Source organism: Panthera onca, chromosome F1 (genome assembly GCF_046562875.1).
Source record: "Panthera onca isolate mPanOnc1 chromosome F1, mPanOnc1 haplotype 2, whole genome shotgun sequence".
NCBI lineage: Eukaryota > Metazoa > Chordata > Mammalia > Carnivora > Felidae > Panthera > Panthera onca.
Genome location: NC_138355.1, coordinates 46610960 through 46719517, shown reverse-complemented (window position 1 = coordinate 46719517; position 108558 = coordinate 46610960). Strand labels below are relative to the sequence as shown.

The following is a 108558-nucleotide window of genomic DNA, read 5'->3' as shown; positions in this document are numbered from 1 at the left end:
TACCTTGCCTGTCCTCTGCTCATCCAACCTCTGGTCTGGCTTCCTCCTTCCCGGGTCTCCCACCCATGACCAGGGCCCAGATTCTGAGGCCTCCATCCATCTCCCTTGGTGACTTCACAGAAACCTCTGGGCTCATCTAATCCCTCCTCCCCTAATTATACAAGATCTACCTATCTCGAATTTTGCCAAAATGGCAGGAGAAGGGTTGGAGAGGAGAGCTAACAAGGTCTCAGGCCCAGAATCTGTTCTGGAGGCCCCAGCCATCTTCATCGAGGTTACTTTTGGAGATATACCTAACAGGGAGACTGAAAGTGTCTAAAAGGATCTCGTATAGGGCCTCATTCCTAGCTTTTCAGGTTCAAACGTGAAAGTGATATAGTGGACAAAACATAAGATTGGAAACTATAATATCCAGGTTTGATTCCGTCTCTTCCGTCCAGATCTTTCTGACCTAGTGGCGAGTTATTTCACTTGAGTCAACCTCAGCTTCTGCATCTGAAAAATGAGAGCAACATGCCTACATTACATGATTGTTATGAGAATTAAACCAGATCACCTGTGTCGAAGCCACATGTTACTACGGAAAGTCAATCACACTCAAGGGAGACTGACTCACATTAACAAAACTCACACTAGACCAATTGGCAGAGCCGAATGTCCATAGGTCATTTAAGAGACAAATGTACCTGCAGGCAGCCCCAGATGCTCCAGTCAGTTGGGCAATGCATTCTCTGTTCTGAAGGAACCAAATTCCGACCAGAAGTTTCCTCGTCAGGCATTGTACCCCAGGAAGGGGACTTAGTTGTTTGATCTTGATGGCCACTGTCACCCGGGCTATAGGGAGAACCAGATGACTCATCTGCTTTCTAGGAATTGCCTGCCCAAAATTCAGAATAGGTCAATGCCACTGGGCAATGCTGGAGAGGCCTAGACAAATCCCTGCCCTCTGGTTCTGCTTTGTTTAAAGACAGGCCTTCACTTATTCCATAAATCTATCCTAAGCTCCTTCTAAGTGCAGGAGCTAGGCGAGGTGGTAGGGATACCAAAGCGAACAAAACTGGCACTGCCCCACCCTTCTTATGGAGGACCAAGCCTTTGGAGAAACACTGACAATGGAAGGCATAACTACCATCAGTCGTGATCAGCGTATGGTTACCATGGCGAAGCGAAGGGAGTCATGGGAACCTAGCAGCTAAGCCAATGCAGGAGCCTGGGGAAGTGCTCCCAGAGGAAGTGGCCACGCACACATCCTTCCTTCAGCAGGTGGCAGGGCATGCCCCTTACCCGGTGGCAGGGTGGCTTGCCGTTCTAGCCCTCTTTCATCATGTTCAGGCCCCTGGCTACACCCTGACAACTCTCAGTGACCTCTGGCATTTCTCTCGCCCCCACAAGCAATGCATCTGTAAACTCTCCCCTGGGTTGGGCTTACAGACAATTCCTTCTTTCATTCATTCAACACATATTTATTGAGCCCCTACTGGGTGCCGAAACCAGCTCATTTTGCCTTCCCGCTGGGACTTTCACCCTGGCTTCCAGGGAGGCCTTGCCGAAGCACCCCGTACTGGTTTCAGCCCACCTCCGAGCATCCGTTTTCTTCTGGAGAGATGGGAGGACGATTCAGAACCAGAGCAGCGTTGCTCCAGATGTCCCAAAGAAGGAGCTCTTGGCATCAGGTGGGGACTCTCCCTCCCGGGAGATATGTGGAGAAAGATCCCCCGACCCTCCTACCCACCCTCTTTGAGGTTCTCCCACAGCACTCAGTGGACATGGGATGGGCAGGCGGCTCTAATCCAGAAGGCAGGTAGCAGCCTGAGCAGAGCCGTGACCAGGCAGACATTAATTCCTGGAAGTGACAGAGGCCTATGATTTAGAGACTTGCCAGCCTTCCTGTCACCTTACATATAGTTGCCATAAGTCCTGTTTCTTGAGCTCCTTTGCCTGATCCCAAACCCCGATGTTCCCCCTGCACCCACCTGGGAAGTTAGGAGGGCGAGGAATATTTCCCCTGTGGCACTGGTGGGTAGACCAAGGCGCGGAGCTTACGAGTGGCTTAAGGGCCGGGACAGAGCTGGGAACCGGGTCTCCACTGCAGCCCCAAACCTCCCAAGGGCGCTCAGGGCTTCCTCAGGGCTCATCCCCTTACTCAGGGGCGCTCAGAGGTCTACCGTCCCTCCAACGCACGGCCAGCTCTCCAACCTTCAAAGCAAGCAGCCCCGGGACCCCACCCCTCGGGTGGCCTCAATGGGTTCCATTGTCCAAGAGGCTCTTTGGCTTGACCCCAGCCCTACAAGCAGCAGGACAGCAGGCTCGGAGAGGGGTCTGCCTTGTCCCCTCCTCGGGCTCTGCTGGCTGCCTTGGGGGAGCCTGTGGGCCAGGGGCCCCGCTGAATGTGACCTATTGTCTTCGGGGTGGATTTAGGAAGTGCCAAGCTCCCATCAAGCAGCTCTGCTCCTCAGGTAAAACAAAAAAAGGGCTGTTCATTTGGGAACTTTTTCCCCTTATCTCCTTTTCCTATCTCCTCAGGCTTAGCTATGGTGTAGTGTTCAAAACCACTTCCCCTCGGAGCCAATCAGAAGCCGGGGCTCACCCCGTGGCCCTGAGGTAAAGTTATTTATAAACGCCTCCCTGGATTATTTGAGCAGAGCCCTTTCGCACACCTCGGAACACCTTTCGGCTCCCTGCTCCCCAGACACACCTGCAGCCCTGCCCAGCCAGCCCTGCTCACTCACCGGTAAGCCCCACCCAGCCCACCCCACGGGGCTGGGGGTCATCCCTTGAAGAGGGTGGGCACCGGGGGGCACCCAGAGGAGGAGCGACAGGAGACGGCCGGCCACGGGGGTGGGCTGTCTGCCAACCTGAGCACGAGTGGGAAAGACGCTGCGGCCCCTGAGTCTGAGAGCCGCCCCCAGCCCTTCACATCTGAGGAGCCCGCGGGGTCCTCACTCCCGTGTAAGGACCTCGGCTGCAGGGCAGGAGGCTGCGGGGAGCTTGCAGGATGGAATCTAGTGGAGGAGGCCTGCCAGACCCCAAAACAGAGTGAGGTGAAAGAAAGGGCTGGCTGTTTTGCAAGGGCTGCTTTCCTCTGCAAAGGAAAGAACAAACATCTTGGGCCTTCCTTGGGGGACCAGCCTTTGAAGCTGCTGGCTGCACGTCTCCCCTCTTTTCAAGTCTTGCAAGCAAAAAGCACATAATGCTGGGCTCCCCAGCCTGCTGTGTGGCTGTCTCCTTCTCCTTCTGCCCCTTAGATGCTCTCTTGCACTCCTGTATCTCTCCACCAGCTCGGGGCTCCCACATGGGCTGCATGGAGTCCCATTTATCCCCATTAATCCTGAGGGGCTGGAAGAGGCAGAAGGAAGGGAGACTGAGAGTTAGGAGAGACCGAGCGAGGGAGCAGTCCATCAGACCGGGGAAACAGGACCCAGGGGACGTGGCTCCCAGGTGAAAGCTTCCACACAAGAGGGTTTTGGTCAGGACGGTGGTTTGGGCCAGCTCCCCCGGCTCCCAGCTTCCTAACCTCCCATCCTGAAGCTCTGAGGGGTCTCAAGTCACCCTCAGAAAATGCCCCCATTCCTCAAAATCAGACCGTGAGGTCTCCAGCCAATCTTTTCTCTTTCTAGCATGAACCCCCCCACTTATACTTGGCCCTGTTGAATCTGAGCCACCAGAAGGAAGACCCGAGTTAAGAGTGTGCCCCTAGGAGTGGCATGGTGCCCCAAGTAGGGCAGATGAAGAGAGGGCCATGCCCCTGGATGGCTTCACTCACAGAGACAACCCTCTCCCAGAGCCCCCACGGTCCTTCCCACTCCCTCTTCAAGCCCAGAGCCCCACAGTCCTCCCCACTCCCTCCCCACACCCAGAGACCCACAGTCCCCCCACTTCCTTTTCACACCCAGAGCCCCATGTCCCCCCACACCCTCCCCGCGCCCAGAGCCCCACGGTCTTAGTGTTCAGAACCTGGCAACCCCCCCCCAACCTTGGGCAGCATGGAGACTAACACACATGTCCCCTCCACCACCTTGGCCTTCCCAGCACTTCCCACACTCCAGCGACTGTTCTAAATACCCATTTGTAAAAAACCCTGGGGGCGGAGATGGACTCTTCTTTTGCCTTTTAATGTCCAGAGTCTTCCTAGAGATTGACAAGTAGTGGGTGTTGAGTGAGTGTGTGTTGATCTGAACTGAATAACCACAGCCGGCTCCCTGAAGGAAGGAGATACCAGTTTGGTGCTGACCAAGCTCTGGAGTCCTTGAACCAGACCGAAGGGCCCTTCACTGGTCTCCTTGTCCACTCGCCCACTTCCAAGTAAGACTAAGCCTATTTTAAGTGTCTGTTTCAGGGATCCCATGACCTTGGTCTGGGCTCACTGCGGGAAAGTGCTTTGCAAAGTCTGACCTCAATCCCTTTTGCTGGAGCCTATTCCCTCAGCCCAACTGCTGTCCCCAGTAGGGAAAGCAGAGAAGGAGGAGAGAGTGGGTGTACTGAGGGGGTTTGGGGGGTGATGGCCATGAATCTCTCCCCTGCAAAGGTACCAGTCCCTAGAACTGCCAGAGAGCAGGAACACAACTCAGGGATATCGCATCCTTCTCTCCATGTGACTGATGAGGAAACCAGACCAGGGGGAAAACGGAGTGAGAAATTTGCCCAAGAAACACGCGGGCAGTAGGAATAAAAGGAATATTGATAAAGCGACAGGGAGACCTACAACCTCTACCCTCCCTCCACCTGCCAGGGACGCAGTTCCCAGCTGAGAGGGCAGCCCTCCTCTCCCGTCCCCACCTCCCATCCCCAGCCACAGCCACCAGCCGCTCAGAGATGGCTCTTGCCCTGTGGCTCCCACTTTGGATGAGGCGGGAAGGAACCAGCAGCTAGAGCAAAGAGGAAACCTCAAAGTGACCTTTCCTTTCCCCAGAACACAGCGACCGCCCCGGTAGGGACAAGTGATAAGAATGCCAGGGCGAGTCGACCGTGCTGGGGCTGCTCCCGTGCCTGGCACATGTGCCCATCAAAGAACCCCCCCACACACACACCTTACACATACACACACACACACACACACACACACACACACACACACAGCAGGGCTGAGGAGGAAGTCAGCCTGGGCCACAATGACAGGATCACCTCCAGACCTAACCAAAACCCCACAGATGGCTCTTACCTGCTCCCGAGAGCATCCGCCCTCGTCTAAAAAGATTCTCTGCTTCTCTTCTAACCAGTCCTGGGAAATTTCGGAGGGACAAGGGCATGAAGAGGGAGGGCGGACTGGATGAACGTATGCAGGCGGATAGGAAAAGAAAGACCAAGAAAGGCAGAGTGACCTGACTGCGGTTGCAGAGCAAGGAAGAGAATCCTCCGGAGTAACCAAAGTAATGGTAATAATAACACGGTCAGAATCCGTGGCACGCTCACCGTGGCCAGGCACCGCTCCGAGCCTCTCTATGCATTAACTTGGGTGCCACGTTGGAGCCCATCTCTGTCCAAAGTATTCTGCTGATGGAGACAGACCTATGCAGAGATACGCCTGGGAAGAGATACCTGTGGGCTTTCTGTTGTACAAACTCACTGGGGCGGGAGGGGGGCATTAGGGTTCTATGAGGGGCCCTGAAGGAGCCTGGGAGGAAGTCTGCTCAGCCCATAACCCCTCCCCCCACACACACAGAGTCTAGCTCCCCTTTGTCCTGCCCCCTTCCCGGCTCCTTAGCTCTGCAAGAACCCTGGATCCCCCTTGCCCCAAATGTGACCCCATTTCCCTGCCAAGCCTTGGAAACTGTCCACACACCCACGTCTCCTACGCTGGGCATGTTCTTCCCTTCTGGCCCTCTACTTCCCTCAAGCCCCACTCCTGCCCTCCCCAACCCCCCCCCCCAACCAGGTCTCTCCAGTAAATCAGGACCTGCCCCTCCTTCCCTCCACAAAGCGGGAGGCGACAGGGGCACCCTTTTGTTCCTCAATATTGTCACATGGCACCTGCTGTTTATCCCTGCTCCCGTGGGGGATGGGAGGCGGAGAGGGGCTGACACTGTTTGATGAGAGGCAGGGCTGGTTGACACACACCTATGGCAATGGGGCACTCGACTTTTTTCAGCGATGCTGACATCACTCGGTAGGGCTGTGTTTGTTTAACTAGGGATCAAGTCTTCACGTCCTCTACACCTCTCTCCCTTTCTTGCTCCCTCTTTCATCTTCCCACCCCTGACCGGGCATTGCAGGAGCCCTGTCTGGGGGTCCCCGAGAGCCCCTTAACTCTCTGAGAACCCCAGAGCTGTCTAAAAGAGGCAGGGCCTCCCGCCACCTGGCCTCTCCCATCCCCCTTTCCTCCTCAGCCTACAGCACTGGCCAGGGATGAAGTAACCCCCCTCCTAAGCCCCACCCCACCTCAACCCTATTCTTGGAATTAGGAAGTGTGCCCAGGGCACCTCCTCACCAGCCGCTGGGGCAGCTCCTGTGGCTACAGATTTGCCACTCTGTCTGTCATTGTCCTGAGGCAGCCAAGGCCAGAAGAGAGGTCAGAACCACTGCAGAGACCTCAAGGGGAGAAGCAGCGCTCAGAAGTCTCGTCTCGCTCATCGGCTGGGGTAGAAGGTCGCCAGGGTGGTGCGAAAGGGGCACTCTGGATGCCACTCAGGGCACAGCCCCCAGAGAGCAGGAGCAGGAGGACTGGGGCCCAAGAGGAGCACTTAAGACAGAGCCTAAGGCCCCGTTCAAATCCCCATACCACGTCTCTCTAAGACTCAGCTTCCATATCCACAAGACGAGAGGATTAGACCAGCCTGGCGCTCAAGTTCCCTTCTAGACAAAACTTCCTGAGTCGAGCCGGCTGCTGGGTTCACCTTCTTTTGTGTGGCACAAACTCAAGATTGGGAAAGCTCCCAGAGCCTTCTCCTCTTCGACACCCTATTTCTAGAATGAAATGGGCAGAGCATATGGGAAAGGACAGATTTGGCATTCCAGTAAAGCAAGGGAGCTTTTTTTCCTTGGTTAGCCTGGATAGGTGGGAATTCCCCCAGCATCTGGTCCCCGTCCGTAGGAGGCCTGACACTGGGGCAGAAACAATCCTGAGTCACCCCCTCCCAGAAGGATTTCCACCAGTGTCGCCCCCTTGCCTCCCTCCCTTCCCTGGAAACGACAGCCAGGAGTGGCCAAAGCCAACATTGGTGTGCGGGCTGGAGAGGCCCAAATAAAGGAGGTCTGAGGAGAAAAAGAGATCCCAGGCCAGGGTGGTCAGGAAAGGCTTCATAGAAGAGGCGAAGGAGGTAGGCGAGGGCAAGGCAAAGAGGAGAGGGAGGGGAGGGGAGGAGGAGGGCCCTAAGCAGGTCTTAAGGATGGGCAGGTCTAGGGAGGCAGAATGAGTCAGGGCATCACAGGTAAGGAGGATAGTGTGGACAGAGCCCAGGGGTAAACCTGAGCCCGGCCTGTCTGGCGTGCCGGATGGTGCCAGGAGACCCAGCCAACAGCTCTACCGAGTCCCCCAAAACAGGGCCAGGTGGCAGAAGAACAAACACACCCAAATAAGGAGTTTGGGCTTGATCCTCCTGGAAATGAGGAGGCTGAGGGTTTCTGATTAGCGGGTATAGGCTGGAGACGGGAAAAATCAGTCAGAAGGCTAATGTAATAGTCCAGGTGTGAGATAAGAACTGAGGGGGTGGGGGACAGGAGGGACACTGGAAGAAAAGAGCAATGGGGCTTGATGAACAGCTGAATGTGGAGGCTGGCAAGAGGTAAAGAAAGGGCATATGTAGGGGTGGCCGGGGTGACAGGGAGGAAGATCCCCACTGGGAAAATGAGGAAGTGAGGGGGTGCTGGGTTAGCAGGGTTCTGTGGGATCAGACGTTGACCTCGTCCCCACAGACACACTACTAGAACTGAGAGCCTTTGAAAAAGCAGACTGGGAAAGGGCTTCGAGGGCCACCCGCCACCTGCCAGGGGCACGAAGCGAGATCTCCCATCACCCTCTCTTCCCAGGGGCTCCCTCTTCTGGGTTCGGTTCCCCTTGAACATCTCGGCTATTCCTTCGTGGGCAGTCTGTTCGGTGGCCAGGGACAGACTCCTTCCTCCGAACCGCAAGTCTTTCTCTAAAGCCAAGTTGGACCTCTGGGTTCCTCTAGACAATCATGCTCCCTACTCATTGCTCCCAAAGGGCCCACCCGGAAGTCACCTTGAAAGCCAGACCCTTGCAACCCTCGGAAACGGGGTGGCGGGGGGGGGGGCGGCAGGGAGGAGAAGGAGAAGCAGGGGCACCTGCCTCACTGGAGGGTGAAGGACTGAAGGCCTCTGAATAGTCTCTCCTAAGACGAAGGCAGCAGCCTCCTCCCTTAATAATCATCACCATTACCGCCTGGGAAGGCCGCCCCTTCATGCACACAGTCTCATTCCACATCCTCATGGCAACCACCCAGAACCGTTACTTTCCCCATTTACCGATGAAGAAACTGAGTCTTTGAACCCAGGCCATTCTGGCTCTAAAGCATGTGCTGTTTTCCTTATGCCACTCGGCCTCTCACTTCTCTCACTGAGATGTCTCACATGCCATCGCTTTTACTCATTTCTGCCCATGTCTCCTCCAAAACACCGCGTAGTGATTCATTCCACAAGCATTTGTTGAGTGTGTACTGGGCACAGGCACCGTGAGGGGATTCCTTCCCCAACTCCCTCCCCGCCCGATGTCACCCCAGTGATTTGGCGGGGGGTCCAGCCCTCGCTCGTAGGTTCTGACGGACCGCGGGGTCCTGCGACCAAATGAATTGAATTCCCCAGCCCAACCTGCATCACCTTGGGTACCATCTCATTGATAGTAACGACTCCCATTTGCCTCATTTCGGGTACATTTCACATACCCCTTTCTTGCCCATATCTCACCTCACGGTCATACCCACCCTGTGAGATGGATGTGTTTCTCCCATTTTACTGGCCAGGAATCTGAGGCTCAGAGAGGTGAGGTCTGCTCCACCCCACCATTGAAGCCTGGACTAAAACCCAGGTTTCTGGACCCTTCGTGAATGTACTTTCCATCTTTCTGCCACGTTCTCTTCCGCAAAAGGCATCAACCAACCCGCTCGCCTCCGATAACCCCTAGGCAGCCAGGCTCTCCCGCGGGAAGCCGAGGGACATCCCTAGCCCCCTGTGTGGTTTCTCACTTTCAACTCCAGCTCAGATCTTTTGCCAAACTGGCCACAGCCACCCCACACTGCCCACCTCCTTCCTCCAAACGTACCCCACCTCTTTCTTCTTTCTTCTTCCTCAGAGGTTCTCCTAGGGAGTTCTCCCAGCTCCCAAGGGCAGGGTACAGGAAGAGGGACCGGTGCTTGTAGGAGGGAGGGGGAACGGCTCCCACGGGGAGCTCCTCTGGGCCTCAGGGGCCCTGGCACTCAGCTCTGCCCTGCGCAGCTCCTGGAACATCAGCCAGGTTGCGCAAAAAGCAAGGAGGAGAGAAACACCAGAACACAGGGTGGGGGAAAGGTCAGGCACAGGAAGCCGTGGGAGAGCCAGCCGGTACAGACCATCCTGATTTCCCCAGACACACCATTATCCCCCTGGGAAAACCTGTTGGTAAAGTCCTAGTTGTCTCTTTCCAGAAGGGCCCTCCTGGGGTCACCTCAGTCATCCCCCTGCCTCCGGGCAGGCTGTTTTCTCTATTTCTTCCAAGCTGACTGGCTGAACAGCATGAGCCTTTCTGCCAGGAAAACTGAGGTCCGGGGAGGGAGAGGGGCTTGTGGGGGCACCAGCAGCGGGGGTTGGGGCGGGGGATGGGACCAATGTGCTGACATCCAGTTGCGACTCCTGCCCTTGCACTCCCGCCTCCTTTTTGCCCGGTGCTCGGCGGGGGTGACGGTGATGTCACAGGTGTGGCGTGCCAGCCACGTGCTGGGCGCCAAGCAAAACAGCCAGGGCAAGTGTGTGCATCATCAGTACCTGGGAAGGAAGGCCACCAGAAGAAGTGAGTCTGGTGGAAAGACCTGAAAGAGGGAAGGGAGGCACCTTGATGGATGGGGGCGGGGAAGAGACCAGAATAAAACCCTGCTGTGGCCAGAACTAGAGAGAGAAAGCCAGAGCTGGCACTGGAGAGAGATGCCCCCTCATCTTCCCCTCCTCTGCCTCTCCCAAAGCTTGTAAATGCCCCAGACATGAGCCAGCCCAGGCCCCGCTACGTGGTAGACAGAGCCGCGTACTCTCTCACCCTCTTTGATGATGAGTTTGAGAAGAAGGACCGGACATACCCACTGGGAGAGAAACTTCGCAATGCCTTCAGGTAACGTGGCCCAGAGCCCAGACACCTCTTTCTTCTGCTCCCCACCAAAATCCTTTCTGCACTAGAGCATGGCTCCTGTACCAGCATCCCTAAGACAGGGCTTGGGGAGGTCTCGGGGAGGGGAGGTTCGGAACCCTGACTTTAAGATCCTACAACCCCTCCTGTACTGACACCCACCCTGTGGAGGATGGGGAGTAGCCGCAAGGACCATCCACAGTCTCAGAAGAGTTGTAGGGCATCTCCAACCCGTGCATGAAGTCTTGCCATCTTCTCAGTCCACTCAAGTCTCTCTTCGTTTCTTAAGGGAGCTCTAGATGGGCCTGCTACCACATGGGGCAGAGGGAGCATCAGAGCCTTGCTGAAAGTCCTCTTCCCTCCTGATCACGAAAAATCTGAAGCCACCACCACTCCATGCCCTTTGTCCTCTTTCCCTCCTAGATGTTCCTTCCTTTTCCTGATCCAGAAAATGCCCAAAGGCACCCCCTAAATTCCCGGGCCCTCCTAAAGGATACCTACCAGGATGTGGTCCTGCCAGACCCCCGGGCTCTCTTCACTCTCAGATCTGTGAGACTGCGCTAGTGGGGAGTAAAACCTCACCTCCGAGGAGGGGGCTTCAGGAGGTGATCTATGCCCATACTCCAGGAACCTGCGGCTATGAGCTTCACCTTCCCCCTCCCTACACTTCTGGCAGACCTTGCTCAGTCCTGGCTGTGGGCTAACTTGCTCTTCCTCACTCCCCTGGGGGAAACAGCTGATTCAGGTACCTGGATTGAGGTCACTGGCAATGCTGAAGTGGAGGTGCAGGTGGAACAGGTTCGGACCAGGGGAATCACCCACTTGAGTCTTCACCAAAAGCCCTGGTCCAACCCTACTTCTCCCGGGAGGCTCCATTCCCGCTGGGTCACAGCCAAAGCCTTGGGTGTTCAGTGTCCAGACACCCTACCGACAGCTGGGCTCCCGGGACAGCTGGGCTCTGTCGACCTTAGTTGCCAGACAGTTTCAGTCTGGTTTGTTGCTGTGCTGGAGGGACGAGGGTATCTGCTGTTGTCCTAAAAGACTATAGATTAAAACTACAAAGTGATGTAGGGAACTAACAATTTCCACGAGGCTGGCATTGAGCCTTAAGCAGTGCCTGACACAGAAGGTGCTCCAATAAATATTTGTTTAATGAATGAATGAATGAATGGCTAGAAAGCTAATCCCTCTGTCCACTTCCCCCTTGGCCTCTGAAGCCTCTGTATAGGCATCTGTTTCCAGCTATGCTATCAGGCCTCAGATTGCCTTGCCCAGCGTACGACAGGCCTGCAAATAAGGCTGGACGGATACCGCCCTCAAGGGGGTTGTTTGTCTTCCCCTACTCAGCTCTCTATATGTGAGTCCAGTCTTCCTTGCCACAAACAAGCCTGAGAGAGTTCCTGCAGCGCTGGTGCTCCCTTATGACAAAGCTGTAGAGATGCTCGGAGCTATTGACCAAGGATGGAAGAGGCACACCCACCCGCCCCAGAGGAGACCGGGGACTCAGATGTCGAGGGTGATGCCCTTCCACAGAGTATTGGTTGGGACAGAAAATCTGTCCAGACTTCACAGGGTACAAAGCATTTCTGCATTGCTTTTAGTCTTGGGTGACATCCAGGGAACCAAGTGTTGGGGAAATTATTGTTGAATAATAGCAAAGAGCAGGGATTGGTGCCGGGCGGGAAAGGAGGCCTAATCAGAGCAGGCTAGTGAGTCACCAAATGTGCCTTGAGTATTTGAGTTCCCTCGACTGGGAGAAGAAAAGCAAATGCCTCCCACTCCCTTCCAGTCATCAATCCATGAGCTGTCACCCTTGAGTTTTTTAGGCCCTTGTTCCTACCGCTCCTGAGTTTCTATGAAAAGACCTCAAGGTGTTCAACAAACAGGGAAGGAATCAACTTTCCCCACCCTGCGTTGGCCAACAAACAGCTCCCCCATTCCTTCCGCCCCCAGAGAATTAACAGTGGGAGGAACTCCAGCACTGGAGTCATGACACATGAAGGACGATCGGTCAGCAGAGGCACACCCTGCAGGGACAATGGAGCCTTCTTTGGGGGAAGTGTTAAGAAAGATGGCAACAGCCCCCACTCAGGCCGAGTTTCAACACCAGCCAGTCCTTTCACTAATTCACTCATTCATTCATTCAGCAAATATTTACTAAGCAGCCCAATGCAACGTGCAAGGTACAAAAGATGAACCAGAGAGATAGACTTTTGGTCATGGTGGGGTTTATTCTCCAGTGAGAACGACAGATGAAAAGCAAGCAGTTATAACCCAGTGTGCACACGAAGCTGTAGGAGCCCGCACAAGGGTGCCGGGCCTGCGTTTGGTCAGACTGGAGAAAGGTCATCTGAGATGGGGGGCTGGACTCGGCAGCTCGGAAGGCTAAGTGACCACAAAATCCATGCCTTTATGCCGAGTCTTCTGGATGTCCCAAATGAGCAGCTGTTTCCAGACACCCAGCTAAAACCGAGAGTGTGTGAATGGCTCTCCAAAGAAAGCCCCTGCCTTTTTTTTTCTCAGTGTCCCCGGCCTACTGCATGGTGTGGGGGCTGAATGAGTGAATGAATTCTGAACGAGTGAATGAATGAATGAATGACGGATGACCGGGAACAGAATATGTAATATCCCTCCCCAACTCAAGAGTATCCAAACCGTGCAGTGCCGACTGGAAGCCTGCCCTCTTCCCCTCCAGATGTTCCACGGCCAAGATCAAAGCCGCAGTGTTTGGGCTGCTCCCCGTGCTCTCTTGGCTCCCCAAGTACAAGATCAAAGACTACATCGTCCCCGACCTGCTGGGCGGACTCAGCGGTGGATCCATCCAGGTCCCGCAAGGTGAGGGGGTCTGTCCCCCAGGTTGGCTTGGCCTGCTACTCTCCCCCTTCCTCTCCCCGTCCCCTGTGACCCCCATACCCCAACTGTGCCCCCGAGCCTTCAATCTCCTGTTCTCTGCAGGCATGGCATTTGCTCTGCTGGCCAACCTTCCTGCAGTCAACGGCCTCTACTCCTCCTTCTTCCCCCTCCTCACCTACTTCTTCCTGGGGGGTATACACCAGATGGTGCCAGGTAAGGCCTCTCCCCTCTCAGCAGGCCAGGTGACCTGGACCACAAGGACAGGGGATGTGGCGAAGGGGCTTTGGGTGTTTTCGATCTGCATTCTCCTAGCGCTGGTGCTGGTCCCTTCAGGACCGCCACTGTGAGCGTCAGTCCCAGGTCCGCTGTGACCTTGAAGAAACCACTTAGCTTCCGTGAGCTTGGTTAGCACTACCTGTTCTGTCTCCCTCCCTGGCACGTGGGGAAGACTTGGTGGAACAAGGTATACCATGTGCATAAAGTGCCAAGGAGATGGGAGGGATTACTCTCAGGCTGGTCCCTGCAAGGATATTTGGAGCTCTCTGGTGCTAAGTGACATCGAGAAAAAGGGCCTGGTCACAAGGTCTGTTTCTGGGTCAGGTACCGCTTGTATTTCCAAGCTCATTTCCTCACGTGTCCAATGAAACAATTTTAACAGTTGAGGTGAAAGCATCTTGAAAAGCGTAGATCGTGGTGACATGTGAGTGTTGGTTTTCTTGCTGGAGAGGAGCCTTGGAGATGCGGGGGTCCATCTCCTCGGGGGTCGGGAAGCACTCCCTCCTGGGCCCCTTTCTGTTGTCCCCGGGTGTGGTGCAAACCTCTGACTCCTGCCGGCTGGGTGGGCACCACAGGTACCTTTGCCGTTATCAGCATCCTGGTGGGTAACATCTGTCTGCAGCTGGCCCCAGAGTCGAAATTCTGGGTCTTCAACAACGCCACCAACAAGAGCTACGTGGACACGGCAGCCATGGAGGCTGAGAGGCTGCACGTGTCAGCAACCCTGGCCTGCCTGACTGCCATCATCCAGGTGAGGGGACGGCCGTGGCCTTGTCAAGGGCGTGGCCTCAGGGGGGCATCTTTCCGTCCTGCCCCTGCCTCAAAGCCCCAGTTTGACATTAAAGCTGACTCAGGGCCCTTCCTCCTCCCTCTCCCCCATCCCCAGGGCCACAAAAGACCTTGAGGAATCGGTGTATCTCCTCACCTCCCTCCAGCAGGTCTATGAGACCAGTCTCTGCTCCCAGTAAAACTGTCCCGAGTTAGACTGTCTGGAAGGCTCACGGGCTCTCTCTCCTCTCCAGCACAGCCCTACTGTTTCTCTAACATCCCTTATCCTTCCTCCAGCCTCTTCTGCCCCAAGCCACAGCATCACTCGCACAACATAAATTGCAAAGGAATCTGCTAGGTTTTACGAGGGGAAACCCTGCGTGATGGAACACAAAAGCAGGAAGCAACCTCCGAAGACACCTTTCATTCATCCACCCATTCATTCTTTCTGTTAACGTTTTTGGTTGTGTCGCTGTGCCAGAAACTGGCCTAGGCCTTGGGGGGAAAGCTAAGTAAAGAAGAGGCCCAGTTCTCCGGGAGCGCACAGCCCAGCAGAGGAAGTAACCACATCAACAGATAAACTTGTAGGCAGGGAGATGAGCAGCATAATAGAGCTATGTTCCCATAGCGGTGGGAGCACCAAAGAGAGAGTCAGGGAAGGTCTCGCCTCAGAGAGGAGATGACATTTGACCTGAATATTAAAGGATGACTAGAGCTTGGCCAGTAACCAAATGAACGAGGCACGGGAGGACAGTCTGGGCAGAAGGATGCACCCCAGAGCATTGAGGCTTGAGTGTGAACTGACCAGGGAATGACAAGGCAAGACGTTTTGGTGCGGCTGGACAGCAGGAGGCCTTTGGGGGATGGGCCCGAGAAGGGGCCAGAAAGGTAGGCAGAGGCTAGACAATGAAGTCTGAAGTCTGTCCCCCCCGCACTGGCCTTGGGTCTGACTGGCAGTTTATAAAGATCATTCAGGCCACGGAAAAGAGAGGTGGGGAGGTGGATTACAGTCAAAGTTAGGAGACTATGCAGAAGCCCGGGCAAGGCCGCCGAACGCCTAGGCCAGAGAGGCGGCCGTGGGGAGGGCCACCGAGGTGGGGTGGACTTAAGGAACGTTTTGCCGGGAGCATTAAAAGGCTTGGTGAGAGCCCTGACATGGGGGTGAGGGAGGATGACTCCTAAGACCTGGGTTAGGCAACCGGGTGGAGACGAAGCAGGGGTTGAGGACCAGGGTTATTTTTCAGATGAGAAAACTAAAGCCAGAGAGATGATGTGACAAAGAGGCCTGTGCCCCAAACCAGACTAGAGGTCTGCTGGCACCATAAAGGGCCAGACAAAGTCACAAAGGGCTCACTTGCCCAGGGAGGCCGCACGGAACTGCAGCCTGGGTTTGGGTCAGGCACGCGGGGGAGCTGCGGACCGTTCTTGGTCTTCCCCACCCCCACCCCCACCTCTCTCCCCACAGATGGGCCTGGGCTTCGTGCAGTTCGGCTTTGTGGCCATCTACCTCTCCGAGTCCTTCGTCCGGGGCTTCATGACGGCAGCCGGCCTGCAGATCCTGATCTCGGTGCTCAAGTACATCTTTGGACTGACCATCCCGTCCTACACGGGCCCGGGGGCCATTGTCTTTGTGAGTCTAGGCACACATCCCTGCAAATGGGGAGGGGCTCAGGCAGACACAGAAGCAGGGTTTACTGTTTTAAGAGGTCGTGAGCTCCTCCTTACAAGACGTCCTCAAGCAAGGGTCTGGCTAGCCCACTGTTCAGAGAGGATTCCCAGGGGGTTCCCACTTTGGGAGGGAGGGTCAAACACATGACCCTGCGGGCTCACTGAAGTTCTCTATGGAGAATTCCTGCGGAAAAGGAGATGTTTACTCTCCATCAGTTCCCTGACACAGTGCCTCAACCCCTCCCTGCCTGGGAGGTCCGTCCTTGTGTCTAAGCTCCATCCTTCCTCCTTGAGCTTGAATTCTTTCTAGAGAAAGAGAATCACCATTCCCCTCCTGGCATGAGATCCCAGCATGCCTTTTGGGAGAGGGAGGTGGAAGAGGGGATGCTATTCATGACCGAGGTCTGGATTCTTCTTCGGTGTGCCCCCATTCACATTGATGACATCCTTCTGCCGGGTTAGACCTCCAAGGGTGGGGATAGTAGGGGAAGAGGAAGTGGGAGCCCATGAGCATGATGCTCTCTCCCCCAGACCTTCATTGACATTTGCAAAAACCTCCCCCACACCAACATCGCCTCGCTCATCTTCGCCCTCATCAGTGGCGTCTTCCTGGTGCTGGTGAAGGAGCTCAATGCTCGCTACATGCACAAGATCCGTTTCCCCATCCCTACAGAGATGATTGTGGTAAGGACCCTGCACAGGGCTGGGGGGGCGGGGGGCCAGGCTAGAGAGGCCATGAGAAAAGGAATCCAGCCCCAGCCAAAGCCACGGGAACCCTTCCCCACCCTCCCCGCCTCCTCTGCCGGCGGCCAGCAGAACAGGAAGTTGGGTGAATCCATTCCATCCCCCCATCTATGGCTCCCACTTTTCCTGCTCCTTGGGTTGCTCCCCTTTGAGGAGGCAGGGGAGTGGGAGTTGGAGTCCCCAGAGAAAAGGGAGGCTTGAGAGAGACCCCTGTTCTGCCAGTCCCCATTCTCCATTTTGGGCTTTGCAGGTGGTGGTGGCAACAGCTATCTCCGGGGGCTGTAAGATGCCCAAAAAGTATCACATGCAGATCGTGGGACAGATCCAACAAGGGTGAGTCCGGGTGGCCAGGAAGCCTGCCCCCCCCTACCAGCACCTGCCTGTGGAGGCCTGGGCTCTGAGGCCAGGATGAGACAATCTCTCATGAAGGAGCCTTGTCGACTCTGTGACACCCACCAAATGTGAATTATTTCTATTACTTATTACGGAAGACAGCCGTACAGCCAGCCAATGCCAGCCGTGTTACAAACAGTGAGTCTTAGCTGCCACACACACCCCCAAAAGTCTCACTCAGTGGACACTGCCAGAACAAAGACTCTCTGATCAGCCCTTTTCCGGCTCCTTGCCTCGCTCTGCCGTGTTGGTTCTTTTCATGGGGAAGAGAAGCTATTAGGATCAACAGTGAGCGTCCACTCCGTGCCTGGCACCACGCTGGGCCCGGTGGTGGGAAAGGATGGGGCTTGTGCTGTAGGGTTGGAGGAGGAGGGTGGGAAGAGGGCAGGGGAGGGCGCCGGCTGTGGGTCTGTGGACTAGTGAGCACAGAGCCCAGAAACTGGGCGTGAGCAAACAAGGCCCCACCACTTACTGGCTCTGTGACCTTGGACAAGCCAAGTTGCTGCTTTGTCAATGGGAGTTATGGCTGCCACCATCACAGTGTTGTACTGAGGGCTCAGACGACAAGGTCATGTAGACCTTGGCACACACTGGGGCCCCGCTGGTCCCCGCGGGTTGAGGAAGGACTCGCCATGCCTCCCCTCACACCCTTGGGCCCTGCCTCCTTTCTGGCTCCTCGGCAGGTTCCCCACTCCCGTGTCACCTGTGGTTTCACAGTGGAAGGACATGATGGGCACGGCCTTCTCGCTGGCCATCGTGGGCTACGTCATCAACCTGGCCGTGGGCCGGACCCTGGCCAGCAAGCACGGCTATGACGTGGATTCTAACCAGGTAGGTCCGTGCGGGCAGGGCCAAGCAGGAGGCGCTGGGTCCCACAGAGGCCTGGCCAGAGATACGGTGGGGCTCCTCGACCTGACGGGAGCGAGGTGCCGACCAGTGAGGAGGAGGGGCTCTGACCGCAGGAGGCCAGCTTCCGCTGGGCTAGGAGTGTAGGGCTTTCTAGCAGCAGGATCATTCTCAAGTCCTAGGCCCAGGATCCAGCTTGTACGGACGACTAGGTTTGGACAACACCTGCTGCTCACCCCCCGCTGCCCGTGTTTCCAATCCTCCCCCTGTCCCCCATAGGAGATGATCGCCTTAGGCTGCAGCAACTTCTTTGGCTCCTTCTTTAAAATCCATGTCATTTGCTGTGCCCTCTCTGTCACTCTGGCGGTGGATGGAGCTGGAGGAAAATCCCAGGTGAGCACTGTACCAGGGGAGTGGGGAAAGAGGGGAGAGGGTGGCAAAACAGTTGCCCCAGAGAAGCCAAGGCACATGCAAAGCCAGGCCAGCTGCTTCCCCAACCTTCCTCTCCCCTCACCGGTCTCCACTCCACCAAAGAGAGCTGTTGGAAATCAATCAAGAGCGAGAATTCCACACTTACACCCTGTTCCCAACTCTTTCTCCGAATAGGTGGCAAGCCTGTGTGTGTCCCTGGTAGTGATGATCACCATGCTGGTCCTGGGGTCCTATCTATACCCTCTCCCCAAGGTAAGAGCGCAGCAGGAGAGCAGAGGTCAGCCGGAGACTCCAGTAAGAACAATCCCCAAGAGCTGCATAACCCTTTACAGTCTATAAAGTGCCGACACTGTCGCACTTTGTCCTCGTCACAACCTGTAGACACCGTGGTTTTACTATCTTCGTTTTACAAGTGAGGGAAACTGAGGCTGAGAAAGTCTCAGTGATCTGTGGTGACGCAGCTCACGAGCGCAGGGCTGGTGGTAATCTCCAGCCTTCTGACCTCAGGATCGATTCCCCAGTTAGTGTTTACAAGTGCTTATGAGTGCCTGACTAGGAAGGCCCTGGGCATGGATGGTTTGGAGATGAGGGAGGAAGGGAGGGGCCCCATGGCCTAGCACCTACACTGCACTCTCCAGCCCCGAGACTGAGTGCAGAGATCCGGGGGGCTCTGCAGGCAGAGATGTTCTGGAACTGCAGCTCTGTCCTGCCAGGCTCCAGGGTCAGGTGTCTGTAGTCAGGGCAGGAAGGAGAGGCCACCACAGGTGAGAAAGAACAATGTTCTGTTTCCCCAGTCTGTGCTAGGAGCACTGATAGCTGTCAACCTCAAGAACTCCCTCAAGCAACTCGCTGACCCCTATTACCTGTGGAAGAAGAACAAGCTGGACTGTGTAGGTATTGGGTGGCCGCTGGGTACCCCTTCGTGCCCTGCCCCTTCCTTCAGCCCCACAGCCGCGTCAGCTCTTCTGTCGGTGACCCCTCCGTTCTGCTCCCTAATTAGCCTAGCCAGCTGTTAAGAGCCCAAGTGTTGGAGTGACACATCCTATGTTCACGTCCTAACGCACCTGTTCACTGCCTCTGGGTGGGCCTTAGACTAGCAAGTCCCTAGAAGTCCCTTAACTTCTCTGAGTCTTGATTTTCTCATCTGGGAAATGGGTGTCTTATACTCTACCCCACCCCCTGCCCCAGGGTTGTTCATGAGAAAGAAAGGAGATAATACAAGTAAGGGGCATGTTATCTAAATCGTATTCTGGGTTCACTAAAAAAAAAAAAATTAGCTATGATTATTTTTACGACTCGTAGTTCCAAAAAAAGCAAAAAGAAGTAGCTTTAAAAACCACCACCAACAACAAAAAACTAGAACAGAAAGCCAGCAGACCAGGATCTTGAGCAAGTTACCAGACCTCTCTGGAGTTCTCTTTCCTCATTTCTAATGGGGGTGACAGTCATGACTTCATCATACACTGGTTCTCAGGATTACATGAGATCACATGGGTAAGTACCATGTAACTGTAAAACACTCAGCAAACATGACCTGTTGTTATGATTAGTCACCGGCCCCGTGCACCTAGCATCAGACAATAGTAATAAGGTTACCATATATTGACGACACTGACAAAAACCCCATTTAAGCTCCACCATAAGAGGATTTACTGACCTCCTTGCAAGATGATGAAACAAAGGGGTGTCTGGCTGGCTCAGTCAGAAGAGCGTGCCGACTCTGAATCTCGGGGTTGTGGGTTCAAGCCCCATGCTGGGTGTCGATATTACTTAAATAAATAAAACTTTTCTAAAAAGATGATGAAACCAAGGCTCAGAGAGGTTAAGTAACTTGCCAAAGGCCACAGAGGTAGTAAGGGGTAGAGTCAGGATTGGAACCCAAATCTTAGACTGCAAACCTCTGGGGGGCTCTGTCTCCTGGGGAAGGAGGCTTACCCGCACGGGACACAAAGAAAATCCTTAAAGCCAGAGAAATGAGTGGCCCATCTGAGTCCCCGAGTGAGTGACAAGGATAGGGGAGTATACGATGTTCCAGTTCCCACCCCAAGGATCTGCTCTTACCACATCCCAGCAATCCCCCCCCCCCCCGACCAAATATAGGCTCTGGTATTTACATTGTGCCTTGGGCTCGCACCTTATCTTCACAGTTCTCTGGGGGAGTGTGGGCAGATTGGTTTTCTTTAGAGGAATTGGGAGGACTGTAAAGGACCATCAAGGGGTCAACTATCAAAACTGCATTCAATCCTGCCCCCCACCCACACAGCCAGACCCCAGACCGTCAGGCCAGGAAGATCACTGAGCGTGTGTTGGAAACACACAGCCTCCCGTTGGGTGGAGAGAGGGAGCTCATGTTTGTTGAGTGATCACTAGGTGCCCATCGCTGGGCTGGGACCTTTAGCTGCCTTAGCTTTTCAATCCCTTTACGAAACAGGTAATATTATTGCCCTCTTGTGGATCAGGCAACTTGGCTCACATAACTGGGAAGCGAGAGAATGAAACTTTGAAACCAGGCGTGTGTTCCCCTCATGCTCTCAGCGTGCGCCATGCCGCCTCCCTGCGTGGGCTGGGGTTGTCTATCAAAAACCAAGCACGATCGCTAGGCACACTCAATCCAGGCAAAACGTGCAGGTGTAACCAGAGCACCAAGACATAAGACGGCGCAAAGGTGCCATGACAAGGGGAGGGCCGGTCTGAGGTTGTGGAAACAGGGAACGGCCTTGGCTGTTCCAGGAAGACTCCCCAAAGAGGCAGCCTTCTCCCCAGGCCTGCTCTGACATCTCTCTCCTCACAGTGTGTCTGGATGGTGAGCTTCCTCTCCTCGTTCTTTCTGAGTCTTCCCTACGGTGTGGCCGTGGGTGTCGCCTTCTCTGCCCTGGTTGTGGTCTTCCAGACTCAGTTGTAAGTAACAGCTCCCACATGACACAACAGTGGGGCCCCAGGCCCGGGCTGGGCTGTCTGACTGCCATATCCTGAAAGCCCCAGAAGGAAGCCCCCATGGGCTTGGAGGGCTGGGGGCCATACGAAGTAGGAGAAGAACAGGAAGGTAAGACCCCGAGCCCATCCAAAGGCAATGCCGGTCCCCAGACCAGATGGGACCCTCCCCAGGGGAACACCAGGCCAGAGGACAGATGCCGTGTCCTTCCCATAGAAAGGCTAGGGAGTATAGGCCAAGGGCACCAGAGGAAGAGGCCAGGGCAGGAAGAAGATGCTCCATGTTAGAGAAGCCCTGTCTTCTCTTCTTGAGAACTCAGAACCAGGAAGCGGTGACTTCAGGGCCACCTAAGCTTGTCACTTGTGTACCACACCTTTTCTCCGTGCTGAGCCCCACGCTGGGAGCTATGTCAAGGGCTGGCCTGTCATCCCTCTAGTTACAGCCCAGCCATAGGCCAACAGGCATGTGTCTCTGGTGCGGAAAGACCAACACAACAGACACTAGGGATGAGGAAGGGCCCCCACCCCACCCTGCTTTTGCTCCAGCTCCCACCCCAGCGTCCTTCCAGGCCGATTTGCTGTTAGCACGCTCTTATGTGTTTTTGTTTTTTGCGTGTTCTTAAGTTTTTCTTCTCCTTTCTCATCTAGTCGAAATGGCTATGCTTTGGCCCAGGTCATGGACACTGACATTTATGTGAATCCCAAAACCTACAATAGGGTGAGTAATCCAAACTTATGACCTCCCTCTTTTGCCGTACCCCCCACCCCAAACAAAAGAAGTTTAAGGGGTGCCTGGGTGGCTCAATCAGTTAAGCATCTGACTGTCAATTTTGGCTCAGGTCATGATCTCCCACTCATGAGATCAAGTTCCACGTTGGGCTCTGTCCTGAGCGTAGAGCCTACTTAGGATTGTCTCTCTCCCTCTCTGCCCCTCCCCTGCTCATGCATGTGCACATGCTCTCTCTCTCTCTCTCAAAATAAATATTTTTTTTAAAAAAAGGTTAAAAAAAAAAAAGCCAATAACAGCATTTCTGCCACCTGAGCTCAGTCTCCCTGTTTACAGGTCCAGGAAATCGAGGGGGTTAAGATTGTCACTTACTGCTCCCCTCTCTACTTTGCCAATTCAGAGATCTTCAGGCAAAAGGTCATTGCCAAGGTAAGGTTCAGAACTCTGGCGACCAGAAGGGTTGAACAGTGAGTAACCAGAAGATGGGAGAAAGGGGACTGGGGGGGCAGGCCACTCCAAAGAGGGTGGACGTCCAAACTGCTGTTGGCTCTCTCCCTACAGACAGGTGTGGACCCCCAGAAAGTACTGCTGGCCAAGCAAAAATACCTCCGGAAGCAGGAGAAGGGGAGAACGATGCCCACACAGCAGAGGAAGTCTCTGTTTATGAAAACCAAGGTGAACTGAAGCTAGGAACAGCCTGCCCAATCTGATCCTGCCCCTTGGTGCCCCACCTCCCAGCACCCTTTGAGGCAAAGACATAACGTCTCTGTAGCCATTGCCTGGTGGCCACAGAATCTTCTTCTCCTTGGGTGGGGGGATGCCAGCTCCTGGGGGTAACTACTGAACTCCCACGGCCCCTCCCCATTTTCTGGCTAAGATATGATATGGCCCATAGACTTCTGAACAACCCCAAATGGGGGGCAGCAGTGAATTTCATGGGGTGTCCAGACGTTTTGACGTGGGTATGGAAGTTGTGGGGAGAAGCAGGCAGGCACAGACGAATATCAAAAGGAGCACAATTGTTTCCAGAAGCACTTTCTCCCAGAGCAGAGTGGGCCGAGGCTTCCGTGCCTCTCTTGGACAGGTTCTCCAGTTTCGTCTGGTCCGTGGGAGTCTAAGCGTGCAGGCCCTGCCTAAGGACAGGGCACTGGGAGATGCCTCCCCTGTGGGGTTCCGGGGGCTTATACTCACCACCACCTAATTCAGCCATTCACCTCCACACGCACGCTCCTTGCCCCTGCCTCAACTACAGCCAAGTCTGATTCAGTTTGCTGATTCCTGCCCCACCCCCACCCCCATCCCCGCCCCCCAGACTGTCTCCCTACAGGAGCTCCAGCAGGACTTTGAGAACACCACCCCAACTGACCCCAACAACAACCAGACTTCTGCTAATGGTGCCAGTGTGTCCTACATCACCTTCAGCCCCGACAGCTCCCCAGCTGCCCCTTGTGAGCCATCGGCCTCCGCCGAGACCCCCAGTGAGCCCAGTGACATGCTGGCCAGCGTCCCACCCTTTGTCACCTTCCACACCATCATCCTTGACATGAGCGGGGTCAGCTTTGTGGACTTGATGGGCATCAAAGCCCTGGGCAAGGTGAGGGCCCAGGCAGAGGGAGTGCCGGCCCGCCCTCCACCCCAACACCCTCACCCCTGCTCTCCCACACTCCCTTTCCTCGGGGCCCTCATTTGGACAAGCTGAAAGACGAAGTTCACCAAGGAGGCAAATGGCTCGTGAGGACCGCTTTTCCCCCAGACACGACCAGGACAGGCTGTTCTCCGCAAAGCAGGCCCAGATAGCCCAAGACGACAAGTGGCTGGAAAGGGATACTAGAGGGATATCTGCTGTCCCACCCTGCCTAGGCACCCCTCTCTAGCAGAGGTCATCTCAGGTTCCCTCTCAGGCCACCAGGAACCCACCCCTAGGTCTTTTGAGTAGAGTCCAGATTGGCCCCGGTTCGTGGTCTGCTGCTCCTTCCCACGCTCACCCAGACGCTCCAGCATCAGCCAATTCCAGTCCACTGAGAAGAGAAGGAGAAATAGTATCAGTGCCCCACATTCTCATGCCAAATTGGCAGTTCATGGGACACCCTGAATAAAGATATCCGTCCATCTGATAACCTTTCAGCAGCACCTCCGATGGCAGGGAGTCAGCAAACCTCAGAGTTGGCTCAGACAGAGGCAGTCCCGGGAAACCGAGGGGTCCAGAGAGTTCAGAGGCTGAGTACCATCCAGAGAGCATCGGCCAGGTGCCCAGAAGGCCGCACCCCCCAGCCGTGGGCTCAGCCTGCTTCCCTAGCCTGGGCCTGGAGCCCGGCGGGCCTCCGTCCTCCCCTGCAGATTCTGCCTGAAGCCGCAAAGTCGGGAAAGAGGCGGAATCTGGGCATCTAAGCTGCTGAGAGAGAAGACCTGACCCCATAAGAAGAGGCCGCGGTGGCTTTAAGTGCCCGCCTCGTTGGCAAAGCCCCATTTCTGTCCTGCTTTCCAGAAAAGCCGACAGCCAACACTCCAGGGAGAAGCGGCGTGCCTTGCTGCTATTTTTATCTTTGGCTGCCAGGGCTCTTGGGGTTGCTTATTTGTTTGGCTTCCCCTCTGAAGTGCGTTTTGTGAATCACTTTTGAGACCCACTCAGAACATTCCTTTCCTTTTATCTCCCGGTCCCAATACCCTTCCCCCGCCACTTCTAGCTGAGCTCCACCTACGGGAAGATCGGTGTGAAGGTCTTCTTGGTGAACATCCACGGTAAGAGGAGGAGGACATTTGGGGGACCAAAAGGAGGGGGGTGGGTGGGGAGGGGGGGAACAGGTCGGTGGAATGCTGAATGGGGGACTGAAAATGAGAGCGCCCAAACATTCTCCCAAAGCATGAAGCATGCACGTGCCGTAGCTATCTGGGGAACACACAGACACACACAGTTTTACATACACACCATCTCCAAAAGGTGCATATACACGGCCCCAACAACATGTCCACAGGGCAGTGGGTTTTCACATCATTAGCGCATTGGCAGAGTGCAGGGATGTGGACACACGGCAAGCACACACAGACACACAGCACAAGGTGAAGGGATCCGTGCACCTTTCCTCCTCCAGAAAGTCAGAACCCTTCTGGAGGCCTCCCCAACTTCAGAATTGGCCTGAGCAGGTCCCGAGCCCTGTTGAACCTGCTCAGAAAGAGAATCTGCAATGGCAGTTAGAGTCAGTGGGCAATCCCCACCACCCTCACTGGACACTCCTCAGGAAGTCATCTCTAGGATTTGGCAAAAGTGAGGGCTCTGCCACACACTGGAGGTTCCAAGATAGGTCCGGAGAAACAAGAGGAAGAATGAACCATCCAGGCAGAGAAGTGGCAGCAGCCTCCTTCACGACACTCTAGCCTCTCCCTCTCAATTGCCACAAAGTACCGACTCCCTGATTCAAACTGCTTCCTTCTGCCTGCCCTGGGTTGAAGGTTCAGCATCCTCAAGCTCATGTTGCCCTCTGCTGTCCAGCACTGATATTGCAAGACCCATGCCTTGGCCTGGCCTTTGGATGACGCAAAGAACACAACCCACAGTCCTCTCTCTCCTTCCCTCCCCCTGCGCCTCACCATCCTTCCTTCATCCCCAGCTCCAAACCACAAGGCTGTTATCTTTCTGAAGGCCTTTTCCTCCTTCCAGCCCAGGTGTACAACGATATCAGCCATGGAGGTGTCTTTGAAGATGGGTGTCTAGAGCGCAACCACGTCTTTCCCAGTATACATGATGCTGTCCTCTTCGCCCAGGCAAATGCCAGAGAAGTGGCCCCAGGACGTGACTTCCAAGGGGTAAGGTCCCTTGGGAATCCTAGGCCCCAGGGCACTGAAATGGCAGGACTAGGGGCGTTAGAAAGAACACAGGAGAAGGTTTGAGTTCCAACACCGAGTCTGTCATCTAACTTTTCTGAAACTGCCATTTCAGAGTTCCTTTTCTGTAGAACAAGCACCCTAAATTAACATTAGCTACCTCACAGGGCTTTTCTTTTGCTTCTGTTTTAGCATTAACTGATAATTAGGCCTTTTCTGTCACTTGAAAGCACTTTATATACTGTAAACCCTTTTATTAATATTAATTTCCAAACACTCTAGGCATATTAGGTTATGCCCAGTCTGCTGGCACTGTTCACCCGCCCTCCTCCTTCGGTCTTTCTAGAAGAGGCTTTGGGCAAGGGAAGGGAGTAAGCCTGCCCGTTTTAATTTAGCAGAGCTTAGAGATTTCAGACTGGTGATGGATAAAGAGACTGGATCCAAGTTTTGTCTCAGTTTCTTGACATTTAATTTACTAGCTCACTAAGTGGTATGCAAATGAGCCACAAATAACACTGTTTAGGACTCCTGAAAGCTGTGGAAGCAGAAAAGCTCCACCCCATGGCGGGGGGGGGGGGGGGGGGGGCCTGCCTTGGCGTCTCCAGCCGCCCCCACCCCCGCTCCCAGAGCCTCTTTCGGTTCAGCCCCTGCCCTTGGCCTCCCAAGACTCTGTGCCCCAGCCTTCTTTATATATGAAACCTCCTCCCACCTTCAGGGGGTCATAAGAAAGGTTTTACTGGTCCTCGAGCGACCATTTGCCCTCTGCTCTAAGAGACCAATGAAGGTGAAGCCATCTGTTCTAAGTGCTGTAAGACTGCCCTCCCAGGAAAACACAGGGCCCTGGTGTCCGCCCTCCATGCTTAGGGATAACAACTGTGTGGGAACAGGCTTTCTGGTTTCACAAGCCTTGTCCACAGAGCAAAAAGAGCGAGATTCTGGAAGAATCCTCGCCATTTGTTATTGCACAAATAACGTCTAGTTATTACGGTTATACATTTAAAACAACTTTTAGATACAGAAAATATTTATATTTGCATATTACAAAATGTATTCATATATATAAATTACACACACACACACACACACACCCCTTTTCAACAGCAAGGTGATGTAGAAAGCCCACAAAGTGAGTTTAATTATCCTACTTTTACAGATGAGGAAACATTTCCAGAGAAGGGAAACGGATTCCCCAATGTCAGGCGGCTAGCCAATCTTCCTCGTAAACTAGGCCAACCTCCCCTGCCTCTAAGATGCCCACAGGGAGGGCAGACCCTGACACATGCCTCTGCTGAAAGGGGGAAGGCCACCCCGTGCTACATTTTGTGAGGCAGATGGGGGAGGGGAAGGAAGAAGCAACAGGGCGACTCAAGTGGCAGAAAACACGGCGCCTACCCGGAGGCTGCCATTTGCACCGCACTGTGTCACTCGGTCATGGGGCTCATTCTCCTCTCGTTTCCCCCCCTTCCAGGCTTCCGTGGACCCTGAGCTGTCCTTATGTGATTCAGAAGAGGACAGCCCCAGCTACTGGGACTTAGAGCAGGTGAGCTGAGGGGCAGGGGCAACCGGGAGGCCGGGACTGGGAAGGAGACCCTCACGAACCCAAGGCATTCACTGGGCTCTCTCATCTCCAAGCCAGAGCAGCCCCCTTGAAGGCAACATTTCTCTCACCTCTCTTATCACAGCAGATCCTAATGCTTCCCACTCCCTGAAAGGCATCACTGGGGGAGGGAGAGGCACTGGAGGAAAATCTCGAGAACGAACATCCATAACACATACGATCTTGGACAGGCCACATAACACACGGGGTCCCGGTTTTCTATCATTGCAAAGTAGGGGAAATATAGGTGGTACCCACCCCCTCGACCTCACAGGATTGGCGGGGGATTCGTGTGTCCTTCATTAATCAGCAGATATGTAATGACCGCCGGCCTGACACAGTTCCAGGGTGGGCAGACAGCAGTGAACCAAACAAAGACCTTAGGAAACCTTAGGAAACGTAGATTGGGGTGGGGCCAGATGAATTCGAGGGGTACAAGTATTACTGCCCTTAAGCACTGAGGGCTGTGCAAATGTGAACTGTTACTGCCGCCCCAGGGCCCTGTCATCCTGACAAAGTAGCCCAACGCCCTGAATTAAAAGACACCCAGATGTCTAGTTGAGAGAAGTCTGGCTTTGGGCCTACTAGAAATCACATCTCACTTTGTACCTCTTCACATCCCTTTGGGGCTTGAGTTCCACGTCCCCTGGACATGTCTCTGGGAGCACTGATGGCATGGGGGAGACATTAGGAAATAGAGACAGACTGATCTCTGTGCCCCTGTGGAATCTCCAGCACATTCCAAAAGCCTGGGATAGGCCCCCAAATAGCTTATCAGAGCAAAAAAGGACTTCAGAACGGTCTCATCTCCACCGTCATTTCACTTAACAATGAAAGCGAAGCCAAAAAGGACTGTGACACGTGGAGGTCACAGAGCACGCCAGAGGTGATTCAAAGTAGATTCCAAGTGGGGCGCCTGGGCGGCTCAGTCGGTTAAGCATCCGACTTCGGCTCAGGTCATGATCTCACGGTCCGTGAGTTCGCGCCCCGCATCGGGCTCTGTGCTGATGGCTCAGAGCCTGGAGCCTGCTTCCGATTCTGTGTCTCCTTCTCTCTCTACCCCTCCCCCATTCACGCTTTGTATGTCTCTGAAAAATGAATAAACCTTAAAAAAAAGAAAAAAAAAGTAGATTCCAAGCATCTTCTCTTGTCACCTCTGTACCAGTTCACCTCTTGGGCTTCCCCCGCCCCTCCCCTGTTCACACACACACTCACACACACTTACTCATGAAGCTCTCTCTGGCCAGGGGCTCACAGGGTCACCTCGTGGTTGCAGCCATTGTGAACTCAACAGGTCTAATGCTCTCCCTTCCCCTCCCCTGTCCTTCCGTGGTCCCGCAGGAAATGTTCGGGAGTATGTTTCATGCAGAGACCCTGACTGCCCTGTGAGGGCCCAGCCAGCCCCCACACTGCCTCCAGAGTGTGTGGCATCTGGGACTCCAAGAAGGAAGAGCCTGGGGTCACAAAGAGTGACCGGTAGAGGGGAATACGTCCACCAGGACCTGAGCTCCTCCCTCCCCTCCCCCTCCTCCTCCTCTCTCCCTCCCCTGCCCCCCTCCTGGCATCTCTGGAGTCAGCCAATCTCAACAGGAAGGAGAGCCACCTCTTCACCCTCCTGCTGACTCTCAGGGCCCTGGCCGGAAGGAGAAAGTCTCCTGCTCACCTTACCGCACCCACACATGCCCTGCCCAAGGCAACTGACGGGGAACCCCCCACCCCGACTGCCGACTTCTAAGAGTGAGCCAAGAACAGAAGGGAAAGTACGACCCTGCTGACCTAGGGTGCAAAAGCCCTCGGGTCTGCACAGCTTGGTGTCAGATGGCATCGAGCTGTCACGCGACACGGAGCTGAACTTGCTTAGGACTCTGAGGCTTGTCCCCTCCAGCTGCCCCAGCTCTGTCCCTGGAGGTTCTGCACTCCTGGGACCACGTGCTCCCTACAGCCCGGAATCTCCATCTTCATCACTGCATCCCCTTCCTCCTCATCTCAAGGCTGCTGGGAGCTCCACTGCTATTCAGCACTTCAGACTCGAGGCTGGGGGTTGGCCCCCTCAGGGCCACCAGAGCTACCTCTCCAGGGGCACCCCACCAATGTAGCTGCCCCAGCCTCTGAAACATGATCACTTCCCGTGCCTTCAGGGCCGGTTCCCTTCCACTTGAGGCTGGGTAGGAATCTAAAAAGGACAGGGTGGGTAGCTACCAGAATCCTCTGGCAACCTAGTAACAGATGCCAGTTGTTCTGTATAAGTACTTTTTGGAAGCCTTCTTTGTACGGAGACTGGAGGGGGAGGGGTGCTAGTGCCAACCCAGGGCCAACTGGTGGGACCTGAGCCCCGACGGTCCCCCTGACTTCAGAAATGCCTCCCCCTGCTTAGGAAGTTTGCCTTGTGCTTTTTTCACTTGGCAAAGAGCCAAAGATTTTAACTCTCCCTTATCAGCTTGGGGCCTGAAGCCTGAAGCCAGGCAAGGGAGGAAGCTCCCCAAAGGCCAGCCACATCACCCCACTGGGTGCAGAATGTGGCAAAGGGCTGATCCAGATTGGGTCTTCCTCCACGGGGTTCCTTAATAAACTCAGGACCTGAGGTCATCCTCTTCTAGGGCAGATGAGAAGAGGTGCACATTTTCCATGTATGTGAGGAGGTCATAGAGGAACCTGACTGTTGACTTGAAAATAAATAGATTGCACGTGCAAGTGTCTGGGGAAATTTCCATGGAAGTGCACAGAAAACCTTTCGGCCTTCTCCCCACTGCTTCTCTCAAGCTCCTTCAACTCAATGACCCTGCCCAACAGGTTGGGCTGGCCCAGCCTGAAAAAAGCTTCCCAATTCCTAACTTCAGCCTGACCTGTGTGGTGTGTCTGTGTGTTGAGTGAGCCGGTCAGCTAGCGAGTCTTTTTAGAGTTAAAGGAGAAGGTGCTGGCAAAGAGCCAACAGATTCTTGGCCTTCAAGCACTGCTTCTCTGTGATTTCATTATGCCATCTGGCTGCCAATGGAACTCAAAATTTGGAAGGCAGAAGACAATGTTATCTGGGATTCACTGTGCCCAGCACCCGAAGTGCCAAATTCCAGGAGGACAAGAATTTTAGCCAATGACAACTCACCCTCCCCTACTCCACCTCCTTCAAAGTCCAACTGGGGCCCAGGAGGTGGGGGAAGGTCACAGAGCCTCCAGACACCCCAAGTAGAGGGGTCCTTTGAACCAAGTGTCTAGACGGTGGAGGTAAAATTGGAAACACATGGGGGGAGAGGGAGACATTGAAGAAAACTTCACCGTTGGAATACTTTGAAAAGAACACAAGCAAATTCAAACAGACCACTCTCTGGACATGAGTGAGGCAGAAAAGGAGGGCAAGGTGATGAAATAATCCAGAATTTCAATACTTTTGAATGTTCTTAGTGATACTGACTTGTGATGATGGGGTTCCCAGGGAAGACCGGGGACTCGAGATGTTTGTGTAATTTATTTAATTTAAACAGCATTCTCCTTTTGTTCATTTTGGTAATAAAGTGGTTTTGAAATGTGAATAAATGCATGTGTTTGGATGGCTTTACAGCAAGGCAAAGCAAATCACCTCCAGAGAAAGCGGACCTTGCTTTGAACTGTCCTAGAGGGAAACAAGGAGCTAAGACAAATCCACCAACATGATGGAAGATTTCAGTACATTTCTCTCACTGTTGATAAATCATATGGATTAAAAAAAAAAAGCGTGGTATGAGAGAGTTAAACAGCAAAGTAAACAATCTTGATTTAATGGACATGTATTGAATGGTGCACACAATTAAAATGTATATTTCTTAAGTACACATGAAGTACTGACAAAAGTTGATCATAGTCTAGGCTTTAAAGCATTTTTCAGCAATTTCAAAGAATAAGTATCCTTCCACAGTCTCTAACCACAATGCATTGAAGTTAAAAATCAATTACAAAAGATAACTTGCACCAAAAAATACACATTTAGAATTTTAAAAAATACTTCTAAATAACTCAGAGTCAAAAAAGAGATAATATGGAAAATTAAAAACACTCAGACTTAAACAATAATGAAATGCTACATACCAAAACTGTGCCAGGAGCATCTGGCTGGCTGGGTCGGTAGAGCATGCAACTCTTGATCTCCGAGTTGTGGGTTCAAGCCCCACGTTGGGCGTGGAGATTACTTAAAAATAATAAATCTTTAAAAAAAAAAAAAAAACCTGCCGGGAATAGTGCTTTGAAGAAAATGTATAGTCTTTAATGTTTCCACTAGAAAACAAAAAAGATGGGGCACCTGGCTGGCTCCGTCAGTGGAGCGTGTGATTCTTGATCACCGGACTGTCGGTTGGAGCCACACTTTGGGTGCAGCGATTACTTAAAAATAAAACCTTAAAAATAAGGTTTTATTACTAGAAAAGAAAAGAAAAGAAAAAAGATGAAAATTAATGAACCAGATGTTCAACCATGGTAGTTAGAAAAAGAAAACCGATTCAAAGAAAGCAAAGGGGAAAAGATAGTAACAATGGTATAGCTAACATTTCTTGAGTGGTTACTATAAGCTATGCACTCCTCCAAGTACATACTAATTCTCCAAGCACATACTCATTCATGGACAAGGAAACTGAGAGTCAGAAAGGTTAAGTAAGTTTCCCACTCAACACAACTCCATGAACATGTAGGAGCTTAAGATTTCAACCCAAGCAATCGGGCTCCAGAGCTTAAATTCTTAACTACTACAACGTTGAAACCTTAGGGAAATGAATAAATCACTAATAAAATATGATGTACCAAAGTGGACTCAAAAAAACAAACAAACAAAAAAAGATTGGAGGAGGATCACTCCTTTAATAGTTTAAATTTAGTAGAAATACACATCTCTCTCTCTCAGTACAAATAACCCCAAAGGTAGACAGGCAAGAGCTTGTCTAGTGGTTCCACGAGGCTCCCCAGGGACTAAGGCTACTTCCAGCTCAGCTCTCTGCCCTCCCTTGGTATAGAACTCACCATCATGGCCCAACATGGTTGCTAGAACCAGGGTCATCACATCTGAGCAGGGAGGGAGGGATTTATAAAGAGCGTGTCCATAAAAACAATTCCTTGAATCACATGCAACACTTCTGCTTCTCTTCCATTCTCCAGACGCAGTCACATGGGGAAATCCAGCTGCAAGGGCCTGGGAAATGTGGTCTTTCAGCTGGATATCAATACACTGAGCTAAAACTCAGGATTCTTGTTAGAAAAAAAGGAGAATGGATGTTGGGGGCGGTTAGAAATCTCTACTGTATTCTCTAATTAGATATCTCAGGCTACTATACCCTTGATATCAAACCCACAAAAGGACATTATAAAAAAGAAAAACTATAGCCCAATCCAATTCATAAACAGAATTGCAAGAATCCAGTAGGGATTTATCTGAGTAGGATTTATCCCAGGACATCCCAGGAATGTCAGAGTGGTTTACATTTTTAAAATTTATTAATGTGATTCACTATATTAACAGACTAAGGGAGAAACATGTTCTACCTGATATGGAGACATATTTTAAAGCGGTAGTAATTAAGATAGTCATATTAGCATAGAAATAAACAAGCAACCAATACAAAAAAAAAAAAAAATAGGAAGCCCAATTACAGGACCATTCATGTCTGAAAACATAGTAAATGACAGAGTCAGCACTACATATCTTTGAGGAAAGGATAGGCTATTTAATGATTGGTGCTGGGGAAATTGGTTATCTAGTTGGAAAAATAAAGTAAAATTAGACCCTGATGTTATACTATTTACAAAAAGTCAATTCCAGACAGATTAAGAACTTTACGCTAAACTGTAAAAGTTTAAACCTTTAAAAAGATAACATATTAAGACATGTTTATGACTTTGAAATACAGACTTATTATATAAGAGAACAAAAAGTACTACTGATTTAAAACACTAACAAATTCTGGGAATGCAAGCTGGTGCAGTCACTCTGGAAAACAGTGTGGAGGTTCCTCAAAAAGCTAAAAATAGAACTGCTCTACGACTCAGCAATTGCACTACTAGGTATTTATCCAAGCGATACAGGTGGGCTGTTTCGAAGGGACCCATAGCAGCACTATCGACAATAGCCAGAGTATGGAAAGAGCCCAAATGTCCATTGACAGATGAATGGATAAAGAAGATGTGGTATATATATACAATGGAATATTTTTTTCTATATACAATGGAATATTACTTGGAAATCAAAAAGAATGAAACCTTGCCGTTTGCAACTATGTGGATGGACCTAGAGGGTATTATGCTAAGTGAAATTAGTCAGAGAAAGACAAATATCATATGACTTCACTCATATGAGGTCTTTAAGAGACAAAACAGATGAACATAAGGGAAGGGAAACAAAAATCATATAAAAACGGGGGGGGGGGGGGCGCCTGGGTGGCTCAGTCAGTTAAGCGTCCGACTTCAGCTCAGGTCACGATCTCACGTTCTGTGAGTTCGAGCCCCGCGTCGGGCTCTGGGCTGATGACTCAGAGCCTGGAGCCTGCTTCCGGTTCCGTGTCTCCCTCTCTCTCTGCCCCTCCCCCGTTCATGCTCTGTCTCTCTCTGTCTCAAAATAAATAAACGTTTAAAAAATTTTAAATAAAAAAATAATAAAAACAGGGAGGGGGACAAAACAGAAGAGACTCATAAATATGGAGAACAAAATGAGGGTCACTGGAGGGGTTGTGGGAGGGGGGATGGGCTAAACAGGTAAGGAGCATTAAGGAATCTACTCCTGAAATCATTGTTTCACTATATGCTAACTAATTTGGATGTAAATTTGAAAAAATAAAAAATAAAAAATATTCTGCCAATGTTCACACTTATAAAAATTCATTTCAACTCAGGGCGTCTGGGTGGTTCAGTTGATTTAAGTATATGTCTCTTGATTTTGGCTCAGGTCATGATCTCCCAGTTTGTAGGATCAAGTCCCATGTTGGACTCCTTGCTGAGCACGGAGCCTGCTTGGGATTCTCTCTGTTTTTCCATCTGTCCCTCTCTCACATGCACTCTCTCGCTCTCAAAAAACTAAATGAATAAAATAACTCATTTCAACTCTACTTTTAATGTTCTAGATCTTAGGCTGGGTGGTGAATACAGAAATGTTCATTTTATTACTTTTTTTTTTAATTTTTTTAAATGCTTATTTATTTTTTAGAGAATGAGAGACAGAGCAGGAGCAGGGGAGGGGCAGAGAGAGAGGGAGACACAGAATCAGAAGCAGACTCCAGGCTCTGAGCTGTCAGCACAGAGCCCCATGCAGGGCTCGAACCCACGAACAATGAGATCATGACCTGAGCCGAAGTGGGGCTCTCAACTGACTGAGCCACCCAGGTGCCCTACATTATATTACTCTTTACACCTTTCTGTATGTGTGACATGTTTCATAATACTGGTTTGTTTTTTTAAAGATTATTTATTTATTTTGAGAGAGACAGATTGCCAGCTGAACCGGGAGGGGCAGAGAGAGAGGGAGGGAGGGAGAATCCCAAGAAGGTCCTCAGGTGTGAGCTCAGAGCCAGACATGGGGCTGGAACTCACTCAATTGTGAGATCATGACCTGAGCCAAATCAAGAGTCCAGCACTTAACCACTGAGCCACGCAGGCACTCCCATAATACTGTTTTTAGGTTGTTACTGAAAAGTAAATACATGATTGTAGTTTTTCTGGGGAGGGCCATGTTTTGTTTTGTTTTGTTTAAATAGGATTACTGAAAGGGGCAAAGTACTCCCTCTCTGAGCTTTGGGAAACACCAGGAGTGTGAATTTGCAGCTTTGGTCATGAGTAACTATGCAGCCCTACTATTGATTTTTTTCCTAGAAAATTCTAAAATATGTGACTGGTGGCAGATCAAATTGTATCAAGGGATCTGAAAGGAATGGTTTCTTCTGGTTCCAATAAATCTAATTTTATTCTCTGTGTCTTTAAGTTTTTTTTTTTTTTTTTCCAAAATGATCCTGTATCCTGAATAGCTATGAAATCTCATTTTATTAAATACACCAAAATTATTAATACATAATCTTTCTCAAAATCCTTCAGTCTTAATGTATTTGCCTAGAGTTGCAAAAATGCACTAACATTAATATCAAAAACACTTTCAGTGAATTGCTAAATAGGAGCAAGCCCTCTGAACTGATCATCCAAAGCAATGTCTATAGATGGAGTAATACTGTTTCAATCTCAGAGTAAAGAAAGCCAGAGGCCCCGCAGAGCTCCAACACAGAATCTGGGGGGATGGTAATCAAGTCCTGAATTTCAGAAGTGAGAAGCAGATTAAGGTCTGGTACGCTTTGTTCATTTTATTTTACCTTTTCGCCCTTCAGTTTGACTTCTCATAGAGTGACCAGGGATTTCTGAGTATCTCAAAGCAGATCAAGCGCAGATAAGCCCTGACGTTTAACCGGAGCCCTCACCTCTACCCTACTTTTGCCTGTCCCAGGCGAAGAAACCACAACTCCCAAAAGACCCTGCGGCTCTGGGCGGAGCCTTCCCGTGAATTGGTGTTCCGTAGCCCCAGGCAAGCGGCGATTGGTCAGATCTGGGAATAGGGTGGGGCTAAGGCAGCTGTGGTAATTGGAGCAGTGACTGGAAGACCTACGCGGGCTAGTCGTTCAGGTCCAAACTCCAGCTGCAGACTGGAGAGAGGCATGGCTCCGCTGCGTGTTTGCGTGCTGGCCCTGGCGGCTGTGCTGCTGCTGGGTATCTCCACAATGTCCAGATCGAAGGGCCTGGGGGGCCAGAAGCATCAGAGGGCGTCGCAAATCCCTTCTGAGTTCAGCCAAGGCGAGCGCGTTGCGATGAAGGAAGCGCTGAAAGGTGAGCCTGGGCCTCTTCGCCCACCTATGCTCAGATACAGGTCCCTCTCTCCTTGGGCCAAGGAGAAGAAGTGGGCTCACTCCCCACTTCTACGGCACTGGGTCCGCCATTGGAACTGGAGTTCCGCCACACGCCCCAAGCCAACCCTAGCCCGCGTCCCAGCACCTCGTCCCCAGACTTGCCGATGACACTCTTGCCCCAGACCTGGCTTCTGCGGACTCTGGTGTTCCCTGCCTAGCCTGGAACCTTTCTTAGCTCCACCCTCGTCCCTGTGGCCTTGACCTTCACCCTGGCCAATACTCTCTGTCTCAGTATTGAAATAGATTTTATTTGTACTTTTAACCTTCGAAAGTTTTCACTTCTGTTAAGTCTCTGCAATATCTTAAGATAAGACTAAAGTATCTTAATCTTATCTACAGAGGAGGGAAATTGAAGCTTAGGTCAATAAAATGAACTTCCCCAGGGACCCCACAGCAAGGAGTGAGCACTGGATGATAACACCTATGGCTTGTAGGATCCTCCCGGCTCCAGATGACTCCAAAAAGGGGTGTGGGGTGTTCCAAACTTCCTCTCCTGATTAAAAGACGTCTTTCCCCTAGACCTCAAACCAAGGTTAAAAACTCATTTGCTTTCTCAGTCTGCATTTTCTGGGAGAAAAAAAAGGAAAGTGTCTGTTGAGTGCTAGATCCTATGGGATAATGACATCCTTCCTCACCACTGGGCTTAGCTCCAGTCTTTTCCCTTTCAATAAGTAGTGGATCAAAAGAAACTGCCTACATAAACATGTGCAGGCAGATTCAGGGACCAAAAGCTAACCCCTGTGGTTGAATGTATATTGTGCATGTGCTTGAGCGATTGGCCAGGAGTCAGAATAGAGCTTTCCCAAAGCACAGCACGAATAGTTAGTTCTCTGAAAGCCAGTGGACAGCTGCTCACCAGTCTCTTTACCCAGAAGAAAGCAAAAATCTTTCTTATTTAAAGAACCCAAAGTAGAGACCTTATAGCCACATGGCTATATGGCCTACGTATACTTATATGGCATACACACACACACACACACACGCGCGCACACACACACACAACTATATAGCCACATGCCTCCTGCTCCAACTCTGAGCACTTGAGTTCAGATTTTGAGTTTGCCTCATACAGGTTCATCTTTTTGAAACTTGACTTCTCCATCTATGTGTTGGGCTGTGATGTAGAGTTGATCCTTAGAAAAACTGATTCCAGAGGTGTGAGAAATAAGCCCACTGACCCAAAGGAGGGACACGGAGGCTTAGAGGGGAGTGAGGTGAGGCTTTAGTCAATATTCTTGCAAGAGCGGGTGTCTGATGGACAGACACACCAGGGCAGTTATGCAGGCAATTTTATCTCCTACTGCGCAACTCCCTCCACTGATTCCTCATTGGCTGAGTACTACAGAGGTTATAGCCTTACCCGGAAGTCACCTATGCCCACATAAAACAAAAAGTCTGATTGGAACAAATGTACATTCCTCGAGGTGACACAGACTTCAGTTCTTTGGTGCATGCTCATTGCCAAGCCGTGAAATGGAGGGGGGCGGGGGAAGAAGAACCAGGAAGTGAAGTGTCTAAGGGTTTGGGACTCGGTGAGGGGGGGCGGTTCATACATATTTCTAATAGGTTGTAAACCTATTGTTAATTCACAGCACAGTTTTTATTTCATATTCTGAAATATTTCATATTTCATATTTCAAATATTTCATATTTCATATTCTGAAAATGAGTCATCTCACTTCTCACAATCCCTCTTCTAAGTGGATTCCATTTTTATTTATAGGTTATTTTGGGCACAAGGCACACACGTTTGTTTCTTTTTTTTTTTTTCTTCTTTTTTTTTAAATTTGCATGCAAATTAGTTAGCATATAATGAAACAATGATTTCAGGAGTAGATTCCTTAGTGCCCCTTACCCATTTAGACCATCCCCCCTCCCACAACCCCTCCAGTAACCCTCTGTTTGTTCTCCATATTTATGAGTCTCTCCTGTTTTGTCCCCCTCCCTGTTTTTATATGATTTTTGTTTCCCTTTCCTTATGTTCATCTGTTTTGTCCCTTAAAGTCCTCATATGAGTGAAGTCATACGATTTTTGTCTTTCTCTGACTGACTAATTTCACTTAGCATAATACCCTCCAGGTCCATCCACGTAGTTGCAAATGGCAAGATTTCATTCTTTCTGATTGCCGAGTAATACTCCACTGCATATATATACCACATCTTCTTTATCCATTCATCTATCGATGGGCATTTGGGCTCTTTCCATACTTTAGCTATTGTCGATAGTGCTGCTATAAACATGGGGGTGCATGGGTCCCTTCGAAACAGGACACCTGTATCCCTTGGATAAATACCTAGTACTGCAATTACTGGGTCGTAAGGTAGTTCTATTTTTAGTTTTTTTGAGGAAACTCCATACTGTTTTCCAGAGTGACTGCACCAGCTTGCATTCCCACAGATGTTTGTTTCTTAAGAGGAATCTTAAGATTGCTCCCAGGATTGTTCCAAAATGTGTTCGTTTGTTTGTTTGTTTGTTTTCCACCCAGGGACCTCAAGTCCTAATCTTTTCCCTCTCTGCCTACTGAATCCTATCTTTTCTATCATATTCCGCCCCCCCCCCCCCTTCGAACACGTGACTCCTAACTGCCATTAGGGATTGGGACGACAACCGATCTTAACTGCTTCCTGCTGAAAGGGGGGGATGACAGGGGTATGGCAGTGAGGGCAGGTTCAGAAGTCCATCCAGAGGTCCAAAATAATGGAAAAGTATTTGGAATGTCTGGGCTAGCAAAATTTTCTTATTTTTCTGATACATGCAACAGCTTCTACAAATGACATACAAAAAGATTATTAGACTAACAAGCATTAATATTCCAAATGCAATGTCTCCTAGGGAGGAGGTCACACTATGGGAAGATGCATTGTAGCCATCCACAAAGTCCCTGACCTGTCTGGTCTTTTTGTTTTTTTTAATTTAAGTATAGCTTTTCTTCCCTCTTCCATATTTATTTGGATCTTGTGATGTTGTTACTTAGAATAGTTAAGCATTTGAACTAGTTTTTGGTTCTCAACCCTCAAATCTTCCTTTGGCCATCCAATTTCCAAGGAACAACTCCCTGAGGTGTATTTAATTTTACCTCAAGGAAAAATTGATCTTCTATATCCAGATTACTGTACGCTTAGACAACTGTTTATCTGTCCTGGAGCTAGTAACACTATAGTCCCTAATTCAGTCATGATTGTCTCTTTCTAGCAAGGGAGTGGGGCTCTCTGGCATTATCAAAAAAAACGTGAAAAAAAAAGTCTCCCCATATGCACCCCGGTGGCTGAGAGAAACATTTCGTCAGAAGTTTTCTGGAGACACTGTAATATGCCGTGTTTGGACGGCTGTGGCCGGGAGTGGAAAGGAGGGACACAAAAGGTGATTCCAGTGTCAAGAAGGAAATCAACCGGTTTTCCTTCTGCTTCCACAGTTACCCAAGGCTCTGGATTTCCAACAGTTGGTTCAAAGGGAGCCACTGTGAAGAACCCCAGGTCCATCAGTCTCTTTCAGGGACACTGGTTATCTGAGCCCTTGCAGACTGAGGCCCCCAAGGGCATTCAGATTTTCCAGTGAATGTCTCCACACAAGGGGCATGGCTTATGGGGTTTCGACTTCTGTTGTCCCCTCTGACATTCTTGTTTCCAGTGCCGTGATCGGCCACATAAATGGCACTTGGTGCCAGAACCTCGGGATGTCTAATCTGACCTAGTGCATAAGGCCACGACTATGGCCTTAGATTTTTTTTAAGCCTCCTTTCTTGTTCCTTATTCTCCTCTCTATCTCAGTTGTAATATGCCCAATTGGTAGCTCGTAAGAGCTTCTCCAGGGTCCCTTCCGGGCCAACAGCCAATTTTTGCAGCTTCCTTCAAATACCTGGGGCCGATTGAGTGACAAATTTGTCCTTTAGAATCGTCTCAGCTTCGGGGGATATCAGGGAGATAGCCGTATATTTAACTTTAACCTTTCCAGGAAGGCCACCAGGCTGTCATCCTGTGTCTGTAAAATGGTGGCTAACTTAGCATAATTTAAGGGTTTAACCTTAGATTTCCTTACCCACAAAGCTTGGAAGTGGCAGCAATACCCTTCTCCGATGGGACTATCATAGTCCCAGTTAGGGTCTTGGGGCAGAACTGCCTGAACCCCAGTAGGGAACTGGGAGTCCCTATAGGACCTCCAGTCCCATGAGAATTAAGGAGTTGCTCATCCCCATATCTCTCGGCTGCTGCCAAAACATCACGCTTTTCTGTCTCGTGAAGAGTCTAAATCAATAAAAGCATTGTATCTTTCCGAGTCAACTCAAAAACATACCTAATATTCTGAAAAGCCTCTATATACTTATCTGGATCATCAGAAAATTTACCTATTCTTTTACCTGTCTTAAGTCATGCAATGAAAAGGTTTCTTGTAAATCTTATCTTGGTGGTGCCTTCCCGTGTTTCTCCTTCCAGCACTCTAGCTTCTCGTAGTGGCAACGCACCTGCTACCTTACGGGGAGGGCCTGGCTAAGGTGGGCAGTAGGGAGCAGAAGTGCACGTTTTTAAGTCTGGATCGAGGTCCCGAGGAGAAGAAGGTTGGGGTAGAAGACTTCCCTTCCTCCTTTTCTAGGTCTGCTTTGGGTACGGGCAAGGGGACGTTAGTTCCCTCCCTTCATCATTGTGAACCCTCGGAAAGAGTTGCCCATAAGGCCAGGATTGACCTTACACATATCTCGATTTTCTCTTAAGGTCCCCAGAACACTGAACATAGGAGATTTCTCCCCGTTCCCCTTCACGTTTGCAAAACAGGTCAGACTGTAGCATAGCATTACAATTGGTATTTCCCTATGGCCGGCAGATTTCCTCCTCCAATTTGTATTGGGGCCAAGCCTTGGTGCAAAAGAAAATGAATCACTTTTTCTTTAGGGTTTGTGGATCAAAATCATCCCAGTTTTTCCGAATACATCCCAAAGGAACATTGGCCTTGGTTGGGGATTTGCCCATCTATAGGAAAAAGAAGGAAAAGGCATCCCTTATCTCAATTTCCTATAGCTAGCCGGGAGAAACCTCATCTTGACTCTGACTGCTGGCCAGCAGAAGCCTCATCCGTAGGCCCCATGTTTTGGCTGGCTATCCAACTGGAAGTCGAAAGTCCTGGCAGTCTTGCAAGGTGCTGGGAGTACTTGCTCTTACCCAGCCTTGACCCTACCACCGAGAGTTGACCCGTCTTCCCCGGTTTCTCCTACCCCTCCAGTTTCCTCCCTGTGGGACTTTGGGGGCATTGACTATGACCAAGCAAGATTCCCTTGGTTGTCGAGGGATGCATTAATTTTATTTTGGCCCAACAGAAATTTACATATCAATCATAATAAAGCTGTTCCTCTTTACAATATATTTTAAAAGGCTGGCAAAAACCTTTTCCTAAGGATAAAATCAGGCATTGAGGGGGGCTCAAAGGCCCAAAGCCAAGGTCTATTCCCTTGCCTTTTTTTTTTCCAGCAACGCCCACACAAATATGTTCCAGCCATGTGGGTGTCCATTTAAAGTCACTAGATTGGTACAAGTCGGCACACACTGGGCTAAGTGTAGCCAAATGACTCCCATGTATCCCGGTAAAAGCCCTTCATGTGTCATCCCTCACATGACACAGGCACCCATTCCTCCGCCCTGCAGAAACAACACACATGCGGAGCATTTGGAAGCCGCCAGTGAGGACACTGCTTCCATCTGCCCAGCCTTTGGATCAAAACAGGGGCAGTTTCAACCAAGGCTTGAGCAAAATAAGTCAAAAGAGAGAGCTGCCCTGCCCTTTTGGTGCAAATCATAGTTCTTTCCATCTTTTTGGGCAGACAAAGGAGAAAAAAAAAAAAAACTTTACCCTTTTTTTTTTTTTCCTAAAAGCATTTTAACCTTTGTCCATCCTGACCACACATAAGATTCCTTTCCAAAGATTTCCTTTCACAAACCTTCTACAACTTTCCTTTGCATTTAGATTTTGTCCCAAGCCATTCCTCTCCAAACGACCAGTCTCACTTAGGACAAAATTATTTTCTTTTACCTCCAACAAAAATGTATTTCCATTTTTTTTGGTAATTTTTTTTACATAGCTACTTTTACGTACAAAGTTGCTTTCCTTATTTCCATCAGTCTTAACTGCATCTAGCAGAATTTTAACTTTTAGAAACCTTAGTCACCAGTGAAAAATAAGTAGTTACCATTTGTGAACTGTGACTTATGGCAAATTTATGAATCTGTCAAGCACAAAGCATGTTTACCAACAGACCCAAATAGCCTCAGTTTCTCTACAATAAGAACTTAAAAGCACAAACCTATGTTTAGCAATCAGTGTTTTAGCATTTTATCTCATTAGGTATCCAATGGATTTAATCCCTTGTATTGTGCAAGCAAAACTTTAAAGTTTCAGGCTATCAAAGACTTTGAAAGCTATCTTAACAATTACCCATGAAAACTTGAGATAGAATCAGCCATCATTTTAAGTCATCTTATTGCTAACAAACTGCAACAGAGACAACAGGAACTCATTAACCTTAAGTAAACCTGGTTAATAAAACAAAAACATCAAGGCTGCCATGAGTTCCTTGAGGAAGGTCACGCTCTGAATATTTCAGGTGTCAGAGCTGCAGGGAGATTTATTTCAGCTACATTTCTCTTGCCTTTGTTTTCTTAATCATTTTCCACCCCGAGGGGGTCCTCTGTTTCTCCCTTTCCTTTCAATCATCTTCTCCACAGTAGTTACCATAATCTTTACTTTCTGGTTTTGTCTCTCCTCATCCCTCTTTACGAATCTTTTGTACCTCCCTGAGCAATTCTGTCCACCTCGCATTCCATCCATCCATCTTCTATAACTTTCTGGAAATATCAGGCCAACTTCTAGTGACAAAATTAACCTTCAGGAGACCTTGCCCCATTGGGTCCTCTGGATCTAGGCCTGAATATTTCCTCATTGGATCCCTAAGCCTCTGTAAGAAATCAGTTGGGGCTTCCTCCTCTTACTGTATCCCAAAAGCCTTACCAGCATTCTGCCATCTTGGAGCTGATTCCCTGATTCCTTTGATTATTAGCTCTCTTAAATCCTACATCCTAACCCTGTCCCAAGGTCATTACTGTCCTAATCAGGGTCTACATTGGGAAACTTTTGTTCAGCTGGCTGAACACCCTGGCCAGGAGAATAAGTTTCATATTTAATGCTGGTAACTCTAAACACATGTCTTAGTTAAACAACAAACTTGCAAATTAGTTTTTAAACATTGACTATGTTCTACCTGCATCCGCTTAAAAGTCAATCACTTGTTCCCCATTATCAGTTTTTACCTGGGACACCAGTGGGAGAAATCTGAAGTGGGCCACCCAAGTGGGTGCTCTTTGCTCCTTGACATGGAGGGTGGGAGGAGCCAATGGTGTGGGAGGCACCAAGGAGGGTTCGGAATCAGTTATGCAGGACGCACCCTTAGGTGGTGCCAGAACAGGAGGAGAGGGAGGGAAAGGCAGAAGAGGTGAGGTGCTAGCAGAAGGCAGAGAAAGAAGATTCCCAGTTCTAAACCTTGTCAGCTCAGAGGGAGGAGCAGACGTCCTGGGGTTTTTTGTTTGTTTGGTTTTTGTTTATTTGTTTTTCCAACTGAAGTGGAAATACGGAGTCTATGTCAGACCGGAGAAGACAGGGAATTTCCCCAAAACAAAAGGAAGGAGTTTCGGCAGCTGCTTGGGAGTACTGCTTAAAAACTCCCTCCTAGTGTAGACTAAACCACAGACAACTGGCTCTAATTATCATAGTCATTAACCCAGGAAATGAATGAGAGAGACACCCCCACATACAGCTCCTCCAGCAACCTCGGTTTTTTTGGAGGCCTGTTTAGACAACCATCCAGTATATCAAGAGGGAGTTTACTAGCCAAACACATTGGGGCAAACACGTTCTGCAAAAGGCCCTCAGTTCTGGATCCTTATGTAGGGCCAGAAAGCCTGGACACGGGGTACCTCAGTCCATTTGCCCTGTTTCTTACAGAAGAGGTCTGTATTAAAATTAGTGTCCCGTTAATCTACTTCATCTCCTAAGGAGTGTTGACCGACCCCAGTATTACAAAAGATCAGTTTTGTGTTTTTTGTTTTGTTTTGTTTTGTTTTTTAGATCTTGCAATCTGAATTGATTCCAGTGGGTTAAAAGGCATCCCAAGGGAGAGTCCTTGGTGACTGAAGAACATCCCGTGTTTCCTCAGTTTCAGAGAGTATAATCCCTTTCCTCCAGTGTACTAGAACTTGTCATTCACATAAAGGGCCCTATAGATCAGTCTTCCTCTGAGCCAAAAAACAGATGGCCCTTTAATTGGGTCTTTAGTCCAAACGAAACAGCAGAATTTGATCATTTTATGTTTGTCCTTATTCCTTGTACAAGGAGTGTCCTCCCAGTACCGTAACGTTCACCCCAGCAGACTAGCTGGGGGAATCCGAAGAGACCCGCCTCTTTCTGGGTGTCTCTTCCCTTACCCCTAAGCCTGGAGTTTTTGTCCCTCATCCTCCACCAGGCCAGTTCCTGCCCCTGAGTTTCCCTGGGATGCTCAATCCCCCTTAATGGAGGTTTCTTGCACTTTCCAGAGCCGACTGCATCTGTCGCCAGCCGTTTCCATTGCGGGAGAATGGAACCATGGGTAGAGACTCCTCATTCCCTTCGTATCTGGGATATGTCTCAGTCACACGCACTCAGTCTCTGAGGATTTCCCAACCCCCAAAGCAGTACTTATTGATGGGGTTTTGGGGTGATGGTGGGTGGCCTGGATCCAATGACCAAGGAAGAATTCTTGAAGACGTCTTTGGTGCACAAAAGTAATTTTATTAAAGCACAGGGATAGGACCCATGGGCAGGAAGAGCTGCACTGGGGTTGTGACAGGTAACTGATTATATACTCTCAGGTTGGGAGGGGATTAGAGACAGTGTAATAAGTCTTTAAGGAATTTTGGAAGCAAGGTTTCCAGGACCTTGAGGGGGTAGCTGCTGTTAGAAAAATCACCATTTATTACCACTTAGTAAAACCTCAGTCATGAGACCCTTCAGGTGTCTATCAGGGGACCATAAGCTTGGAGTATGATTCCCAGCATATATCTTGGGGGGAGTTGAGATAAAGGAAGTTTCCAAAGGAATTTTTATGTATTAGACTTACAGGACCCTGGGAGGTCAGGATAATGTTGGGCCAAGATTGTCTTTTGCTTCTAACAAAGTGTCATCATCAAGGCAGCTGAGCTCCTAGAAGGACGTCACTGCCTGTTTCAAGGACTTGTCAATGGACTGTAGGCAGTAAGGGAATTTAATTTTTCACTTGCCTTTGTTTCCCACATCACCATGGCAAGCACTTATACCCCCTTACAGCTTGATGAGGGTGAAATTAGGGCTCCAGGAATCGGAGTCTATAGGTTTCTGGAGATTAGGCTATGGATCAGATAGCTTTTTTCTTGCAGTTTACTAAGTTATCTGTAAACTGAAGGAGACTCCTGTCTTGCATGACTGTGATCTCTATTAATCATTTGCTTCCTTTCCTTTCCCCTGTTCTTGGGCCACCAGGAGTGTCCAAGGAGTATCACACATACTCCACGGGACGGTGGGGGCAGGCCGTGCTGTTAGCCTGTACTTTGCCCTCAGCTTGCCCTATGCTCCCTCATCACTTATATTCCAATTTTCCTACCTTGGTCCATGCACGGAGTCACCAGGTCACTACAATGTCTTTTACCCTTTTCCCAGCATCACTTCTTCTGCCTCCAAAGGTAAAAATTCTCGGGCTCCATGGATCCTGCCAGGGGTCAGGGCCCTCCCACAGAAAGGCCACCCAAACCGGGGTGGGGCACGTCTCCCCTGTCACAGGAGGACCTGGACCCCGTGGGTCCAGGTGAATCCCAGACAGCCCCCAAATATGAGAAATGGGCCTACTCACTCAGTCAAAGGAGGGACACAGAGACTCGGAGCAGAATGAAGTGAGACTTTAATCAACGTTCGTGTAAGAGTGGGTGTCTGATGGGCCCGCACACTTGGGGCAGTTACAGCAGGCAATTTATCTCCTAGCGTGCAACTCCCTTCCCTGATTCCTCATTGGCTGAGTGCTACAGAAGTTATAGTGTTACCCGGAAGTCACCCATGCCCACGTAAGGCGAAAAGGAGTCTGATTGGAACAAATGTACATTCCTCGAGGTGACGCAGAGACTTCAGTTCTTTTGGCACATGCTCACTGCAAAGCCCGTGAAATGGAGAAGGGAAGCAGAACCAGGAAGTGAAGTGTCTAAGGGTTTGGGACTCCATTGTTGGGGGGGCGGGTCATTCAAGTTTCCAATAGGTTGTAAACCTATTGTTAACTGGACAGCACAGCTTTTATTTGGTACTTCTGAAAACGAATCATTTCACTTCTCACAAGAGATGAGTTTGTCTTTCATAGGCCTTCCCTTGACAAATACACTGCCTAGGTGCTTTTGCTCTTCCCACCGTGTGTTGGGATATCTAATAAAACATTCTCATAATTTATTGTGTTTCCCCTCCCATTGGTGTTTACGTATAATAATGGAACTCTGCAGTGTAAAGCCTTCATGGCTCAAAAGGATAAGCCTAATGACAATTAGGTAAATATTTGGATAACATGGATGAGACTACTCAGGACTAAGGAGTTTGTTTGGGAACTTCTAAATCTACCACTTCCCAGGCATCATGTGCCCAAAAAAGCTGGCCTTGGCTGAGCGATCAGTTAGACTCCAGATGAGCCAGTCCATGAGGAACAAGCTTCCTCATTCATGTAGGAACCCAGGATAGCGGGCTCCTCTGGTTCATCAAAGGGATGATGGTTTCAGAGGCAGAGTGAGACTTAGAAGCAATTTATAGCAGCTTCCTACTTAAGGTTAGGGTCCAAAATCTACTCCAGTCCATCTCCCCTACCCCTATCTTGAACTTTATTTTCTTTTAAGAATTTGGGGCGCCTAGGTGGCTCAGTCGGTTAAGCGGCCGACTTCGGCTCAGGTCATGATCTCGCGGTCCGTGAGTTCGAGCCCCACGTCGGGCTCCGTGCTGACAGCTCAGAGCCTGGAGCCTGTTTCAGATTCTGTGCCTCCCTCTCTCTGACCCTCCCCCGTTCATGCTCTGTCTCTCTCTGTCTCAAAAAATAAATGTTAAAAAAAAAATTAAGAAGAATTGTATTAGCCTAACCAAACACAAACCACCTGGGTTGAAATCCCAGTTCTGCTGCTTGTCTCAGGACAGTCCTGAGCAGCTCACCTAATGCCTCTAAGCTTATTTTCTCACTTTAGAATTAGGGAAAATAGCAGTGCCCCCCTTATAGGATTGTTCTGCCCTCCATAATAAGTTTGTGAATGCAAAAGAACTTTCTATGCACAGAGGGATATGGGAAAACGAATGGTTGTTATCATCTGTAACCTTCCATCTCTTGACTCCCTGACCCTGACAGGTGCCATCCACATTCCAACAGTGTCTTTCGGCCCCAAGGAGATAAACACAACAGCCCTGGCCGAGTTTGGAGAATACATTCGTTCAGGTCAGCCACAAGCTGTGGAAGCCGGGCGGGGGGCGCGCGGGGAGGGGGCAGTAGCCCTGGAGACATGATTCTTTTACAAGGTGATAAAGAGCTTCTTTTGTTACTGACCAGAGGACAGCCAAATTCTGTGGGCCTATTTTGAGTTTATACACCATGGGGAGGAATAGAAGGTCTCCAGGAGTCAGAACAGTGGCAGAGTACAGACCGTAGATTTATTTGGCCTTTGAAGGGGTCCCTGGGTGGCTCAGTCGGTTAAACGTCTGACTCTTGATTTAGGCTCAGGTCATTATCTCACAGTTCATGAGTTCAAGCCCGTGTTGGGCTCTGTGCTGGCAGCGTGGGGCCTGCTTGGGATTCCTTCTTTCTCTCCTTTTGCCTCTGCCCCTCGCTTGCTAGTGCTCTCTCTATTTCTCAAAATAAATAAATATTTTTTAAAAAACCTTATTAGGGCACCTGGGTGGCTCAGTCGGTTGAGAGTCCAACTTCAGCTCAGGTCATGATCTCACGGTTCATGAGTTTGAGCCCCGTGTGGGGCTCTGTGCTGACAGCTCAGAGCCTGGAGCCTGTTTCAGATTCTGTGTCTCCCTCTCTCTGACCCTCCCCTGTTCACGCTCTGTCTCTCCCCGTCTCAAAAATAAATAAAACGTTAAAAAAAAAAAATTAAAAAAACAACAACAAAAAAAGGCACAGCATAAGAATAAGTAGGACCAGGAATTCCTTCTTCTATGCAAGTTTCCAGAACTATACCCCATGTGCCTCCCACCCCTACCTCCATATACACCTATGTACACACCCCACCCACCCAGGCCCTTTCTTGGATTCTTTACTGCCCCATTTCTGAACTTTGAGTCAGTCAGCAACTTTGTGAGCTGAAGAAAGGATGGGTCAAGAAGAAGAAGAAGGAGACTTGGAACTCCCCACTCCCTGTGTGAAAAGCTCATGGAGAGTAGCGAGACCCTCTTCCTAAATCAAATAAAAAACCAGCTTCTCCAAAGTTGTTGGGGGTGGAAGAGGTGGCCTAGGTACTTGGCTGCACCCAGTAGTCCCTTCTCTACCACTACCTGTGACCTGAGTAATTGACCTTGAGAACATCCACACCCTCAGGCAGAAGTATGGCTTTACGCCAGGCAGAACAATCTCTCCATATTTGCCATGTACAGTAGGAATATTATTTTTTAAAAAAGGTCTTTCTTCTTTTTTTTTTTTTTTTGATATAAGGGTCATGTTTGGTCCCAGGTAATTTGGATATCAGAGACTACTATATTTAAAATTTAACTGGGCGCCTGGGTGGCTTAGTCGGTTAGGCGTCTGTCCGACTTTGGATCAGGTCACGGTCTCATAGTTCGTGAGTTCAAGCCCCACGTCGGGCTCTGTGCAGACAGCTCAGAGCCTGGCACCTGCTTCGGATTCTGTGTCTCCCTCTCTCTCTGTCCTTTCCTTGCTTGCTCTCTGTCTCTCTCTCAAAAATAAATAAACATTAAAAATAAATAAATAAATAAATAAAATAAAATAAAATAAAATAAAATAAAATTACACACCCCTAGCATCTGTATAACCCTGTAGCGTATACTTGACATAACATGTTAGAGATCAGACCAAGTCAGATCTTGATCTTTTAGCTGTCATAATGATGGAATCTTGATGTGCACATTATTACATAGTAGTGGCACATTAAAAGATGAGGAAGAGGAATTTTAGAGATTGTCTCGGCAAATCAGAAATCAGACTGACTTTGTTCCAGAAGGCTTCCTAAAGGACGCTTATGTTTTTTTAAAAAGGGAGGGGCACTTGGGTGGCTCAGTTGGTTAAATGTCCGAGTTCGGCTCAGGTCACGATCTCACAGTTCATGGGTTCAAGCCCCATGTCGGGCTCTGTGCTGACAGCTCAGAGCCTGGAGCCTACTTTGGATTCTCTGTCTCCCTCTCTCTCTGCTCCTCCCCTGCTCTCACTCTGTCACTGTGTCTCTCAAAAATAAGTAAACGTTTTAAAAAAGAATGTTTTTTAAAGGGACAGGGGTGCGCATTTTGTATCAAATGGTAGAAAAACCAAAGGCAATTGTTATATCTGGCTTTCTCTCTCGCTGCTTTTCATCCCTTTCCCTCTAGTCTTTCCTACAGTTTTCAAAACCAGCTTTGTCCAGCATGAAGTCATAGGAGAGTACAGTCACCTGTTCACCGTCCAAGGCTCAGATCCCAGCCTGCAGCCCTACATGCTTCTGGCTCACAGTGATGTGGTGCCTGCCCCTGACGAAGGATGGGAGGTGCCCCCCTTCTCTGGGTTGGAGCGTGATGGCTTTATCCATGGCCGAGGCACACTGGACAACAAGAACTCTGTAATGGTGAAATACTTTGTTCCCTTCGCCTTGGGGCCCTAAGGATTCGCCCAGGATGGTGAAGCTCTCACCTGACCCCCAGGAGGCAGGAGGTTATGGTAGAAAAAACCTTAGCTCCAGGAGACTTGGGTTCTAGCCATCACTTCTCTCGGTCTTGATTTCTCAACTGGGAAATAAGGGCTAGAGTAGGTGATCTCCAGGGATCCTTGTAGCTCTGACAGCGACACATTTATCCTTTTCTCCAGGTGGTAAATGTTTTACGCAGAGCCACGCTTCCTCACATCGCATCCCCCAGGACCACTTGAGCTTGTTCTCTTTAAAGACAGTCTGTCTGATCGCACCAGTCCTGATGCAGGCAGCTGACTGTCGCCAATGCCCTGATACTCCTTCTTCCATTGTGCTTCTATCCCCCAGGCAATCCTGCAGGCCCTGGAGCTCCTGCTGCTCAGAAACTACATCCCCCGAAGATCTTTCTTCATTGCTCTGGGCCACGATGAGGAGGTAGAGCCTCCTTACCCCATAAACTATCTCTAGGACCCCTGTTTGGAGTGGGGGGGGGAGGGTGTTTAACTCTAGTCCAGCTTGCTTCCCAGCAGCAGGGCCTCCAGAATATGGTGTGGTGGTTTGCCACCTTCTCTAGGTATCTGTGTGCCAAAACTGTCTAAATCCCTTGACCAAGATGCAGATTCCCAGGCATAGACATAGATTTGAATTTGTTGTTACAAGACTTTATATTTTTTAGAGCAGTTTTAGGTTCACAGCAAAAATAAGAAGGTTGACAGATTTCCTTTATACCGCCTACCCACACACATGCACAGCCCCCGCCATAATCAACGTTCCCACCAGAGTGGTATTTGTGACAGTTGATGAACCTACATTGACAACTCGTAATTACCCAAAGGCCTAGTTTACACTGAGGTTCACCCTTGGTGTACATTCTGTTGGTTTGGACAATTGTATAATGACACGTATCCACCATTTATAGTCTCTTACAGAGTAGTTTCACTGCCCTAAAAATCCTCTGTGCTCCACCTCTCCATCCCTCTCTCCCTCCCCCAACCCATGGAAACCACTGATCTTTTTAGTGTCTCCATAGTTTTGCCTTTTCCAGAATGTCGTACAGTTGGACTCATACAGTATGTAGCCTTTTAAGGTTGCCTCCTTTCATTTAGTGATACTCCTAGATCTGAATTTCTAACAGACTCCCCGGTAATATCTGAGGCGGGCAGGTGTTCCATCAGTGACACCTGAGAAACACTGGTGTGCTAGAAAGAGAACCAACAGGGAGCAAGGGATCAATGTTTTATTTCCAGTGATGTCAGTTACTTTGACCTTGGGCCAGTCACCTTGTTCTGTGGGTCCCAGTCTCCTCGTTTGTGAAATGAGGGCAATTTGGCCCTTTCAGCTGTGACATTCCAAGATTCTGTGAAGCAGGGTTGTGTAAGGCCCTTGCCCTCCCTCTCCCCCACCCCAAGAAGGAGACTGGGAAGGGAGGTTCTGGAGTCCCTAGCAATGCTGAATGGGTCTTCATTAGCTGTTGGAGGTCTGGCTGAGGAGCACTGTGGGTGTGGGTTCGATGTCTACAGATCTCAGGCCACGATGGGGCTCAGAAGATTTCAGCCCTGCTACAGGCAAGGGGTGTCCAGCTGGCCTTCATTGTGGACGAGGGTAACTTCATCTTGGATGGTTTCATTCCCAACCTCAAGAAGCCCTTTGCCATGTGAGTAAAGTACCCCATCCCCCCTGCCCCCACCTTGGAAGGTGTCCTCATCCCATTTCAGATGACTCCAGCCTGGTGTCTGTGGGCCATACTAAGACAACTCTTTCTTTTACCCTCTTGCCCTGATCTTCAACCAGTTCTGGGCTCCCCCTTCGCTTTCTCCTCTATTGTAGATTGTTTACAGCAGCATGAAGCCAACCTCCTAGCCCTCTAAACCACTGGTCCCATGGGATAATTCAAGGGGGGAGGAAGTCGGGAGGGCCCTCTCTGATCCTCTCCTACAGCATTGCAGTCACAGAGAAGGGTGCAATTAATCTCATGCTGCAAGTAAACACGACTCCAGGCCACTCTTCAGCTCCTCCAAAGGAGACGAGCATTGGCATCCTCGCAGCCGCCGTCAGCCGGTAAGCAACACCTGCCTCTGCCCCCTTGCCAGACTCCGGTTGGAAGACTTGGCGCTCTCCCACTTTGAGTTTGAAGGGGCTGAGCTGCCTGGCCTGAAGCTGGGCTGAGAAGCCATGACGGGGCCACAGAGAGGACAGAGCCAACAGTACCCAGGCGGGGGCTAGAGATCAGAAGAGGGTTTATCCATATTGCAAGCGAGAGCTGGCCAATAAAAGCTAGGTCAGGACACGAGGGCTGCAGGCCGCAGGTGAGCATTTCAGGGTCTCACCTCTGGCTGGGTTTTCTTAGCAAAGTGGGAAGATCTGTATTAAGTCAGTGAAATATGTAACCGATTATCTAGCAGTGTTTAAGGCTTTGTGCCCAGTGATGGGCATACAATGGTGGAAAAAACAGACAGTCCCTTTCCAGAAGGAACTCACAGTTTGCAGCAGAGACTGATAATTGTGCTACAGTGTGGTAGGTGACATGACAGTGGGGGTGCCTCCCTGGACTTGGTAGACAGGGGCAGCTTCTTCCGATGGACTAGAGGTGGTTCCATCTGTGCTTGGAGATCTCCAAACGGGTGGGTCGGTGGAGGTGATAGGAAGGTGAATGAGAGACATCCTCACCAGGCCTGTTGAAAAATCCTGTCTCCCTCCTTCTCTTCAGACCCCTGACCTTTGACTGGGGGTGGGGAAGTCTTGAGAACCCCATTCTCTTCTAGACTGGAGCAGACACCAATGCCGAACATGTTTGGAAGCGGACTACTGAAAATGACATTGCAGGAACTGGCACATGAGGTGGGAGAAGGAGTCTCACACGCTCCTGGTCAGCTGTGGAAGGGGAAGAAAGGGTGGCAGAGGAGTAGCTTCTAGAGTAAGAGAAGGGCCCACTGCTCACCAGGGCTCTGCACATGCTCACCTGTTTTCAGCCAGAGGCTGAGCCAAGGCTTAAAGATCTGGCTTGGTCCCAGGGCTTTAGTGCTTCTCTGAGACCCTGAGACCTGCCACAACCAGGCACCCTTTGGGAACTGGTTCCCACCCATCCTGGAGGCTACCACTGAGGGCCCTCAAGGCAGATATAAAGCAGGGAGAGACCCAGGCCTCAGGTACAGTGACCCTGGTAGGCTGACGCCTCTGAGATCCCGCTGACCTGGTTCTTTCCCTTGCAGTTTCCCTTCCCTACCAATATAATCTTGAGCAACCTGTGGCTATTTGGGCCCCTTGTAAGCAGGTAAAGTTTTCTCTTTCCTTCTCGCTCATCCTCCCCTCCCACCAGACCTACCCAGTCCCCACTCCTTGGCTTAACTGGGCTTGACTAATCATCCCTTAGCCACCAGATGCTACATCTAGTTCATATACAGGATGTCCCTCTTAGTCTTAAAGATCTCCAAGATTCAGGAAACTGGGTGCTCTTCAACCTGTTTTTTCTTCACATTAGATGGTTTTCCTATTGTCTGATCTTTGTCCTTTTGCTTTAGGTTAATAGAGAGGAATTACATAACCAATGCACTGGTCAGGACCACCACGGCGCTCACCATGTTCAATGCAGGAGTCAAGGTAACATCTCCTGGATCCTCCCCTATACCTTTTCTTCACTGCCCACCCAGCCCTCTACCCTTTGGCTTTATCTCCTGTCTCCTTCTTCCTTCTCGGATTACAGTTTGAATAGTAGGAAGGCCCAATGCTGAATTGTACAATGATATCAGTTGGGTAAGCCACAAGAGCAGGTGTTCTAGCTGCGGTCCATAAACCCTCTGAAATTGCCAGGTTTTATATATGTGTATTTCGAGGGGTGTCCGTGGCCCCTCTCAGGTTCCTTGGGTCCGTACCCCTTCAAAAGCAACCATTACACTAGTATGAAGGAGGGTGGTTTGGGAGTTAATTTTTGTGAACTATACTCATTCAGCGTGATATATATTTACCTAGCATGTTGGTCATGTAGACTAAATATTCTAACATGTATACCATCAAGGCTCTTTTGATTGTTCTTCATCATACTTTGGAAGATTTATCCACCTAACAAATTTAATGAATGACTAATGTCTTTTCCCCTAGTGTTACCCTGTGTTGAAAGAGAGAAACTCACCTGCCATTTATAAAATCTATGATAACATTCATGATATATACAACACATAATATGTATACATTGTCATTTCCCAAAATACACTAAATAATGGGTAACCTTAGCAAACATAAATTCTATAAAGTTTACTCTCACAGTAATAAGTTTTGAGTGATTGTTTTTTTCCAAGAACTACTTTTTGGCAAACTGGTCTACTTCCATTTAGATTAGCCACTAAGGGGCATCTCTGTTTAAAGGAAGAAGCCATGGAGTGCCTGGGTGGCTCAGTCAGTCGAGTGTCCAACTCTTGATCTCAGCTCAGGTCTTGATCTCAGGGTTGTGAGTTCAAGGTCCACATTGGGCTCTGTGCTGGGTATGAAGCCTGTGAAAGAAGGAAAGGGAGGGAGGGAGAGACAGAAGGAAGGAGGGACGAAGGAAGTCACAGCCACACTGGTTAGCCTGGGCCTAGGCCTTTCCGAGAACTTGAGAGAAGTGACACCCTTCCAGTTACTACCAGTACCACCAGCACAACGTTAAGGAGTGCCATTCACCTTGCACACAGTGTGGCCTTGCGGAGCTCTGGTAATCTGGGGCCCAGGCCGAGCCTGGCACCCCAGTGAATTCCTGGCATGACTGACTGAAGTGTCCAGTGCGTCGGCCAGACCCGAGCTGTCTTCAGCTGCCTTAAAGTGTTCACCGGAATAACAGTACTGTGTCCTTGCATTTGAATCCCACTTTATCTGTCCAGAATCCTTTCATATTTGTTACTCTATTTGATCCTTTTCACAGCTCTCCTAGTACTATTGTTCCAATCGCCATTTGGGAAACAGAGGCACCAACAGGTTATAATTATTCAAAATCACACAGGTGCTTTATAACAGCCCAGTTCTTCTGTCCCTAGTCTGGTGCTGTTTTGCACCAAACCAGTGCAAAGAAAGATTCAGAGTCGAGGCATCTGTTCTCTCATGGCCCCTGAGGAAAAAATCCACTCTCTTCTCCAATTAGGCCTGTGTTCTTCCTGGTCAGGCAGAGAACGGAGTCAAATTTTGCAATTAGACATGGGAAACCACCCTCATCGTCCCCTTCGGGGAGCAAACACACCATGACTGGCCTGCAGAGGCTCTGGGTGCCCTGTCCGGAGTAAGCTGTAACCACTGCGGGAATGTCCTGGGCGCCCTGGGAAAGACAGCGTATGCACGAGACTGCCAGTGTGGCGCTGCGCGGGGCCAAAAGAGACATGTCCGGGTGGTCACAGAGAAAACAGTCTTGCTCTGAGCAGCATTCCAGGCCCAAGACCCCCCCTCCAGGCCCAAGAAGCATGGAAATCTGACCTAACACAGAAACACATCTCAAGCTCTGAACATTACCACTTGTCAAGGGCCCAGAAGAGACAAGGGGCTGGCCAAACCGTAAGCCCTGGACCTTTCAATCAAGTCAGCTTCCTTTTTCTCTACTGGGGATGGTTGGCCCTTCCTGGGCGGGGAGCACGGGTGTCTCAGCCCAGGGTTTGTGGTTCCCTCTCCAGGTGAATGTCATCCCCCCGGTGGCCCAGGCCATAATCAACTTCCGGGTTGACCCTGCACAGACAGTCCAGGAGGTACGTAACCTGTGTTTCCAACAACTGGCTCGGTGTCAGGGAGGTGTGGTCCTCTGGATTTGGGTTTAGCTGCAATCCCAGGGCCGGCCCACCTGCTTTTGTTGACTTGTTCAATAACATCGCAATTTTCGAAGGCTTCTGGGTAGCTGGCTAGGAATAGGAGACCTCTGGTACAGGGAGCCTGGGGGCGGGAGATGACTCCTGATAAATGGTGACAACTGCGTGTGGCACTGTCCTAAGGGTACACGTGCTCATTGAATGCCCACCGCCCACTATGAGGTAGGAATTGTATCATCCTTCTTTAACAGGGAAACTGAGGCACAGATCAAAAAGACAGGTAAGTGGGCACCTAGGCGGCTTAGTGAGTGAAGCATCTGACTTCGCCTCAGGTCGTGATCTCACGGTTTGTGAGTTTGACTCCACGTCGGGTGAGCTCCAGCCCCGCTTGGGGTGAGCATGAGCCCCATTTCTCTTTCTTCCTCTCTCTCTCTCTCTCTCTCTGCCCCTCACTCACTTGCACCCTCTCTCTCTCTCAAAAACAAAACAAGACAAACAAACAACAGCAGGTGAGTGACTTGCCCAGGATTGCACATCTAGCAGGCTAGTTCCAGAACCGCCACACCGGATGACGATTAAAACAATTAGGGGTGAACAGCCGAAGGACCAGTGCAAGGAAGGGAACTATCACTACCTCTGAGGGTCAAGAGAGGCTTTTCTGATGGAGAAACTTGAGCTGCAATGGAAAGGACAAACAGCACCTTGTAGAAGCCAGGCGTTCAGAGTCAGGCTAAAATAACATAAGGCTAAAGAGGAGGACCGACCGGGCAAAAGGGGCAGGTGGTGAAAACGGAGTTGTAGCGTGGGGGTCAGGGCCTTGCGTACCTTGCTGAGGATTTGGGGCTCTGATTGGCGGACAGAGGGAACCGTTAGAGGTCTTCCAACAGGGCCGTGATGTCCCCAGCTGTGCTTTTAGGAAGCTGGTGCTGGTGGCAATGCAGAGGAAGTGTCAGAATAGGAAGAGGTGTTTGGGAAGCTGTTACAGCCTCTCAGGCGGTGGACTGGGCCCGGGTGATGGGGTGGAGAAGGGCACCTGCCAGGGACGTGGGAGATGGGGTCAGCAGAATGCGGTGCGTCCCAGGCACGGGGAGACAGAAAGGCAGGATGGCTCCAAGGTTTGTGACCTGGGTGGCTGGCCAGGTGCCGATGCCTTTAACCAAGATCAAGAGTGTAGGAAGCAGGGCAAGTTCACAGAGAAACGTAATGGTCGAGAAGTTTGAGAAGCTTATAAATTATAAATAGGCAATTATAAATACCTCGGGTTTGGAGAGCGAATGAACAAGAGATACAGGCTGGAGTGTTATTAACATAAATGAAACCTCTGGAGTCAATCAAATCCCACAGGAAGGATGTGTAAAATTAGAAGTAAAGAGGATTGAGGGGAGAGCCTCGCAATGGCCTGCAACAAACACCAAATTAAAGACTATTAAAATCAGTGCGTAATTGCGAGCTGTGCCCTGACGCAGAGGGCCCAGGTGCTAGCGGGGAACCAAACGGAGAACCAGACCTGGCATGGGGGTGGGCAAGCCTTCCCCGGGGAAGCGGCATTTGAGCTGAAAGATAAAGGGTGAGTAGACATTATTCGGAATGTTGGTCATCTTCAGGAGAGGCTAGCTTATTTAAAAGGCAGGTTAAGCTAAAAAAAAAAAAAAGAGCTCAAAAGGTAAATCTAATCCTTCAAAAAATGACCTCAAGAGGCAACCCAACAACTCTCAAATGAATGATATGTTCCAGAATTCAGCAGGGGCAGGGGCAGGTGGTGTTCCCTGAGTCTCTGGTGCGGATCCTCGAGGCGCAGCCCCCCTTAGACTTCGTGGTCCTTTCTCCCTAAGTTCCTCACCCTGAGGGTTTTGTTTGTCCTCACGCAGGGTGCGAGGCACACCCCTCAGTGCGGGGGGGTGGGGGCAATGGACTGATGGCCTGCCCAGAGTCACCCAGCATTCGGGAGAAGCTGGGACCGGTGTGAGCCCTGGGCTCTGCTGCTTTTCATCAAGTGCCAACCTTTGTCCTCTCCCTGGAGGATCACGGGGCCAGGAAATCACTGAATTCCCCCTATTGAACTTCTTTCAACCAGTTTTTTTCCAGCCTCGTTCCAACTCCATGCCCTTTCCAAGGGCTGTTTTCCACCAGCTGGGGTTTTCGTCTCCCCAGATTCTGGCACTCTTCCCTCCTCTCTGTTCCCGTGCCATAGTGCCCTTCCCCAATCTATCTCATGAAATCCCTGGAATCCCTGGACCCAGCCTGCCCACCTGCCCCAGTGAGGAATGAATGGAAAGTCTCCCATCATCCTGAAAGCACACAGCACCCTTTTGTTCTGGTCCTTTCTCTCCCTCATGCCCTGGTGCCACGCATCGGGTTCTGTCCTCAGACACCATGCTGGTCCGAGGGCCAAGGGTGCAGGGCCTAGGACTGGATCTGGCAGGAGCACAAACAGTTCCCAGAACCCTCTTCCTCCACCTGTAACTGGGTTCTCCCATGTTGTGGCTGTAAATAGGTCCCTGGCATCTGTCTATGAGGAACGGTCTTCAGAAATGTGCCAGGCTACCCTGTAGAAGGTTTGTGCTGAATGGGCCTCAAGGAGAAAAATAAGGCTACTGGGAGATGTTTCAGGAAGCCCCCACTTAAAGGGGAGTTTGGGAATATGGTACCTTGGATGATAATGAGTTTCTCAGAGGGTGGATGTCTACCTATATAGAGTGTGGTAGAAAAGATTCTTTGCTTTCTTCATTTCTTCACCAAGTGTTTATTGAGTGGCTGCTATGGTCTAAACACCTGGGGAAATGGTGAGCAAGACGGCCAAGATTCCCATTCTGGTGGCACTACGCTCTAGTGGGGAAGGGACAGCAATAAGCAAGTAATCAAATACCTTAAGAGGTTAAGTACCATAAAGAAAATCATGTGGTGATGGGTCCCAAAGCGATTGTGAAGTGGGGGTAGAACAGAGAGTCAGTCCTCCAAGGCGAGATTTACCCTGAGACCTGAGATAGAGCAAAAACCTGGGAATGGCAACCAGGCAGCAGGGGCACAGAAGCCATTCAGGGGCGCCTGGGTGGCTCAGTGGGTAAAGCAGCCAATTCTTGATTTCGGTTCAAGTCATGATCTCACAGTTCCTGGAATTGAGCCCTGTGTCAGGCTCTGCATGGGGCTCCATAGCCTGCTGGGGATTCTCTCCCTCTCTCTCTCTCTCTCTCTTTCTCTCTCTTCCCCTCCCCTACTATGCGCTCACATGCACACATGCTCTCTCTCTCAAAGTAAATACACACACACAAAAAAGAGGGGCGCCTGGGTGACTCAGTCATTAGGCAACCAACTTTGGCTCAGGTCATGATCTCACAGCTGGTGAGTTCAAGCTCCCCATCCGGCTCTCTGCTGTCAGTGCAGAGCCCTCTTCAGGTCCCCCATCCACCTCTCTCTCTGCCCCTCCCTCCCTCCAGCTCTCTCTCTCTCCCTCTGTCTCTCAAAAATAAATAAACATGAAAAAAAAGAAGACATTCATAACCAAGTTGCTCAAAGGCAGAATGGATTGTAACTCGTGATGGTGCACTTTCTGCCATGGAAGAATTCAAGCACAGGCTGGATGGTAATCTCGTGGGTGTCAATGAGAGGCCTCGCCTTACAGCAAGATGGAGGCTGGACTTGCTAAGTCTAACTCTAGAGCCCTTACCAAGGTGTTGATATCCCTTGTCCTTGCCTTCAACAAACTTATCATTCCCTTGAGGGGAAAACATATCTACACGTAAAACAGAGGGAACACGTGATGGCGTGGGAATGTGCGGTAAGGGCTGTAGGAGCTCAGAGAAATGAGAGACCAATGTGCCTTAAAGTAACCTTCGAGGTCCCTCTTACCACCGGCGGGTCCCTCCTCTTAGTCCCATCCTTGTGCCCCTGATTACTGCCCAGGCTGGCCCCTCTATCCTAAACAAATAGCAGCTAGCATATATTGAGTGCTTACTGTGTGCCAGGAACGGGCCCAAGCACATCACGTAGGTTAATTCCAGTGGTGGTCACAACCACCTTACCAGGTAGGTGTTCCTGTTATCCTGACGTTAACAGGTGAGCGTGCAGATGGCACAGAGGTTAAGCAGTTAGCCCCAGGTCACACGACTATAAGTGGCTGTCCGTGGCACGAAGTGTGGTGTCACTGCTCAATTTTTGTGCATGCCCCTCTCCAAGCTCAGACTGTCCCTGCTTCTTCTCCATCAGTTTCATATCCTCTCCTCAAATTCTGGATTCTTAAAATCCATACCACTAAGGAATCCATCCTCCTGGGCCGCCTGGCTGGCTCAGTCAGAAGACCGTGCAACCATTGATCTCAGGGTCGTAGGTTAGAGCCCCACATCGGGTATAGAGATTACTTAAAAAAATAAACAAACTTTAAAGAAAGAAAGAACACCATCCTCTTTCTGGCCCTCCTTCCGATCGCCTCGACCTCTATGTGCTTTGGAGACAGTAAATCATCACCCTTGTGAAGTCAGAGACCAGATTCAGATACCCAGCCCAGTGATACTCACTGTATAACCCTGAACAAGTTACTTCATGAGACAACTCCCAACTATTTTTTTTTTTTTGGCTCATATCTTTTAAATTTCTGGTATCCAGCATTCATCACATGCTTTTATGCTCCTGACCAGAAACACAGAAACACGAAATGAGGTAGACATAGCCCCTCCTCTTATGTCAGGACCTGGCCTAGCACTTAGTAGGAAACTTGGTCTCTTGTGGCCTCTCACTGAGGGGCGCTCCCATGTGTGCCCTCTTCCATTTCTGGGGGCAGGAATCTTCAAGTAATTTGGGACAGGGGGCAGCAGGCACAGTCCTAACCCACCTTACAGGGGATGACTGGGAGCCTCCCAGTTGGTTGAGGATATATCAAAACTAGGCATTAATTCTTATATTAGAGAATTTCAGACAGAAGCGTAGAGCGAAAATGAGCTCAGATAAATGAGTTGTCCCTCCTCCTTCCAACTAATCCAACAGCAGGGAATTGGGGTTGGCTCAATGGTGGTTTCTAAGCCAGAAATAGGAACCTTCATTTCCTTTCCAGACTCAGCTCCTAGCATACTTCTAGGGGACACTGACCTAAAAAGGAGTACCCTTGAGATAATGTCCCCCGTGCAGGTGATCCTCAGCTATGGGACACCCCCCTTTCTAGGACAGAAGCAGTTCTAAAGCAATTGCTGATCAAATGAGTTGAGGCTAGTGCTGGGGCTTTCCCTGTGTGGTGGGGTGGGCTTGGGGACCACCCTAAACCAGCCTCCTGGTCCATTCCCACAAGGCTCAGGTCACATGGAGCTGGGGTCTGGTCTACGTCCTGCCTGAGACCAGGACCTGTGCTGGATTCAGCTCTCGTTGTTTCAGACTGAATTCTCTAGGAGCTTCCTCAGGTTCCTTCCTGAGGAAAGGAAGCAAAGAGAGAGCTTGAATACCAGTCCCCCAACTCCTGACTTTTTGTCTGTGTTGAGCTCATCTTCCTGGCTCCAGTGCAGTTAGTTACAAACAGGAAGCAGGGATGCCCAAAGAGGAGAAAGAAAAGTGTGTGACCTTTTCCTCAACTGTCTGTGGCTCCCAGGTTGAATGAGGTCATCACATCTATCACCCTTGCCTCAAGATAGTTGAGTTCCCCTTTCTGCTGTCTCTTCTACATTCCACCCGGCCCATGACTCACGGCCCAAGAGGAAGGACACACAATTTCCTGATTTCCAATTCTCTGCCTGCCTCATGGCTGTAAGGCAAGCCTCCTGAACATTTAACCTAAATCTACCATGCTGTAGATTTCTTTCCAAGAAGACCCAATTCTTCTATCTCCTACTGCCAATCAGCTGAAATTGAGGTCCCGGTGCTAAAATGAGCTCCTCTGTAAGCTCCAAAGTCCTGCCTTGCTGGAGACAAAGCAGGACTATTTCGATTCATATGGTACTTGCATGGCAGATAGTAAGAACTCAAACCCCCATTTGTTTGCTCCCTCAAGGTCCTAGAACTCGTCAAGAACATTGTGGCTGACAACAGGGTCCAGTTCCACGTGTTGAGTGCCATTGACCCCCTACCTGTCAGCCCCTCTGACCATCAGGCCTTGGGCTACCAGCTGCTCCGCCAGACCATACGGTCTGTCTTCCCGGAAGTCAACATTGTTGCCCCAGGTAATGACTTCATCATCTGTGACCACAGGGAGGCAGGGGCTGGAACTGTTTCCTATCTAATGTCTACTGCCCCACCTCCACCCCAGCTGTTCAGCCTGGAAACATCTGGCTGCTTCCCCTCGTGATGGGACTGGAACTGTATTTTCCTCTTGGAGTGGAAGTCAGAAAGCAAACAGGAAAAGAGCAGAAACAATAAATTAGATCAGTCATGCCCGGGTCCTGGCTTCACCTAGGCCAGCCACTCTGGCATGGAGGAGAGGATCAGCCCAGACCCCACCCCTACCCCCACCCCCACCTTACTCCTTGAGGAGCCACAGAAGAGGCCAAGTTTCCCCCAGGCTAGTTCTGATCTATGCAAGGATAATAGCTCAGCAACAGAGCTCAGAATCTGCAGCCCAGAAATGCCTCCCCACCTCTACCATTTGCATTAACCCCCTTCACCTCTCCCAGCCCAGACAGCAGTGCCTCTATGCCCTTTCCCTGGTCTTCCAGCATACCTTCCATACCTATACTGGGCAGATGGTGGCTCTCCAATTTAACACTGGAAGAGGGTCACCTAGGCCACTTATTACAGTGAAGGGTTAGGGCTCCCAAAGATTCAGCCTAACCAAATCTGGAGAGGACACTGGAGTCTGCCTTTTTAATATCCCTCAGGAGATTCTGAGACCAGATGATGGCTGACCACAGTTTGAGGATCTCTGGTCTGCGATGTGAGGATGGCCCATAATGCTAAGACCTGTGTCCAGTTTTGTCTTTTAAATCTAGGTTTATCACGGATTCCCTCATTTTCTAAGCACATACTTAGGACCTGCCTCTGTGCTAGGCATGGGCCCATAAAGAGCGTCCAGTGAAACTCTGCCTCCACAAGATCAGCTGTGAAAAGGGCAGCCTTGTTTTTTAATCAACCAAAATCTAGCTATAAGCCCCACTCCTCAGGAAATCCAACCTGAGGTATTACTGAGACCTCCAGGCTCCCCACCACCACCCTCATTTTGAATCAGGCCCCGAGGTCTTACATAGCAACCTGACTTGGGAGTCCCTTGGCAGGTGGTCATAGGTCCTTGGGGCTCCCTCTGAGACATCCATTACCTAGCTAGAAGGTCACTTCAGGTTGGAGATTCCCTCTGAATTCCGGAGAGTAGGATCTTTGACTCTAGACCTAAGACCCCATCTCCCTGAACATGCCAGGCAACCATCCCCTCTGAGGTCTGCCCCCTACTCGAACTCCTGCCACAGAGCAGGGCTGGGTCTCCACCATCCAGGGACCCTGGCCCTCACAGTCCCCGATTCTTCTCTCTTGGCTCTCAAAGCTCCCTATGCTACCCTCTCCCCTCTGGGGTAACCGCCATAATCCTAACAGGGTTAGGCTTTTACGGGGAAAAAAGATAAGCAGGCATCAACTGATAGAAATCCCTAAAGCAAGGAGTTTGAAGGGCCTAGTTACCCATTTGAAACCGGAAGTGGAAAATGAAACAAAACACAAACTAACATCTCAGATCATCCCACCGCTCTTCACTGGGTGCTTCAGGGGGTCTTTTCTCAGAGAATGCTCCCCCCGGGGACAAGGCCCAGCCCTCACTGGAGAGGGGGTGAGCTGCTCCTACCTTCAGGAGAGCAAGACACTGGAGAATAAACATCCTGGGACTTTCCTAACCTGAGGTTTGACTCTTGGAAAACAGAAAATAACAGGAAATTATGTTCTACTTTAAGGGGACTGCATTTTATAACAGTAAAACTCCCCGAGGGTGGGGGGGGGGGGGGCGCGTTTATTTCTGACCTAGGGTGGTGTAAAGAGAGCTGAGGCAGTAAAGAGCTGATATCTAGATTTCCGAAATAGCCCAGGGAAGGGTATAAAATGAAGGTACTGGCTTCCCTGATCATCGTGGAGCGAGGACACTTGGCTCTGGATCATTCGGGGATAGCTCACTAACGCCCTTGGGAGGAGACCCCATGCTTCTGGTGTTTTAGAAGGTGTTGAGAACGGGTAACCTGAAGGTTAAAAATTCAGAGCGACAGGCTCCCAGGAGGGCCCAGGTGAAGTTCTTATTGGCCCAGAGGCCCTAATTTTCCAGCCAGTCCACCTCCCACCAGTATCTTGGCTTGATTATCCACATCAAGCCTCACCGTCCTTCATTTTCTCTGTCCAGGTGTTTGTATCGGCAACACAGACAGCAGACACTATACAAACCTCACCACCAGCATCTACCGGTTCAACCCCCTCTACCTGAATCCTCAGAGCTTCCAGAGGTGAGTGAGTGGAATAGGTCTGGAGAGCAAGGGGCAAAGAGGAGGTACATCTGACCTGTCCCCACCCCCTTTCTCCTGCCAGCCCACAGAACAGGAGAAAGCTGGGGTTTGCACAAGCTAAAATGAAGAATTCTAGAACCCAACTGGCCAAACTTCCTCATGGCCAGAGCCTTGCCACTCCCCAGAGTGCGTGGAAATTGCCCACTGGTTTTCTGGGATGGAGATAATCAGATGATTGGAAAGTCTCTGGTGGAAGTAGGACCCTTGGGTCTTAATCCCTCCACCTCTTCCCTTTGGGAGCATGCTTACCCTCTGGACGTCATTTTCTCCCCAGAAGGGGAGACTCCAGACTTCTCAGTTACCATTCAGTGAAACAGACCCGCTTGTGGTCAAAGGTGGACACATGCTTTGAATTCTCAGAAGAAAACACTCTATAGGGGAGCCTGAGTGGCTCCATCGGTTAAGCCTCTGACTCTTGGTTTCAGCCCAGGTCACGATCTCAGGTTCGTGAGATCGAGACCCACATCGGGCTGTGCGCTGACAATCTAGAGACTGCTTGGGATTCTCTTTCTTCCTCTCTCTGCCCCTCCCCTCTCCCCCTTTCTCTCAAAGTAAGTAAATAAAACATTAAAAAAAAGAAGAAAACACTATAGGGATCTAAGACATGATCTTCAATTTTAACTATTGTATGTGAATTACTACTTTGTGGGTTCTTCAGCAAAATTTTAGTCCTTGGGCGTGGGGGGTTGACTTCCATCTACCTTTCTGTTCCTTACCATATCCAGACCTGATTTCCCCACTCTAAGTCAGTTGCCAGTAGAATGAAAATACTGTATTTGAATACGAGCTCAAGAACAGCTTTCATGGTTTTTGTTTGTTTTTTAACTGGAGCCGCAGGCTGCTGCTCTTTATTTCCTTTCATCTTTGAGGTTACATGTGTGGTGTGGTTGTGTGTTGGGTGGTGTGGAGGCTGGTTGTGGGCACAGGATCAGATGGAAATTTCCTAGGTGAAGTAGAGGTGCCCTGGGCAGTCTCCCTCTGTCTCCTTTTGTGCCCCTAGCAATGTGGGGGTCAGGGGACTCTAGCCTGAGAGAAAGAGAATTAAAAAGATAACTTCCCCTCAGGGGACAAATTATCAAATCGATTCCAGGGCAGGAAATGATTCTGAACTCCCCAGGATTTTAGTATTTTCTTCCCCCCACCATTCTTTGCCACGGTCATGGATCCAGGAAAGATGACCTACGTGTCACATGAAACCTCACGTCTTACAAACAGCCTCTCCCACGTGCCCACTTCCTACCCCTGGAGGGTCAAAGGCCAGTGGCTTCAGGGCATGTGAGGTGGGGGTACTCTGCACTAAGGCTTGTGCTAAAGCGGTTGGCTTTCTCCAACCTTCCCCTAAATCTCTCCCACAGCATCCACGGCATCAATGAGAAAATCTCAGTCCGCGCCTACGAGACCCAGGTGAAATTCATCTTTGAGTTTATCCAGAATGCTGACACAGACCAGGAGCCAGTTCCTCACCTGCACGAACTGTGAGGTCAAGGAGCCAGCTGGATTAGGGGTGCCTGACCTCGGCCGAGGCTAACTCAAGGGCAAAGCTAATGCTGATGAAACTTTGGGTCAAAACCACACTATGATACATCACCCTCCTGCCTTGATCACTCCGGATTCACCAAAGAACAGGCCAAGGAGTAGGGAAGGGCCAGAAGAAATCTGGTTTCTCCCTTCCTCTGAACATCTGCATCCCTAGGCTGACCAGTGCTTACTGCCTTCTTGTCCCCGTCTTAGAGGTTACCCGGCTTGTTTGTCTTGCGCTGGTTATTTAACCACCCCTTATTAAGGCCAGACTTAACAAATGCAGATTTGGGAAAATCTCAAGCAGGTTTTACCTTCTAGAAATGTTTAATTTAGGGCATGCTTGCCAGGCTGCCTTCTCCGTTGCTTATCTATTTCTTTTTGCTGTTAACTTCCTTTCTCTCCCCGCACCTCCCTTGGATTTTTTAGCTGGCTTTTCATCTCTCCTCTCCTGCCCCTGCATCCCTTCGCCTGCCCTCCAATTTATCCTACATCTGGAGCAGAACTTAGTCAAACTGTGATACCACTGTAATCACTACAACAACTAGCCAAATAATGTGAGCTATGCGGCATGAAGCGGTCGCCGAGGGGTGGCACTGAGGCAGGGGAGCTTTGGAGGAACCCCCAGCCTCCCGGTTCTGGAGGCTGGAGCCTGGAGAAAAAAAGCCTCTGTCCTTGGGCTCTTCCCAAGGGCTCCCTGGGCTTTGCTCCCTCCCTTGCCCTGTTCCCACCACCTGCTTCTGCCTCACCCCAGGAGGCACTAATCTGTGGAAACATTTCCCTGGCACTTCCTATGGGCTGAGCTCCCAAGAGAAGGGCACTCGTGATCCCGCCTCTCAGTGGAGCCCAGGACCAGCAGGCCTCCGGCCCTGGCATCTGGTCCTGGTTCTGACCTGTCAAAGGGAAGGTGAAGGGCATGGGGTGGGGGGGGGAGCCAGGAGGAGCCTGACTTGAGGGTCTCTGCCCCAGGCGGCGGGCAGAGAAGGAGCAAGCTGCACTCCCTTAGGGAACAGCAGGGCTCCTGTCTTCTCTCTGCGGAGTCCGACCCTGAGCGTATTTGAATCTGCTTAGTAGCTGCCAGGTAGGGGGCATTGGAAGGCAGCATTTCTTGGCTCCAAGCCGGGAGCTGAGTTTTGTGGGTCACTAGGGAGTTGGGGTCAGAGAGCGAGACGCAGAGGGAGCAGGGACTTGAGAGACTCCATTTTTCCTCACCAGACAAAGACCTTTCCCGCCTTCCTGGGGTTTGACAGCCGTGGGCTCTTTTTCCCTCCTCACACTCCCCGGGCCCCCCCCCTCCCCCGTTCCTCACCTCCCTCCCATGGCTGTGAGCTCTCCCTTGAAGTTTAGGCTTAATGGAAAGTGTTAGAAACACAGTGTGAGGATTATTTGAGCTTTTTTGCTACTCCCCCTAAGATTCACATTCCTTCCCTCACCCTCCCTTTTTGTTGCCAATTCAGTACTTACTCAGCCTTTGTTGGAGGGTGAGCTGAAGAACAGAAATAATCCTTCACATTCGTACAGAGCTGTACAAAGTGCTCTCGTCCACCTGATTTCGTCAGAGCCCCATGAAGAAAATATTACTGCCCCTTCTTACAGAGCAGGAATTGGTACTCAGACTGGTTACACAGCCAGCTAGGGGCAGATTCAAACCCGTGTCACCTGGCCCCAGATGCACCATTTTTCCATGATCCTAAATTAATGATGGAATCTACTTCCCATCTGTTATCTGACTCAATCCCGACAACAGCTCCAAGGGGCTATTGCCCCTGTTTTACAGATGAGGCAACTGAGACTCAGAGGTTAAGCACTTTGCCCAAGGTCATGCAGGTGTTGGGAGCAGAGTCTCTCTGAGTCCAAAGCCTGTGCTAGTAGTACTGAAGGGGAAACTGAGACTCAGAGAAGTCATCTGCCCAAGATCACACAGTTCTTAAGGGGCAGCCGTGGAATTCAAATGCCAGTCTAAAATCCCCAAGTCCAGTGCCTTTTCAATCGCACCACATTGCCCGTCCCAAGAACCTGTGGTGTGTGGCTCATTCATTCCGATCCAGGGAGATCTCAAGGACAAAGGCTGTTTTACCATCGGCTTTGATTCGTAGCTCAAGCTCTCTGTGTTCCCCTGGCCGACCTCACTCTATTCACACCTCTTCCCTCTGTCTGCCAACACTCCTTACCACCCCCACCCCAGCTTCTGAGTTGGGCTCCTCTCCCTTCTTTGAGTTTAGGGACAGCTAGGTCTCTAATAACCCATGGGATAATTGGAAGGAGAATGAGCAGGGGACCTGGTCCCCATTGGATCGCACCACTCTCTTCTAGTGTCAGAAAGGATAGTCTTTTCCAGCGTCTGGAGTGGGAAGGAAGACCCTTGAGAGGGAACTGCTCCAAATCCTGGTTCTGAGAACGCAAACCTTCCAGCCCTATGGCCCCCAAAGGCTTCTGGAAAGAATGAAAATGCTGGCCAGACCAGGACAGCGTGAGCTCTAAGACTCTGGGCAGGAAAGAGCAATGAATCTGAAACTTTCCCCCACCCCTCCCCACATCCATCTACCACTCCCGAAATCCTCCTAGAAGGAACCTCGGCGATAATCACAGGAATACCCTACATCCCCATCCAAGACTTCACTCAAGCTTCTTACTCATACCTCAGGTTGGAAAGAAGGCAAAATCTTCCCAAGCAAAGAGGATGGGATGGGAGTCCCTTGATGTTGCCCCAGGTTGCTAAAAAATGTGGCCATTCTGGATCCAATATTCTCTCCTTCTGGAGGAGATAGTAGAAAAAGAAAGTTCCTACTGGAGAACTGAACGCTTCATTAGTCTGTTTGGGTTTTTTTGAAAATTTAAATCTACATAATTTTATAAAAATGAAACTACCTGCAACGTCAGGGTTGAGTGTCCATGCAGCTGCCAATAAAGAGGATAAGCATCATGCTTCATATATGTGACGTCCAGACCTACAAATATAAAAATGTAAGAATAATAGAAAGCGTTTAATACCCAAAAATATTCCTCAGCCACCATGTGCAATGCTGTAAATACTACACTAATTCGTGACGACCCCCAGAACCAGAAACTGGAACTCAAAGAGGAGCGAGAAAATGGACAGTCAGCCCTGCTGAGAAATAGCATGTTGTACAGGGATCCATTGCAGTGGTGCTGAGACGAAGGCTTTGACAAGCCGATTTTCCTTTCTCTTAGCTAAGCACTTTGACAACTCAGTTCCTCCCTGCACGCCAAAGCCATGTCTGTCTCTAAAGTTCACAGTGACAAAACCTATACATCTTCAGGGTGTTCTTTTTTTTTTTTTTTTTCCCTGAAGACATCGGGCAAGCTCTGTAGAGAAGTGTCGCTCTGGGGCCTGAACTGAACTGTGTTAGTCTCAGGACCATGCGTGGAGGGTGACAAGTTGCCCTGTGCCAGCACTGAGTGCTGAAACCCGAGTGACCGAAACACTGGGTTTCTGGGGTTTTTCGCAGCTTTCATTATTTCGTTGTGTCCTCAAAAAGTCAAACATAGAGTTACCATAGGACCCAGCAATTCCACTCCTATTTATATACCCGAAAGAACTGAAAACAAGTACTCAAAAGTTTGAGTACTCGTAGCTTCGCCCTTCATAATAGTCAAAAGATAGAAACCACCCAAATGTCCATGAACAGATGAATGGATAAACAAAATCTGTTATATCCATGCTATGAACGATTATTCAACCATAAAAAGGGATGAAATACTGATACATGCTGTAACATGGATAAACCTTGAAAACGTTACACCGAACGAAAGAGGTCAGACACAAAAGGGTCACATATTGCATGGACCCATTTATATGCAATGTCCAGAATAGGGAAATCCACAGAGACAGAAAGCAGACTAGTAGAGCGGGGGAGAGGGAAGTAACTTCATGGGTTAAAAGGTTTCCTCCGGGGGTGGGGGGAGGAAAGTGCCCCGGAACTAAATAAAGTTGCTGGTTGCACAGCATTGTGAGGGTACTAAATGCCAATGGATTGTGTGCTTAATTTTTGCATGTAAATTTTACATCAACAAAAAATGTTTGAGGTATTTAGGAGGTGGAGTCCATGCATGGCCCTTGGTGGTTGATGGGTAGGGGGGAGGCAAGGTAGAGCAAGGGGTCCAGACGACTCCCAGGCGGCTGACATGAGCCAATGGGAGGGCGGCTTCATTTACCCAACCGGGGAAGACTGCAAAAGGAGCAGATATCCAGGAGATGACAAGCTCCATTTGGGATGTAACAAGCTGGACGTGCCAAGAGATCCAAGCCTGGAACTCAGAAGAAAATAAACCTGAACAGTAAGAAAATAAACAACCTGAATAAAAATTGGGCCAAAGACCTTAACAGACACCTCGCCAAAGAAGATATGTGGATGGAAAATAAGCATATGAAAAGATGCTCCCTATATGTCATCGAGGAAATGCAAATTAAAAGAAGAAGATACCAGGGCACCTGGGTGGCTCTGTCGGGTTGGTGGGTTGAGCCTCTGACTTCCCCTCAGTTCATGATCTCACTGTTCTTGAGTTCGAGCCCCGTATTAGGCTCTGTGCTGACAGCTCACAGCTCAGAGCCTGGAGCCTGCTTCGGATTCTGTCTCCATCTTTCTGCCCCTCCCCTGCTCACAGTCTCTTTCTCTCTCTCTGTCTCTCTCTCTCTGTCTCTCTCTCTCTCTCTCAAATATAAATAGCATTAAAATTTTTTTAAACATTAAAAGAACGAGAAACCAGTACATACCTATTAGGACGGTCAAAACCCAGAACACTGACAACACAGGTGCTGAAGAGGATGTGGGCCAACAGCCACTCTCTTCCATCGTTGGTGGGAAAACAGAACTACAGCAACTCTGGAAAACAGTCTGGCAGTTTCTCACAAAACTCTTACCATATGATCCACCAAGTGCACTCCTTGGTATTTACCCGAAAACGTTTATCTACACAAAAACCTGTTTCGTAATTGGCGAAACTTGGAAGCAAAGAAGATGTCCTTCAGCAGGCGAACGGACAAACTGTGACCTAGCCACACGATGGAATATCATTCAGCACTAAAAAGAAATGAGCTATCAAGCCATAAAAAGACCCGGAGGAAGCTTAAATGCGTATCACTCGGTGAAAGAAGCCAATCTGAAAAGTCTACGTACTCTATGATTCTAACTACATGACATTCTGGAAAAGGCAAAACTAGAGAGACAATAGAAAGATCACTGGTAGTGGGGAGGGGTGTTATGGGCAGGCAGAACTCAGAGGATCGGTAGGGCAGTGAAAATATGCTACATGATATTCTAATGATAAATATATCATTAGGGGCTCAGTTGGTTGAGTGTCAGACTTTGGCTCCGGTCATGATCTCACGGTTCATGAGTTCAAACCCCACGTTGAGCACCGAGTCAGGCTTGCTGTCAGTGCAGAGCCTGCTTCAGATCCTCTGTCCCCTCCTCTCTCGGCCCCCCTCCAAAATAAACATTAAAAAAAACATACCATTAAACATTTGTCTAAACCCATAGAATGTGCAACACCAGGAGTGAACCTTAAGGTAAACTATGGGTGATGACAACGTGTCAATATCGGTTCATCCTTGGTAAAAAATGCACCACCCTGGTGGGGCACCTGGGTGGCTCAGTTAAGCAACCGATTTCAGCTCAGGTCATGATTTCACGGTTTGTGAGTTCGAGCCCCATGTTGGGCTCTGCGCTGACAGCTCAGAGCCTGGAGCCCATTTCGAATTCTGTGTCTCCCTCTCTCTCTGCCCCTCCCCCACTCATGCTCAGTCTCTCTCTTTCCTTCAAAAATAAATAAACATTAAAAACAACGAAAATTTTTAAAAAAAAATGTACCACTCTGGTCAATGGTATTGATGAAGGGGGAAGCTATGTATGTATGAGGGCAAGGGATTTATGGGAAGGCTCTGTACCTTTCTTTCATGTTACTGTAAAGCTAAAGCTACTCCTAAAAAAAAACTGTCTTTTTAAAAAATTAGAATATGTCCACAAACAAATTTTAAATGTACTATAAGGCATTAAAAATTAGTATAAATTTTAAAATATAAAGTATCTATGCTTGAGGACCTTGTAATCCACTTAGCAAAACAAAACCAGCCCGTCAAACAAAAAGTCCCTGTAAAGTCCCAAGCTTCGTACCTGATATCATCAGAGAGCACTGTCATCTTTCTCTCCCACTCCCCACCCAGCCATGTATTAAAAAACGTGCTGTTCTCCAAAACTGCCACGTTCTCCCTGGCCTGCCTGCCATTTCACTGTTTCCTCCGACTAGAATGCTATTCTCTGTTCCCAATTCTTTTGGGCATTTACTTGGGAGTGGAATTGCTGGGGATATGGTAATTATATGTTTAACTTTTTGAAGAAACAGCGAACTATTTCTACAGTGGTTACACCATTTTACATTCTCACCAGCAAATGTACGAGGGTTTGGATTTCTCCACACTCTTGCCAATGTAGGCTTATTTTCTGGGCTTTGCTTTTTTTTTTTTTTTTTTTTTTTTTTTTTTAATGGCCAACCTGTGAGTATGAAGTGATATTGCATTGTGATTTTGATCTGCATTTCCCTAATGATTAACCTAAATAACTTTAAAAACATCTTTTTTAATGTTTATTTACTTTTGAGAGAGAGACAGACAGACAGACTGTGAGCAGGGGAGGGGCAGAGAGAGAGGGAGGCACAGAATCCAAAGCAGGCTCCAGGCTCTGAGCTGTCAGCACAGAGCCCCATGCGGGGCCCGAACTCACACACCACGAGATCATGACCTGAGCCGAAGTCCGACGCTCAATCGACTGAGCCACCCAGGCGCCCCAAACCTAAATAACTTTTAAATATACCTAGGTTTCTCCAATCCACAGACTTGTTTTTGACCTATTATATTCCAACAGTCTACTTCATAGGGTAATTATTAGGATTAAATGAGTTAATAGATAAATCCACACAGGAAGAGTCAACTGAAGCATCTCCATGTCTTTGAAGACTTCTAGAGCCTTCCCAGACAAAGTTCAATGTTTCCTCCTATAACAAAGGTATATTTTTGTTAAACCTCCCCCAGGAGTTCTAATATGCAGCCATGGTTAGAAACTACCAGGCTGGGGCACCGTTCCCCAAACTGGTCAGATCACAGGAGTCATCTGGGGCACCAATTAACAGGGCGGATTTCCTGGCCTGGCACCAGATTTTGGAAACAGAATTTCCAGGAGAGAGGCCTGGAAATCTATATTTTAAAAGACATGCCCACAGGTGATTCCTTTGACGGGGCCAGTTTAGGAACCCCTGGGCCGTTGGCTAATCAAAGAGCAGTAAACACGGAGGGCGGGGTGAAACAATAATCTGGTTTGCAAATTGTGATCTTGCTCTGGAAAGATAAAGATTACTCGTATCTGGCTGATGACCCACCACAGGGATGCTGCCCTGAGACTAGCTCCCCACCTGCATCCACGGAGCTGAAGACTGCCAGTCTTTACTCCTTTGCAGGTAGGCGTGCCCTTCACGGTCTGGGAAGGCTAGACTTCAGCGTGCACCCCAGGGAGAGCCTGAGCGGCCCTTGCATATGCCTGATCCTTGATGGGGCCTCTCCCTCTTTGGTGAAGACATAATATCCCTACTATGCGCAGGAATGTCCCGAATGCTCTTATTATCGCTAATGCTCACAGCATCTCTGAAAGAGTAGTGTCTCCATTTTATAGACATGGCTCAGAGACATCAAGGAGCTGACCCAAGGTCACACACCTAATGTGTGGCTGAGTGTGGATTCAAACCCATGTGAGCACAGAACTGGGGCACGTGCCTCTCTGCGGCACTTCCTCTCAAAGATGACCGCTCTGTCCCCAGTGGATGCTTCGCCAGGCTATTTTGCTTGCTGCTGGGGCTTCCCAGTAACACCCAGTAATTTCAGAACTGCAGCTTCCAAATAGTCGGAAACTTCCTGCCCAAAGGAATCCAGAGAGGGTATCCAGGGGACTTTGGGAAAGGGGAGCTGAGTTACAGACAAGCGAAGGAGATGGTGAGAGCAACTGGCCCTGAGCACAGATGGCCACACTTCCCTATCCCGCCCCCATAACTACATCCTCCTAGAACTGAATGAAGCCGGAAGGGGATATCACCTCAGCTCTGGGCAGCAGGAAAGAAGTTGACCTCTGGAAGGGAGATAGGAGGGGAGGGGTTATAGCAAGGGAAAAATGGGAGGGGGCACCCCTTGCCCAGCAGAGACAAAAGACAGAAAAGTTTCCAGCCGTGTCAGGCTAGTCTTGTGACTTTACCACACTGGTTAGAGGAGCCAAGATTTACAGGGCTCTGGAATTTTATGATGTTTCAGGATGACTACCCAGGTGGCCCATGGAGAAGCCATTGGTAGACTTCAGCTGTCCCCGATGGAAGGCCATGGGACCTGGAGACCTCAGGACCGAGGCTAAATGAACCCCGTGTTAGGAAACATGCCAAGCAAGACTGAAGAAGCCTGCCCCACAGAGACGCTTCCTCACAGGCTCCTCCACAATGAGGACCACCCCTCCCCAAGTCCTTCACCTCTGCCAAAAAAGCCCACGTTCTAAGTGAAAATGCTGTGGTTGCAATACAAATGCCATTTCATGACACGTCATCTAGCTCCTCTCCAACCAGTCTTCTACCCCAAACCCATCCTATATAGAAAATTCTGAAGTCACCACCAGCCTCGTTGTCTTCTAGGGAACCTGGGAAAGGAGTGCTGTGAGTTTGTCACGGTGTTGCAAGGGAGAAATCCCTCCCCTGTGGAGACCCCTGACCTGACCAGGTATCTGCTGTGTCCGAAGGAAGAGAAGGAGAAGGACGGTAACAGAGAAGTGCCATAGGCCTGGGGAAAGACTTCCTGGAGAGGGACTGCCAGTGACTGGATCATTTTCCATCTGCAGGATGGACATTACAGGCCACAAGGAAGTCACACCTAGACCTGAGAAAAAGAGTTCCCCTCGGGGAGGTGGGAATGAGACCCTGCAACCAAAGAGTCAAGGCACCTCCTTCAGAGAGGGAATAGTGTTTCTAAGTATAGAAGAGCTCTTTAGACTAACGAGCTTTCAGAGTGAGCATGTCTCGCGGGAGGAGAAGACCCACGTGGGCTTTGGAAGTCCTTGTCACATAAAAGTCGGCTGTGATGCTCGCTGTCTCCTTGAGGGTGTCTGAGCATCCACCCCCAATGGAGTCTCTCCTGAAGCATCTGTCTGGCTTGCTACCTGCTGCTAGTTCCTGTCTTTTCATCTGTGACCTCCGCTCCCTACTTCCGTGCTTCTCTCTTCACAGATTGTAGCTATTTCTTTTCTTTCAGTAGGGAAGGGCTGGGTGTCTTCCCCTTCCCAAGGTCACAGCTGGCTGGGCTGGAAGGAAATCTGCCCCCGCCAGCCCCTCTTGATGTTTGACCTTAGGGATCAGCCCAACACAGGGCAAACTACCTGGATGAGTCTTACCTATCCCATCCGTTATTCATTCAACATACTTGCTGAGTCCTACTAAGTGCCAAGAGCTGAGACTACACTAGTGATCAAAGTGGACACAGAGCCCCCAGTCTTGTCCGAGTGGCCCTGGGGCTTCCGAAGACCCAAAACCGAAGTCCTCTATTCATATGCTCATAGAAATACTTGGCAATCCCTATAACCTACAAAGGACTCATCTTTGAAATATTTAAGAACTCCTACAAAGCAGGAAGACAGAAAGTCAAATACAAAAGGGACCCCCAAAATGGACAAAATGCTCGAACAGATATCCAAATGACAAATAAAGGTATGAAGAGGCACTTAACCTCATTGGCTGTCAGGGAAATGTAAATTTAAACCACAATGAGATACTACTACATACTCACCCGAATGGGTAATTTTTTTTTAATATTTTTTTATTTTCAGAAAGAGAGAGAGCAGGGGAGGGGCAGAGAGAGAGGGACAGAGAGAATCCCACGCAGGCTCTGCGCTGACAATGCAGGGCTCAAGCTCACGAATAGTGAGACTACGACCTGAGCCAAAATCAAGAGTCGGGTGCTCAACCAACTGAGCCGCCCCCTGAATGGCTAAAATTTTTCAATCTTTTTGGATTGACCATGCAGAGTGTTGATGAAAATGGGAAGTAACCGGAACTCTAAGACACTGCTGGCAGGAGTGTAATTAACAGGAACACTTCAAAAAATTATTTAGGAGGGGCGCCTGGGTGGCGCAGTCGGTTAAGCGTCCGACTTCAGCCAGGTCACGATCTCGCGGTCTGTGAGTTCGAGCCCCGCGTCAGGCTCTGGGCTGATGGCTCGGAGCCTGGAGCCTGTTTCCGATTCTGTGTCTCCCTCTCTCTCTGCCCCTCCCCCGTTCATGCTCTGTCTCTCTCTGTCCCAAAAATAAATTTTAAAAAAGTTGAAAAAAAAAAATTAAAAAAAAAAAAAATTATTTAGGAGCCTTTACTAACACTAAACATATGATTACTCTAGGACCCAGTAATTCTGTTCCTAGGTACATACCCAACAGAAATATGAACTTAAGTGTATCAAAGGACACAAACAAAACTGTTACAGCAGCATTACTCATAATAACCCCATACTGGGAACAGCTCAAATGTCCATCAACAGCATAAAAGCTAAATTATACTATATTCATTTAATGGCATACAGTAAAGCAACGAACATGAGTGAGGACTGCTACCACAATGTGATATTCATGAATTTCGCGAACATAATATTGAGTGAGAGAAACCAGACGCCAAATGATACCTACTGAATGGTTTCATTTATATAAAGTTCCAAAGCAGGCAAAACTATTCTGTGGTGTTAGAGGTTGCCTTTGGTAAGGAGGGTGGGGTAGTGACTGGGAGAGAAAATGAGGGCTTCTGGGATGCCAGTAATGATTTCGTTCTGGATTTAGGTGGCGGTTATGTGGGTATGTTCATTGTGTCATAATTTGTTGACCTGTAAACTCTGGTTTTGTGCATTTTCACACATGGCTGGTATACTTTGATTTAAAAAAAAAAAAAAAAACCCACAGGAGAGAACCGTTTTCAGGTGGGTAAGAAATACAAGGTGGGAAGGGAATAGGGGAGAGAGCAAGATTTTACATACAGGTGGCTGAGCTGTAGGAAGGGTTAAAGCAGCAGGAAAGACTGTTGAATGGAGCAGGACGGGAATTGTCTCCAGCCCCTGACTGAAATGTCTCCAGATACATCAGCCTTAATTTTCTGCCTAATCCTACACCCCCTCTTCAAAAACGGCTCCTTTTTGGTGGGGCCCACTGTTTCCTAGTCTAGCAGCTACTTCTCCCTCCAGGAAGAGAGACCCAGTGTTTGAGGCCAAAATTGGGGTTCTAAGACACTGACATTTCCTCTAGAGGCTGCAGGCCCTTGATGCAAATGTTTTAGCAGCTAAACTGAAATAATCCTAAATACTAGCATGGGAAGGCGGGTGGGGGCGCCAGGTTGCACATGTCTGTCGTCCTTGTCCAAAGGAATTAGATGCTCAGGTTGCTGTGGGTGTTCATGTGTATCCGAAAGAGGAAAGGGCAGCCAACAGCTTCAAAGCCAGCACTGCGTTCTCCTCTCCCCAGGCACATCCCTACTCCAAAACCCATCCAGGGGTCTGGAGTCATGCTAGAACGCCCCCCGAGCCACTTTCCCAGTGGAAAAGGGCAGGAAGGAACCACTGGTCACAGGTTCCACTGACAAGAGGGGAAAACCTGGGGGTGGCAGTTCCTTTCTGGGGGAGGTCACATCGCCTGCACAAAAACATCCCAAAGAGAGCTGGTACTGAGTTTGCGTTGGAGAGGTGGAGATACCCCAGGGAGGAAGTGGCAAAAGGCGAGATGGGAACACCCCTCTTTGATCCCACAAGGTGCGTCAGGGAAAGTTGGATTTCGTTTCGCCCAGGATGCAGAGATCTCTCCCCTATGTTGCCACCAGGAACGGTGGGTCAGAGGAAGCTCCCCTCCGCCCCTCCCTCAGGTGGGGCCTGTGGGACCCCAGCCGCGAGTCTGACCTGTTTTCGCTCCCGCCCGCCCATCCCCACCCCTTCCAAAACTGGGACGTTATTAAGGCCGGTTCCGTCAGGGCCGAGCCATTTGCTTAGAGGAACGCGGGATCTGGAGGCAGCGCGAGGGGCCGAGCCAGCAGCAGAGGGGCTGTGTCCAAGAACGAGGTGGGGATGGTTCTCTCCCGGTGCCGACCACGGGAAGGAGCGCGGGGATGGTTGCTTGAGCCCGCGGGGTCAGAGCTGGCTGGCTCCACACCGACGCTACGAAGGCCACGGGCTGGAGGAAACACTCAAGATGCGCGAGGAAACGCGCACAGGCGCACAAGCCTTTAAAGGGCGAGGCGGCGGCGGCGGGGGGTGGGGGGGGGCTCGCGGCAGGGCGGGGCCGGCTCGGGGGAGGCGGCCCCGAGCGGCGAGCGCCGGGCAACGGAAACCTCGGGTCGCCGGCCGCCGGGCGAGGGGACCCGCGAGCTCTCGGCACACGCCGCCGGCCCGCAGCCGCCGTCACTCCTCGCACTGCGTTTCCCCGGCGCCCCGCCTCCCCGGCACAAAGCGAAGGAAAGGGGCCGGGCCGAGGCTGAGCCCGCCCCCTCCCCTGCCTCCGATTGGCTGCCGCAGCTGTCCATCCTGAACCTATTTTTGATGGAGGGGGGGTGCCACCCAGTCTGCCCCAGATCACGTTTGCCACTAGCAGCCAACCAGTCGGGCCCAAGTCCGCGGGCAAGAAGCGATTGGGGGCGAGTGAGTTCAGCCCCACGGTCCCCCGTCCGGGTCCCCCCCGCCCGGGCCCGAGGCGGTATATCCTGCCCTCCCCGGCCACCTACCCCTCGGGGAAGCGGAGCGGCGGCCTCGCTGTAACGCAGAGGCGAAATGTAGCGAGCCGGGTGTCGCGGCTGGACGCTCGCCTTGGCCGGGGGTGCGGGGGGGTGGGGGGCGCGCACGCCTGGGGCCGAGGAGGAGTGATGAGAAGAGGGGGAACCCTGCACCCCCCGAGACCACGGGTCCCTGCTGCCACTCGCCAGGCGCCCCCCTTCCTCCCAAGCGAGAGGCAGGTCAGTCCTGTTGGGTCTGGGGCGGTGGGTGGCGGAGGGCGGGAGCCCTGGCGAGCAGCGCATTTGCTGAGTCTGAATGCGGGAGAGGCGGGGTAGGCCACCCAGTTACTTCTCCCCCGCCCAGGGTTTGGAGATACTAAAACGGGTCTTTTTTTGTCCCCTCCTCAGGGCATCCTGGTTTACTTTTGCTTCCTTCATCCCAGGGCCTTAGGCCCGTCTGAAGTCTCTTTACTGGAAGGAGTGTGGTGAGGGACTGGCTTCTCTTCCTGAGAGCCCCCTTTCAGTTTAGGTGGCCTGCCAGGAAGACAGGAGGAGGAGGGAGGGTCAGGTTCTAGCAGGCACTGCTGGGATAGGAGCAGTGGACTCTCCTGCTCGGAGGTCTCGTTCTGGATTTCTAGTGAGGGTCAAGGACCACAGGACTGTGTTTAAAGAGGTCTGAAAAGGGAATCTGGATGTGTGACTTGAGTCCATAGAAAGAGAAAACAATTCCCATGGGTCAGTTACCGGAGTTTGAATCACCCTTTCCCAAACTGGAGTTGACTAATTGTGTTTGGAATACTTAAGTACTTGTTCATCCTACCTAGGGAAATTCTCTTTAAATTTATTTTTTGCCTGTAAGAACTATTTTGGTGAAATGGGCTAGGGTGGGATCAGGGCCTGGGGGGGGGTCGTAAACAGGAAAAGTGGGACCGTTACACCTAGACACATGCATTTGGGAACAAGTGCATTTTGGCTTCTGCTGCTCCTTTATATTTTGCTCTGCTTTGTTTTACTTTTTTTTTTTTTTTTTAGTTTTGCTGCTTTTGTCTTTTTGTTTTTTAAGAATTCCACTATATCCAACTCTTAGTAACCCTGGGGAACAGGACGGACCTAGGGAACTGAAATGTGTGCATAATAACCAATAGTTTTGCGCTCTCCCCCTTCAAACTGAGATAACTCTCTTGTCCTATCTGACAAACCCACAAGGCCAGGAACAGGAGGAGAGAAGTAGAGACAGAAGCCTGGATCCCAGTCAGCGTCTGAGCTTTTTGTAACACTGCTGACTCTCAAGGGCAGGAGTGGGTAGGCCTCTGGCTCTTGGCCTTGGTCTGGCAGCCTTGCCCCATTGCCCAGGGAGTCCTCCTAGGTTTGGTTGTTTTGTTTTGTTTTTTTTTCTCCCTCAGGGGCTATGGCTGTTTGGGGGTCTGGAGACTTTCATTTAGTGACCAGATTCTCCCTGTTTATTTGCCTTGCACGGCTGTCTCGTGACTGTAAACAATCACTTTTGCAGTGCAGTGCCTCTGCTGTGTGGCCGGGAGCTTGTGACTAAATTTGTGACTGACCCCACTGGGAGACCACACTTAAATAATCCCGGGTTCTTAATAAGCATTCAAGAAGGGATCTCCCCCAGGACATCCCTGTCCACCCCTGGTTGCCAAGAAGACAATGCCAAGGTCTCCTGAACCACATCTTCCCACTCCCAGGCTGGCCACATCTCGCTGCTGTTGACCACTGCGGTGACCCCTGGGGGACAGTGGGCTGCCAGTTGGGACGATGGCAGGGTCAGTGCCTGCTGGCCCTCCAGATGCCACAGTGCGGGAACGGGTAGTTTTAGTGAAAACTCAGTGCCTGCCTTTGTGGGAAAACTGTCCCAGTATGAGCTCTCCTTTGCCATATCATAACGTTCTCTTTTTCTTGTCTCCTTCCTTCCCACATCAGGTGTTCTGCACAGATTCTCGTGACTTTAAGGACCAGGGATTCAACGCGGGACAAGGTCTTCCCAGGAAGGAAGGAAATCTCTGGAGGAGAGGGGAAGGGCGGCAGACACTGCCCTGGGACCACAGAGCCCTAGGAGCTGTGGGAAGCTGAGGGAGCCGCAGCCGCGGCTGCCTTCTCAAGGATTTGAACTCAAGCTACTTTTCATGACAGAAGGGCCACCTAAGAGGCCGCCCCAGACTTGGCTGGGCTCTTCTACTCTGGATGCCCCCTGCCCCGAGGAACCTGCCGCTCAGAACCAAAGAAGATAAGGGGCCAGATAAGTTGCCCCCGAGCACAGCGCTGGCCGGCCGGAGTCAGGCACCTGCACCCCTAGCGGCTGGCCGCGGAGCCTGGTGAGGAGTTTCTTGTTTCCTTCCAGCTCGCCGCTTCAGTGCTTGATGGGGCTGCCTGTCGGTGGAGCAGTTTTTGCAGCGCCCGGTAGGAGCAGAGAGCCGCGGGAAGAGGTCCCGCGGCACCCAAGCCTGGGTTCACCCCAAGACTAAGTTCTTTCCCAACTTAGAAAGGGAGAGAGAAAGCAAACAAAAAGAGCGAGAGAGAAGTTCTCCCTTCCCCTCCTCCCTTCCCGTCATGTCCTCTAAGCCAGAGCCGAAGGACGCCCACCAGCTGAACGGGACTGGCCCTACTCCCTCACCTTGCTCTTCCGATGGCCCCGGGCGAGAGCCCTTGGCTGGGACCTCAGAGTTCCTGGGGCCTGATGGGGCTGGGGTGGAGGTGGTGGTGATTGAGTCCCGGGCCAACGCCAAGGGGGTTCGGGAGGAGGACGCCCTTCTGGAGAACGGGAGCCAGAGCAATGAAAGCGACGACGTCAGCACGGACCGTGGCCCTGCACCACCCTCCCCTCTCAAGGAGACCTCCTTTTCCATCGGGCTGCAAGTGCTGTTTCCCTTCCTCCTGGCAGGCTTTGGGACTGTGGCTGCTGGCATGGTGCTGGACATCGTGCAGGTAGGACCTGGGTAGGGCAGCTCTTGACCATGAACCCAGGGCCACCTTTTCCTCCTGGGAAACTGACTCTTGGAGTTTTCTCTCCACCTCCCTGTCAGAAGCAGCTGCTGCTTCCTAGAATACTGTTTCCCTCTGGATCACATCCTCAGTTTCTTCTTGGTCTAGTTACTTTCTACAGAAGCCTCGAGGAAGCTCAGTAGCCCTGAGGAGGTGTTCAGGGCAGCATTGCTTAACAGAAGCAGAATTTGTTCCAGAGCTCAGGCTTGGATGAGGGGAGATGGAACAAGGTTGTTGCCTGCCATGCCTCCTGGGCGTTCCTCCTGAGCCCAGCTCAGTAGGAGACACTTAGATGGGACTCCTCTTTGTGCTGTCTTTTTCCTTCACTTGGGGTTTCAAGGATACCCACAGTAGAAAGCTCAGTTTCAAGTCTCCCCTCCTTCCCCCTGCTGGGCAGGAATTTGTTCAGCTGCCAAGAGGGTCTCAAATTAAGTGGGAAGGTTCTTAAAGGCATTTTGTGTTGCTTATCTGCCTGTAACCTTGGTACGATCTCCTTGGAGAACAGGGGTAAGCACATGCGATCTGATGCATGATTTGGGGGGGGAAGGTGAGGGGGCTGGGGGTAAGACCTAGAAGTGCCAATTCTGTGATGTAAATGGGGACAAAAGGTAACCAGGCCTGGGCAGAACCATCTCTCCTCTTTGTTTCTTACCTGCCGTTCGTGAATCTGCCCTGAGCAAAAAAGGCTTCTCGTGAGGCTACTGGGTAGAGGTGAGAATAGCAACTGGCAGGCCCTGGAAGCTGAGAGCCAGGGGTATCCTGTGTAGCAGGTTAGGACTCACCCAGAACCTTCAGGTCCAAGAGAGAATTCAAGTCTTGTTTCCAGGTAAAAGTTTTTGAAGTGTAGTAAGACACACAGAGTTCCCCTGCCCCAAGGTGCTGGGTTTATCAAAGTTAATCATTAGCAGGTATCAAATTCCTGCTGAGTGCTGAGCTCTGTCCTAGGTACTTAGAGAAATACAAAGACCAGGGAAAATCTGGCCTTTGCCCTTGGGATCTACACGTTCCCCCCACCCCACCACCACCACCACCACCAGTTTGTCCCTAACCATGAAATCCCCCATGTCCATGAGGACGTGGAGCTCAACATCCCCTCCCTGGGCCAGGCCAGCCCTACACACAATGCATGTGGTGATGCAGAGAGTCCTGCTGGTGGACGGGTGTCACTTTGCCAGTGTCCCAGGGAACTGAGGGTGGTGGTTTCTAAGTGGCTCTGTCGACAGCGTCCCCCTGGACCACTTTGACTTGAGCCCTTACGAGAAGAACCCTGCACTTCCTGTTGCTGATGAGGACGGTGTTAATGTCATGCCAGAGTGCCTCGGCCTGGCCTGTCATCTGGACAGGACCTTCCCTCTGCCCTGACTTGTCGTCCTCAGGGTTGTTCCTCATGGAGGTTGGGAAGCCAGTCTGGAGCTGGGAAGGCAGGCTTCGGATTCCTCCCCCAGTGGCTGCTTCTCCTCCTGGGGCAGGGAGTGGGGGCAGGAGCCGGAGGAGAAATGAGCCTGGGGTAGCAGTGTCCACACCTCTTCCGTCCCTTTCCTGTGGCCTTGGTTCTCATTCTTAAGAGTTTTGGGGTTCTGGTTTGGTGCTTACAAAGGGGTATACAACCAGGGTCCAGCTGTTTTATTTTCTGCATAATAATGACAGCAATGGTAATGGCCTGTAGGCCTGTGAGGTAGGCACCATGATCGTCTCCATTTTGTAGATAGGGAACCTATGGCTGAGAGGGATTAGGGAACTTGTCCCTGGTCATCCTGACTCAGAGCCTCCTGGGCCGTTAAGCCCTGCAGCCTTCACCATGCCCGTGATTTGCCAGTTGGTTAAAGACTCAGGGAGGAATCTGCTCTCCACATCTTCCCTCAAAGGACAGAGTGGATCAGAATCCTGAACAACTGGAGTTATAAAGTGAACAAGAACAAAGGTTCTTAGCGGTCCCCCACCCCCACCCCAGTCCCACACACTCAGAACTCTAGAGATGGAAAAGGCTTCTCACATCTTGCCCCACCCCCACCCCACACCCATGAGCCTGAGACAGCGGTAGGGACTTTTGGAGCCTGCCCGGCGTACCCACAGAGGGCCAGCAATTGCCCTCAGTGTGGCACTTAGGCTCTCACCCCAGAGCTAGGATCCATTTGGTATAGATGACAATGGCTGGTTTGTCCTTGTCCCCCTCCCCCAGCCTTCCTGTCACAGCTGGGTTGGAGCAGGCCTTGCAGATGGCTACAGTGATATCAGGGCAGGAGGAGGGTGCAGAAAGACCAGGACACGGGACCACAGGGAGTTTCTTATTCCACATCCAGGAGAGCAGGGGGCAGGGGGAGAGGGGTGACTGACAATCTCAGATTCAGGAAAAGCAGGACGATTTCTAGGGATTCACACTTGTATTCCCCCTTCACAAGCTAAGATGGCCTTCAGTGGGACAGAATTTGGGAGTGCCTAAAAGACTGGGGCCATCTGGAGGGGTTGGCTATAGAGCGTCCCCAGCATCTCAGAGCAAATGAACCAAAGTCCGGTGCTGATGGCTCCTTGGTCCAGGGCCCCCCATCTTTCCACACAACTGCAGAAGACTTAGTCTCTTCCTAGGAGGCTCCTTTCTGTTGCCTCTTATCTGCCCTCCCCTCCAATGTGCACAGCCAGCCTCTGCAGTGAGATAAGAGACTGGTATACTGTCCAAAAGTCAAAAAAAGAAAAATGGACTGCCATCTGCTCCAGCATCCAGACCGAGGCTGAAAGTTCCTGTGACATTTAGGAAGGAAAGCAGGGTTGGGCCCATTGTGGGAGTGGAGGCGGTTGGTTGAATGTGGTTGGATAGGGATCTGCCGAAGGTGCTCTGTGCCCCGCCCCCCAGTCTGCTCCTAGGCCTTTGCAGGGCATCTCACTCCCCTCTTCCGTCAGCCTTTTGAGGGATGGGGGTGGCAGGAGGTGCTGTGTACCAACCTTCCCTGGAATTCCCAGCTGTGTTAAGACAGGTGAGACCCCTAGGTCCTTATTTTAGCTCCCTACTCACGTACTGAGAATCCCAAGGAAAGGCGACAACCCCTCCCCCAAACACCTCCTCCTCCAGCTGCTCATGTGGAAGAGTCCACGGAGATGAAGGCGGATGGCGAATGTGGGCTTGGGGAAGTGGAGGGAAAGAAGCGTTCCTGCCAGCCTGGCCTGCTCCCAGGGCCGCCGGCGCTCCCGGGCAGGATGCTCAGATCCCATCTCCGTTGACCACTCTCTTTCTCGCCCTTTGTACAGCCCCGGATACCCAGGCTGGCCTGGGGCTCGCCTGCTGGGGCACCTGGGATTCCTGCAGAGGGGGAAAGCCCCAGGCAGGTGACTCTGACTTAGTCCTCAACTCCAGCCCAGCTTCCGGGGTCCTCCCACAGCCTGGTCAGAGCTTATCTCTAGGGATTTTAGTCTTCTTTTTTTTTTTTTTTAAATGTTTATTTATCTTTGAGAGAGAGAGAGACAGAGCATGAGCAGGGGAGGGGCAGAAAGAGAGAGGGAGACTCAGAGTCTGAAACAGGTTCCAGGCTCTGAGCTATCAGCACAGAGCCCAACACGGGGCTTGAACTCACGAATCGCGAGATCATGACGTGAGCCAAAGTCGGACGCTTAACTGACTGAGCCACCCAGGCACCCCAGGATTTTGGTCTTCTTAATGTCTTGAGTCCACCTGTTCCCGGCTGTGACTCTCCGCCCTGCCGCTACCCTCCTGGAGGGGGAGAGAGCACAGGGCAGAATGCTCGAAAGCAGACGGAAGTCAGTATATGAAGCCAGAGGAGGTAAGGGACGGGAGAGGCAAGTTGGAAGGAGGGGGAAGAGGTCCCGGCAGGACCACTGAGGTATGAAATTTAGGGTGATCGCTTTGGATCAGGATTATTTTGGAGTGTGGGGGGAGCAGTCTCATTTCTCACCCCCGGGTATCAGGAACCAATGAGCCCCCAGCCCCAGCCAAGGACAGAGAAAGGGAAGAGGAGCTACATTCTGAAAAGCAGTGAGATCTGTAGATGCCCTCCCCTACCGAGTGGGGCCGTGCTTCCTGGACCGTGCCCTTTTCTGTCCCCAGCAGAGCAGGAAGGCGTGGGTGAAGGCTTGGCTGACAGGTTTGATTGACTTCAGGGGCAGGCACTCCTCACCAGGATGAACAGGATGGGCCTGAATTAGGCCAACGGAAGGAAGAGAGACACTCACTGTCTGCCCCTGCCACATTCTAGCCACTCAACCTGAGGGCCACCCTGCCTCCCAGGCTGGTTCCACATCACCCGCCTCTCTTCCCAGAGACACAGAGTGTGTGTGCATGTGTGTGTGTCTCAGAGGCTCCCTCCTGCCCCCGCCTGAGCTGCCTCTTTGAGCAGACTCGGTGGGTGAAGCAACTATGTGTGTGGGAATTGGCTCCTCTGACCCAAGTGCCAGTTCAGGGCTTTGCTGGGCCGAGGGTCAGGCGGTGCGAGATTCCAGGCCGAATTGTGTGTGGGCTGGGAAAACTTTGGCACAGGGGCTGTTATGGTGACTGCGTGTTCCCCTTGCCTCTCCGTCTCTCATCTTGCCACTACTGAAACCCCCGTACCTTCTAGGTCCTTCTAACGCGTGTGCTGGGAGGTGGAGGGCTTTGGGAGTGCTTATCATGCCAGCCAGAGGGGCTTAGCTCGGCTTCCTACATTTTTTTTCTTAAATAATCACAAAGACAAACAATACGCCTCACAAACAGCGGAGCCGACATTACACGCAGACACTTAAAGTATTTCTTTCCAGGTCCTTTCACTCGGCCCGCACGTGCACGTTACCCGCGCCCACCAGGAGAGCCAGGCTCTGGGAGGGGCGGATGGTTTGCAGTGAGGAGGGGATACGAGGCTGTGCTCTGAGAGAAGCTTCGGAAGTCCCCAGTCAGCAACCCTCGTAGGGGGAGGGGAAGTCCTCCCCTCCCTGGAGCTGTTTGTCCAGTGTAGGGAGAGAGGATGAGGTGAAGCAGAGCAGGCCGGGTCCGCAGGGAGCTGGAACCCCAGTGGTGTGCCCTGGCCGTGTCCCAGAGTAACGGTCCCCAAGTTCCTCCGGGGTGGCCGGGGCTCGCTGGGGACCCCGGGAGTGAGACGGGGTTCACGGTCCTCCAGTGTCTGCAAGGGGCTGGCTCTCTCCTCCTGTGGGGACCTCAAAGCTCAGCCAGTGGCGCTGGGGGAGAGGGGGCAGGCAGGGGTGGGGGCTGCTCTCCCATCCTTAGTCTTGGGGAGGGGCTCCCCTAAAGAGAGTCCTAGGCCCTCCAGCTGTGAGGGGCCAGACCAGGAGCTCGGGTGAGCATACACCCCAGCGACATGCGCACACACCCGCGAAAAGAACTCTGACGAGAAGAGAGAAATCCTTACCTTCTAGGCCCTCCCGGTAGGTATCCAGGCTGCTCAAGTCTCTGGCCCTGGCCCCAGCCCCCTCCGATAATCCCTGCTCATCTTTTATGATTATTATTGTTATTATTATTTATTATTGTGGTAAGAAACACACAACAAAGTTCATCATCTCAACCATTTTTAAATGGATAATGTAGTAGTGTTAAGTATATTCACATGGTTGTGAAACAGATCTCTAGAACTTTTTCAGCTCGAGAAACTGAACGTCTATAACATTAAACACTAAATCCCCTTCCAGCCCCTGACAACCAAGCATTGTCTTGTTATTTCTATGAATTTGACTACTTTGGGTGCCTTATAGAAGTGGAATTGTAGAGTATTTGTCTTTTTGTGACTCTGGCTTATTTCACTTTTGTATAATGTCCTTACGGTTCATCCATGTTATATAGCATGTGTCAGAATGCTCTTCCTTTTTTTTTTTTAATTTATTCATTTAGTTAGTTTTTAAAGGCTGCTCATTTATTCTGAGAGAGAGAGAGAGAGAGAGAGAGAGAGAACAAGTGGAGGAGGGGCAGAGAGAGAATCCCAAGCAGGCTCCGTGCTGTCAGTGCAGAGCCCAATGGGGGGCTCGAACTCACAAACCATGAGATCATGCCATGCGCTAAAATCAACAGCTGGATGCATAACCGACTCAGCCACCCAGGAGCCCCAGAATGTCCTCTTTTTAAGGGTGAACACTGGTCCCCTGTCTGCGTATACCACCTCGTGTGTATCTGTCCATCAGTGGACACCAGGGCCGCTTGTACCTCTTGGCCGTTGTGAATAATGGTGCTGTGAACATGGGTGAGCAAATATCTCTTCAAGACTCTGCTTTCACTTCTTTCGGATATACACCCAGCAGGGAGATTGCGGGATTATAGGGTAGTTTTATTATTCTCTACATTTTTTTAAGTTTTTTTGTTTGTTTGTTTTTTTGGGGTTTTTTTGTTTTGTTTTGTTTTGTTTTGTTTTTGAGAGAGAGAGAGCACAAGTGGGAGAAGGACAGAGAGAGAGACACAGAATCCGAGGCAGGCTGCAGGGTCTGAGCTGTCAGCACGGAGCCGGACACGGGGCTCGAACTCACGAACCGTGAGATCACGACCTGAGCCGAAGTCGGACGCGTAACCGACCGAGCCCCCCGGGTGCCCCTAGGGTGGCTCTATTTTTAATTTGGGGGGGGACCCTCCATACTATTTTCCACAGTGGTTAGGGGATTTTACACCCCAACCAACAGCGCACGAGGGCTCCAGTCTCTCCACTTCCTTGCCAACCAACACTTGTTTTTTTCTGGCGATTTTGCATAGTAGCCAATCTAATGGGTGTAGGTGATACATCTCCCTGGGGGTTCGATTTACAGCTGTCCTCGTTCTTAACTGTGGAGTGTCAATGCTGGAATTGCCTTTAGAGACCATCTGAGTTGGCCCCTGAATTGTACAGTTTACAGTCAGGAGCTTGAGGCCCTTGTAATGTGTCTGAGGCCCCCGTACAGGTTGTCCTGGTCCGTGTGGGAGGCCGCTAGCGGGGAGAGCATAAGGCCCACCCCTGTGGTCTCTGTAGGAGACCCAAGGCTCTCAGTCCAGTGCCTTCGCACACACAGCACTCTGCTTCCTGCCCACAGCTCCCTCATCAACCTGCATACGCTCGCCTGGCCGCCCACCCCCTCCTCCCTCTCCAAAGGTGGTGACCCATTCCTAAACAAATAAAGGAACAAATACTGGAGCCCACGCGGCAGCCAGCACCAGGGAGGGAGACGCAATCCCAGCCTTTTTTGCACATCTTCAGTCTCACTTGCAATTAAAGTAGCTTTCAAATAGCCAATCCTGGCTCTTTCTCTTTCCCCTCTTAGCACGAACAAGTATTGCGCCCCCTGGACCTCTCTTTCCTCATTCACAAAACGGGGACAAAAATAGCCCCCACCGAAATGGATTGTTGATAGGAAGAGACGAGAAAACATATGTAGAGCACTTAGCCTGGCACACCGTCGGCACTTAACAGCTGTTAGCTGAAGAAACTGGGTGGAGAGCCAGGCCTGATAGTCCCCGGACTAGAACCTCTGTCTCCTGACTCCTAGTCCAGTGCTCTTCCTACAGGGCCACACCTGCCTTGCCTAGCTGAGAGACTGGGGAAGGGATGTGAGGTGCGGGAATGCAGAGGAGGCATAAAAAGCCTCCTGCAAACCAGCATGCAGAGATTTGGGGGCCCCGGTCTTGATTCAGAGCCTCGTAAGGAGACTTGCTGTGGCTGAGGCCCAAAGCCCTTGGACACAGAAACCAAACAAACTCTAATCTCCTCAGCCCCAGCCCTGTGGAGCCTGGCTCTCGACAGCTGAGACAACACCACCCAAGGCTGCAGCCGCAGAGAAACTGGGCTGAAGGCGAAGAGGTTGGGGACTGCTATTTGAGGGGGGCCTGGGAAGGAGTTCTGGGGTGTAAACCAGCCTGGGGTGACAGCTGTGTGGGTCCTCACCTCCTCTCCCCCCGGCTCCAGAGAGCAGGCAGAGGAAGTGGAGCCAGGCCGGAGTTCCTGACTGGAAGCGACCTTCCACGTCTCCCCATTTCTGGGTGCCAGGAAGCGGGGGCCGTGTTGTTTGCAGCACCATGCTCTTGGTTGGGTTCCAGGGTTCTTGGAGAAAAGGCGCTTGGTGTGCTCATGCCCTGCTGATTCCACTTCCTCCTCAAGCCCCTGATCCCAGACTATCTGCTCGACCTGCACTGAGATTCCTGGGTTCTGTTTTCACCTTGTAGCACTGGGAAGTCTTCCAGAAGGTGACAGAGGTCTTCATCCTGGTGCCTGCACTGCTGGGGCTTAAGGGGAACCTGGAAATGACCCTGGCATCGAGGCTGTCCACTGCAGTGAGTGTCCTGGCTGGGAGGCATGGGACACACAGAGGACTCCGGGCGGCACAGAGCCAGACTGAGAGATCACTACAGGCCTCTCTCGAGTGCCCAGGCCTGGAGTGCGGGGCTGGGGCGGGAAGGGGTAGGGAGATCCCAGCCTGGGCGTCCTGCTTCTGGGCAGGGGCTCCCCGCCCAGAGTGGTTCCCAGGCTTGGTTTCTGGATGTCCCAGCTGTCCCTGGACTCTTGCCCCACCCCCTGCTTTGCAACCCGCCTCGTGACTGTTTGTGCAGCTTTGACAGGCAAGCGTCATGCTGGTCTCTCGACCTGCACAGATGGGGGCCTCCTCTGATCTCCAGCCCTACTCCACAGCTGGGCAGGAGCAGAGCCAGGCCTTCCCAGCCCCCCTCGCATCCCATTCCCTTTCCCCCATTGCCGCTTACTCTTCATCAAGTGAATAGACAGGGAGGGGGCTGCTTATCACTCCCCCTCCCCACAGCCCCAGAGATCAGCCATGACGGTTCAGAGAAGGAACCAGATTCAGGGCCACAGGGTGGGAGGTGGGAAGCAATAAAACTCAGGAGGCTGGGCAGCCAGCTGGCAGGGATGTCCCGCACAGCTCCAAGTCCAGAGAGGGCAGCAGAGAGAGTGGCAGCCGGTCAAGCCCACCCCATCTTGCCTTACTTCTGGCCTACTCCCACGCCACCTCGCTTCTTCCCAGACCCTCTTGCAGCCCCAGTCCTGTACCGGCAGCTGACCTTTCCTGCCCGAGGATGGCAAGCGGGCCTCAGAGCCAGGGATTGGGTCATTCTGACCCACACGGGAATGGGCCGCCCAGATGGGCAGCCGGTGGGATGGACTCTGCCTCTGCTCAGCGGCTGTCCTGAGAGGAGGCGAGAAGGAGAAGAGGGGGCTGCCTTGGGAGCCCCCTTCCGGCCCCCCGCCCCCAGCTGCAGCAGCTCAGGCTCTTTAGCTCCTTCCCTCTCCCGGCCCCCTTGATGCTGCTTCACTTTCCCTGGGGGTTACGCCCTGGTCCCAGAGTCTTAGGCCACATGCACTGCCTCCTAATCCAGGCAGGTTCCTAACAGACGGAGCTGCAGGCCTTTTCCAGCCTGGAGCTCCAGCCCCTCGCCCTCCCTCTCCCAGGCCAACATTGGGCACATGGACACACCCAAGGAGCTCTGGCGGATGATCACGGGGAACATGGCCCTCATCCAGGTAAGAAAGCAGAGACCAGAGAGGGTGGGCTAAGCTTCCCCCTCAGTCAGGAATCTGAACGACTGAGGTCAGCCCCAGCCTGCTTGGGAGTGACACTCCAGCATCCTGCCGAGCTGGCGTCTCCTGAAGCAGCTCTAGGAGGTAACCAAGTTTCTCAGGAAAACGGCCAAGATGGGGAGGGTCCCAGCAGGCCCCATGTCAGTTCTCGACCCGCAGGGGTCCACTGGGTGTGAGTTCCCACAGATCAGACTCAGGAGTGCTGGGGTGCCATCGACCACGTGAAGCTACACAGCTTCCAGACTGGGAGTCTTACCCCTGGAGTCCCAGGCCTTGTCTGTGGACTGAAGGCTCAGGCTCTGCTGAGCCTCACCCCAATCCCCAGAGGGACAGTCATCCAGCCAGTAACACGTCCCGGGCGCCTGCAGGGTGCACTGCCCAGTACTAGTGTCTGGTGTGAAACTAAATAAATAAAGACTTCATTCCAGCCTGGGAGGACTGCACAGTCCAGCCCAGCCTGCCTCCTGGGGCTGCCGAGAGCCAAGAAGAGGTCTGGCTAAGTGCTCAGTGACCGGTGCTAGGAATCTCTCGGTGCCCCCACCCCCTCCCCCCCACTCTCTGAGTTACCACTCCCTCCTCAGGTGCAGGCCACGGTGGTGGGCTTCCTGGCATCCATCGCAGCCGTTGTCTTTGGCTGGATCCCTGACGGCCACTTCAGCATCCCGCACGCCTTCCTACTGTGTGCCAGCAGCGTGGCCACGGCCTTCATCGCCTCCCTGGTACTGGGTAAGGAAGGAGGAGAAGGGCAGGGTGTCAGCCTGGCACCTCCAATCTCTCCTTTTGTTTGCTGATACCCCTTTATCTCTTCTCGCCCCGCCCGGCCCATCCCCTTCCTCCCCAGGTATGATCATGATTGGAGTCATCATTGGCTCCCGAAAGATTGGAATCAACCCAGACAATGTGGCCACGCCCATTGCCGCCAGCCTGGGTGACCTCATCACCTTGGCACTGCTCTCAGGCATCAGCTGGGGACTCTACCTGGAGCTGGGTGAGGCTGAGGCCACTGAGGGTGTGACCAGGGTAGGGGGGTTTGGGAGAGATGGCAGTGGGTTTACCGGCGTGTAAGGATTTCCTCTAAGTTCTTAACTATCTGGTTGGAACACAGTTTTGTAATAACTCCCGAGCACGGAGACAGAGGCTAAGTACTCTCCAATGCATGCAGGCAGCAGGGGCACGGGGAAAAGGGTCTGAGAAATCTATTCTCGCCTGATCCGGTGGATTCCTACTTGCCTTGGAGGCGTAAAGGTGGAAGGGGTGAGGGAAAGGAACTGAAGTCCGGAATCTGCTTGCAGAGTGAAGAAGGGGAGGGGAATTAGTGATTTCTGGGGATCAAAGCAAAGGAAGCTGGAATCTGGTCTCTGCCCCTAACGAGCCCCATGCCTGGGGAGCTCTCAGCTTGGTGTTCCTCATCGACAGAATGGAAAAGGCTGGCCCCACCTCTGTCCTGGCCTTACAGGGAGGATCAATGAGGTCATGTGTTTACAGGCACCTAGGGTGACGTTCCCGTGGATCTGCCGGCACACTGGCAGGCCGAGCCGGGGGAGGCCTGAGCAGGGAGCTGCGGTGCTCACCTCCCTCTGATCTCTGCCTCTCTCAGATGACTGGCAATACATCTACCCCCTGGTGTGTACCTTCTTCGTGGCCCTGCTGCCTGTCTGGGTGGTGCTCGCCCGACGGAGCCCAGCCACAAGGGAGGTGTTGTACTCAGGCTGGGAGCCCGTCATCATTGCCATGGCCATCAGCAGGTAGGCTCAGGCCCTCGTATGCACCCTCACCCTCCTCCCACCCTGCCAGAGAGTCCTTGGGGAGCCCTGGGAAAAGGGGAGCGGTCTGGTGCTGACCCTAGAAATGCCTTCAAGAGTGTATCGGCTCCATGGCCTTCTGTTGCATGTGACAGAAGCCATCTGAAATGGGTTGCACTGAGAAGCAGAACGCACTGGCTCAGGGAACTAAAAAGGCCCGGCTGGGCTCAGGCGCATCAGCGATAGCATCAGGGCTCCGCTACTGTCCGCCTCTCGGTTCCGCTTCTCCCTGTGATGGCCTGCAGCTCCAGGTTCATACTTTCCTTACTCTTACTAACTCCCGTGGGAGGAAGCCTCTCGACAGTTCCACAAAGTCCCACTACAGAATTTCACCGGCTCTCAGCCAGTCACACGGCTCTGCCTGAGCCCATCACTCTGGCTGCGGGAAAGCGATGCCGTGATTGGCCGGGCCCGGGGCCTGGCCGTCGTTGGAGCAGTGTCACCCGAACCACAGTGACTGAGTTTGAGAGAGGCGATTCACGAGGAAGAGCCCCGCGCTGTTTCCACAAGGGGAAACGAACACCGAGCAGGCACAACCAGGCGGCCCTCCCGGGCAGGTCGCCCTTGGCTCCTGCAGCCAACCTGCGGGGCGGGTACAGGAGGCGGCTGCCTGACCCGGTGCCACCAGTTAGCTCTGGGGCCGCTCTGCCAGCTCTGAATATCATAAGCAGCAACTGGTTCTGGCAAAGGGGGCAAGGCCTGGGAGACCGGGGAGCCTGGGAGCACCTCCTCTTCCTCCCCGAGGCCAGATGGGCCTGTGCCTGACATCCCCGGAACCGAAGCACAACCCTTCGGTGATCTTTGTGTCACTTTGTCTTCGTCTGTGTAGTGTGGGAGGTCTCATCTTGGACAAGACTGTCTCGGACCCCAACTTTGCAGGGATGGCCGTCTTCACGCCTGTGATTAATGGTGAGGTCTTGGCATCAGCGCCGGGGGAACGGAGGGGAGCAGGAGAGGAGGGTGTGGGGGGCTCTGCGTCGGGATTCCGGCGGGCAAGAGTATCCCGCTCAGAGAGTTCAAGACTTTAATGAAGGGGCTGCTCACAGAGCAGGGAGCAGGGGAAGGACACACAGATTAGCAACCACAGGAAGCCCTAGTCCTCAAGGGTCAAGGGGAGGAAACAGTGTTATAGGAGCCCAGAGGGACCACACCTCTGCCCCCAGCAGGGGTAAGCCTCTACCTAAAAGCAGATTGGGATAAGGAAAGACATACCTGACCCCTCTCTCCTTCCCCCCCACCCCCTCGTCTCTGACTGGGGTACTGGTGCCTCCTGTTGAACTAACCCGATTAGAAGCAGCCAGCAGGGGAGCCTGGGTGATGTAGTCTGTAGAAGTCAGCCTCTCGGAGCTCCAAGCAAGGCTGAGAAGAGCAGGGAGTAGGTCAGTGGTGGGAGGGGCAACAATAAACCAGCACGGTTCCTAGGAGAGGTACCAGATTCCAGAGTCCAGAGCTCAAACCTGAGACCTGAAATCAGTTCCTGGAACCAGCACAGGGGCAGGGGCTGCCTGGGTCTGCTCAGAGCTGAGGAGAGGGGCTGAGGCAAGGCAAGGCCTTGTCGCCTCGGCCGTGTGGGTGGGACAGCAGGGGCTCAGGTTCCCTGAGTCTACAGATCGGCCTGCACCCCTTCCCGCACTCTTGGCCACCCGAGGGGCACATGGGACTGCCACGTCTCCATAGCGGGGAGGACGGAAGGAGCCTGGAAGACTCCCTGGAAATGGGGGCATCTTGGTCTTCCTCCTCAGTGTATCCCTTTTCCCCGGGGGACTGGTGAGTGTGTCCTGCCCTCCCCACTCCTCACTCCCCTTCTGTCTCTCTGCAGGTGTCGGGGGCAATCTGGTGGCCGTGCAGGCCAGCCGCATCTCCACTTTTCTGCACATGAACGGGATGCCAGGGGAGAACTCGGAGCAAGCCCCCCGCCGCTGCCCCAGTCCCTGCACCACCTTCTTCAGTCCTGGTAATGGCAGAGTCCCAGCCTCCCAGTCCCTTCCGGCTCTGGATGGGGCGGCACTCAGTGAGCTTCCCTTGAGAACCAGCTGGGGCCTACATACGCAGCTGCTCCTTCTCTCTGGAGAGCAGATCCCAGGCAGGAAGACGGTCCTTTCCTGGGACGCCACGGGGGCTGGGGACCACGGCGTGGAGAGCAGAGACAGCCCCGCTGTCCTGGAGCGTAGTGTGGTGTCCCCTGACTGAAAGGCCTTCCGGGGCAAGGGCTCCTCCTCCTCACCTCCTCACCCCCTCTCTCCCCTGGTCCCAGATGTGAATTCTCGCTCGGCCCGGGTCCTCTTCCTCCTTGTGGTTCCAGGACACCTGGTGTTCCTCTACACCATCAGCTGTATGCAGGGCGGGCACACCACTCTTACGCTCATCTTCATCATCTTCTACATGACAGCTGCCCTGCTCCAGGTACGGACGGCAGGGGCGTGGGAGGGCCTGCCACACACTCTGCCACCACTTCTTCTGGGACCGGGTGGCCAGGAAACACTGGGCTCAGGGGCTCAGAGAACAGGCCGCAGTTCCAGCAGAGTCACGAACGTGCTGTGTGACTTTGGCCCAGTTGCTTTACGTCTCTGAGCCTCAGTGATCCATTTGTAAATTGAGAGGAATGGACCCGAGGTGGTGGCTGTAGGGTGCCGAGCAGGTGGGCCTGGGCGCCACCCCCACCGGCCTGGCCACGGAGCTCCACTTGGCTGTTTTGCGTGCTGGCCTTCCTCAGGAGATGTCATTCGAACGGAGGGTTTCACGGCTTGGAAAAAACAATGTCAGCACCACCACACTAGGATCCTGCCCAGCCTTGCCATCCTGGAACACAATACACTCTCTCCCTGCTAGTAATATTCCATTTTTTTGCAACCTCTTATTTCGAAATAATTATATATTCACGGGAAGTTGCAAAAAACACGTACCAAGAGATCCCGTGTACTGTTCACCCAGTTTCCCTCGGCGGTAACATCTCACGTAACTCAGCACAGTAACGAGACCAGGCAGTGAGGGTCGGAACGGTCCACGGACTGCATCAGTTTTATATACACTCATGGCACGCGTGTGTTTAATTCCATGCCGTTCTGTCTCCATGCCGTAGATTTGTGTATCGTCGCCACAGAACCGTTCCTCCATCACAGGCCCCGCCTTACGCTATCCCTTTGGAGCCACGCTCACCCTAGTATTACAGTTTCAATTTCTATAGACCTGACTTCCGACCGGTAATAACAGCCCCATAGTTCAAAACATTTTAATTAGCACTAATGCGCCTCGGATAAACCTCATTGGCTACGATACTGCCACTGTGCCAAGCTTAAACATTTTAAAGGTTCATAATGAGTGCTCTTCCTTTCTGCCCTCTCTCTGCCACCCAGTCCCTTCCTTCTGGCCACCCGTGTCATCCGTTTCTTGTAGATCCTTCAACCTTTTCTGTATTTATACAAACATAATTTTTCTTCTTTTCCTCCCCCCGCCCCCTTTTTTTGTACACACATGTAGCACACTGTCCACACCCTGTTTTTTCACCTGACAGTTTATCCTAGAGGTCAGTGCACGTCGACACATAAAGAGAAGAGCACCCTGATTCTTTGATGGCTGCGGTCTTCTATCATATAGATAGATGGACATGATTTCATTTAACCAGTCCGCCATTGGGAACCTCTTATCCCTCCAGCCCCTCACCCCACACCTTGAAAAGGCTGTGTGTTGGGACGTCTTACCAAGGGCTGGGCTAGGAATCAACCATCCATTCTTGCCCCGCGGCAGTTACCTAGGCAGCACGTTCCCTTGCAAGTTGGGTTAAGTGCCCTTGCTGGGAAAGTGGGGGTGGGTACGCCAAGGGTCTGTGGCTGGAGGTTAGCCCTCGGCCTCCATCAGGAAGGATACACCTTGGCTCTGTTCCCCATTTGGGGCCAGCTGGAGGCACCCTCACCTCTGCTCTCTTCTCTAGGCCTGTGGAGGGCCAGAGCTGGGCACTTAGTCCGCTGTAAAGGTTCTTCCTGCGTACTTTGCCCCCTCCTCTCAGCCGTGTGTCCTAGAGCTGGCTCGGGAGGCTGGAATGAGGGGTCAGCTGCTGCCGTGCCCTTCCTGAAGCTTGTCCTGAAGTCCTCCTGGCCACACTCTTTATTTGGGACTCTTCTGCAACTGCTGGGAAGGGTGCGAAGTTAGGGGGCGGGAAGGGGGGGCCGGCCCTCACCCAGGGCCAGGGGCAGGCCACGTACAAGGCTGCTGTGTGCAAGGCAAGGGGGAACGTGCAGGGTGCTGAACTGTAACCTCTGACTGCCTTCGAGAGAACAACCAAGTTTGCCTAAAATTAGGTATCGGTTCTGGCTTCAGGATCCCCCAAGGGCCTCCGGTTCCTGCAACTGAGCCCCTCAGGGCAGAATTTACATACCAGTTTTTGCAAAATATGGTTAAGAGCAAAACCTCCCAAATGACTGTGTTGGAGATTTACGGGTAGAAACCTCTTCATTCGCACGCAGATGCGGGCATTTAGGGAGCCCAAATGATGCTGAGGATATAGAAGACACGGTCCTGCGTCACTCTCCTCTAGTGTTCTACATCAAGCGCTTTGCCAACTTAAAAGTGTACGTGAATCTTGTTAAAATGCAGATTCCGATTTAGAAGATCAAGAGGGGGACCTGAGATTCTGCCTCTGTAACCAGCTCCCAGCTGTTGTTGACGCTACTGGTCCTGGGGCCCCCTAGCAAAGTTCTAATCTAGATCATTCTTGATCTGTAGAAGTGGGAGGGAAGTAAGGGCCCAGATAAATCAAAGCAGCAGATGATCCAAAATGTGTTTTGAATTGATATGTGCTCTGGTTTACATCCAGCTGACAGACTCGTAATTCTGTTTTGCTAGGGCTAATGTTAAGCTAGACCTGCTTTCCAGGAGCCCACGGCAGCAGAACCGAAAGGGGCAGGAGGAAGCTAGCTTGGGATAATCAACTGTTATTTAGACAACGGTACAACTGTGCTGGCAGCAGCCTCAAATGCTGTCCTTATTCTGCTCTGCTCTGCTCCGCTCCGTGGAGAAGCCCCTGTATGGAAAGCCAGCTCCAGTCCCCAGCCCCTTGCCAGGCTCCCGGAGAGGCCGACATGGCAGGCGCTGGAGGGACCCGAGAATAGGATGACCCAGAATTAGAGGCAAGAGCGCTGAATTTCTGCAATAAGTAGGATTTAGATTACGAAGTCTCTCGTTTGGGACTGGAAACAATGCAGGGGTGGAAAGATGAGCTGTCCCACTGTGGATAGCCGAGCCTTGTGAGGCAATGGGTGTGTTCCATCGCGTGGCCTCTGGCTCCCCCTGGAGAGAGGGGATGGCTATAGGCCGGGCCCTTCTGTCTCCCCAGGTGCTGATTCTCCTGTACATCGCGGACTGGATGGTGCACTGGATGTGGGGCCGGGGCCTGGACCCAGACAACTTCTCCATCCCGTACTTGACAGCTCTGGGGGACCTGCTTGGCACTGGGCTCCTAGCACTCAGCTTCCATGTCCTCTGGCTCATTGGGGACCGAGACACAGATGTTGGGGACTAGCCTGGTCACTCAACCTTTTCCCCCACCCCTCCTGCACTTTCTGTTTGAGTTTTTTCTTTTGTTCCCCTTCCCCCAGCCCCACTCCACACTCCCACCTCTTTCTAGGGACTTCACTTTGATACTGAATTCTCATTATTTTCAATGGGAATTTTTATACATTGAGCCAAGTTTGTATAGCAAGAATTCAGACAGGACAGATGGACTGAGATGAGCAGTACAAGTAGATTTTTGAGACAATCACCAAGTGCAATTTCCTGGTGGGTGCCTCCAGGCGATGTGGATTGGGGCAGGGGTTTCTGTCTGGGATCTGGGGGCATCTGGTTTAGCTTTAGCAAACTCGGTCATGGCCCTAATGAGAAACCCTTTGTAAGTGGGTTCTGGTTTTTTGGGTTTCTTTTCCTTCTTTTTTTTTCATTTTGATTGAACAGAGAGATAAATATCATTCCCCCCTCCCCACCCCCGTTCCTCCAAAACACACACATATTTTTTTCTATAAACGGACCAACTTCAAAGCACTAGGAAGGAGATAGCTGCTCCTGGCCCTGTGTAATCCTAACCTTATTCTCTCTCGGTCCCAAAAAGAGTGAGGCAGACTGACTATTCAAATTGTACACACGCCCCTTACCCAGCTGTCTGATAAACACCACCAACCCCTCCCTTTGATCTTTTTCCAATTGATTGTCACATCCGGGAAGAAATGAGTAGGGGCCTGGTCTTCCTGTTGACCCGTGTCCACCAACAGGTTTACCAAGATCTACATCCTCCCTGGGCCCAGAGGACCGATTGTTTATCTCTGTTTAATCTTTGTGTCTAATTGTCTCTCAACACCACCTTTTCCAGAGCTTTCCAGGTTGGGTTCCAAGATTAGGGACAGGGAATGAGTATGTAGAGGGTGGCTGGGAGGTGGAGGGTGGCCGGGGTGGCTCACTGTCGCTGTTTCTCCCGAGGGCATTTCACATCGTCACCTTCGACTCTGTCCCTTCCTGAAATCACTCATGCCGTCCTGCTGTGGAGGGTCTTCTCTCTTGGCTTCTGCCCTCATTCATTATCCATCCATTCATTCATTCATTCACTCATTCAACAAATACACAGCCTCCCCAAGAGGAGCTCATGTGCAGGCCTGGTCTGAAGCATTCACTGAGCTATACTGATGGAGGGCCGAGCACGTGTTAGGAACCATGCCGGCGGTCAGGGAAACGGCTCTAAGCTCCCCTGCTTCCCCGACACAAAGGCCGTGTGCCCCTTCCAGGGTGACAGAGAAAGCTTCCTCGCTGGAAGTGTTTCCATCTGTGTCATCAGGCCAGGCGCTGCCTCTAGATCCCGCCTCCGTGCAGTGCTGACCCCAGCTAGAGCCCCCAGCCCCACTGCTCAGCCAGCAGGTCACTTCCCTAAACCAGCCTTCCTCACCTTTTCTTCCCCCTGCCAGCCACCCAAAAGACGATTCCGACCTGGTAGGCTGGGCGTCACCAGCTGCTGCTCCTCTGCTCTGCCTAGTGCAAGACCTGGGGAACACGGGAGCCTCCCCATCCGCCCCCGCCCATTACTCTGACCAGATCGGAAATCTGTCCACACTCACGTGTGTGCATAGCCGAGCGTTTGGATGCAGGCTTCTTCTAGCCTCTCTCTCCCCCGCCCCCATAAACCCTCCTCTCTCTAGCCGGAAGGGCCCGCCTCCAGCAGCAGGCTAGGCACTGACCCTGTGTCTTCCCAACACCAGGTCTCATCCCAGGAACTCAGCCTGTACCTCCGGAGACTATCTTTTCTGTCCCTCCATTTCCGCCCAGGCCACTTTCTGGAGTCTTAGAACTGGAAGGAACCGTGGGGGGGTTATCTAGCTGGGGCCGGGTCTGGCAGAGTTCGTTAACACCAGCCTTGTTTCTGCTCTTCCCTCAGGCCCTCTTTTATCCTGCCCTCCACCTCCAGACACATTTGCACACAGACTCTTCTTGTACAGGCACCAAAACCAAGTCCTCTGCCCCCGAGGCTGTGCCCCTGTGTTCCCCGGTCACCCCTGCCCCCAGTCACTCACCCCTTCCTCGTCCCTGGAGTTCAGCCAGGCCGCCCTGGAGACTCGGGAGCATCCTCCTTTGCTGAAAAAGCAGGAAGGTAGGCGTGCCCCAAGCCCTCAGTGTGTGAGCAGAGGGAGGACTGTGGGATGAAAGGGAAAGAAAATGAAGCGGACTTTCCCGGAAGACTCGTTTCTTTTCCCCTGATTGCACAAACTGCATGTCATTTTGGCCTGGCTGAGAGGAGCAACATTGGTTTACTCTTGTATCCTTAAAGAGTTACAGAACTGTGTCTTAAGAGGATTATTTATAGTTACTATAACTGAATTGACAAATGTCAACGTAACTGATAAATTATATTTGGTAAAATAAAGAGGACGTTTATTTAGGTGGTTGGCGGTTCCTGTGTGTCTCACCCTGAAGCAGCTCCAGCTGTTTAGCCTCCCCTCAGTAGTCCCACCCCCTCCTCGCCCAGCAGTGGCAAGAGGCCAGAGTATGACAAGAAATGAAACATCTCTTACATACAGAGCTGTGTGCTAAAACGCACACATCAGTCATTTATTGCAAAACGATCAGCAGTGCTCTGGGACTTATTCCAGAAGTCCGTGCAGTGTCCTCGCCTTCCACGCACTGAGTCGGCCTCGGGTGGGGTATCGTGCTAAGGGGCACAAGCGTCTATGGGTTAAGATTCCTTCCCTGCAGAGCTGACCGTCTGGTTGCGTCAAATTAATAACAGCTAGGATTTGTTGAGGACTTACTACGTGCCTTCACTATGCTCCGCCCTGTAAGCCCTTAGAAATTTACAATGGCCTTCGAAGTGTTTGGAGCCAGACAGGCCTTGGTTCAGATCCTCGATCTTCTGCTTGCACTTGTGTGACGTTAGCAAATCATTTATCCTCTCTGAGCCTCAGTTTTCTCATCTGTACTAACACCTATTTCCTACAATTGCTAGGAGATTTCGGCGAGGTAATACATATAAAGCACCAAGCTCTGTGCCTAGCACACTAAACCCCCAAAATACTAGTCATTGTTTAAAGGGCGGGGGGGGGGGGGGGGGTCGGCCAATGACAAAGCAATGTCAATACAGTGACCATAGGGGTAAATGGAGGGTGGCTACGGGAGCAGGCAGATGGGGAAGACACTTAACCCAGTCTTGAGGGTCAGGGAAGTCTTGGAGGAAGTCAGGGGGAATAGGAGTTAGCAGAAAGTGGGAAGGGAAAGAGCCATCTCGCAGAGGGAGCAATATGCTAAGCAGGGAAGTGAGCCTGAAGCTTTGGAGAACTACAGAGAGTTCCATGTGACCGGAGTTTGGAGGGCAGAGCGTGACACAGCCTTAGCAGACGCACACAGACACACACGTTTGTGACAAAGCAACGTTTCTGAGATGGCAGATATGGAAGAGCAGAGCCCCAGTGCGGCTCCCCCTAGGTCTGTCTGACTCCAAAGCCTCCGCTGGGAACCGCTGTCCACCCGGGACACTTGCCCCACAGGACGTGGGACAATCTTACAGAGCATATACTAAATGCCGAGCATTACTCACCCCAGTAATCAGCCTTGTTTGTTTGTTTGTTTCAGCTTTATGGAGGTAAAATTGACAAATAAACTTGTAAAATATTTATAGAACATGATGATTTGATATATGTATATGTTGTGAAAGGATCCCCCCCCGCATTGAGTTAATTAATACATTCATCACTTCACGTATTTACTTTTTTTTTTTTTTTTTTTTTTTGGTGAGAACATTTTAAAAAATCAGCGTTTTATAACAGGCCCAGGCTCTCGGACTAACTCTTCAAAGAAGCAATACGTTAGTAAGGTGGTTAAGGGTTAACAATAAGAGGATAATTGCTTATTAATTATTATTTGTACAATGTTTTAATATACAGTATATTATACTATACAGTATACCTTTAAATAATGGCCTCATTTGCAACTCCAGTATTATCTCTAATAACTCTGCAAAATTGATATTATCACCATATTATGAGAGAGAAGTAGAGTCTCAGAGAAGTTAAGTATCTTGCCCAAGGTCATGTATTCACACCCAGGTTTCTCTCAGCCCAGTGCCTTCCCACCTTGCCTCGGGGCCAGACGAAACAGCTAGCCAAGGTGCCCTATATAGAGAAAACAAAAGCATTGCCGAAGTGATCAGAAATATGGAGCCTGTTATCTCAATTTTGCCCATGAGACACCTCACATTACTGCACCATGTTAATTGTCTACTGAAATAGATCATATCTTCCAGTGGACATTTAAAAACATGCCTCCCAGGCGCCAGTCTATCCCTGATGATATTTTTGCAACATAATTACAGGCAACAACACCAACCCTGAGAGCTGCCAGCTGCCAGTCTCCTGGAATCCTCTCTCCTTCAGCTAAAATCCAGAAACTGAATATTGTACAATAGAGCGCTGTTTACTGTACTCTACTGTATCTTATTACATTATCTAGACATAAAATCTTTCAGTGTGGCTCCCAAGAAAATGACTGGCTTGGAAATTTAAAACAAACAAGCAAACAAACAAAAAAAGCTAGAGAGAAAACAGAAATTGCAGAAAAGCGAGAACGGTTTGGCCAGCCAGCAAAGATTTTTTAAACATAATTTGAAAGACTTTATGGGAATATTCATGTTTAGTTAAGTGTGGGTGACTAAGACTGCCTAGCTAATGGTGATTTTTTTTAAGTTAAAATAATCCCAAACAAGTTTAAATGTTATGTCATATTCAGCGCGTGGCAAAAGTTCCCTATTTTGAACATTATAGAAATTATTTTCTCTTAGCTCCTATCAAAGAAATGAACAAGTAGAGAACATTGCTTTAAGGGAGCTCCAGATTGTGGTCAGCCTGGGACAACCCCATGTTTTTCTGTCCTTGACTCTCCCACAGACTGTCACATGTGTGAGTTTCAAGTACATTACCTAAGTTGTTGAGGACCTCACAAATAATTCAGAAATGGAGCGTTTGATTTTTTAGGAGTTAGAAATTTGTGGACACTAAAGCTTCAAGAGAATAAATGGTCTGTCAAATATGAAATATTTAACTAAGATCTCTGGATTGCCAGGCCAAGATCCAAACCGTCCTTCTGTACAAGTTCAGGAAGCTTGGGGTGGAGGAATGTCGCCAATGCCTGAGGTACTCTTGGGGCAACCACTCCCAAGCTGGGGGTGCAGTTCAGATCCTTCTCCCTGGTAACTCCCATGCTGTGGAGAACAGAACAACGCATCGTGGGCCCAACCCATGCTTCTACATTCCGTGTGTCTTGCTTTGCTGAGAATCTGGGTTATCTCCTTCCTGTATCGGGGCCAAAGATGGCAGTGAGAATCCGCTGGGATGCCCCAGGGCATCCCTGGAATTCTCCTGCTCTAACCCTGCACGATGCTAGCCTGCTTTCTCCAATCAAGGCAGAATCTTATTCTTTGACCTCAATAAGTAAGAATCCGGATGTCCACTTTCAGAATGAGGAAACCTAGAAAACACGCGAAGGATGCTATAGGCTTCTTCTGGGACGTCTCCCCAGTCTCCTCATGTAGCTTAATTGTCAAAATGATAACAGTTAAGCACAAGCTTTAGAGGTAGACAGAAATCTGAATCCTACCTCTTTCAGCTGCTGGGCATAACTAGCTGCTTCCAATCCCCCAGTTGTCCCATTGGTAGAACAGGACAATAATGCTTTCTTTGTGGGGCTGCTGGGCACACAGAAGATCCAATAAATAGAAGCTTTTATTATTATTTTATAATGTCGACTGAATTGGTGGTATAGCAAAATGAGAAGAGAAATACTGAGAATACAGCGTTTGGGATGAGAGGAAGTAGCTAGTAAACCAAGAAGCTGACAGACCCAGACCCTAGACATTACCCCTTGGTGACGGGTACAGCGCAAGTTGGACCAAGCTGTGCAGGGAAGAGGACTGGCTGGCTTCACAGACAGGTCTCCTTTGGATGAACACACCATGACCCTGAGCCCGGCTTCATCCTCAGAGGCTCAGAAACCCAATCCCACCCGGAAATCACGTCAGGGAGGCTGACTTGGACCCACCAACTCACGGAGCCCTGTGCATCAGACCAAAGACCAAACCCGGGAAGGCCAATGATTGGAAGGGACCCAGAGAGTTCCGAATCCTAACAGAGAAGTTAGTTTTGTAACTTGAAGATATAATGGCACCAGGTCTCGTCAGTCAGCCGCATGAGTCTCCGCAATAGGGACATCTGACTGGCGGCCAGACACTCCCTTAAGACTCTGGTCTCCACCAAAGCCCAAAGAGGTGTGGCCGCTATTCTCTCAGTGTCTCCTCTCTCTGCCTCTCAGGTTGACCAACTTCCCTTCACATCAATGCCTTCCTTCTTTAGATATACGTCTACCTTCAGTCAATCTCCTGCCCGGGGACTTCTCATTAACGTTCATTATATTTTATTTTAACCAGGCTCCACACCCAGCCTGGAGCCCAGTGCGGGGCTTGAACTCATGACCCTGAGCTCATGACCTGAGCTGAAATCAAGAGTCAGACGCTTAACCGACTGAGCCACCCAGGCACTCCATCATCAATGTTCATTTTAGAGTTTAATTCTGAGAGGGCTAGGGAGACCGTGGTATTTCCAAGTCTTGGTGGAGGGGCAGGGGCAGTCGGTAACTAAGGATGGCTTATAGGCACAGTAATCTCTGCCTCCGTCACCTCTGGCAGAGTTAGAAGGACAGAGAAAATTAGAACAGAAACATCTGCATTGGGAGGAAACACCTTCATTTTACAGATGTGACTTCCTCAGAGCCACACAGACAGTTGGGACCACATGCTCAGTTCTTTAAACCAAAATTTCCCCTCTAGCTTCTGCCCTTTTTCTATCTTCTTTCCTTGGTCCTTATTTGGGGTGGAAGGGAGGGTATCCTTCCGAGGAGGGGAATGTGGCAACAAAACCGTAAAAACTAGAGTTTGATGTTTTCCCTACATATTCCCAGGCGCAAAGTTAACCCCAGACTCGGGGCACAAGCCCACGGAGGAGCGAGCGGCATGTGGCTCTGTGAGCCTGCCAGCCTCTCTCTAGAGGGTTTCCTAGGGCACCTTGCTGTGCAGCCTTCCAGCTGAATGCTCAGCTAGGTCACGGGCATCTCACCAAGCTGCTTCCTGTGCCCAAAGCAATCACCAAAAAGTTACGATCATTTAAACGAGCATGGAGTTTGGGGCTGAGGGACAGCTCACCCTCCCCTGGGTCCGTCCCTCTCCTCCCTCCGTGCTGCTGGGCCACTTGCCATGTCACTTCTGTCTCCGTTTCATGTCACAATGCATTTTTCCTGTCTGTCCTGGCACAGTGGTGGAGGCTCGGGAGACCACACAAACCCTTTTTCTCTTCTATTTGAAGTCAAGCTCCCGAGTCCTTCGGTGATTGCCTGGTGCTGGGTCACTTCTTTAATAAGTACTTACTGAATTCATATGGAAGGCATCACCAGCAGGCACCTGAAATCAGTGCCGTAAGATAATGTATGCCACATCCTCCATGTAGGGCTCTTGCCAAGAAACGTTTTTTCCAGAATCTAACCTTGAAAAAACAGACAGTCCAGATTGTGGGACTGTCTACGAGAGAATGGCCTGGACTCTTTAAAAAGAAAGTAAAAAAAAAAAAAAAAAAACGAAAAAAATAAAATAAACAGCAAGCCAATGTTATGAAAAGCAAAAAACAGGCAGGGGATTGTTACAGACTGATGCTGTCTCATAGAACTGTCTGCGACAGTGGAAATAATCACGTCTGGGCCGTTCACGATTCACATATGGCAACTGAGCACCTTGAAATGGGGCCCGTATGATTGATGAGCTGATTTTTAAATGTATTTAATTTTAATTAATTTAGATGTAAATAACCACACATGGCTACTGGCTCCTGTACTGGACACAGCACAGCTCTACATTAAAAAGACATACGGGGCGCCCGGCGGGCTCAGTCAGTAGAGTGTGTGACTCGTGATCTCAGGATTGTGAGTTCAAGCCCCACACTGGGTGTAGCGATTACTTAAAAATAAAATCTTTAGGGTGTCTGGGGGGCTCAGTCCATTAAGCGTCTGACTCTTGATTTCAGCTCAGGTCACGATCTCACGGTTTGTGAGATCAAGCCCAGAGTTGGGCTCTGTGCTGACAGCGTGGATCCTGCTTGGGATTCTCTCTCTTTCTCTCTCTCTCTCTCTCAAAATAAATAAACTTAAAAAAAAAATTTTTTTTTAGATAAACTCTTTAGGGGAAAAAAATGACGAAAGAAATAAAACAACCAAATGCAACGCATGAACTTTGTATTCTAGATCAGAGGCAGGAAGAAAATGAGAAACAAAATATTTCAAGGCGATAGACAGGTATAAATATACACTGTGTACGATATGCATGAACCAAGGTGAATTTTCTTGGGTGTGATAATGGTATTGTGGTTTTGTAAGTAAACTTCATCATCAGGAGCTGTGTGCTGAACTATTTAGGGATGGAATGTGCATTACTTTCAAATGGTTCAGTACATATACAAAGAGACAAAGCAGATGTGGCAAACTGTTAGAAATTGAAATCCAACTGAAGGACATACTGGTATGCATTGTACTCTTCTTTGAGCTTTTCTATGGGTTTGAACATTTTCAAAATAAAAAGTGAGAAGTAAAAAGGAGAAAGGCAGACAGTTACAGGAAGTGTGATAGTAACAAAGCAAGGCTGGCCACTTTCCCTAGCTTCCAACAGACTTGTGTTCCAAACACGTATATGCAAATCAGTCATCAGGCCCCCTGAATGTGCTTTCCCTCCTTCTCTGCCTCTCTGGGAATCTGCAACTTACTGTCAAAGAATTCCCCGGGGGGCACCTGGGTGGCTCAGTTGGTTAAGCATCCAACTCTTGATTTCAACTCAGGTCATGATCTCATGGGTTTGTGGGATCGAGCCCCTGCATTGGGCTCTGTGCTGACAATGCAGAGCCTGCCTGGGATTCTCTCCCTTTCTCTCCGCTCTTCTGCTCCTCCCCTGCTCATGCTTGCTTGCTTGCTCTCTCTCTCTCTCAAAATAAATAAACATTTAAAAAAAATTAGAAGAAGAAGAAGAAGAAGAAGAAGAAGAAGAAGAAGAAGAAGAATACACCCCCCCCCCCCCCAACAAAGGAACTGTCATCCTTCGATAGAAACTCTATGACTTGGCAGGGACACCAGGAACTTGCTAATCTACCCTCTTAAATCTTTGCTCCTCACTTTTTTTTTTTTTTAAGTTTATTAATTTATTTTGAGAGAGAGTAAGCAGGGGAGGGGCAGAGAGAGAGGGAGAGAGAGAATCCCAGGCAGGCTCTGCACGGTCATCGCAGAGCCCAATGAGGGGTTCCATCCCACAAACCGTGAGATCATGACCTGAGCTGACATCGAGAGTCTGACACCTAACCTACTGAGCCACCCAGGTGCCCTGCTCCTCATATTTCTGATTTGGGAAACTTCAAGAAGTTCCTCTACCGGACAGCAGGGACCAAAGCCAAAATTTTGTATTTGAAGTCCTTGTTTACTTTGCAACATGCTGATTGCTTATTTATAAGTTAAATAATCGTAAATTGGTCGCATGCTTACGTGACCACAAGTCAAGCAGCTTGTAGATGCTAAGGTGATGAATAAGGGCTGCAGAAATAAATGAAATGTTCATAAATGAGTTGACACTGAAGTCAGGCCTTAACAGCATTTCTCAAAATGGAATCTAGTCTAGGAGTCACCCTAGTACGAGACACAAAGACAGATTCCCTTGGATCAGAATGTCCACATTTAACAAGTGCCCCAGGTGAGTCTTATACACACAAAAGTTTAGGACTTTTGGAACTTGAAGCATGGGAAGAGTTAGGTATGTCAATACTGAGAGTATTCTGATAGGTAAGGCACCAGACAAAAGTGCAAGGTCAAAAATGAAATTGGGCTTTTAAAGAGTGTAAGGACCCTGACTTTGTCAAAGGGGAAATTCTCCTTTGAGATCAAGTTAGGGAGGGTGGGGCCAGTGCATAGGTTATGGATACTGGGGTGCCTGGGTGGCTCAGTCAGTTAAGTGTCTGATTTCAGTTCAGGTCACGATCTCCTGGTTCGTGGGTTTGAGCCCTCCTACCCCACCCTGTTGGGCTCTCTGCTGTTAGCTTGGAGCCCTCTTCGGATCCTCTGTCTCCCTCTCTCTCTCCCCCTCCCCTGCTTGGACTCTCTGTCTCTCTCAA

The 108558-nt window shown here is 50.8% G+C and overlaps 3 protein-coding genes, 1 long non-coding RNA gene and 1 other non-coding gene across 7 annotated transcripts; 3 read left to right on the top strand and 2 right to left on the bottom strand.

The window, feature by feature from the left end:
- The first annotated feature begins 2463 nt into the window (after positions 1-2463).
- Positions 2464-30121, top strand: SLC26A9 (solute carrier family 26 member 9). Its single transcript, XM_060644293.3, has 21 exons — positions 2464-2731; positions 10104-10246; positions 12957-13096; positions 13217-13327; positions 13966-14141; positions 15624-15788; positions 16358-16510; positions 16821-16903; positions 17647-17794; positions 18089-18202; positions 18416-18493; positions 19036-19131; positions 21033-21139; positions 21821-21890; positions 22236-22328; positions 22461-22574; positions 23212-23493; positions 24584-24638; positions 25555-25700; positions 27187-27258; positions 28657-30121. The coding sequence occupies exons 2-21, from the start codon at positions 10122-10124 to the stop codon at positions 28702-28704; spliced, it is 2376 nt and encodes a 791-aa protein (XP_060500276.3). The 5' UTR covers positions 2464-2731; positions 10104-10121; the 3' UTR covers positions 28705-30121.
- On the bottom strand, positions 23629-35705 carry LOC132686475 (uncharacterized). Its single transcript, XR_009613687.2, has 2 exons — positions 35616-35705; positions 23629-23917 (listed from the first exon to the last, which is right to left on the bottom strand). It is a non-coding gene; the product is annotated as an uncharacterized LOC132686475 (long non-coding RNA).
- A 145-nt stretch (positions 35706-35850) lies between these two features.
- Positions 35851-68737, top strand: PM20D1 (peptidase M20 domain containing 1). 3 transcript variants are annotated; one of them, XM_060644296.3, is made up of 14 exons: positions 36020-36123; positions 44772-45064; positions 47612-47698; positions 49804-50036; positions 50445-50531; positions 51617-51750; positions 52035-52154; positions 52859-52934; positions 53306-53367; positions 53615-53693; positions 55724-55795; positions 61821-61989; positions 64137-64236; positions 65652-68737. In XM_060644296.3, exons 2-14 carry the CDS (start codon positions 45031-45033, stop codon positions 65773-65775), a joined length of 1377 nt encoding a protein of 458 aa, XP_060500279.1. In that variant the 5' UTR covers positions 36020-36123; positions 44772-45030; the 3' UTR covers positions 65776-68737. The 3 variants fall into 3 exon arrangements, with proteins under 3 accessions (XP_060500278.1, XP_060500277.1, XP_060500279.1); XM_060644295.3 differs by lacking the exon at positions 44772-45064 and having other exon boundaries at positions 35851-36123; positions 49804-50030; XM_060644294.3 differs by lacking the exon at positions 44772-45064 and having other exon boundaries at positions 35851-36123.
- A 9687-nt stretch (positions 68738-78424) lies between these two features.
- On the top strand, positions 78425-100763 carry SLC41A1 (solute carrier family 41 member 1). Its single transcript, XM_060644292.3, has 11 exons — positions 78425-78822; positions 80521-81522; positions 89687-89794; positions 90924-90995; positions 91634-91778; positions 91894-92040; positions 92650-92797; positions 93684-93763; positions 94674-94808; positions 95109-95257; positions 98184-100763. The coding sequence occupies exons 2-11, from the start codon at positions 81148-81150 to the stop codon at positions 98367-98369; spliced, it is 1545 nt and encodes a 514-aa protein (XP_060500275.2). The 5' UTR covers positions 78425-78822; positions 80521-81147; the 3' UTR covers positions 98370-100763.
- On the bottom strand, positions 96011-96147 carry LOC144614964 (U4 spliceosomal RNA). The gene has a single exon (XR_013553329.1). It is a non-coding gene; the product is annotated as a U4 spliceosomal RNA (small nuclear RNA).
- Positions 100764-108558: the final 7795 nt, after the last annotated feature.

Bases quoted from the DNA above. Each gene is read 5' to 3' on its own strand.
- PM20D1 (XM_060644294.3), top strand. From the start codon at position 35,955: ATGGCTCCGCTGCGTGTTTGCGTGCTGGCCCTGGCGGCTGTGCTGCTG. The intron at 53,368-53,614 runs GTAAAGTTTTCT...CTTTTGCTTTAG, and splicing joins TTTGGGCCCCTTGTAAGCAG to GTTAATAGAGAGGAATTACA. The intron at 64,237-65,651 runs GTGAGTGAGTGG...TCTCTCCCACAG, and splicing joins AATCCTCAGAGCTTCCAGAG to CATCCACGGCATCAATGAGA.
- SLC41A1 (XM_060644292.3), top strand. From the start codon at position 81,148: ATGTCCTCTAAGCCAGAGCCGAAGGACGCCCACCAGCTGAACGGGACT. The intron at 89,795-90,923 runs GTGAGTGTCCTG...TCCCTCTCCCAG, and splicing joins CATCGAGGCTGTCCACTGCA to GCCAACATTGGGCACATGGA. The intron at 92,798-93,683 runs GTAGGCTCAGGC...TCGTCTGTGTAG, and splicing joins ATTGCCATGGCCATCAGCAG to TGTGGGAGGTCTCATCTTGG.
- SLC26A9 (XM_060644293.3), top strand. From the start codon at position 10,122: ATGAGCCAGCCCAGGCCCCGCTACGTGGTAGACAGAGCCGCGTACTCT. The intron at 16,904-17,646 runs GTGAGTCCGGGT...GCTCCTCGGCAG, and splicing joins GTGGGACAGATCCAACAAGG to GTTCCCCACTCCCGTGTCAC. The intron at 18,494-19,035 runs GTAAGAGCGCAG...CTGTTTCCCCAG, and splicing joins ATCTATACCCTCTCCCCAAG to TCTGTGCTAGGAGCACTGAT.